The 144,179-nt window shown below is 48.4% G+C and overlaps 1 protein-coding gene across 2 annotated transcripts; it reads right to left on the bottom strand.

Moving 5' to 3' along the window:
* Positions 1–4,449: 4,449 nt before the first annotated feature.
* Positions 4,450–65,593, bottom strand: LOC119968750 (ATP-binding cassette sub-family G member 1). 2 transcript variants are annotated; one of them, XM_038801413.1, is made up of 15 exons: positions 65,345–65,593; positions 63,013–63,253; positions 37,307–37,424; positions 35,325–35,457; positions 33,548–33,598; positions 31,873–32,018; positions 30,119–30,242; positions 25,819–25,933; positions 24,099–24,247; positions 17,708–17,809; positions 15,031–15,199; positions 13,528–13,628; positions 11,014–11,172; positions 7,795–7,913; positions 4,450–4,801 (listed from the first exon to the last, which is right to left on the bottom strand). In XM_038801413.1, the coding sequence occupies exons 2-15, from the start codon at positions 63,230–63,232 to the stop codon at positions 4,573–4,575; spliced, it is 1,935 nt and encodes a 644-aa protein (XP_038657341.1). In that variant the 5' UTR covers positions 63,233–63,253; positions 65,345–65,593; the 3' UTR covers positions 4,450–4,572. The 2 variants fall into 2 exon arrangements, with proteins under 2 accessions (XP_038657341.1, XP_038657342.1); XM_038801414.1 differs by having other exon boundaries at positions 4,573–4,801; positions 63,013–63,250.
* Positions 65,594–144,179: the final 78,586 nt, after the last annotated feature.

Consider the following 144,179-nt stretch of genomic DNA (forward strand, 5'->3'; position numbering starts at 1 on the left):
TAGTCATGAAAAATACAAAGTACATTTCACCTTGAATAGATGTTTTACTTGCATTGATTTTTGCTTGTGTCTCACCGTTAGCCATTCTCACGCATTCTCGGATAAGGTTCCACATGAGCAATGATGGCAGATTGGCCTCCAGTCAAACAGGGATTATGATTGTTCTGTATTTTTGTGTGTGCACTCTGGTTCTTCCCAGTTCCGTTAAAAATATTAAATGCTGACTGTATAACATTACCTTGAAAGTTTAACTGGCCCATTCTTGGCACTCTGTGCAAGGGATTTGGTTCAATCCATGCTCGTCCATTTGGTCCCTATGATTTCAAAGTCCCACTCCTGGTGTTTAATTGTTAAGAGGGAATTGGACGAGGGAGAAGGAAATGAAAGGAAGTGTTAAAAGGGTTAGATGAGGTAGGGCAAGGTTTGGGAGACACATGTGGAGCTTAAATACCAGTGCAACGTGGGATTTAAACACAAAGGTTATAAAAACGGGGTTACTTTTTTCCACCGGCATCAAAGCTGTATAAACTCCCAAAAGAAAGCTTAACTTCAAGCCACATATTACAGACCAGTTGGGCTGACAGGTCTTGTTCTTTGCTGTACGTTTTACAGCATTAAACAATCTTACTGAAGGACCACAGAAGTCTCCACCACAAAGGGAAGCCATTCAGCTCTGTGCGACTGTGCGGGTCCTGTGCTACAGCAAGCCCAACATTGATCTAACCTCTCCCCTCTGCCAGCTGCCTTAAAAGTGAAGGAGGTCAATGTTGTAACTATTGGTGCCCCAATAGTTAGCCTCAATCACTCCTGGGGCTGAGGTAAATGTGGATTGATTAATTCGGGAATAATCCTGAACACTGAATTGAGAACGATGCCTTCCATGCACAGTGACCTCCCGTTTTGCGCTCCAGCTGATCCCATGGTCTCTCTCTCCGAGTGAAAATGACGAGAGAAAAAAACCACAGGAGTTTCTGGGAGTTCACACATCCTTCCTCAAAGATCCAAAGGAAAGTTTTGTTTTGTCTTTTGTTATGGTGGGTTAGTCGTGGGTTTTCAGATTGGTAATTGGTTTACAAAAGAGGTATAACTTTCTGACTCAGAATCGTTGAGGGGTTATCATTGAAAGAAGTGACAGTATACCCGCAACATTAATGTTCCTCGTTAACTTTTCAAATGCTGGTTTTATTTCCAACATTTTCTGTTCTTTAGAATTGTTCTTATGTTTATTACCATCTTCCTGAGTGAAAATAATAATTTACTTCCTCAGTTTAATTCTGCAGTTTTACTCCACGGTAGCATTGTTTATAGCACAATTGCTTCACAGCTCCAGGGTCCCAGGTTCGATTCCGGCTTGGGTCACTGTCTGTGCGGAGTCTGCACATCCTCCCCGTGTGTGCGTGGGTTTCCTCCGGGTGCTCCGGTTTCCTCCCACAGTCCAAAGATGTGCAGGTTAGGTGGATTGGACATGATAAATTGCCCTGAGTGTCCAAAATTGCCCTTCGTGTTAGGTGGGGTTACTGGGTTATGGGGATAGGGTGGAGGTGTTGACCTCGGGTAGGGTGCTCTTTCCAAGAGCTGGTGCAGACTCGATGGGCCGAGTGGCCTCCTTCTGCACTGTAAATTCTATGATAATCTATGATTTGAATTCGGGCCCCAAAAGGAGAAGTGGGCAAGGTTCATTCTAGTCAATTGGGTATGAATTAGAATCTGAGACCCCAGTACTAAAGGGGCAGTGCACAACACCACTCTTGCACATGGTTCCTCCCGAATTTATAAGAAGTAACACTTTGCTGACTCTGTCCTTTTGCACTGGTTATCCATGAGCATTGTACTGGGCATACAACAGTTGCCTGCTTCAGCACAAAGAGACTCTCATTTTGAAGTCAATGTAGACATTGTGGCAGCCACTGTTAATAGTGTGAGTTACTTCACCTGGCAGATTTGGGGGCTACCTCCGTGCGCACATTGCTTTTAGCCTGTCACACGAGAAAATGGGTCTTTTCGAATCTCTACACCAAACTCTTGAGAATTTCATCTTTTCCTTCTGCCTGGCTAAAGGCTGGAAAAATTGGTGGTCATTTTATTATATGAATGTGCTTGGCAAAAAATGTATTTCTGTCACCCTCGTATATAATAATGCAGTCTCTAGGTTATGGAAGTCGTGTCTTCTCTCAAAGCTACCTGAGGTCAGGGAATTTGACAAGAGCCAAGGCTTGGGAACGCTCACCTCCCCCCTTTTCATTCCACAAGGTTGGTCATTCAGCTCCTCGAGCCCGATCCATCATTCAGTGAGACTATCCCATTGCTGATCTATGTCTTGAATCTATCCTTGGTTCACAATACCCTTGCAAAGACAAATAAGCACAGAATAGAACCGAGGAACCTTGCACTGGATTCTCCATCCCCATGCCGTGTTTCTCAGCGGTGTGCCATTCACTGGTGGCAGGATTCTCTCTTCCCTACGCTTGTCAATGGGATTTCCCATTGAAGCCACTCCACGCCACTGGGAAACCCGCGGGCAATGGGGGGGGGGGGGGGGGGGGGGGGGGGCTGCCGGCCGGAAAATTGCCTGTGGAGAACTGCAGCCCTTGTCCAATTTCAAAATTCTTTCTTCCCGTCACAGAAGTGCCACTGATGTGCGGCAGGGAATGATCATGTTCAAAAAAGCACATTTGGATGAAAAGGAAAGAGGTTGCAGCTTTCCTCTACATCTTGCCGGTGCTTGAGGAAAAAGGAATTATTCAGCGGGACATCATCCACTGCAGGAAGTCCTGACTTTGAAAGGGAGGGGATCAGGCTGATGTATGGTCTGTCCGACAGGCAGCCACTAAGGCGTGGACGCATTGCCCCAGCATCAAGAGTTAAAATGGCTGCCGCTCAGATTGGCCAAACGCCATTAAAGTGCTGAAATCGTCAATTCTTTCAGGTGCGGGTTGGGGAATTCAAATTAAACCCGACTGCTCAGTTTCTGTTAATTGATCAGCCAGTGGTCTAAAATGGAGATTGTGTCTACGATGGGTTGTTAAGATGGCAGGATCTGGTAAGGGTAACGCTGGGAAGGTAGCCAGCTAATGGGCCTTTCAAATTTCAATTGAAAAATCTATCCCGCTCCCATTTCCCCCCCATGTTTTTCAGCCCTTACTGGTAAAGAATTGATCTCCTCAGGTGGCCTCCACTTACCAAGTCCAGGGCGTATCAGCACAAGTTGGCTGAAGGGCACCCAAATGTCCTGAGTAGTTATATCGAGAGCCCGACCAGGTAAACCTATTTAATTTATCAAACTGAGAACCTTTCCAATGTCCCCAGTGCTTATCCAAGTGGGCCGCCTTCATCCAGGAGGAGATTGCTTTGTGAGCTGAACAAAAGTTTGCTTGAATTTGAGTCCGATTGTGGAACTTTAATCCACCCTTCACCCGCATGTTATTTGCTGAAACTCGTTCAGGCCCCAGGTTTGAGGTTGACCTATCTAGCGCAATTGAGAAAAGAGAAAGGTGGGGTGAAGAAGGTAAAAAAAATAGACCCCCGTCTTTCCCATCTCATCACCATTTTGTCGGACTGAAAAATGAATGCAAGGATCTAACCCAGCCAGCCAGGATGGATTCAGCTCAAAGTCAAATGGAAAGGGCAACGGTCGTACAACCCTTCGACAGACCATGAAGAATCTATCACATTCCCCACTGTGACTCTTTTGAATACAGATGATATTGAGTCGAGGAATCCCTACAGTGCAAAAGGAGGCCATTTGGCCCATCAAGTCTGCACCGCCCCTCTGAATGAGCACCTACCTAGGCCCACGCCCCCACCCTCTCCCCGTAACCCCACCAAGGGGCAATTTAGCATAGCCAATCCACCTAGCCTGCACATCATTGGACTGCGGGAGGAAACCGGAGCACCCGGAGGAAACCCGGGAAGAATGTGCAAACTCCACACAGACAGTCACCCGAGGTCGGATTCGAACCCGAGTCCCTGGCAACAAGTCCAAAACAGTGGAGGCCGAGAAAGTACACTAGAAAGCAGGAAGCAGTAAGCAGACCCGACTCCCAGGTGAGAACGGTTACACTGGTCAGCGTGGCCTGATGCCATTCCAAAATGTGGTGGTGACTTCTGATATTCAGCCCCCCCCCCCCCCCCGAAGCAAAGCTGGCCAGCAGCTTTTCACCCCCGACAAGATAACAAAAGATAGATAATTGTGCTCTCGACATGCCTGAAAGGTTTAGCAATACTGTCCGGTACTCACACGCAGCTGCGTTGTCCTCATGTGCCCGAGGGACAGACTGCTGCAACAGGGCATGTGCGGAGAACATTTGGCACAGTGTCAAAATCTGACATCAGGGTGGACTATATTTTTGTTACTTGACTGTGGAAATGTTCAGACATCCAGGCCCGAACCGGGATCTGTCGAGAGCTCGGTAGTGGAGGGAGGGGAGGATGAAGGGGGGGGGGGGGGGGGGGGGGGGAGGTTGGGGGGTCAGCCATTTTAATTCTACGGCAGAGTTTCCCTGAGGTGCAAGTGTCACTGCGGTGAGACAACCTGAACTGCTCAACATTGGTGTCCAATGGCATCTCTTAGGTTTACCTCTCAGCCCGGATCTTATACCTTAATACAAAATAGGCTATGAGGCGCAAGGAGACAAAGAAGATCCCGAGGACGATGAAGTCCAGGTAGAGCTTGCCGTGTTCCACGTCCAGCTCTTTCAAAATGGCCTGTGACTTCTGGAAGTGGCACGTTTCATCTTTCTCGCAGTGGAGATCTTCACGGTCAAGACCGTAAATGGACAAGATGACACCCTCGAAGCCATATCTGTGGGAAAGGCAATGGTCTCTGTTAGTGTCCAGGTGAACAAAAGCACTACACAAAGTTAGCAAAAACAACAGGGATAGGAAATGGCCACTCAGGCCACTAAGTCCGCTCCTTCTACAGATCATGAAGAATTCGGCCTGCGCAGCCACCTGACCCAACCTCATGATAATAATAATCTTTATTGTCATAAGTAGGCATGCATCAACACTGAAATGAAGTAACTGTGAAAATCCCCGAGTCGCCACATTCCGGCTCCTGTTTGGGTAGACTGAGGGAGAATTCAGAATGTTCTATTCACCTGACAGCACGTTTCTCGGGACTTGTGGGAGGAAACCGGAGCAACCGGAGGAAACCCACGCAAACACGGGGAGAACGCGCAGACTGTGCACCCACAGTGACCCAAGCCGGGAATCGAACCTGGGACCCTGGAGTTGTGAAGCAAGGGCTAACCACTGTGTTACCGTGCCGCCTAGAGCCTGCTGAGGCACTTTGAAGGTAATTAAATACATTTCAAAGATAGTCTTCGTTGCAATGTAGAAAAGGTGGCAACCAATTTGCATACAGCAAGCTGCCACAAAAAGTAATGTTATAACAACAGATAATCTGTTTTAGTAATATTCAGTGAGGGATAGATGTTAACCGTGATACTAGGGAGAACCCCCACCTCTTTTTTAACGTCATGCCATGTGACTTTTACATCTACCAAAGAAGGCCGATGAGCCTTGGCTTAACATCTCCCCCAAGAGATAGCGGCTAACAGGACAGCCCAGTGATGCACTGACATTGTCGGTTTAGATTATGCCTCATGTCTCTGGCGTGGTTCAGAGGTGAGTATGCCACCACTGAGTTATGGCTGACACCCTATTAACTTACCAAGCCTATAAAGGAGCCTATCCCACCAATTTGAACTCCCATAGTCCTTGAGTAGCCAAACTCTCTGGATCAGGAGGGTAATCGAGTGAGACTGCAGAATATTTACGTATCTTCACACTTCCCTTGTTCAGACTTCCCCTGTCATCCTCAACAAACACAGGAAACCACCGTATTCTGTGGAGTATTTGCTCATCTTAAACTCTACTTGTCCTTATGGCACCTTTCCAACCAGATACTTACAGACAACGGGCAGGGGTCTCCGTTTGGGGGACTAAATGTTGACACTGGGACTGAATTGCGTGTGGTATGTGTTCCCATTTGGGGCGCTAGGCGGTGAGAGAGTCAGGAGATGCAAATGGGCCCAGCGCTCTGCCGGTGCGCATTTAGAGCAATTCCCAGCCCAGCGGGCATTGTAACTGCTGGGGCCGGATTTAGTGCTAAAGGGCCTGATAGCTGATGGGCAGCACGGTAGCATGGTAGTTAGCATCAATGCTTCACGGCTACAGGGTCCCAGGTTCGATTCCCGGCTGGGTCACTGTCTGTGTGGAGTCTGCATGTCCTCCCCGTGCGTGCGTGGGTTTCCTCCGGGTGCTCCGGTTTCCTCCCACAGTCCAAAGATGTGCGGGTGAGGTGGATTGGCCATGATCAATTGCCCTTAGTGTCCTAAAGAATAAGGTTAATGGGGGGGTTGTTGGGTTAAGGGTATGGGGTGAATATGTGGGTTTGAGTGGGGTGATCACTGCTCGGCACAACATCGAGGGCCGAAGGGCCTGTTCTGTGCTGTACTGTTCTAAATATCTAAAAGCTGGAGCTATTTTGAGCACTCCACTTACCTCACACTCGCTGCAGCCATGAGGATGGCTCAGAGAAGACTTGTCCCCCAAGGCCGGAGGGGACCCACAGCTCCCACAGTGAGGAGTGGAGGGGCACCCTCTTCCCCTAGGGTGGGCTGCAGACTCAAGCCTGCCCTCCTGAACACCGCCTGGTAGGTGACAGACTGCAGCAATGGCGGTCGAAGCCACAACACCCCGATCCCAAGGGGGACATCCCGAGTCCACAGACTTGGCACCAGGTTTCTCCCCGCTACTGCCCTAGGCCCGGGCAGCCACCCTCCAACAATGGTTTTTCAGTGTTCTTTAGCATCCCGCCCCCCCTACGCAGCCATGAGCCCAGTCCCTGTTTGTAAATATTTGTAGTAATTTGCGCTCATAGAAACATAGAAGTTACAGTGCAGAAGGAGACCATCCGGCCCATCAAGTCTGCACTGGCCCATTGAAAAAGCTACCTACTTAAACCCAGGCTTCCACCCTATCCATGTAACCCAGTAACCCGAGCTAACCTTTTGGACACTGCAGGGTAATTTATCATGGTCAATCCACCTAACCTGCACATCTTTGGGCTGTGGGAGGAAACGGGAGCACCCGGAGGAAACCCAGGCAGACACGGGGAGAACGTGCAGACTCCGCACAGACAGTCACCCGAGGCCGGAATTGAACCTGGGACCCTGGCACTGTAAGGCAGCAGTGCTAGCCACTCTGCCACCGTGCCGCCCACGAGACCCCTGTCTGAGAGGGGTGGAGCATCGCAGAAAGGCGGAGCCTGAAGGGTCCAAGCCACTGGTCACATTTAAATGCAAGCAAACGGCGGTTTTGCATGCCCCCACCAGCATGGGGCGCGAACCTCATTTTCGCAGCCAGGGAGGGATTGGAGGGACTGACCTCGATTTTTGCCAACGCCCGATCACGATTCGCCTTTCTGCCAACACAAGACGGAGAATCCAACCCAGCATCTCCCTCTCAGGATCACATTTAGAGAGAACCTCAATATTCAAACCCCTCCTTTGGGTCAATCCTGCCTGAAGGCTCCTCTATTTAACAGCCTCAGCACTAGGGTCCATCTGAAAATCTCATTATTAGGTCTTGTGTTTAACCATCAAGACCCCTTCTACAGAAGGAACCTTACCATCATACAGAACCAAACTGAACCTCCCACATTTACACTGGACTCTCAGATATACCGATATGCTGAAAGTAGTTTGGTTTGTTCAAAAAAGTGGTGTCAGTGGTGCTGGACCCTCTTTCATTAGAAATCCCTGTTCTGCGTTATTATAATGGGCTTACCTGACATAAGACATGTACGACATCCACTGGAGGTACTTGGGAATAGTGTCAAAACTGACAAAGAATCCAGAAAACAGCAGTACTGGAATAGCAGTGACAGGACCTACAAATGTCGCCACCTGTCAACACAAGCAAAGGGATCAATTTACATTGATATCAACACACAGCTAAATTCAGGGCAATATTCATCCCCCACAGCGGATGTCAATGAAGATTTGATGGCGTGACGAATGAAAACATGATGGAGATGTTGAGAAAAGGAATGGCACCTATCATAGCATCATGCCGCACAGAATCCATAGAATCCCTGCAGTGCAGAAGTAGGCCATTCAGCCCATTGGGTCAGCAACGACCCTCTGAAAGAGTACAGTATCTAGGCTCACTACCCCGCCTTAGCCCTATATCCTTGCATATTGACCATTATCAATCCACCTAACCTGCACAACATGGGACTGTGGAAGGAGCCCGGAGCACCCAGTGGAAACCCACGCAGAGACGGGGAGAGCGTGCAAACTCCACACGATCACCCGAGGCCAGAATCGAACCCGGATTCACGGCACTCTGAGGCAGTAGTGCTAATCATTGTGCCACCCAGCATGCCTGTAGCAGCACTGAGAATGTGAGATGTGGTACACTATTAGTATTTCCTGCTGGCTCCCTGGCACCAATGCTCACCAACCATCCCCTCACTGAACACCCACACGCTGACCACACCCACAGTCCGTCCCTTCTGTTCCCCGGCCCTCCCCCTCACAGACTCTCTTGTTCACTAATCCTCCCACTCTCTGGTGCTCATGCTCTCCGGCCCTCATGCCCTCCGTCTCGCCCTCTCCGCCTGTTCACTGGTGCTCTTGCTAACTGGTCCTCCCACTTTCTCCACCTCCCTCTTTCCAGCCCTCCCACTCGCAGGTCCTCCCATTGTCTGGCGTTCCCTCTCTGGCCCTCGCACTCTGCAGCTCTCCCGCTTTCCGGCCCTCCCGCTCTCCGGCTCTCCTGTTCACCTGCCCTCCCGCTCTCCGGCCCTCCCGCTTTCCGGCCTTCCCGCTCTCCGGCACTCCCGCTTTCCGGCCCTCCTGCTCTCCGGCCTTTCCACTTTCCGGCCCTCCCGCTCTCCGGCCCTCCCGCTCTCCGGCCCTCCCGCTCTCTGTCCCTCCGCTCTCCGGCCTTCCCGCTCTCCGGCCCTCCCGCTCTCCGGCATTCCCGCTCTCCGGCCCTCACGCTCTCCGGCCCTCACGCTCTCCGGCCCTCACACTCTCCGGCCCCCCCACCCCACTCTTTGGCCCTCACACCTCTGGCCGTTCCACTCTGGCTCTCCTTTTCCCTGGCCCCCCCCTCTATGGCCCTTCTGCTCACCGGCCCTCCCGCTCCCTGATCCTCTCGCCCCCTGATCCTCTCACTTCCTGACCCTCCCGCTCACCGACCTTCCCAATTCCTGACCATCCTGTTCCCTGACTCTCCTACTCACCACCTCTCCCACTCATTGACCCACACATTCATAGGCCTTCCTGTTCATCGCGAGCCTCCTCCTCGCCGACCCCAATACTCAGGAGGGGCAGGGGAGGGGTCGGGAGAGTTAGAGAATGGGATATTGGGGAGAAGGCCACAGGGAACACAAGTGCAAGCAGCCCAAGGTCCACATGGTGAGCACTGCTACCTAGAAGGACAGGTGCAGGAGGTACGTGGTAACACCAGCACCTGGAAATTCACCTCCATGTCACTCACCATCCTGACTTGGAAATATAACCCGTTCCTTCGCCGCTGGGTCAAAATCCTGCAATTCCCTCCCTAACAGCACAGTGGGTGTGCCTACACGTGATTCTGCAGTGGTTCAAGAAGGCAATTAGGGATGGGTAATGAATGCTGCTCTTGCAAGAGAAGTAATCTCCCAACACAGAATACAAAAGCTGTAGCATTTGTAGTATCAATAGGAACATTGCTTGTGGCTGCAACACTACCACATTAATCCAGGTAACAGATGGGTCTATTATTGATCAAGTTTGGCTCAACTCTTCACCTGTTGTTCTAATACATTAGCCACTAACCACATTGGAACTTAAAAAGCAGGAAAATGAGTAGGCCAAGATTCTGCTCTATTGTGAAATAAGATCATGGCTGAACTCCCACATTAATTCCCCTTTCGCACTCTATCTCCATTATCCCTCGATTTCCTTTGTGCCCAAAACTCTATCCATCTCAGTCTTGAATGGCCTGAGCATCCGCAGTTGCCTTGGATACAGGATTCTCACAAGACCCTCTAAATGGATGACTCCTTTTCTTGAGATTACGACCTGTTGGTTCTTGCCTCTGAAGCCAGGCGAAACAATCTCTTAACGGCTGTGGCAGTCACCACTGTTGTATTTTATTGTATATACTGCACTGCATATGAGGGTATTACGGTAAGGCCCCCGTACTACAGTTACGGGGGTAGATCCCTGCCTGCTGGCTCCACCCAGTAGGTGGAGTATAAATGTGTGTGCTCTCCGAACGGCAGCTATTTCGGCTGCAGCTGTAGGAGACCACACATCTCTGTGTAATAAAGCCTCGATTACTCTCTACTCTCGTCTCGTCGTAATTGATAGTGCATCGACGTCTACCCTGAAAATCCCTCCATGAATTCTATGAGCTTCAATGTGGTTGCCTCTTATTGTTCTAAACGGCAGCGAATATGAGCACATTCTACGCAATCTCTCCTCAGCTCAAGAATCAATCTGATAAACCTGCACTGCAGCCTCTCTCAGGCAAATATATCCGTCTTCAGGTAAAGAGACCAAAGGTGTGTCCACTTCTCTAGCTGCGGTCTCATAAGTGCCTTGTTTCTTTGCAGCAAGACCTCCTTAGTCCCTCCTCCTTCATTGATGTAACCTTGTCCAACTCTACAACCTTCCTCTGTCTTCTTTCGACGTTGTCATTTGGGCACCCCCCCCCCCCCCCCCCCCCCCCCCCCCCACTTCCTTTCCCATGGTACTGGTAACTGAGTCGTCTTCAAACAGGAAGAGAGAGAGAGAGAGAGAAAAAGAGAGAGCGAGAGAGAGCGAGAGAGAGAGCGAGAGAAGAGAGAGAGAGAGAGAGAGAGAGAGAGAAGAGAGAGAGAGAGAGAGAGAGAGAAAGAGAGAGAGAGAGAGAGAGAAAGAGAGAAAGAAAGACTGAGATGTACACAGACAGAGTCTTCCACAATTGAAAGGGTATGCAGTTATAAGGGATCAAACCGTGACCTCTGACCTGGAGGGATGTAGATGCTGCTCCTATCAGGAGACCCAAAGATTGTGCCACCAGAGACGTCATCGTCCCCAAAGCTGCAAACAAAATGAAGCGGAGAGCGTCGCATGGTTGTGATGTCATCCAGTACACAATACTGCAGTAGGCGACCGGAAACAGCACCTACAAAACCAAATCAAAGCCGTTAATTGTCAACATAATTCCATTGCAATGAATTAGTCCCTCCATTCTTTGCTTTTAGTGTAAAAACTTCACCCATTACCCCCCCCACCCTCCCCCCACCCCCACCCCCACCCCAACCGCCCCCATGATTTCTTCTCTTTTCTCCCCTTCCAACAAGATTGAGCATTACTCCAGCTAAGAAGTTGCAGAGAGGAGACATTAGACGCAGAGGACCAGGTTAGAAGGGCAAACAGGAGATGCCTGGCCTATTCAGGCTTGAGGTGAGTTTCTATAGCTGTGAATGATTGAGCGAGCATTGCTTCAAATTAGACTGACAATAGAAAGAGTCGGGAGGGAGAAACAGCTTCAAGTAAGCAAAAGAGTCTTTTCTTGGGCAAAAGACTGCAAAAGAGCGGTGAGGCGAGGAAGATCTGGAAGCCTTTCAACAAAGAGTGATGAGTGTGCAGAATGATTCCTGGATAGTGCAGTGGGGATCATTGAAGAAACAGCTGCTACGGTGAGAGGATTCTTTGTTCCATGATTAATGAGCAAAGGTGAGTTACAAACCTGCTTATTCATCACTTATGTGCTTTGAAAACTAAGAGATACACCATTGTTGTTCCCTTCTTGGCCCTCTGCCTCAGCAATGCAGGATTGAGATTGCGAGCCCCATATCCTGCGATTCTCTCAAACTGGGCTCTCGTTATCCATTCTACCACATTCGCAATGTTAACAGTTTTCCTTTCCAGCTGCTCTGACATCAGGTGACCACTTTTCATGCGACTGGACAGTAATTGGCAACAGGCACCTTGATGGAAAGATCCCGGGAGATGCCACCGCCACTGGCCTGACTGTGATCAGGACATAGACCTTGGACCTTCTCGTTAAGTCTGGCACCACAACGCAACTACTGTTAACCTGGTTCAAGCCTAGAGAAGACGGGCTAACAGAGTACTAAATTTACCTCAGGAGGCATATGTCATAGTCAATTGTTCTTTTGTTGTATTTGTTCAAGGGACGTGGGCGTCGGTGGCTGTGCCAGCATTTATTGCCCATCCTTATTTGCGCTTGAAGGGGCAGTTAGGAGTCAACCACATTGCTGTGGATCTGGAGTCACATGTAGGCCAGACCAGTTAAGGACGGCAGATTTCCTCCTCTAAAGGGCATTCCTGAACCAGATGGGTTTTTACGACAATCGTCAATTCTTTCATGATCATCATTAGACTTTTAATTCCAGATTTTGATTGAATTCAAATGTAACCATCTGAAGTGGCAGGATTTGAACCTCGATCCCCAGAGCATGGTTTACTGGCCCAGTGACAATACCACCTGAAGAAGGAGCCGTGCTCCGAAAGCTCGTGTTTGAAACAAACCTGTTGGACTTTAACCTGGTGTTGTAAGACTTCTTACAATACCACTGTGCCACTGCCTCCCCATACTATGTTTGATTATGTGAGTCTGGTAACTCATCTCTGCTCACTGTGCTTGGTTAATTAAGCCTGGAGGTTGACTCCGAGGAAGACAATAAACAAACACCAAAGAAGGAAGAAAGGCAAAGAAAAGTTGGGTCTCTTTCATTAGAACAATATAGATTAGGGGGTGATAGGACAGAAAAGTTTAAAATTACAAAAGGATGAGAGAAGTAGATCTGAGCAGAGTATAGGAGGATAATGTGTCATGTGAGAGTACCTTTAAGAAATAGGTATTTAAGAAATGTACCTTTACCAAATGGGTGTTTATCAGTGATGCCAGAGTGTGGGCGGAACGGGGCTATCTATCAGGTTTTTATTTTCGTTTTAGGCTGTTTGCTGCAAGGTGTGTTTTAGTTTTGTTTTCAGTGTTGGAGCTGAAGCCAGACAAAACAGGGGTACTGCTGTTCTCTCTGCCATGAAAAGAATATCTCTTGATCATTTGGTGAATTCAGAATTATACATGTTTTCAGGAGTGAATGTAAACCTGATGTGCTTCTGTTAAAAGATGTTTCTTTTGTCTTCTGGATGTTGTTTGGGAAGTTATTACGGATTAGTGTTGTATTCTTTGGGGGAGGTTGTATTTGAATTAATGGTTGCTAAGTTGTTCACTGTATGTTTTAAAAAGGTTAACTTGAGTTCATAGAATAAACATTGTTTTGCTTTAAAAACTACTTTTCCATTTTTGCTGTGCCGCACCTGTAGAGTGAGCCGTGTGCTCCCCATACCACAATCTATTAAAAGTTGTGGGTCAGGTGAACTCCATGATATACTTTGGGGTTCTATAAACCCTGGCCCATAACACGTGGTTATCTAATTGGACTGGCAATCCAGTGAACCTTTATGCCATCAGAGAAATTGGTTTCGCCAATGCCTCTTTCCTCACCTGGAAGGGAACATCCGCCATTGTCTTTGCTAAGTAGTAGGCCTTCAAGCTGTACCAATAGTTTAGATGCTCCCGAAGGAATACTCCCATCTCCAGTGGAACTGCAAGAAAAGAATAGCAACACAATGAGGTTGACCCAGCTGCTTCACACAGGCTCTGAAACCACTGACCATTCTTCTGAAACCGTTAGCATCACCCTTAGTCACTGAGCTGTGGGATGCTAACTACTGAGCTCAGGGCTGAACTTCTCCCTACGACAGTAAGATTTGGGGGGAAATGCCCTCAGTCACACACTAACATAGACAGTGGAATAATACTATTTAATTAGCCTGTTGTTAATATTGGAGGCAGCAGGCGTTCTGCCCATTGATTATTGGGAGAGGAATTTCAGCAATTTCCTTTCCCCAGATTGGACATTGACAGCGGGGTTTAAAGATGGAACTCCACACCATGCACAGTTATGCCTCTGAAGTCATAAAATAATGGCAAGTCTTGAAGTGCACTTTAGTAAAACACCCAACTCCCATGAAACTTGCTCCTAAAAGTGCCACTCAAACAGAGCCATTATAGTATCAATAACAGAAGCTTTACTTCACTTCACACTTATTAATCTTGTTCAAATAAACATAGAAATTGAAAGAAGCCGTTCAAAGAAAGAATGATAACCTCATAAAGATGTCACCCACCTCCATGGCTGCATCCGAACTGCTTCCGGGTCGACCTGGAAGCAATCTCTGGGTAGCAGACTGAGAGGTTATCTAGATCCCCTTAGAACCAAACCATTTCCCCTCCTCCCACCCACCTGCCCTCCCACTTCCCTCCACAATGGCGGACTGACAGCATCGGTCTCACTTAGGTTTTACAGTTTTAGAAATCTTCGGAAGTCACCTCCATTTTGAGGCACCTTTATGATTCCCTACCAGTACAGGCAGTAGCCTCCTCTCTCGGGGCAGCTGCTAGCTGGCCAGAGCCTAAGGCATTCCAATTGGCCCTCTCTCCTGTGCACTAACTCTTATTGGATGGGGTTCCCAGTGATGGCCTATTAATTAGCCAGCTCTGGGAAAATCACATAGGCGGACGAGACTCGGACCCCATTGAGGTCAGGATCTGCATATGGCCTTGACCTAAGGGCCTCTCGATAATTCAGTCCATGAATGAAGAAAACCCCAACAATTAAGTTAATCAAATAATTCTGGAATTAAAAGCAAAAGTGAGTAATTGTGACCATAAAACTACCACAGTTGTAAGTAACTAGCTGGTCCACTAATGTCCTTTTGGTCGGGAAATCTGCCATCCTTACTGGCCTGGCCTGACCTATATGAGACTTCCGACCCACAGCAATAACTCTTAACTCCCTCTGAAATTATCCAGCAAGTCACTCAGCTGTACCGAGATGGACGCTGGATTTCCATGGATACCCACATTCCATGAACATATATGAGCATATCAGCCTCAGGGGTTCTGACTCAGCTAAAGAAACCATGCCTCAGGGGAGATACTCACAGGTCAGGACAGTTGGCATGAGTGCTGCAAACATCAGGAAAAGCATGGAGAAGAAGAGAAAGCCGGAGTTGCTCAGCACCTTCTTTGCCTCGTTCCCAATTCCCAGGTACAGCAAACCTATCAACAACCCAATCCCAATGTGCGACATGATACGGAGGTGAGTCAGAACCTGGTGAGAATAAAGAACGTGCTGTCGGCCCATTTTAGGTAAAAGCATCATTAACATCAGCGTAGCGTCTCCCATCGTTAAAAAGTCAACTGGTTTCATGAGCTCCCTACAAGATTTAGTCCCAATTTCGAGACTATGGCCAGGATTACCCAGCCCTGCCATGGTGGGACACACTGCAGTCAATGCAGTGTGAAAGCGAACGGGACATTAGTTGGTTATATTTATCAAAATCAAACAGGGAGGAGTCATACATGTGCCTTGGAGCTCAGCCAGGTATTTATAATAATGCATGGGCCATAGAAGGGGCATGGAAGGATAATTAGGAATGGGTAGACAGGATGAAGGGATGTGAGGGGTGAGGGCTAAGAGGGCCCAACAACCTTTAATACCACCAAGAAGGATTCCCAGAGAACCAAGGTGGGCCTTCTAACCAGTCCACCTCTGCATTTTCCCGCATCTGTGGCCAGATCTGAACAGTTTCTAGCAACCCGTTGCCCACTCCCACTTCACTGGAGAGGAATAGTGCGTGCCCAGACCATTTATATGGAGACAGTTCTGCCAAATCAGAAAATATCAGAACTCAAAATTCCCAACTCAATATCGAAAATCTGGCCCCCAAATCTCAGGAAGGCGAGAGGGCCAAGTCTTCCCTGAAGTGCCAATCAACGCCTGATTGCCATCCGCTCCTTTCTTCTTACCCAAATGGGAGCTGCACATCTGTTGACTGGACATCGAACCTGGACTTGCTGAGAAATTTGCAGCTCGTGTGCTTCTGGAGTCCCTTCTGTGCATTAACTGCCCTGAACCAGTAAGATTAAAGGTACCAGCCACTGACAGGACAGAAGGCAAGTGTGTTAGGCAAGTGGGTAGGATGGTCAGGGGGTCGAGTGGTTGGGGTGGGGGGGGGGGGGGGGGGGGGGGGGGGGGGGGGGTTGATCGGGTTGGTGTTGGTGCATGTCAGCTGTTGGTGGGTAGTCAGGTGACCAGGGGAGTGAGGATTTTGTTGGGGAAAGGGGGATAGTGGGGGTTTGGGCAGATGTTCGGGGGATAGTTGATTGGTCGGGAAGGATTAGTTGGGGTAGAAGGTTGGGAGCTCAAGGACACTTGAGGAGTAATCATTGCATTGCGGGGATAGGGTGGAAGTGAGGGCTAGGGTGGGTTGGTGCAGGCCCGATGGGCCGAATGACCTCCTTCTGCGCTGTATGTTCTATGTTCTAATCCACAACAAGGGACATGAACTTAAAATTCAGGCTGGCCAAAAAGGGTTGGTGCCAGGAAATATTTCTTCAATGAACAGTCGTGGAAATCTGGAGCTATCTTCCCGAAAAGATACTGAGGTTGCTCCCCATTGACCGCCATTGGCATCTTCTGGTTCCATCGATGTCTATGGACCTTTGTGTGTCTCGTCCATCCTGCCACCAGGGAACCTGCCAAGGAGGGCGGGGAGGGGGCGGGGGGCCTTTGACTGGACCAGATAATCCCAGGGGGGAGGGGCAGAAATTCCACCCAGAGAGTAATGCTGGAAACACTCAGCCGGTCAGGCACATTCTGCAGAGAGTTAACATTTCAGGATGATGACCTTTCGTGGGAACACCGATTCTGAAGAAAGGTCATCGAGCTGAAACATTAACCTTGATAGATTTTCTTGAGGCAAGGGTGCAAAGGTGGGTGGATGGAGCTAAAATACAGGTGACACATCGTCCAATTGGATGGCAAAAAAGGCCAGAGGGACTAAAGGCCAATTCCAGTTCCTCTATCCCAAGTCAACGAGAGTTGTTATTTGCTCGCAATATTATTGAATAACTGAGACAGCAATTATGCACAAGAATACAAGAAATAAGACTAGGAGCAGACCATGCAGCCCAACAGGGCTGCTAAACCTGGCTGCCAGCTCCATTTTCCCGCACATTCCCCATTTTCCTTGGCACCCTGAGAGACCAAACATTTGCCCATCCCAGACTCAAATATATTCAACGATGGAGCACCCACGATCCTCTGGGGAAGAGAATTCCAAAGATTCACAACCCTTGAGTGAAGAAATTTCTCCTCATCTCAGTCCTTGATCAGCCCCTTATCCTGACACTGTGGCCCCGTGTTTCAGATTCCCCAACCAAGGTAAACAGTCTCTCAGCATCCACTTGATCGAGCCCGTTCTGAATCTCATACATTTCAATGAGATCGCCGCTCGTGCCAGAATAAATAGACCCAATTTACTCATTGCAGGACAACCCCCTCTATCCAGGGACCAATTTAGTGAATATTCACTGTACCGCCTCCAACGCAACGGTATCCTTCCTTAAATATAAAGACCAAAACTGCGCACAGTGTCCAGGTGTGGTCTCACCCAAGCCCTGAATAACTGTAGCAAGGATTGTTACCCCATATCTCAGAGCACCGTTAATACTGAGCACTGGAGAGTGGGGTTGTTACTGGGTAACAGAGGGCACGGTGATTACCCAGTAACTTGGAGCATTATTATCAGCCATAGAGTGGAAGCACAATTATTACCGAGTCTCTCATGATGCTCAGGAAGGTCCTTTTGAAAAGAATGCAGAACTGGGTCAGGCAGCTGGCAGAGAAGCTATGACAACCTTCTGAGGGAGACGGATCCTGTAAGACAGAAAGAAGAGACTCAGTCATGTTTAATTATTACTCCCTGCCACATGATCTTTGGTTCTCACCCTTCATTAGAAAGGGGACTGTTTAGCAAGACACAGAACAACATGGCTTAGAATTGACATCCCTTCCAGTCCCAATATCTAACACTCCCAGACCTCATACAGAGGGAGGCCTTGTGATCCAGTATGCTAACATACACTGTGATAAGACCCACTGATTTCCATATTTACTGCAATACTGTCAGACGGCGAAAGTGTTAGTTTCTAAACAATCAAAATAAATCTCTCACCCAATGAGTAAAGAAATTTGACAATAATGTAAAGGTTCCCTCTATTCTTGCCCCCAAAATGTGTCTCAGCCGCAACATCAGGGCAACTCCCTCTACACTACAAAATATGTCTCAATTCTCACAGTTAATTTAGTGGAGATGATGGGAGGCTCGGCCGCCAATGGGAGAGCTGGTAATAATAATAGCTTATTGTCATAGGTAGGCTTCACTGAAGTTACTGTGAAAAGCCCCTAATCGCCACATTCCAACGTCTATTCGGGGAGGCCAGTACGGGAATTGAACCCGCGCTGCTGGCCTTGTTCTGCATTACAACCCAGCTGTTTAGCCCACTGTGCTAGAGAACCCCTTTGCCTTCTTTGTGGAAGGTCAGCCAAATTTGTGCCATTCAGGCAAGCAACGGGTAACTGGCAGGGGTCAGGATACCTGAGCTGGGAAGTCTTGACGCAAAAAGATCTGTGGCCAATCAGAGGTGAGCAGCTCCTTTGTTTAGCTGTGCCACTGGGGAGGCGGTAGCCGCTGGCGGAATGACAGGCAATGGAGACCCAGCATCACGGACGGACCCAGAGGTAAGTGTGCGGCTGTAAGTGGGACCACTGGCCTTCGCAATGCTGGGTTCTTTAATCAGGCACTGAGTGCCTTTAAGTGAAGGACCACCCCCAGAGACCACAACCTGCATAGCTCTCCCACTGATGGGTTAATACCACTGGCAGCAGAAGAAGGATCTTGATTGGGCTTTAATTGCCACTTAAGGGCCTCGACTGGAGGCAAGAAGATGGTCGGGTTCTCAACTGCCACCCTCCTGCCTGATTAAATGCCCACCCCGCCATCCAACCTACCATGGGGAGAGCATAAAGTCCAGCCCCAAATATCCTCTCTACTTTGATCTCTGATTACTGTGAGTTAGAATTAAGTCAGGAGCAGTTTTACATTGTGCCTACTCATGCCCACTGTAAACTTGAATCAAGTTCTTTCACAAAACACTCAGCGGCAGCAATGGACTCGATTTAAGTTAATTATTGGTCCTAAATATTCATCCCTTGCCTCGTCACTCAACTCTCTGGGGGCTCAACATGTGGAGGCTGGTCCTTCTGTACCACTCTGTAGTTGGCACTTTAGGATGTCAACACCTTATGCCCATCACTAGTACAGAGACAATGGGCTGGATTCTCCATCGGCAGGATCCTCCGTGTTGCCGGCAGCGCACTCACGCCCGCAGATTTCCCGACGGCATGGGGGTGTCAACAAAGGGAAACCCCATTGGCTGGCTGCCAGGACAGAGAATCCCGCTGCTGGCGGGGGCATGCCGCACACAACAGGTGGGGTGGGACGGAGAATCCCGGCCCATAGGTGCAAATGTAATCACCAAAATGGACGGGGGGGGGGGGGGGGGGGGCTGCTGTTCTTGACTGCAAGAAAACAGGCACTAGGTTTTTAAAAATTCGTTCATGGGTATCTCTGACTCTGCCTCGACTCGAGAAGGTGGTGGCGACCTGCCTTCTTGAACCGCTACAGTCCATATGGTGTAGGTGCACCCACAGTGCTGTTAGGGAGCGAGTTCCAGGATTTTAACCCTGCGACAGTGAAGGAACGGTGATATATTTCCAAGTCAGGATGGCGAGTGACTTGGAGGGGAACATCCAGGTGTTGGTGTTCCCAGGTAACTGCTGCTCTTGTCTTCCTAGATATTAGTGGCCGTGGATTTGATAGGGGCTGTCTCTGGAACGCTGGTGAGTTCTGCAGTGGATCTTGTAGATGGTGCACACTGCTACCACAGTGCATCTTGTAGATGGTGCACACTGCTACCACAGTGCATCTTGTAGATGGTGCACACTGCTACCACAGTGCATCTTGTAGATGGTGCACACTGCTACCACAGTGCATCTTGTAGATGGTGCACACTGCTACCACAGTGCATCTTGTAGATGGTGCACACTGCTACCACAGTGCATCTTGTAGATGGTGCACACTGCTCCCACAGTGCATCTTGTAGATGGTGCACATGCTACCACAGTGCATCTTGTAGATGGTGCACACTGCTACCACAGCGCATGAGTGGTGGAGCGAGTGCATGTTTGTGGAAGGGGAAGCAATCAAGCAGGGCTGCTTTCTCTGTATGGTGTTAAGTTTCATCAGTATTGTTGGAGCTGCACTCATCCAGGCAAGTGGAGACCATTCCATCACTCTCCTGACTTGTGCCGTGTAGATGGTGAACAGGCTCCGGGGAGTCAGGAGGCGAGATACTTGCCACAGGATTTCTAGCCTCTGACCTGCCCCCTCAAACGCGCTGTATCGACGGCCTCATTGCCTGAGGCCCGCCCCCCCGATGCTCCGACCCCGACTGGCCAAGTTCCCAACAGCGTCGGTCGCATGTGGTCTCATCCATCGGGAACTCGGCATGGCAGCCGCGGGCTCAGTCCAGCGCCGCCACAGTCGGGGTAGGGCCAACCCGTGGGCAGGGGGTGGGGGCACTGTGGGGGGGCGGTCAGGGCGCGCGAGCCGGCCAAAGGGGGGGACTATTAGGGTTAGGATGCGCATGCGCGGCCACGGACCCAGCAATTATCGGCAGCTAGAGCCGGGCGCTTTACGCTGCCGGCATGCTACACCCAACCAAACGGAGGATCGGTGGCCATTTTACGCAATTTGTTCTGTCACAAAACGCCAACGTTCCCACACCAGCGTTGGGACATAGCCTCAATATCGGAGAATCTAGCCGCAGATCTTGCTGCATTTGGACATGTACTTCAGTATCTGAGGAGTTGCGGATGGTGCTGAATATTGTGCAATCATCAGTAAACATCCCCACTTCTGACCTTCTTATGGAGTGAAGATGGTTAAACCTGGGACACTACCCTGAGGAACTTCTACAGTGAAATCCTGGAACAGAAATGATTGACACCCAACAATCACAACCATTTTCCTCTGTGCTGGGTATGACTCCACCAACAGAAAGTTTCTGCCCTGATTAGCATCGACCCGAGGTTTGTTAGGGCTCACTGATGCCCCCCTCAGTCAAATGCTGCCTTGATGCCAAAGGCATTCACTTTCACTCCTCCTGTGGAGTTCACCTTTGTTGTCCACGTTTGAACCAAGGCTGTAATGAAGTCAGGAGCTGAGTGACCCTGGCGGAACCCAAACTGAGCATCAGTAAGCAGGTTATTGCCGAGTAAGTGCCACTTGATAGCACTGTTGATGACCCCTTCCATTACTAATGGTCGAAAATAGACTGATGGTTAGTAATTAACCAGGTTGTATTTATCCTGCTTTTTTGTGTACAGGTTATACCTGGACAATCTTCCGCATTGCTGGGTAGATGTCATTGTTGTAGATGTACCAGAACAACTTGGTTAGGTGTGTGGTAAGTCCTGGGGCATAAGTCTTCAGTATTATTGGCGGTATAATGTCCAGCAGTATCCAGTGCCTTCAGCCGTTTCTTGATATCATGTGGAGTCAATCGTATGGCTGGAGACTGACATCTGTGATGCTAGAGACCTCCAGAAGAGGCTGAGATGGATCATCCAAAGGAACAAAGAAAAGTACAGCACAGGAACAGGCCCTTCGGCCTCCAAGCCTGCGCCGACCATGCTGCCCGTCTAAACTAAAATCTTCACACTTCCGGGGTCAGTATCCCTCTATTCCCATCCTATTCATATATTTGTCAAGGTGCTCCTTAAACGTGACTATCGTCCCTGCTTCCACCACCTCCTCTCCGGCAGCAAGTTCCAGGCACCCACTACCCTCTGTGTAAAAAACTTGCCTCCCTCGTACATCTCTAAACCTTCCCCTCGCACCTTAAACCTATGCCCCCCAAGTAATTGACTCCTCTACCCTGGGAAAAGACATCATCCACTGCATCAATCACTTTGTGACCTCCTCGAAAAATTCTATAAGTTAGTGAGATGCGACCTCCCCTTCACAAAACCATGCTGCCTCGCTCTAATACGTCCACTTGCTTCCAAAAGGGAGTAGATCCTGTCTCTAAGAATTCTCTCCAGTGCTTTCCCTACCACTGACGTAAGGCTCACCAGCCTATAGTTCCCTGGATTATCCTTGTTACCCTTCTTAAACAAAGGAACAACATTGGCTATTCTCCAGTCCTCTGGAACATCACCTGAAGACAGTGAGGATCGAATGATTTCTGTCAAGGCCTCAGCAATTTCCTCCCTTGCCTCCTTCAGTATTCTGGGGTAGATCCCATCAGGCCCTAGGGACTGATCCACCTTAATATTTTTCAAAACGCCCAACACCTCGTCTTTTTGGCTCTCAATGTGACCCAGGCTATCTACACACCCTTCTCCTGACTCAACATCCACCAATTCCTTCTCTTTGGTGAATACTGATACAAAGTATTAATTTAGTACCTCGCCATTTCCTCTGGCACAACACATAGATTCCCTCCCCTGTCCTTCAGTGGGCCAACCCTTTCCCTGGCTACCCTCTTAATTTTTATGTACGTGCAAAAAGTCTTGGGCTTTTCCTTAACCCGATTTGCCAATGACTTTTCGTGACTCCTTTTAGCCCTCCTGACTCCTTGCTTAAGTTCCTTCCGACTTTCCTTATATTCCACACAGGCTTCGTCTGTTCCCAGCATTCTAGCCCTGACAAATGCCACCTTTTTCTTTTTGACAAGGCCTACAATATCTCTCGTTATCCAAGGTTCCCGAAATTTGGCATATTTATCCTTCCTCCTCAGAGGAACATGCTGGTCCTGAATTCCTTTCAACTGACATATGAAAGCCTCCCACATATCAGATGTTGATTTACCCTCAAACATCCGCCCCCAATTCTTCACTTTCCACCTAATATTGTTATAATTAGCCTTCCCCCAATTTAGCACATTCACCCTCGGACCACTCTTATCCTTGTCCACCAGCACTTTAAAACTTACTGAATTGTGGTCACTGTTCCCGAAATGCTCCCCTACTGAAACCTACCACCTGGCCAGGCTCGTTCCCTAATACCAGGTCCAGAACAGCCCCTTGGACTATCTACATAAGAAGCCCTCCTGGATGTTCCTTACAAACTCTGCTCCGTCCAACCCCTAGCACTAAGTGGGTCCCTGTCAATATTGGGAAGTTAAAGCCTCCCATCACAACAACCCTGTTGCTTTTACTCCTTTCCAAAATTTGTCTACCTATCTGTTCCTCTATCTCCCGTTGGCTGTTGGGAGGCCTGTAGTAAACCCCCAACATTGTGACTGCACCCTTCTTATTCCTGATCTTGACCCATATAGCCTCGCTGCCCTCTGAGGTATCCTCCCGCAGTGATATTCTCCCTAACCAGTAGCGCAACTCCTCCACCCCTTTTACATCCCCCTCTATCTCGCCTGTAACATCTGGCTGAAGATTGTTGCAAATGCAACTTATCTTTTGCAATGATGTGCTGGGCTCCCGTATCATTGAGGAGGAGGATATTTGCGGAGCCTTCTGCTCCAATGAGATTTTAGTTGTCCGCTACCATTCACGACTGGATGTGACAGGAATGCAGAGCTTAGATCTGATTCATTGATTGTGGAACTGTTTAGCTCTGTCCATCGCTTGCTGCTAATGCTGTTTGGCACAAAGATGGTCCTGTGTTGTAGCTTCGCCAGGTTGGCACCTTGTTTTTAGGTCTGGTGTTGCTCCATGCAGAGAGTAACAGGGCAAAACCTCAGCCAATGAGGGTCGGCTTGCCAACCAATCAGCACTCTTTTCTCCTGTGGTATAAATAGTTATGATCGATCGACATTTGGGCATTCTTGTGTTCGTCAGGGCTGGTTTAGCACAGTGGGCTAAATAGCTGGCTTGGAATGCAGAGCAATGCCAGCAGCGCGGGTTCAATTCCCGTATCTGCGTCCCCAAGCAGGCGCCGGAATGTGGCGACTAGGGGCTTTTCACAGTCGCTTCATTGAAGCCTACTTGTGACAATTAGTAATTATTATTATTATTGATCAGAAGGCAAAAAGCTTCTCCTTTCACCAATATTGAAATACTTCATTGTTAGGGGTTCCCTTACCTCAACAGATGGTCTGTGCCAGAGGAAAGGGTTCAGATCCTTGTCTTCATTTTCGTGTGGTTTGCAGTCAGTGTCGCACTTCCCATCCTGCACTGCTTTCACCAGCCTGGGGTTCTGCTCCCCGTACTCACCGGAAGCGATCTCCATCACTAGGGAAACAAGCGCGATGTATTAGCACGTATCATCATTACATCTCCCGTGAGATAACTGATGACTGATGAGATTTGCAGCTACTGAAAACAGTAAAACCTGGGAATTAAGAATACTGGTTTGAATTGGTCTTGTGTACCTTAAAATAGAATGTACCAGTAAAAACTGGGAAATAACAATCCTGGTCCGAACTGTTTTTTCCTGTTGGGTGGCATGACAGATGTGAAGCCTCTGTTGCCAATAACCTAAATTGTATTTTCTACGGTTTAAATTATCCCTGTTAATAATTTGAGTGAAAAAGCCATCACGTGACCGATTTGAGATTTATTTTCTAAATTTGGCGAGGCTGGGTTTGCTGGGCTCCATCCCAATTGAGAGATCGCCTTTGAAACTGCCTCCAGCATGGGAAAGAGAGACAGAGAGCGAGAGACAGGTAGAGAGTAAGAGAGAGGGAGAAGCCAAGATTGGGGCGGGGAGACAGAGGGAGAGAGCATGATCAAGAGCGGGAGAGAGAGAGAGAGAGACCATGATTGGAGGAAGAGAGAGGCTGTGTTTGGGAGGGGTGAGGTCAGGATAATAATAATAATAACAATAATCTTTATTGTCACAAGTAGGATTACATTAACACTTCAATGAAGTGACTGCGAAAAGCCCCTAGTCACCACATTCCGGCGCCTGTTCGGATACACGGAGGGAGAATTCAGGACTCTCAGCTGGTACGGGAATTGAACCCGTGCTGCTGGCCTTGTTCTGCGTCACACAGCAGCTGTCTAGCCCACTGAGCTAAACCAGCCCCTGGCTGTGATTCCAGCTTGGGGGTAGGGGGCTGGAGATCGCCGCTGAAAAAGGAATTGCAGGTTAGGTCAGCAGGTGGGGAAGTTAGAATGTGGGACTGAGTGGGGAATGTTCGAGAGCAGGGCTGTGTGATGGGAGGTTAGATATTAGAGCGAGTGGGGGGATTCGAAATAGGGTCTGGGAGGGGGGTTTGTTGGAGATTGGGACCATGTAGAGGGAGACTAGGGATTGGAGTTGGGGGGATGGTGGAGGGTGGGGTGGTGGGTAGAAGTTGAAGATTAGGCCTTTGCAGGGCAAGTTAGAGATTGGGGCTGGGGGCTATTGCATCTGAGAGAACTGCGGCATCTGGAAAATTACTGCAGAAAAATCCGTTTTAAATTGGGTCTGTGGGAGGCTGATTTAAGTACGTTAATTCCATCATGGAGAGAAGGCACACTCGGAAACACTGATAACTGCAAACATATTGGAGTCAGTTCCACCTATTTAACTGTTGAAGATCTCCCAGCCCCAAACCTCTCCCGCCCATTTCCGGGAGTGAGGAGGAAGTTAGCTCGGAGAAGACCTACAGTGGGTCAGTGTCTCGGAGTCAGAAGATTTTGGTTTCAAGTCGACTCCACTGTCTTCAGCACAAGATCGAGGTTGACACTCCATGCAGTGCCGTGGGAGGACTGTACTGTTGGAGGTGCCCTTTTACAAACAAAATATCTGCGCTCGCAGGTAAAATATCCTATTGTGAAGAAAATCAACACATTCTGTGCAGAGCATCAGTTCATACCAAAGTCAGCGGGGTTGTGGTAGGTTGGGCAGTGCAGGCCAATCTCCTTCAGATATGGGACAAGACCACAAACATTTCCACGGTAGATGCACTGCCCCTGGCTCAGGACATAGAGCTGAATTAAAACAAAAGGAGAAGACCACATGAATAACAGCATCATCCACCCTGTCAAGTCTCAGGTCACGAGGATTGATCATGACTCAGTTTTGTCTGAGAAAAAACACTTTGTTCCGCCTCATTCCACTTATCTTAGAGTCACAGGATAACAGAATGCTTACAGCACAGAAAGAGGTCATTCGGCCAGTCTTGTCCATGCCAGCTCTCTGCGAGAGCAACTCACATAGTCCCACTTACCCCAACCTTTGCCCCTGCAATTCTTGGCCGGGATTCTCCCCTACCCGGCGGGGCAAGGGGTCCCGGCGTGTCGGAGTGGCGTGAACCGCCCCAAAGGTGCAGAATTCTCCTTAGGGGCCAAGCCCTCACATTGAGGGGCTAGGCCCGCGCCGGAGTTGTTCCCACTCTGCCGGCTGGCGTGAACGGCCTTTGGCCAGCCGGGGCCGAAAGGACTTCGCCGGCCGGTGTAAGTCCACACATGCGCCGGAGCGTCAGCGGCTGCTGACGTCATACCGGCACATGCGCAGGGGAGGGCGTCACTTCCGCCTCCGCCATGGTGAAGACCATGGCGAAGGCGGAAGAAAAAGAGACCCCACTCGGGGTCAGATCGCCCCGTGCACCCCCCCCCCCCCCCCCCCCCCCCAGGACCCCAGAGCCTGCCCGCGCCGCCAATCCCGCCGGTCAGGTAGGTGGTTTAAAACACGCCGGCGGGAGAGGCCTGTCAGCGGCGGGACTTCGGCCCATCGCGGGCCGGAGAATCGCCGCGGGGGGCCCACCGACCAGCACGGCCCGGTTCCCGCCCCCGCCGAATCTCGCGGGGCGGAGAATTCGGGACACAGCGGGGGCAAGATTGACGCCGGCCCCGGGTGATTCTCCGACCCGGCCACTCACTGCATAAAAGAGTTTTCCTCATGTCGCCATTGCATGTTTTGCCAATCACCTTAAAACACTGCACTCTGGGGGTGGGGGGGGCACGCTGGCTCAGTGGTTAGAAATGAGATCCCAGGCTCAATCACAGCTCTGGGTCACCGTCCGTGTGGAGTTTGCACATTCTCCCCGTGTTTGCGTGGGTTTCACCCCCACAACACAAAACTGTGCAGGGTAGGTTAATTGAACATGAAGGGCAATTTAGAATGGCCAATCCACCTAACCTGCACATCTGTGGACTGTGGGAGGAAACCGGAGCACCCGGAGGAAACCCACGCACACACGGGGAGAATGTGCAGACTCCGCACAGACAGTGACCCAGCCGGGAATCGAACCTGGGATCCTGGAGCTGTGAAGCAACTGTGCTAACCACTATGCTACAGTGCTGCCCATGCGTTGAGACCTACGCAGCCATGGGGAGAATGTGCAAACTCCACATGGGCAGTGACGCGGGGCCAGGATCGAATCCAGATCCTCGGGGGTGTGAAGCAGCAGTGCTAACCACTGTGCCACAATGCCACCCGCAAACACGCCAACGTGACTTTGTTAGACTGATTGGGTGGGTTCAGCCAATGTGCAGCTGTTAGTGCCAGTTGGTTAAAATCAAGGCTGTGAAAAATGTTAGGCGGGGTGGGGGGCGGGGGGGGGGGGGGGGGGGGGGGGGGGGGTGCGTCAGGTTGTTTGCACTCGTGTCTATTTTAAAGAATAAATTCAGAGAGTAATTCTCACCCGATGACTGCTCTCTGAAGAGGACATCAAATTACCTCCATTGCCAGCTCTCCTTGTGTAATTCCTCTTTCCTCTAATCAGACATCACTGTCTGGTAACTCCCACTACCCAGTCACTAAGGGTGGTCCACCCAGTCATACGCACCCAAGAGGACTCACAAGGCATTGCAAAATCATTGACCTAGAATCTAAATGTTTCCACCTGTTGCACCTTCCATTAAACGCTGGGATCTTTATATAGTTAAAAATGAATAATAGAGGTATCATGTTTAAAAATAGAAGTCTCAAGGTCTCATCATTGAGTCAAGCAAACCTATAGGCCCTTATTGTGTTCAGCAGTGGTACCATTACACAACAGTGGCCTTCATCTTAATCTAGCTCATTCTTTCTCGGTTCCAGAGTCCAATAGAGATCAGTCCATTCCCCAGCCTTTCCTTACTTTCCATGACCTTGAAGTATCTTAGACCCAATACCAGGATCAAATCTCTGATTTGCCTCATCTTCTCGCGTCCATTCTCAAATCTGAAACGATGAACATTTGGGCCTTCATCGAGCTTTCTCAATTACGGAGAGACAGGCACAACATTGGGGTGATTTTTCTGTGACTTATTCTAACAAGGTATGAGACATTGAAACGTTGCACTGCGAAAGGATACAGCTGCCAAGCAGTGGGTGCCATCTGCAAAAGCAGCATGCATCCTCTCTCGCTGGCACTGGAACTGTCAGTGTATCAGGGAATCAAGCCAGGGACATATTTAAGGCAAAAGTATTTAGCTCATCAAATTCACTGCTTGTTTTCCTGTAAGGAAAGATGACGAGTCAGCAAGTAGTATTTTCCGAAGCGGAGGATTTTTGTTTTGGGAGCGTGTTATGTCACAAGCTTGTGTAAGGTGGCACCTGGCGCTCACTCTCTCCTGGAAAGGTTCCCAGTTCTCTTGCTGGTTTGCTCGACTTTGGCAGGCAGGGTTGCAGTGATGAACATGGTTTTGCCCATTGCTTTAAAGGGCTTTGCAGACTCGTGTGTCGCGAGGATTATCACTGGCATCTAGAGTTAGTCCTGGGACAGATGCAGCAAAGCGATGCCTTGGGCGCCAATGCCAACTCAGGTGGCTTTGTCATTAACAGCCAAGGCAAGCAAATGCCAGGTGATGGAGCCTTTGTCAAACAAATCAATCAGAAGTCGGGATTGTTTCCACCAGCAATGGGGTTGGTGAGAGGACACAGGTTTGAGGTAATAGAAAAATAAGGGCAGCACGGTGGCGCAGTGGATAGCACTGCTGCCTAATGGCGCTGAGGTCCCAGGTTTGATCCCAGCTCTGGGTCACTGCCCGTGTGGCGTTTGCATTCTCCTCGTGTTTGCCCCCACAACCCAAAGATGTGCAGGCTAGGTGGATTGGCCACGCTAAATTGCCCTTAATTGGAAAAAATGAATTGGGTACTCTAAATTTAAATTAAAAAAAGTAATAACAAAATAAACCATCGAGGGATATGAAGAGTAATATTTTAATGCAGCAACCAATTTCATGTAGGGATTGTTGAAGCATATTTATTAGTGTTCAGCCAGGATTCCCATTCCTCCAGTGATTCCTGACCACAAAACGTAGAAGCAGAAGTCGGCCATTCGGTCCATCGATTCTGCTGCACTATTAAGTGAGACCATGACTGATCTGATGTGATAATCCTCAACTCCATTTTCCCACCTTATCCCCGTAATCCTTGATTCCCTTACTGATTAAAAATCTGTCTATCTCAGCCTTGAGCATATTTAACGATCCAGCCTCTCGAGCTCTCTGCACTAAAGAATCTTAAAGGTTCACTACTCTCTGAGAGATGAAATTCCTCCTCATCGCTGCCTTAAATGGGTGACCCCCTTACTCAGGGATTCTGCCCTCTGGTCCTAGATTCTCCCACAAGAGGAAACATCCTCTCAGCATCTACACTGTCAAGCCCCCTGAGAATCCTTTCTGTCTCAATCATGTCGCCTCTCATTCTTCTAAACTCCAATGAGTACAAGCCCAAACTACCCAACCTCCCCTCATAAGAAAATCCTTCCTTAACCGGGATCAAATCAGTGAACCTTCTCTGGACTGCCTCCAATGCCAGTATATCTTTCTTTGAAGGGACAAAAACTGTCCACAGTATTCCAGGTGTGAGCCCAAAACTGTTCACAGTATTCCAGGTGTGCTCCAACTTATGCCTTGCATAGTTTTATCAAGACTTCCCTATGCTTATACTCCTGAGTGTACATGCGGGAACTGTAAGCAAAGAATGACCTTACACAGTTAACAGCCTGTTCCCATTCAAGGTCAAAGTACACACCAAATTAAATTGAGATTCTGTCTAACACGTGCAAGAGCCCGAATCAGTACCTTCAAGGAGGGGATTGAGAGATTTAAAATCACTTCTTGATAATGAAGCAGTGACATGTACACTCAAAGTCAGCAAATGGCAATCAATCAGTCACATAAAATTCTGTGATAACGTGACTGGAATTCCTCGAACAAATAAAGGAGGGAAAATACATTTCTTACCTTGTCAAACAGCTCAAACAGTTTGGCACTGGGCTGGTGTATGGTGCAGATGACAGTTCTCCCACCCTGAGCCAAGGATTTCATCTGAGAAACTACCTGGAAACAAGATGAACTGTCCAGGCCACTGCAAGCAAAACAATGGATGATTGATGAGGTTAGGAAAGTGAAGAGCGCACATGTTAGATTATCACTTTGGAAGGGCACCGTGTAGTGTTCCACAGAGGCAAATCGCAGCACGATAGCACAGTGGTTAGCTCTGTTGTTTCACAGCGCCAGGGACCTGGGTTTGATTCCCGCTTGGGTCACTGTGCGGAATCTGCACGTTCTCCCCGTGTCTGCGTGGGTTTCCTCCGGACACTCCGGTTTCCTCCCATACGACCTGGGGTGGGAATCTCCGACCCCCCCCGCCGCCGGATTCTCCGGCACCGGAGATTCGACGGGGGCGGGAATCGCGCCGCGCCGGTCGGCAGGCCCCCCCCCCCCCCCCCCCCCCCCTCCGACAATTCTCCAGCCCGCAATGGGCCGAAGTCCCGCTGCTGTAATGCCGGTCCTGCCGGCGTGAATCAAACCACCTCCCTTACCGGCGGGACCGCGATGGCCGACGTGGAGGTGACCCCCCACCCTGCGCATGCGTGGGGATGACGTCAGCAGCCACTGGCGCCAAAGGCCTTCCATGCCACCCGGCAGGACAGCAACCACTCCGCACCTTTGGGGCGGCCAGACGCCGGAGTGGTACCCGCCACTCCATCCCGCCGGGACCCCCCGCCCCGCCGGGTAGGGGAGAATCCCGCCCGTGCTTGTTAGGTGATTTGGAAATTCTGAATTCTCCCTCAGTGTACCTGAACAGGCGCAGGAGTGTGGCAACTAGTGAACAGTCACCTCATTGCGGTGTTAATGTCAGCCTACTTGTGACACTAATAAAGATTATTATTTTTATTATTATTATTATGCGGGGCAGCACAGTGGCAGGGTGGTTAGCATTACTGCCTATGGCGCTGAGGGCCCAGGTTCGATCCCGGTCCCGGGTCACTGTCTGCGTGGAGTTTGCACGTCTCCCCGTGTCTGCGCAGGTTTCACCCCCACAACCCAAAGATGTGCACGTTAGGTGGATTGGCCATGCTAAATTGCCCCTTAAATGGAAAAGAAAATAATTGGGTGCGCTAAAAAATAAAAAAATTATTATTATTATTATCTCAGATACAAACTTACATTCCTCCATTCTGGGACACCTGTTAGATCAGGAATATGTTGAACATGTTGGCTTTGAATATGCCTATAAGGTGTCTCATCTTTGCATCAACAGCTCTGAGCGTTTCATTCTTTACTCATTCCATTACATTCAGCATTTAACTTTGCTAAAGAAATAATTTAACACCGTATCGCATCTCTCAGGAGGCCCTAAAGCACTTTGAAGGTAAGTGAAACCTAGAATTGCCTTTCACAGCAGCCATTTTACATGCCATAAAATATCACAGACAACAATGAAATGAATGATAAACTGAATTGTTTTGGTGAAGTTGGGCACTGGGAAGAATGTTCACCACTGCGCTATTCAGCTGAAAGCATTTTCCCACAGCGCTGTCTCCCAACTTCTCGATTGTGTGCACACGAAGTGCTGGATTATCAGTTTCGACATTAATTCAATGGCTGCAAATTAATGCTGGTCCAGAAATGCCAGTTCACGCCGCCACCCACACTTTTTAAACGGTTCTCCGGGTGCCTGCCTTGAAATTGAGGACAAAAAGCAAAGGTACCTGGTCGGCTCATCAAAAAACATGACAGGAGGATTGTTGACCAGCTCGAGGGCAATGGCGAGTCGCTTGCGCTGACCTCCGGAGAGACTGCCAGTCCGAGTGTTGGCGCATTCCAGAAGGCCGAGGGCCGTTAGAATCTCCTTCACCTGTCAAAGAGCAGACGTGATATCACAAGAGGTCAGATCATCAGTCCAGCATGCTTTACGCAAACCTCTTGTATGTCAATTTTGAAAGCAGGGCCTTAACGGTGAGGATGGATCAGCTGGACAAGACGGTGTACCGAGACCTTCCTGATAATCCTTCTGTCAGCTGGCGAGTGAGATAGTGCAGCCATTGTATAAAAATACATCAAATTACAGCAGATGAGCAGGCCATTTGGCCCAACAGATCTATACTGGTGTTAATGCACCACACAAGTCTCTTCCCACCCATCTTAATCCAACCCCATCAGCATATTCTTCTATTTCTTTCTCCCTCATGTGCTCATTCAGCTTCTATTTTAATGCATCTCTGTTTTTCGTCTCAAATATGCCATGTGATAACCACATTCTATCCATTCTCCTCAGGAAGACCTTTAGAACATAGAACATAGAACAGTACAGCACAGAACAGGCCCTTCGGCCCTCAATGTTGTGCCGAGCCATGATCACCCTACTCAAACCCACGTATCCACCCTATACCCGTAACCCAACAACCCCCCCTTAACCTTACTTTTATTAGGACACTACGGGCAATTTAGCATGGCCAATCCACCTAACCCGCACATCTTTGGACTGTGGGAGGAAACCGGAGCACCCGGAGGAAACCCACGCACACAGGGGGAGGACGTGCAGACTCCACACAGACAGTGACCCAGCCGGGAATCGAACCTGGGACCCTGGAGCTGTGAAGCATTTATGCTAACCACCATGCTACCCTGCTGCCCCTAAATTTCCCCTCAATTTTCCAATTTTCCTTATATCAATCGTCTCTAGTTTTGGATTTTTCCGAAGCAGAAAGATAGAATTTACAGCGCAAAAGGAGGCCGTTCGGCCTATCGAGTCTGCACCAGCCCTTATAAAGAGCACCCTACATAAGCCCATGTCTCCGCCCTATCCCCGTAACCCAGTGACCCCACCTAACCTTTTTGGACACTCAGGGCAAATTGTAATGGCCAATCCACCCAATCTGCACACCTTTGGACAGTGGGAGGAAACTGGAGCACTCGGAGGAAACCCACCCAGACACGGGGAGAACGCGCAGCCTCCGCACAGACAGTGGCCCAGGCGGGAATCAAACCTGGGACCCTGGAGCTGTGAAGCAACCGTGCTAAACACTGTGCTACCGCGTTGCCACAAACATCTTTCCTATGTCCGCCCTACCGGATCCTTTCACAATCTTTAAGGTTACCCCTCAGCCTTCTTGTCTCTCAGGAGGACGGCCCAGCCTGTTCAGAAAACGACCAGTGTGTTCAGAATGCAGCCAAAGGACTGGCTCTGATGGGCCGAAAGTCCCGTCCTTAGCCTCGACCCTTTTCCCCTTTTCTTCTATTCTTTCATCATCACAGAGGATCCTCTGCCCTGTTGGTAGGTTTGCAAAGCCCCTCCCCCTCCCCACCTCTGCAAAGTCATCGAAATAGCAAAAGAAAATGATAAAGAATCAGAGAACCTGCCTCACAATCTCAAGCAGGACTCACCATTTCTTTCCGACCTTCATCTTTCTCCTGGAGCTTGAGGTTAGCTGAGACCTGAGAGACAACAAGTGCAAAATTACAACAAGGTTTAGACAACTGCTATCAGCAACTGTCAGTAAGTAACCATGCCGGCAGCCTGAAGCTATACTGTCGAGGGTGCAAGCTCAACTCAGGATAAGGCAGCTTTCAGAAGTGCCCTCGCACGGCTACCCATTTGCGTGCTCAACTACATCGACCCACGCCAGATCATTGCAAAAGTGACAGTATAACTGCAGTCTTCGAATCAATGTATCATAAAGCCAAAAAAAAGAAATAAATTGGGTTTAACAATAAGACTGTGTAGAGCCTTCAAGGTAGAAAAATGGCCCATGGCTGCCTTCAGGAAAATCAATACTTCAGCAGGAAACTGAGGCCGGGTTTGGACTTCTTATTTTGCTAATACGTACTCCAGAAGGGGCAAAGGACACTGCTTGTTTGCCCTTACCCAATTTTCCATTTGGCATACTTGTGGTCCTAAGGATGTGCGCTCGTGCTGTCACATTTTAGGGCCTCAGGAGACCAGACAACGCCTGTAAAATGGGCGCTATGTGGCCTGATTTTAGTCCCCGAGAAATGAAATCCTCTGGTGGGAGAATCCAGAACGTGGAAGCATATTCTTAAATTTTGACACTTTGGAATTGAAATCAGGACAAATTTGCTCCCCTAAATGCTATGGATTCTGGGGAACAATTTAGATTGTCCTGACACAATGGTACACTGTGTACATTGGCGGTGAGGCTGCATCTGGAGTGTTGTGTTTAATTTTGGTTTTTCTACCTCAGCAAGGATATACTCACCATAGAGGGAGTGCCACGAAGGTTCATCAAACTGATCTGTGGGAAGGCAGGATTGTCATATAGGAAGAGGTTGAGGAAACTAGGCCTATATTCGCTACAGGTTAGAATAATGTGATCCCATTGAAGCGTACAAGATTCTGGCACAACTCGATAAGTTAGATGGAGGAAGAACATTTACCTTGGCTGGGAGAGCCTACAGCCAGAAGGTAGAGTCCCTGAATAAGAGGCAGGGCATTTAGGACCGAGATAACAAGGAATGTCTTCACTCAGAAGGTTGCAAATCTTTGGAATTCTCTATAAGGGCTGTGAAAGTTCAGACAGTAAATATGTTGAAGGCAGAGATCAATAGATTTCTTGATATTAAATATATTGGAATTATGCGGGAAAATGGTGTTGAGGAAGAGGAGTAGTCAAGATCGAGTTGAATTGTGGAGCAGCCTAAAGGGGCTTACTCCTGCTCCTGTGTTCCTGTGTTTGATCCTATATTGTTTCGTTAAGGGTATTAAGGGCTATACAACAAAAAGAATATAAGATTCAGGCCAGCGATGATATAACTGACTTTATACAGTGCCTTCAACATAATGAAACATCCTAGGCTGCTTTGTGGATGCGATATCAGACAAAATGTAAAACCAAGACACATGATGTATGCGATATCCATAAGATGCCATGAATGAATCTTTTTTTAAATTGGGTAGATTTTACGTTGAGAGTGGGCTCCCTGCACTCCGGCATAAACGTGAGGCCATTTCCACATTGCCAGCTCACCCCCGCTTTAACCTTTCAGGCAATGGTCCTTCATTTTGGATGGGCTGGGACTTCCACTCTGCCTCAGCTGTCGAATTTGGCCTGACAATGCACCCGCAAAGTGACTCGGGGTAGTTTACATCAATTTACATATATCGTTGTTACTTGTGTTGTACTGGACCAAGTCAGAGACATACCATCATTGCCTCTTGAACGGTGAGGTGAGGGAGCAACATGTCATCCTGCATGATGTAACATGATACCTTCCGAAAGGATCGAAGATCCCGAGGGTGTCCATTGATCAGGAGCTCACCTTTCATTCTAGTGTCTCTGAATTAACCACAAAAACAAGGTGGATCAGTGAAAAGGGTAACAACTGAACAATTCATTTGCAATAAATATATTTTCCCACAGGCTCTTTAATCTCATCAATGTGAGGCTATTCGGTTCCAGGAACAAAGTTCTTTTACATTTTCATCCCAGGAAGAGCAGTGACGAAATGCAGAATAAAGCTCCCTTCGTTAATGAAACCTTAATGTTGCCACTGAAAATAACTACACCTGTCAAATTCCAGGGCTGTTGACTCTCCAGGATTGTCCTGGTATCTTCAACAATTTGTTATTGTTATTTACAGAGCAGAAGGAGGCCATTCGGCCCATTGTGTCTGCCCCGGCTCCCAAAAGAGCTACCCAGCTAGTCCCATTCCCGAGCCCTCTCTCCGTAGCCCTCTAAATTAATCACTTTCAATTTAAGTCTAATCTCCTGGATACTGATGTGAACAAAACCAGGAGAAAGGAGCATTCAAAAATGTTTTTCTTCATCAGCTCCGAAAATACAGGAGGTGGCAGAATGTCGTTTGTTTGCCGTGGGCAGCATGGTAGCACAAGTGGCTAGCACTGTGGCTTCACAGCGCCAGGGTCCCAGGTTCGATTCCCAACTGTCTGTGTGGAGTCTGCATGTTCTCCCTGTGTCTGCGTGGGTTTCCTCCGGGTGCTCCGGTTTCCTCCCACAGTCCAAAGACGTGCAGGTTAGGTGGATTGGCTATGCTAAATTGCCCTTAGTGTAAAAAAAAAAGGTTAGGAGGGGTTATTGGGTTACGGGGATAGGGTGGAAGTGATTGTTTAATGTGGGTCGGTGCAGACTCGATGGGCCGAATGGCCTCCTTCTGCACTGTACGTTCTATGTTCTATCTTCACAGACTGACAGCCACGTACCATCTAATCAGGGGAAACAAAGTGTATGTTCACTTTTAATTGTTCACGGCAAATGCGGGGATTGATGTGTTGTGTGACGAAACACGACATGCCAATGGCTGGGGTAGGGCAGTTGAAGAAGGAAGTTCACATGTTGGAACCTTCTGGAACATATCCAACTAGAATTGGCAAATCTACTGTTCACACCAACCGAACAACTCCACTTCCCACACCAGCCATGTTGCACCCGCTCTGAAATTGGTAACCAGCACCCTGTTGTCCATGTCCATGAGGAGCAGGGCAAGTGTCACCCAGCCCCATTTCATGTGAAGACCAGAGTCAAGAGACCTTCACCACAGGGGTGAAAGGTGAGTGGGAGAGTTCAATGCACCGTCCAGTAACTCAACACAACACATCTACCAACCAGTAGGACACCTCCATCTAGTGTCAAATGTTGTTTGTCAGTCACACCTCCGAAAATGTTTTCATAAATAATGAGATATTTTGCTGTGACCCAGTTGGAAGGCGAATTGAACAATAGTTGTTCACCGTAAACAAAATTCTTGCATGTGAGTTTTCACTTCATGTCCACATATGTTTTATACTGGTAGTATTTTTAATGTGCTTTAATATAAGCCATGGCCTGTGGATTAATGCGGTGATATTACCAGCACCCTCGGCCTTTGTTAATTTTCTCCCTCTTTTGAAAGCTCTGCTCACTTTCCACTGTGTCGCCTACACAGGTGCTGATAGTTCTCAGGGATCCTAAACCAAATGGTGATTCCTGATGTATGAGCCCCGGAGAGCGAGGGCTGCCTAGTTATTCCTAGGGCGTCACTGCCTTCCTAAAAAGTAACCCACTCTCCAACGGATGACTGAATAATCATCAGGATGTCAATTTTAAGTGCGCTCAATATTTTAAAGGAAATATGGTAATGTTGAGATAGTTGCTGGGTTTCTCATCAGCTGACCTATTTTCTTCTTACCTGTAACCTGCCAGAATATTCATGAGCGTTGACTTCCCAGCTCCTGAGGGACCCAAGATAGCTATGAGCTCTCCACTGCTAAACTTGCCTGAGATGCCCTTCAGTAAAGTCTTGTAACCTATTGAGGGAAAAATATATGGAACACAAATGTTAATATACTTAGATACTTGAAAAACACTGGTTAATTTCTTCATCATCAACGTGACAAGGTCAGTACTGGCAAATGGGTACTTTTCTGTGATTGACACAGGATTTTGCCCTTTGGGTTGGAACTCCAATGTCAGGGTCAAATGGCAATCCTCCCCCACCCCTCCCCGGTCTACAACTGCCTTCAGGCAGCTGGCCTAGAGCCCGAAGTCTCAGGGCCCTGTGAAATTGCCAATGGCCATCGATTAGGCCTCTGAATATCCTGAAGTGGTTGACCGCCCCTTTGTAGGTGGGGAGCACTGAAAATCCAATCCCGCATCAGAGAAAATCATCCGGGTGACACGGCATTGAGCCAACAAACTGGCATGTTGGCAGGTGGCTCAAAGTTTTCCAACTGACCGCCTGCACGTTCGCCCTCATTTAAAACTATAGAATTCCTACAGTGCAGAAGGAGGCCATTCGGACCACCAAGTCAGCACAGACCCTCTGAAAGAGAGCCCTATCTAGACCCACTCCCCCGCCCTATCCCCATAACCCCACCGAACCTGCACATCTTTGGATACTAAGGGGAAATTTAACATGGCCAATCCACCTAACCTGCACAGCTTTGGACTGAGGGAGGAAATCTGCCCGCAGTATCTGTCTCAAACATTTCCAAATCAGGTAGAACAGAGGTCAAGTTCCAAGGACAAATATACAAAACCAGCAGGAATGAACAGACCAGGTGGTCTATTGAACCTGCCCTGCACGCATGATGCCTGACACTGCCTGATTGGGCTCTTCCACTCCAGCATCATCTGCTGGCACAGGAAAAAAAAGTAGATAAAACGTCAGGATATTTGTGGTGGAAAATATCTGGAAAATCTTCTCCAGTCCTCACAAGCTTTTAAAGAGTAAAGCTTCCCTCTTTCCGTACATCAATAGAGAACAAGAATATGGCGCATGTAGCAAAATCATAAAATTATTCCAAACTTTGGATGATGGAAATCTCACATTAAAAAATGCCGGCAAACACCCAGCAAGTCTGACAACACGTGTAGAGAGGAAACAGGGTGAATGGCCTGGATTCTCACTGAGTCAGGAACCCCGTACAAATGGTGGGTGGATTCTGATTCCAAACTGATCAGAGAGCCAGAGCTGTCAGTCAGGCAATGTTTTCTCTCCGGCTCTGGTGTTTTAGTATTTTTATGGATGTCTGGGCTCTCAGGGTCTGCTGCTTTGATCTCTACTGGCAATTTCAAAATGTTTATTTACACAAGGTTAAGAGGTTTCAAATGCATGCAATGTCAACTATTGAAACTTTTAAGGGTCTGGATGGTTTACACTTCAATGAGCCTGTATTAAAAAGGAATGATTTTAAGAAAATGGACGATTTTCGAGAAGCTTTTTGACACATCCTCCTGTCACTGTAGGGTTAATTGCTTCTTTACAGTGGATAATGGGGATGGAAGCGCCATGGCTTGGCATGGGGTGGGTGGGGGGGGGGGGGGGGGGGGTGTGAGGGACCAAAGGGGATGCATGAGGTCAAGAGGTGCCACGGATGGGGCATTGGAAGTGTGCAAGGGGTAAGGGACTGGGAGGGGTGAGGGCTGGATGCCTTTTCATTTCTATTTTAACTGGGGCAAAGTCCCACAGCCTCGAGGTGGACGTTTTAAGCAGCCGGCCTCCACACCCGGCAGCCTCAGTGACTGCCTCCGACCACTTTCCCAGGCCGGCAAGCCCGGATGCAGTCCGCGCCTTGCCTCCGCCAGCACTGAAGATCCTGCTTTTGCGGACATTTCCTCCCAAGGCAGGCAGGCCGATCCCAAAGTTTTCCCGACTTCCGCTGCCCGCCTTGAGGATGAAAATCCAGGCCAATGCTTCAGGCTTTTCATCAAAACTGTTAGAACTCGCGGAACTCAAACTTATAACTTTTTAAGCCGGCCACCATTTCCTGACACAACCAAAGGGCAAAGAAGAAGGACTTACGTTTATAGTGCGCTTTCCACAACCTCAGAACATACCAATGTGCTTCACAGCCAACTAAACGCTTCCTAACATAGGAAACCCAGCAGCCAATTTGTGCATAGCAAGATCCCACAAAGAGACATGATATCATGACCAGGTGAACTGCTCGAGCGATGTCAGTTGAGGAATAAATATTGGTCAGGACACTGGCTAGAGACTTCCCACCTTCTGCAGAGCGCCATGCAATTTTTGACTTCCACTTGAGAGAGCATACGTGACCTGAGTTTTGTGTCTTGTGAAAGAAAACAACCCTGATGGTGCAGCACTCCCTCAATACTTCACTGGATTATTCAATATCAGGGGTAGGGCTTGACGTCACTGTCTAAATCAGAAGCAAGAGTGCCAACCACTGAGCCATGGATGACACCAGGTCAATGCTTCCTGCCAAGAGCCAACAGGGAATTGTTGTTCGAATATGTTTGTCCACTAGATCCGGCTGTAATTTGCAGGTTGTGCTGCCAACATTATCAGAGTCCAATCTCCATTGTGAGGAGGTAGAGATAGTTTAAATAATTTAAATTTGTGCATGGGTATTAGGAATGAGGCATAGTCTGAACTTAATTTGCGTTTCTGTATTTGTGTGGTAAGAAAGGGTTAAAAATGAAGTTTAGCTTCAGGTTAAAAGGGTAGCCTGAAAGTCTGATCTCAGGTGCTCGCATTGTTAGGAGCGAAGCACACGGCTGGGGGAGTGCAGATCCAGTCTCAGGTGTTTGATGTGCAGGATGTGGGAACAAGCCTGTGTTTGTAGGTGTCAGCCATGGCTGAATGGGCAGCACTCTTGAATTCAAAAAAAACTGTCAGTCCAAATCCCATGTCTAGGCATTTGAGGACTGATGGACTATCAATTACGACAAGACGAGAGTAGAGAGTAATCGAGGCTTTATTACACAGAGATGTGCGGCCTCCTACATCTGCTTCCAAAATGGCTGCTGTACGGAGAGCACACATATTTATACTCCACCTACTGGGCGGAGCCAGCAGGCCGGGATCTACCCCTGTACCTGTAGTACAGGGGCCTTACCGTAATACCCTCATAAACAGTATATACAACAGTGGTGACTACCACAAGCACATAATCCAGGCTGACACACCAGTGTGGTTCTGAGGGAGCACTGTAGCCTTGGAGGGGGTCTTTCAAAAGAGATATTAAATCAATGCCATGTTTTTCCCGTCAGGTGGACATAACAGATCTCATGAAACTATCTTGAAGAGGAGGAGAGATGTCCCCATTATCCTGGTAAATATTTATCGCTCAGCTAACACAAATTATCTGGTTACATGATCGTGGGATCTTTCTGTTGGCAACTTGGCTGCCACATTCACTACATTACAAGAGTAACTGTGCTTCAAAAGGCCTTGGTTTACTGTAAATATTTTGGAATGTGCCGAGGTCACAGAGGATGCTACATAAATGAAAGCCCTCCGCTGAAACCCAAGTCTCGATGACACAGCGGATCAGTGCACATCAATAATATCTCTTCACTCACAGCATCTTTGAAATCCTTCACAGCACAGTTTTCATCTAGAGATGGGAAGGAAAAAAATGAAATTCTCCAAGGAGCGTGAATGGAAGAGAATTTCGGGATTCTCCGACCCCCCTCCGCTGGGTCGGAGAATCCCGGGGGGGGGGGGGGGGCAGGGCAAATCCTGCCCCGCCGACCTGTCGTCAGGTGCCTTAGTCTCCGGCGCCGGATTTCGGGCAGAAGCGGGATTCACGCCATGCCGGTTGGGTGCCGTTGGCAGCGCCCCTCCCCCCCCCCCCCGGCAATTCTCCGGGCCCCAATGGGCCGAGCGGACGTCCTTTTCTGGCCAGTCCCGCCGGCGTGGATTAGACATGGTCCCACACGGCAGGGCCTGGCATGTAAGTCAGCTTGGGTGGTCCTCGTGGGGGCATGAGGGGATCTGGCCCCTGGGGGGGGCCCCTACGGTTGCCTGGCCCGCGATCGTGGCCCACCAATCTGCAGGCGGGCCTGTGCCATGGGGGCACTCCTTCCTTCTGTGCCGGCCGCTGTAGGGCTCCGCCATGGCCAGCGCGGAGAAGACAACCCTCTGCGCATGCGCCAGAATATGCCGGCCGGTCTGCACATGCGCGGAACCATGCCGGCGGTTCCGTGCATGTGTGAAATCACGCCGGCCCTTCGCCGCATGCATTAACACACGCAGTCCCTTCGGCACCAGCTGGTGTGACGCCGACCCCTCCGGCATCCACCTAGCCCCCGGAAGTGCGTAGAATTCTGCACTTTTGGGGGCGGTTGACGCCGGAGTGGTTCGCACCGGGTTTTCCTGCCAGCGTCGGGACTTAGTCCTGCGAAAGAATCCCGCCAGGAGAGTCTGGGGAACATGAAGGAGCTACAGATACAATTTTGGCAATCTATGTGTGAATGATAAGAAAAAATGTCATGAATTGCTTGAGCAGCCAGAGATGCCCAACTATTTATAACTGGTATGCTAGTTTATAGATTATACCAAAAAGATCCAATTAAGCCATAACATCCTTTAATCTCTAGGCTGCAATCAGGCCGCTACAGGTTTACTACAGTTCACTGACCTGGTTGTTTCCAGCACAGCCTGTCCGTTAACCTGTTCACACTGCAAAGTGTAAAGGAATGGCTCAGCGACTCACGCAATTTACTCAGTGGGTTTTCGCACCGTATCATTCAAGAAAGTCTCCAAATTGATCTTCATCTTGTATCGGCTGGTCGATCACAGTTGAGGGTTAGAGGTGAGGGTGCAAAAGACAACACCTTCAGCTTGCCTCAGGTATGGAAGGGAAAGTAGTCCAGAGTTCTTCCCCTCAGACTAGAAGGGTAAAGGGTGTAGATTTTAGGCTCTGCTCTGCAAACAGCCGACCAATCAAAGTCAAGACTGCCAGCTAATTGGGGCAGGGCCGGCACCCATGGCATGCTGCACCAACAAGGAAATCAACACCTTCAGGGAGTAATTGGTGAAAAAGAACTGAAAAGGGATGAAGAAAATGCTCGTTGAATTTCAAGTGATATCATTGGGTGCTTCTGGAGGAACCCTTGTTCTATTTCTTGCTTTAGTTATTTCTTTATGCTTTTGCACACATTCTGCAGAAAGCCCCATTGCTGTACCTCCTTCATGTCTCTATAATGCATGGATTTAGTGGGACCATTGCCACGGGATCTGCTGGTAATTATATATTATTTTCCAGTGAACATTTAAGATCAGCAATATGCAGGTTGTTAATGCAAGGAATGGAGTACTTCCCATTTTTAGAGCTGAACGTTCCTTCTGCAGCCCGGAAACAGGGATGGGACCATTTCCACATCCCGAACCCATGCTCAGCCCCAGGCCCACCATCGCCCTCCCAGCACCCCTGGAGAAATCAATCACTCAATGTTATTTCAATGTGGACCCCCCTTTAAGTGGCCTCTGGGCAGATTCTCCATGCGATGTAAGGAGGTGAGTGGGCTCTCAAAGATGGTGGACCAATCAGAGGCCTTACAGATGAGCAACAGGCTATAATGGAGGTGCAGAGAGAGAGGGTACTTCAAAGTGGAGTCACGCTGTCACTACCTTTTAGACGTCTTCAATTAAAAAAAACAGAATCAACAGTTAGGCCACCACTGAGGAGGGAGGGGCGGGGGGGGAGGGGGGGGGGTTCCTTTTGTTTTCATTCATTCACAGTATGTGGGCGTCACTTGCCGGGCCTGCATTTATTGACCATCCCTAATTGCCCTTCGACTGAGTGGCCATTTTAGAGGGCATTTATATGTCCTTATGTGGATTGTTGGTGAATATTGTTTAAGAACGCTCCCTGTGAAACACTTCGGGATGTTTGATTAAAAGGTGCCACATATCTTCAGCAGGTTGGGTCACCATTGCTTTGCACCATTCTTACTGTGCAAGGGAGTTAGTTAAAATTCAACCCATTACATTTCGAAACCTTGCAGACCAACAGGGGGAAGAGACTTTTATTCCATCAGTTGGGACTCCAAACTCAGCTCCCAAAGATGAGGCAGCTGGTGGAATTTAAATTCAATGAAATACAAAATTTGGCATTAAAAGCTAGTCTCAGTGATGGTTGGCCATGAAACAATGATCAATTGTTGTAAAAGCCTATCTGGTTCACTCATGCTTTTTATAGAGAAGGAATCTGCCGTCTTTACCCGGCCTGAACTACACGTGACTCCAGACCCACAGCAATGCGGTTGACTCTTAACTGCCCACTGAAATGGTCGAGCAAGCCAAGGGAAATGGGGATGGCCAACAAAAACTGGACCTTCCAGTGCTGCCCGCACCCCATGAGAGAATAAAGGAACTCCTGTTACATCAGGTGCCATCAATTCCTGGATCGTTCAAAATACACCTTTGTTTTATTCAACTGATGCCATCCTGTACGTAGCCAAAGATACACCAGTTTGCCATGGCAAAAATACCATCTGTGTAATGTGAAGCAGAGTTCTCACAACTGAATTCGTGACACACACATACACCGGACTTTGTCACTGTGTCCATACAGGAAATCTCAGGTCGTGTCAGATTCAAAAGCAGTCTGTCGCAGCCTCTTCCACAAACACTTTCTTTTTCAATGAAGGGGCAATTCAGCATGGCCAATCCACCTACCCTGAACATCTTTGGGTTGTAGGAGTAAAACCCATGCAAACATGGGGAGAATGTGCAAACTCCACATGGACAGTGACCCAGAGCCGCGATCGAACCTGGGACCTTGGCGCCGTGAGGCAGCAGTGCTAACCACTGTACCACCGTGCTGCCCTACAAACACTGTTATGTCTCCAAACTTCATCTACAAGTTTGCTAATGACATGGCGGTAGTGAGTCTGATCTCAAACAATGCTGAGCCAGAGGACAGGAGGGAGATAGGGAACCTAGTGGAGTGGTGTAATGACAACAATCTCTCCCTCAATGTCAGCAAAACTAAGGAGCTGGTCATCGACTTCAGGAAGTGAAGTGTCATACACATCCTTGTCTGCACCAATGGTGCCGAGGTGGAGATGGTTGACAGTTTCAAATTCCTAGGTGTGCACATCACCAACAATTTGTCCTGGTAGGGGCAGATTTGTTTTCAATTGTTTTTAATTTTAAAAAAGTCCATTCTGGTCCACCCAAGTCGACACTGCGACCAAGAAAGCGCAATGTCGCCTATACTGCCTCAGGAAGCTAAGGAAATTCAGCATGTCCACATTGACTCTTACCAATTTTAACAGATGCACATAGAAAGGATCCTATTTGGCTGTATCACAGCCTGGTATGGCAACTGCTCGGCCCAAGACCGTAAGAAACTACAGAGATTCATGAACACAGCCCAGTCCATCACACAAACCCGCCTCCCATCCATTGACTCTGTCTACACCTCCCGCTGCATTGGGAAAGCGTGTAGCCTAATCAAAGACCCTTCCCACCCGACTTATTCTGTCTTCCAACCTCTTACATTGGGCAGGAGATACAAAAGTCTGAGGATACGCACTAACAGATTCAAAAACAACTTCTTCCCCGCTGTTACCAGACTCCTGAAGACCCTCTTATGGACTGAACTGATCTCTCCACACATCTTCTCTACTGAGTAATACTACACTCCGTATGCTTCATCCGATGCCTGTATCTACGTATTTACATTGTGTATTTATCGTATGTCCTATATGTTTCATGCATGGAACGAGCTGTCTGGACTGCAGGCAGAACAATACTTTTCACTGCACCTCAGTACATGTGACAATAAATCTAAATCTAAATCTAAATGATTTCGCCTGATGGAAATTCAGCTGGGAATGGCCTACGATTTGGAGGGTAAAAGTACATTGCCTTCAGCAGATGGTAGAAATTTAGATGCATGGAACTCCTCAAACTTGCAGATGGCCCTCTGAACACTTTGAGAGCAGTACTGCCTTGTATGATCAACTCTTCGAACTAAAAGAGAAACTTGCATTTGTATAGCACCTTTCACAATCTCAAGCTGTCCCAAAGTGCTTCACAATATCGGGAGGACAGCAATTTGCAGACAACACTCTCTCACACACCACTGCGAGAAAACAATGAGATTATCCATTTCTTTAGTGATGTTGGATTAGGGATAAACGTTGCCCAGGACGCGGGATGAATGCGCCTGCTCTTCTTCAGATTAGTACCTATTCCACCCAGTTAGAGGACAGACAAAAGTCTCAGTTTAAAGTCTCATTCATAAGACATGTTTCTTACATTGTAGGAATTTTAAGTGTTAAATTGGATGTGACGCACTTCACGAGTTCTGTGATTGTGAAAAGATACTGAATAAATGCATGTCTTTGATCAGCAGTGGTGAAGTGAGGAAGGTCCTTATATTTTTATCAGGACACTTTTTAACCTGACCTCTATAAAGGATGGTGTGAGCTTTGCCATGGCTGCCCAAGAACTGGTTTCCCTCCAGTACCTCAACTGAGTGACCTTTCATCATCGAGAGCCCTCGTGTGTTCGCAAGCTATCCAACCTTGGAGAGAGGGGGCTTCGCAACCCAGTTTAGGACCCATGGGGCGGCATGATGGCCCAGTGGTTAGCACCGCTGTCTCACAACAACCAGGGACCCGGGTTCAATTTCCGTCCTTGTGTGACTGTGTGGAGTCTGCACTTTCCCCCCGTGTCTGCGTGGGTTTCCTCCGGGTCTCTGGTTTCCTCCCACAGTCCAAAGACGTGCAGGCTAGGTGGATTGGCCGTGCTAAATTGCCACTTTAGTGCCAGGGATGTATGTAGGTTACGTTAAGGAGTTATTGTGATAGGGCGAGGGGAGTGTGCTTAGGTGGATCGCTCTTTTCAATGGGTCGATGCAGAATGGCCTCCTTCTACACTGTACGGCTGAATGGCCTCCTTCTACACTGTACGGTTTCCATGATTCTATGTGCACACAAACATCCTTTCCCAGCAGCGGGTTGCTCAGCAGGGATTAGGAGCCAGAAACCTTAGCTTGATCTTATATTTTCCCCTCCTCGGATGGTGCAGCCAATATTGCAATACTCCAATTCCAAACAACCAACTCAGCACAGGCCAAAGACCTAAACTTGGAACCTGTCCGTTTATCTGGATCATAAATAATAGCATTTAATGAGGATGAGCATATTCCTTTCAGGAGGCTGGAGTGAGGTAAACACATGTCAGAGGTTTACCCCTGCGGTGTCCTGAATTTTTTGAGGCCTGCTATCTGGCTGGTTGTTACTGTAAACAGTCAATATTTTGTGAATATAGGTCAGTATGAATGGTCTTTTAATTTCCTTGCCTCAGCTGTTTTGAGACAGTCTCAATGGCTTATGTGCTAATGCCGCGACCCCACATTAAGCATGCTCACTCCTTCTTCTAAGCCTATTGTGTCGAGGGTCACGCTGGGTCTGATAGATTTTGCAGATTTAATTAATCAGATTTCACACACTGCCTGGCAACTTGGCATAATCTGGCATGGTTTAAAGCCAGATGGCAATTAAATCTATATTTCTGGCAGTTTAACAGGGCTGGTGCATATATTACCCTTCCATTGGCCTATGTTATACTTGAGCAATGATGTATGCTCTATTTACACAGCAGTCCCATACACAATAATGGTGCTACTTTGGGGGCTCGTTTAGCTCAGTTGGCTGGACAGCTGGTTGGGGCGGCACAGCACGGTGGCACAGGGGTTGGCACTGCTGCCTCACAGCACCAGGGACCCGGGTTCAATTCCGGCCTCGGGCCACTGTCTGTATGGAGTTTGCACGTTTGTAGTGCATATAAATGATCTGGAGGAAAATGTGGATTAGTAAGTTTGCGGATGGCACAAAGATTGGCGGAATTGCTGATGGTGCCGAGGGTTGTCAGAGAATACAACAGGATATAGATAGATTGGAGACTGGGCACAGAAGTGGCAAATGGAGACAAATGCGAGGTGATGCATTTTTAGAGGATCAAATCTAGGTATGAATTATACTGTAAATGGCAGAACCCTCAGGAACATTAACAGAGGGATTTGTGCGTGCAGGTCCACAGTTCCCTAAAATGGCATCACAGGTGGCCAAGGTGATTAACAAGGCACTTGGCATGCTTGCCTTCATCAGCCGGTGGCACTGAGTACAGAAGTGGGAAATCATGTTGCAGCTTAATAAAGCCTTGGTTAGGCCGCATTTGGGGTATTACGTGCAGTTGTGGAGGCTTTGGAGAGAGTGCAAAGAAGGTTCATCAGGATGTTGCCTGGTGGCGAGGGTGTTGGTTATGAGGAGAGGTTGAATAAAACTAGGATTGTTTTCACTGGAAAGCTGGAGCTGAGGGAGACCTGATAGAGGTCTATCAAAATTATGAGAGGCATAGACAGGCTGGATAGTCAGAGGCATTTCCAAGGGTGGAAGTGTCAATTATAAGGGGGCTCAGGTTCATGGTGAGAGGGAGAAAGTTTAAGGGAGATGTGTGGGGTACATTTTTCATGCAGAGAGCGGTGAGTGCCTGGAACGTGCTGCCAGAGGATGTGGTGGAAGCGGGCACATCAGCAACATTTAAGACCGAGTAAGGGCAGAAGGTTTTTGTTTTTTGTTAGGGCATCATGGTCGGCTTGGAGGGCCGAACGGCCTGTTCCTGTGCTGTACTTTTCTTTGTTTTTGTTCTTTGTTCTCCCCGTGTCTGTGTGCGTTTTCTCCGGGTGCTCCGGATTCCTCCCATAGCCCAAAGATGTGCAGGTTAGGTGGATTGGCCATGCTATATTGCCCAAAGCATTCATAGGTTATGTGGGGTTATGGAGTTACAGGGGATTGGGCCTAGGTAGGGTGCTCCTTTGGAAGGTGCAGGTTTGCCATGGGCCTTATTTCTATTTAAATCAGGAGGTAAAGGGTCAGCCCGATATTGAAGCTGGAGCTTGTGAGCAAGGTGCCAGACATTTCTTTACAAGGACCATCTCAAAGGGTGACTTTCCCCGACAGCTCATCCGTTAAAGGGTGCGATGAAAGGTCACTGACCCAAAATGTTATCTCTCACTCTCTTCACTCGTCCTGCCAGACCAGCTGCGTATTTTTTGTAATAGAAACAGAAAACGGCGGATAAACTCAGCAGATCTGGCAACGACATCTGTGGAGAGATGAACAGTTAACAGGCGCGATCCAGCAGCTGGTCGATGACGGGTGATCCCTCTTCTGGAATCTACCTGACTCGCCAAGACCGACGAGATCGAATGCGACCTCGTGAGACATCGCAATGTGAATCTGGCCCAAAGTGGGTGGATCACATTGTGGCAAATCTGCACATCAGAGTGAGACGAGACATCCCACGATCTACCCAAGGAGATGGGATCGAACCCCTTCGCCTTGGAGATCTTGGGTGAACGCCGTTCACTGCTGGTCTCCACAAAAGGGGACCAGACGTAACAGCACTTGAGGGGGGGGACTCCCAGAGGGATCGAAGGCCTCCAGGTGCTTGCCCTCTGGGCAGGGACGCTACTTGCACTACCCGGGGTACCCTGGCACTGCCAGTCTGGCACCCTGCCAAGGTGCCCAGGTGGCACTGGCAGGAGCACTGCCAAGGTACCAAGCTGACAATTTTCCTGTGATGGAGAATAGGATTGGGGGGGTGCCCTGTGGAGGTGCAGGGGGGTGAGGGGGACCCGAAGGATCCTGTTATTTGTGAGTTGGGAGGGAGTTCGGGAGTCGCGTTGGAGGGTCGTGAGATCGGGACGGCATTTTTGCAATTCCGGCGAGTGGAGCTCCTCAGCACAGAAAACGGCACCGAGTGCGGCCTCGTCGGGAAGTTCCCCGCTAAGGCCCCGAATCTACCCGAATGTGATCAGATGTTCCGCTCGATAAGAGTGGGAGTTTCTCAGTGCTCCGAGCGGCGGGAAACACCCGGCTAAACGCTTGCGTTGTGGGACTCTGTTCCCATCTGGGTAGATCGTGCCCAAAGTTTCGAGTCCATAGCCCACTTCTCCAGCATTTCCTGTTTTTATTTCAGATTTCCAGCGTCTGCAGTATTTTGCTTTAATGCGAGTATTTCCAGTGCTTTCCGTTCGTACTTCACATTTCAGCATCCACGGTATTTTGCCTTTTCAATTAAAGGGAAATCGTCCTTGCAGCTGATCCAAAAAAATCAACTCTGGTACTTTACGTGCAGCCAACAAGCATGCTCCCCCCCACCCTCCACTGGCATTAACAACATCATTGGTTTAGAATAAATGAATGGGGTTTTTCTTTAAATATGCAAATCAGGGTTAAATTATGTAATTTTCTTCCCTCACTCCCCGCCCCCGCCCTACAAGAGCCCGGCTGCAATTTTTTTTGTGTGACCTATTCAGGGATGCCATTGCGTCTTTACCAGCCCAAAACAATGGGAAGGATATTGTGGGAAGCCACGAACGTTTGTTCCGCTATGAGAGGCAGAAGGGACCACCCCCACACCACTGACACATCTTTTAATCATAGATTATCATAGAATTTACAGTGCAGAAGGAGGTCACTCGGCCCATCGAGTCTGCATTGGCTCTTGGAAAGAGCACCCTACCCAAGGTCAACACTTTCACCCTATCCCAATAACCCAGTAACCTCACCCAACACTAAGGGCAATTTTGGACACTAAGGTCAATTTATCATGGCCAATCCACCTAACCTGCACATCTTTGGACTGTGGGAGGAAACCGGAGCACCCGGAGGAAACCCACGCACACACGGGGAGGATGTGCAGACTCTGCACAGACAGTGACCCAAGCCGGAATCGAACCTGGGACCCTGGAGCTGTGAAGCAATTGTGCTATCCACAATGCTACCGTGCTGCACCTCAATAATATGGGAGGCTCCCAGAGAACTCCCTCTCCTCCACTCCACTTACCTTCTCACTGGCGAGTGACTATTTGATGCTGCTGTGCTTTACCCGGCACCCTACATTTCTACCCACTGGGCCCCTGCCTCTCGAAGCCTCGGAGCTAAATAAAACAACCCAGGCCTCACCTGCTGAGCGATAGAGTCACACAGCTTTACAGCACAGGAAGACGCCCTTCGGCCCATCATGTCTAAGGTGGCCATAAGCACCTATCTATTCTAATTCCATTTTCCAGCACTTGGGCCGTAGCTTTGTACGCTCTGGTGTTTCAAGTGCTCACCTAAATATGTCTTAAGTGTTGTGAGGGTTCCCGCCTCTAAAACCCTTTTTGGGAGTGAGTTACAGATTCCAACCACCCTCTGGGTGAAAACGTTTTTCCTCAAATCCCCCTCTATATCTCCTGACCTGATCCTAAATCTATGGCTCCTTATTGACCCCCACTGCCAAGGGGAAAAGTTCCTTCCTATCTAACTATCTATTGCTCTTGTAATTTTGTACACCTCAATCAGGGGCCCCCTCAGCTTTTTCGGCTCTAAGGAGAAGCCTAACTAGGCCCCCCCTTCATAGCCACAATGCTCCTCAGGCCACATCTTGGTGAATCTCCTCTGCATCCTTTCGAGTGCTATCACATCTTTCCTGTAGAATCCATAGTACCTCGGGTGCATCGAGTGTGTACTGACTCTTCGAAAGAGCACTCCACCTCGGCCCATTTCCCCGCCCTATCCCCAGAACATATACAAAAAATAGAAACAGGAGGAGGCCATTCGGCCCTTCGAGCCTGCTCCGCCATTCATTATGATCCTGGCTGATTATCAAATGATTCCACCTTCCCCCTTATCCCGTGATCCCTTTAGCCCCAAGAGCTCTATCTAATTCCTTCTTGAAATTACACTGACATTTTGGCCTCAACTATTTTCTGTGGCAGCGAGTTCCACAGTTTCACCACTCTCTGGGTGAAGGAATTTCTCCTCACCTCAGTCCTAAAAGGTTTACCCCTTATCCTCAAACTATGACCCCTAGTTCTGGTCTCCCCCACCATCGGGAACATTGTTTCTGAATCTACCCTGTCTAACCCTGTTAGAATTTTGTAAATTTCTATGAGATCCCTCTCACTCTTCTACTCCAATGAATATAATCCGAACCGACTTAGTCTTTCCTCATTTGACAGTCCCGCCATCCCAGGAATCAGGTAAATCTTCGCTGCACTCCCTCTATAGCAAGAACATCCTTCCTCAGGTAAGGACTCCAAACTGCACTCAATACTCCAGGTGTGGCCTCATTAATGCCCTACACAATTGCAGTAAAACATTCCTGTACTCAAATTGGGCGGCACAGTGGTTAGCACTGTTGCTTCACAGCACCAGGGTCCCAGGTTCGATTCCCGGCTTGGGTCACTGTCTGTGCGGAGTCTGCACGTTCTCCCCGTGTCTGCGTGGGTTTCCTCCGAGTGCTCCGGTTCCCTCCCACAAGTCCCGGAAGATGTGCTTGTTAGGTGAATTGGACATTCTGAATTCTCCCTCAGTGCACCTAAACAGGTGTCGGAGTGTGGCGACTAGGGGATTTTCATTGAAGTGAAACTTCATTGCAGTGTTAATGTAAGCCTACTTGTGACACTGATAAAGATTATTATTATTAGAAATCCTCTCACTATGAAGGCGAACATACCATTTGCCTTCTTTACTGCCTGCTGTACCTGCACACTTACTTTCATTGACTATTGCACGAAGACACCAAGGTCTCGCTAAGTATCCACTTCTCTCAACTTACACCCATTCAAATAATAATCTGCCTTTCAATTTTTGCGACTGACATAGATAACCTCACATTTATCCACATTAAACTGCCTCTGCCATGCACATGTCCACTCACTCAGCCTGCCCAAATCCCGCTTTGCTGCATTAAATCTCGTCACAGCTCACTCTCTCACACAACTTTCTATGATCTGAAAATTTGGAGATGATACATTTAGTCCGCTCATCGAAATCATTAATATATAATGTTAACAGTTGGGGTGCGAGCACAGATCACTGCAGTACCCTATTAGACACAGCCTGCCAATCGGAAAAACACCATTTATTCCAACCTTTTGCTTCCTGTCTGCTAACCAGCGATCTATCTCAAGACACTATCCGCAATCTCATGCGCTTTAACTTTACATAATAATCTGCTCTGTGAGACCTTGGGCGGGATTCTCCTTTCGCGGGACTAAGACCCCACGTCGGCGGGAAAACCGGCGTGAAACACTCTGGCGCCAACAGTTCCTGAAAGTACAGAATTCTCCGCACTTCCAGGGGCTAGGCCTGCGCCGCAGGGGTTGACGTTGCACCAGCCGGCGCCGACGGGACTGCGCGAGTTCGCGCATGCATGGCACCACCGGCATGGTTCCGTGCATGCACAGACCAGTGGGCGTATTCTGGTGCATGTGCAAGGGGTTGTCTTCTCCCGCCGGCAATGGAGGAGCCCTACAGTGGCCACCGTGCAAGGAAGGAGTGCCCCCACTGCACAGGCCCACCCGCAGATCGGTGGTCCCGATCGCGAACCAGGTCACCGTGGCCCCCCCCCCCCCCCCCCCCCGGGTTGGATCCCCCTGCACTCCACCCCCACCCCCCCCCCCCCCCCCCCCCCCCCGCCGAGGACTGCCCCCGCCGACTTAACTGCCAGGTCCCGCCGTGTGGGACCATGCGTAACCCACGCCGGCACGACTGGCCAAAAACAAAAGCCCACTCAGCCCATCGGGGCCCGGATAATTGCCGGGGGGGGGGTGAGTCGCTGACAACAGCCCCCGACCAGCGTGGCGTGAACTGGCGCCGGAGAATTCGGCAGCTTATGTTGGGTCGGCGAGGCGGGATTCCCGCCGCCCTGGGGATTCTCCGACCCAGCGGGGGTGTCGGAGAATCCCGCTGCTTGTCAGAAACTCTAAATAAACCACATCCACCGGTTCTCCCTGGTCAACTCTACGAGTTACATCTTCAAAGAATTCTAGTAAATTTGTCAAGCATGATTTCCATTTTGTAAATCTATGCTGACTTTGTCTGATTACATCACTGCTTTCCAAATGCTGTGCTATGAAATCCTTGATAATGGACTCTAACAACTTCCTTGCTATTCTCGTTCGGCTGGTCTACAATTCCCTGTTTCATCCCTACCTCCCTTTTTGAAGCGGGGTTACATTTGCTACCCTCCAATCTGTAGGAACATTCCGGAATGCAAAGAGTTTTAGAAAATGACCACCAATGGATCTATTATTTCTCGGGCCATTTCCTTAAGTACTCTGCGATGAAGATTATCAGACCCTGGAGATACATCCACCTTCAATCGCATTAATTGTCCCAAAATTAATTTCTCTCCTAATGTTAATTTCCTTCAGCTCCTCACTAAAACTTGTGTTTCTCAGAACTTTCGGTACATTAGTCATATCTTCCTTTGTGAAGACAGAAACAAAGTATGAATCTAGTTCTTCAGCCATTTCTTTGTTCCCCATTATGAATATCCCCCTTTCTGACTGTAAGGGGCCTACATTCGTTTTTATTAATCATTTTCCCTTTACATACCTGTAGAATGTTTTAGTTAGTTTTTGTGTGCCCCGCTACCTTACTTTCATTTTGTATTTTCTCCTTCTTAATTCCGTCCCTTGATCCACCTTTGCTGAATTTGTAACTGTTTCCAATCCTCAGGTCTATTGTTTTTTCTTGCTAATTCGTATGCTTCTTCTTTGAACCTCATGCTATCTCGAATGTCCCTTCTAATCCCATGCAGTGATCATGGCCAATCAACCTACCCTGCACAGCTCTGGAATGTGGGAGGAAACCGGAGCACCCGGAGGAAACCCACGCAGACACGGAAGTGCAAACTCCACCCGGTCACCTAAGGCCAGAATCGAACCCAGGTGCCTGGCGCTGCGAGGCCCACACCTATAGTGTGGTCACCATTGAGTTTACCACCCACTTTGCCTCACCCCCCCCCCAATAACTACCCTCAACTCCTCACACACATCCCCCACTCCACCTGAATCCACACTCCCAGCTAATGTTTCCAAGATTGAGGATCTAAACAAAGGACATGGCGATACAAGGTGTAAGTGATTTCTGGAAAAGGCTGAGAGGCTGAGATGTATAAGATCAGAGGCAGTGATTGAAGCAGAGACCAGGCCAATATTTGATAACGGATTCCATTAGTAGCAGAAGGAAAGGATAATAAAGGGATATGGGAATTGGAAGGGCACATGGGATTAGGACTACTATGAAGGATAAACAACAGCATGTGTTAGTTGACCCAAGCAGCCTTTTCCATATTCTAATTCTACGAGTGTTTAATTACCCTCTTTTGAACAGACCAATTAATTTGCAATGATTCATAATCGCCTCTTCCTTTGTGCCGTCAGGTTCAAATCTTTCACAAAACAATACCCTATTTTAAAAAACACCAGCGTACATAAACATGCACGCTGACTGATAACAAGAGTGGGACTGTAATTCTAACGAGAGGCTCGGGACTATTTCCATTGGAGCACAGTAGGGAGCGAGGGTTCAATAGAGTTTTTTTTTTAAATTGTGAGAGATTTTGATGAGGTGAATAGGTGATGATAACTTATTCTCGTTGGACAGGTAAATACGGAACAGGACCGAACTGACTGACAGAATCGGCTGAATGGCAGGCTCCTTGTCCCCAGGCCCAGCGAGATTGTCACACACAGAGGGCTCGCTTGCCTGTCAGCTGCCATGTCATCTATCAGCAGACGCAGCTGAGGGTAATTTATTACAAGTTGTGGCAATAATGCGCCCGAGGGCAAGACAAAAGTGTTGAAGGATAATGAATGAGCTGAAATCTCAGGAGGCCAAGTCAGAGATAATGTGAGGGCAGATGGTTGGCAGGATGGTGCACGGACACCCATCGCACTCCGAGGGACAACATCCCGTTTTACAAATCCCTCTCATTTGCACGGCTCTGATTTTGATGATTACACGGAGCACAGTTAAAGTGAAGGTTTGCTTCATTGCATAGGAGTACATACCAACCGAGTGTGGGTGTTACTTCACTCTCCGTAGTGCATCGTGTTGATGGGGAAAGCTAAATAATTCTAGAACCGTGCAGAAGTCAAATTTTAGGAGGGAGTGCCAGGCATTCCAGTTGATTCCAAACGCCTGGGGCAGGATTTTCATGCTGATATCGAGGGGATGGAAGTGGACAGGTGAGGGATTTCCTGAAGCTGGCTGGCACGCTCTTCCCCACAACAGTCCCGGCTATGGCCATTTTCACAGAGGCTATTTTGGGCTTGGAACATCTGCCGTCCCCCAAGTGGCAGGTAACTCGTTAACTCAATCAAGAGGCCAGCTGAGGTCAAAAGGTTGGAAAATTTCAATCGGCCTGGAGCCCCTCCTTCCCTGTTACGCTACCCCCTCCCCCCAACCCCCACCCACTGCCATGGCATGGTGGGCTTGGCAGATGCCTGGAGCTGGCATCCCACTGGCAGTCCAGGTTCGGAGGTGGGGGGCTGGGCAGTGATTAAGGATCACTTTGATGGTGTCCCTGGCCCTTGGAGCTGCTTTATCAAACCAACCATTGCCACATTCCACCTCCAGAACAGTGGTCCTGCAGCTGTGGCCATTTCCCTACTTCAGTGTTGTGAAACGTACAGAGAGGGAGTCTCTGCGTGGAGGCGCTCCCTCCTTCTCTCCCTCACTGGAACCGCAAGCTGTGGCCTGCTCAGTGCTGGAGGAACTCCTGGTCTGCCTCAGCTTCAAGAGACCAGTTGATGCACTATCAATTACGATGAGACGAGAGTAGACAGTAATCGAGGCTTTATTATGCAGAGATGTGGAGCCTCCCGCAGCTGCAGCCGAAATGGCTGCAGTTCGGAGAGCCCACACATTTATACTCCGCCTACTGGGCGGAGCCAGCAGGCAGGGATCTAACCCCGTACCTGTAGTACAGGGGCCTTACCATAATACCCTTGTACGCAGTATACACAATACAACAGTGGTGACTACCACAGCAGTCTCCACCTTAATTGGACAGCAAGCACAGATTCTAATTAGGCAAACCTCCCAAAATTGTGTTGGCTGACACACCACAGAGTCAGGACCCATATTTGATCCCAGCATCGGAACCCCAATCCGAGACGGTCCTACTCCTGCATCTCAACAGGATTGGTGAGGTAGGTTTTGGTCGGAGCAGGGTGGTTGGGGGTGGGGTGGGGGGAAATGGGGAGCGGTGGGCTGTGTGCAGAGAGATGGAGAGAGGGAAAACATACACAGGAAGATAAGCACAGGCACACGGCCCATAATTCCCTGCAATTAACACTCCCAGCCATGTGAAATCGTACCCCCCCCCCCACCCCCCCCCCACCCCCCACCCCACCCACTCTCAGCCACACACCTCTATTTGTTTCTTTTCCCACGTTTAAAATTTATCCTCGTTCAGGAACTTAATTAACTTTACTATTCTCAGTTTTGTCCAAGGGTTACTACACTCTAAATATATATATTTTTAATATATCTTAAAGGTTTCTTGTATATTTTCACGATTTTGTGGTTTTATTTCAGACTTCCAGTATTGTTATCTACAGTGTGTCCATAGAATCACAACAGTGCAGAAGGGGGCCATTCGGCCAATCATATCTGCACCAACCCTCTGAAAGAGCACCCCACCTAGGCCCACTCCCCTGCCCTATCACCGGAACTCCACACATTGAACATGGCAAATCCAATTAACCTGCACATTTTTTGACACAAAGGGGCAATTTAGCATGGCCAATCCACTTAACATTTGAACTTCGGGAGGAAACTGGAGCATCCAGAGGAAACCCACGCAGACACGGGGAGAACGTACAAACTCCATACAGTCACCCAAGGCAGGAATCGAACCCGGATCCCTGGCGCTGAGAGGCAGCAGTGCAACGGACGGCACGGTAGCACAGTGGTTCGCACTATTGCTTCACAGCGCAAGGGATCCGGGTTCGATTCCCTGCTTGGGTCATGTCTGTGCGGAGTCTGCATGTTCTCCCCGTGTCTGCGTAGGTTTCCTCCTACAAGACCTGAAAGACATGCTTGTTAGGTGAATTGGACATTCTGAATTCTCCCTCAGTGTACCCAAACAGGCGCCGGAGTGTGGCGACTCGGGAATTTTCACAGTAACTTCATTGCAGTGTTAATGTAAGCCTACTTGTCACATTAATAAAGATTATGATTATAACCACTGTGCCACTGTGCTGTTTAATTTGATGGCAGAATTAGCAAAATTAGGGTTTAACATTTTTAAATCCAGTAACTGGGATCTTGTCTGCTATCTTTGAAAGTCTATCAGCAAACAAAGGGGTGTACCTTCCTCTCGTCCTAACACTAAAGGAAGATTATTTCCTTCATCTGTTATTGGAACAGAGGCGGAACAGCGTTATATTTTTTTTCCATTTCCTATACTTGCAGGAAAACATACCTGAGTTTAAAAATTAGGACTTCCCCAAATTCACCAACTTACAAATGGACAAGACGCATGTTTAGTGACATGTGTCATTTATCCTGAGCATTTCTACACCTAATATGTCCAGTAGTGTTTGCTGTTCTGAGTACAAATGTAGTGAAGCAGGAATAGACATTTCAGCCCCTACTGCCTGTTCATCTTCCAGTTAGATCATAAACGATCCATATCGCGTTGTCTTTGTTCCTTATCTCTGGAATTTAAAAATTCTCACCTTGTTTTCAGTGCCCCCATGGCCTCAATTCCCCCCATCCCTCCTCCATATCTCCGCCATATTTCCTCCCAATCTGATCTCTCGCGCATACCCAATCTTTGCCGCTCCACTCTTGGTGGCTGTATCCCTTCAGCTGCCTGGGCCACATGCTCTGAAATTCCCTCCCTCAACCTCTCCATCTCTCTCACACACAAACACAGAAAAGGCTGGGTAAACTCAGCAGGTCTGGCAGCATCTGTGGAGAGAGAAAACATTGTTAGCGTTTTGAGTCTGTGTGACTCTTCTTCAGAGCTTCCCATCTCCTCCTCCTCGCTTTCATCCTTGGAAGGATTGACATTTAAAAAGAATAACGCTTCTTAAATCCGCCTCTTTAACCAAGTTATTGGCCATCGACCCGACGTCAATTACTGTTTGATAACCTTCCTGTGAGGCGCATTGGAACCTTTTAAAACATTAAAGTGCTATAGAAATGCAACTTGTTATTGATGCCCTGACACAGCAAGACATCTGCCAATCCTGGATATGCCAATTGACAACCCATCACCCCCACTTTGGAAAAAGTTCGCACTATCTTTTGTGTGAAAAAGTGTTTTTGGATTTAATTTTAGGATTATAACTAACCCCTTGTTCTAGACTCCTGCTGGTGTCCATGTGCAGATGTGGAAATTGTAAAGGAAGCGACATTGGACTTGACTATGATGCTCTTGCAGTTCAATAGCTTAATGACATGAAGAACGGCTTTTAGCCAAGCTTCAGTGTGATCTGCTGGACTCCATGGGCAGGATTCTACCCCAACTGGCGGACGGGCCATACCAGCTCCAAAGAGTGGCGTGAACCACTCCGGCGCGGACCACCTGGAAGTTGCAGAATCCTCCGCACTTCTGGGGGCAAGGCCAGCACTGAAGTGGTTGGCGCCACCGGCGCCGGAAGGTCTCCGCTGGCCGGCGCGAGTTGGCGCATGTGCGGGAGCGCCAGCGTGTTCTGGCGCATGCGCAGAACTGCTGCCGTGATCCCTGCGCATGCGCAGGGCGTTTCTTCCCCGCACCAGCCATGGTGGAGCTTTACAGAGGTCGGCGCGGAGGGAAAGAGTGCCCCCCCGGCACAGGCCTGCCGCAGATCGGTGAGCCCCAATCATGGGCCAGGCCACCGTGGGGGCTCCCCCCCCCCCCCCCCCCCCCCCGGGGCCGAATCCACCCACGCCCCCCGAGGACTCCGCAGGCCGCCCTCAGAGCCGGGTCCCGCTGGTGTGGACCTTGTGGGGAGTCGGAGAATCCTGCCCCACGTGTGGGGTTGTGTCAAATTCTGCTCAGCAATGCTCCTAATAATAATAATCTTTATTGTCACAAGTAGGCTTACATAACACTGCAATGAAGTTACTGTGAAAATTCCCTAGTCGCCACATGGTCAGTTACACAGAGGGAGAATTCAGAATATCCAATTCACCGAACAAGCACATCTCTCAGGACTTGTGGAAGGAAACAAGAGCACCGGGAGGAATCCCACCCAGACACTGGGAGAATGTCAAGACTCTGCACAGACAGTGAGCCGGGAATCAAACCTGGGTCCCTGGTGCTGTGAAGCAACAGTGCTAACCACTGTGCTACTGTGATGTGCTTTTGAGATGTTCTAGCACATTAAAGGTGCAATATGTTGTGTGAACATGTGAGTGTGCGTGCGATTTTTATTTTTCCTCTGTTCTCTGCTCGAAGGCAGGTTGGACCCACGCGGCCGCAACCCCCACCACGTGTAGGGCAAGGAGGCAGGTCCCGAATCTGCCGCAGCCGGAATGGGGATCGAACCCCGTGCTGTCCCTGCTGGCACCAATCTGATCCACAACCGGCCACCCGGCCAACTTGGCCCGTTGCCCCTCCCTCCGCCCCCCCTCTCCCCCCAAACATCAAAAGATCCTTCAAAGCACGTCCTTATTATCTTCTCTGAAAGGGATCGAACAAAGGGCTCGCCAGATCTGCTTCCTTTGTAACAATAGGACAGATAGGAAAAGAAATAGGGTAAATTGCAGACATTGGTATTACAGTAGGTGTGACTTTGCAAACTTCTGCTTTGTGTCAGGCTTCATTCGAAACATGCCAGAAATAATGGGGTCAAGTGCCAAGCTGGTGAGCACAATAGCGAGCTTAAACAGACTCATGATGTGCCCGACCTCAGTCACTGTTATGGAAATGGAATTGTGCTAACATTGGCAGGTGTTATCACAGAGTCCCGTTCATCCTGAAAGTGAAACGTCGCATGTTTCTCCCACTCTCTCTCTCCCTGTACAGCGATGCGTTTCCCTTTCCCGAATCGACGATGACGCCGTGCGGCCTCTGCTGTCGTGTGCGCTTTTATTTTTCCACTGGCAAAGTATTTTTTTTTTAAAAAACACCAGCTCATGGATCCGCGAGCGGCGTTTTAAAAATAAAAATCTCAGTCCCCCTCGATATGCATGCTCGCTCATCTCTCTCCCCGGCAACAGCGCAGCAGCAACCAATCAGCTCCTGACTGCTTGCCAAGCTTCAGCTGGGGGTTACTATCAGGCAATGACCAGGAGTAACCAGCAACGGGAGCTGCTATGTGACATTATGGTGCATTGCACCTACTTACAGCATGGGTTCTCTCCGTATTTGAGGACGTTTTTTTTTTTTTTGCGAGTCTCTTTTTGAAATTGAAAGTATAAATAGCTGTAAAACCAAAAGCTCACAGAGGCCAAATACCGGTTGTTTCACCGTGAGACAAGGAGACAAATCCATAAAGGTGACTTACGCGGTTAGTTGATAAGATGGTTAAAAAAGCATTATCAATTACTAGCACTTATAAATAGGGTAACAGGATATTAAAGTACAGGGGGCACGCTGAACCGCTATAAATTAATGTTTTGGCCTCAGCTGTGGCATTTTGAATAATTCTGAGCCCCACACGTCAGGAAAGGTCCACAGGCCTGAGGAAGGGGAGGTTCACCACGACGTTACCAGGGTTAACATAGAACATACAGTGCAGAAGGAGGCCATTTGGCCCATCGAGTCTGCACCGGCCCACTTAAGCCCTCACTTCCACCCTATCCCCGTAACCCAATAAACCCTCTTAACCTTTTTTGGTCACTAAAGGGCAATTTAGCACGGCCAATCCACCTAACCTGCATGTCTTTGGACTGTGGGAGGAAACCGGAGCACCCGGAGGAAACCCACGCAGACAGGGGGAGAACGTGCAGACTCCGCACAGACAGTGACCCAGCGGGGAATCAAACCTGGGGCCCTGTGAAGCCACAGTGCTAGCCACTTGTGCTACCCTGCTGCCCACGGTTAAGGAACTTCATTTAGGAAGGGCGCTTGGAAAAGATGAGGACCGTGCTCCTGGGAACAGGGAAGGTGGAGAGCCCACCTACCAGAGGTGTTCAGGAAGAAGCGAGGTCCAGATAGAGAAGCAAATATCCCCACTGGCGGTTGGGTCAATGACCCAGAGGTCAGAGGTTCAAAACCATTGGCAAAGGGTCTCAGCGAGTACATGAGGAGCAATATTCTGATGCAGAATTGGTGGGATCTGGAACACTCGACCTGAAAAAGGGGTGGAAGTTGATGCCAGAAACAATTTGAAAGACAACTTGGTGAGGCAATTGTGCAGAGTTACGGGTCAAAATTTGTGATGTCGGACGGCTGCTCGGTATACCAGGAATAATGGGATCTGGGCTCGAGGCATGTGTCAGTACAGGCATGATTGTCCAACTCGCTTCCCTCGGTTACAAGCAAGTGCAAACCGCCAAAACAAAAATTCTTGACGTGGGAGCTAATTTTCACTGGGCTCACTGGCTGGGAAACCCAGAGCATCAGGTGATACAGCATCAGGTGATACAGCAGCTTTACACTGTTCAAAGGCGAGGTTGGTGCGTCCAAACCCTGGTCGCGCCTCATAGATTTGCCTTAAAAATGCGGCCATCAACCTGAGGAATCGGAGCACTGACGGAGCAGTTGAGGAATCTGACTTTCTGAGTTTACCTCACCACCATGTTTACCCGTCGGCGATTCTCCATTTTCTGTGAAGGGCTTCGGGAGGTACAAGGTTCTGTCTGATGCTCTGATCAACGTTTTCATTTCTCACTGCTTAACTCATTTGGTAGTTTTCATGTCCCTGGTTTTTAACCCCCTCCACATGGCTCTGGAACATGGAGTGGGGTAGAAGTCGAGGATTGATTTTTCACTCTGGAAGGTCAGTGCTAACGGGATGCTAAGGGCCTATGATTGAGGTCAGTGGCCTTATGGTCTGAGTAATCCATACAATCAGCCATTGTAACTTTCACTGGGCGCCTACTGCTGGGCAACCAAGTCATACTTGTTACCAGTTACCAGTTGAAGGGCGGCAAGGCAGCGCAGTGTTTAGCACTGCTGCCTCACAGTGCCAGGGACTAGGGTTCGATTCCAGCCTTGGGTCACCGTCTGTGTGGCGTTTGCACATTCTCTCCCCGTCTCTGCGTGGGTTTCCTCTGGGTGCTCCTATTTCATTCCACAGTCCAAAGATGTGCAAGTTAGGTGGATTGGCCATGCTAACCTGCCCCTTAGTGTCGAGGGATGTGAAGGCTAGGTGGGGATAGGGTGGGGGAGTGGGCCTGGGTGGGGTGTTCTTTCAGAGGGTCGGTGCAGGCTCGATGGGCCAAGTGGCCTCCTTATGCACTGTCGGGCATCTATGATTCTATAAGCTGCACATTATTTATTTCAACCAAAGGTATATTAACTTGTTAGTCATCGTCCTTATTTGCTATTTGTGGCATATTGCTGTGTGTTTAACTACATAACAACAGTCACTGCACATCAGGAATAATGAACTGATTGTGAAGTGTTTTTGGGTGTGATTGGATAATTGCAAGTGCCATCAAAGCGAGACTTAACATTGGGAAACAGTGTTGGAGTTTCAGTCAGGACTGTAATAAATAAAGAACTAATATATGTTCGCAGTTCCATGATACAGAATGAGATATAGAAGCTACACTATATCATTAATGTAGACTCAATGTAATTCAATATAACCAACAATGTTTCATTTCCACTGGTGCGTAGCTTTTGCACAATGTGGAAGTTGCACTCAATATTTAGGCAATGTTCTTTCTTACCCTTCTTCCTCCACCATGGGCCCTCAGAGACAGAGTATGAGAGGTCCTTGAACTCAATAGAGACTGCAAGCCGCCGTGGCAAGTAGGAGAAGCGGTGGGCATCTGTCACCCCGTTCTCTACTTTCTTTAAGTGCATCGGAACCATGGGGGCATGTTGGGTAGCCATCCCGTTCGAGACCACCTCGTCAACCGAGACACAGACTGACTTGGGATCCGCCATGGATTCTGAGCAGATAATCTTCTGGAACAACAGCAGGATTTGGTCAGATTCAATGCTTCATAAAAGTCAATGAAATTTTTCTTATTATTTTCCATGTACTTATTTTTCTTAATTCATAGAATGTGCGTGCCAGTGGCAAAGCCAGAATTTAATGTTTATCCTTTTGTGTTGCAAAAATATACTTTATTCGTAAAATATCTGAAAGAATATAATTCACATTTCAAAATGGCCATCAGACAAAGTGCAATAATATTCAGGTTCTCTACATTGTTCATTCTTGAGGTGCTTCAATACAGTCAAAGAAACATTACAGACATTTCAAAATGGCCGCACATAATCCTGGACTGTGGACTATGCTATACTCGGTCGAGGACAATTCTTTGTGCTGGAAGACCAACAAGTTTCAGGCAGACCAAAGAGCGTCTTTCACCGAGTTGATGATTCTCCAGCAGCAGTTGATGTCCATCTCGGTGTGTCCCCCTGGGAACAGCCCATATACCACAGTGTCCTGCGTCACGGAGCTGCTCGGGATGAACCTCAACAAATACCAACAAATACCAACAAATACCACCTCATCTCTCCCCAGACCTTCTTTGCAAAGGCACATTCCACAAGGAGGTGGGCAACGGCCTCTTCATGTTTATCCCAAAATGCGCTTGAGCAGGTGATGACAACAACTGAGGGGCTTGCAAGGCCATTTCAGAGGGCAATTCGGAGTCATTTCAGAGGGCAATTCGGCATTACTGTGGGTCTGGAGTCACATGGGGGCCAGGCCAGATAAGAGCAGAAAATTCACTTCATGGGAGGAGGACATGACTGAGTATTTCCCTCCAGAAATATCACTTCCCCCTCCCCACGCGAGATACTTCGACTGACCCTCAATCTCATTCTGTGGGATGGGACGGGAGGGGGGGGGTGGGGGGTCGGTGAAGCGGAATGCCTCCCAATCTGTGTTGGGTTGGCAATACCATACCACACAGATGTGCTGGCATCACCAAACCACCTAACATGGAGTTACTGGGGCAGGGTGAATGCGTGGGCTTGAGAAGGGTTCTCTTTCCAAGAGCCGGTGCAGACTCGATGGGCCGAATGGCCTCCTTCTGCACTGTAAATTCTATGATTCTATGCCTCAATCCTGGAGGAAGCCTTAAAAGCCCCACCGACCAAACATTTTTCCTTGCCGACGTCGTATCACAAATTAGGAGTGTAGCCAGCAACAAGATTTCTATTTCAATTTTTAAAAATAAAAATCCAAAAACACTTGATGAATTGTCGTTTAACTAAGGGGAACTCATCTCTTATCTTTAAAGAGATGTATGTCAAACACATTGATAGAAAACACCAAATATAGTTCTGCAAACATCATTCCCTTGTATTTGGGGGCGTCAGGTAGCAACTGCTACCCTTCCCCTTTCCCTTGCTCACTCCTGCCTCCTGGTGAAAAAGAAGAGCAATGACAGTCCTCTCTCAACAGTGGAAACAAGAGTGGGGTTACTTTCGGTCAAACCAGCTCAGGATGAATTTTCACGGGACATAAACATAAATACCAGAGGCAGCCAGCCTTCTATCCGGTTACTAACAATCGGGGTATTTTTAAAAGATGCAGCAAAGTGTTCAATGATTATTGTTGCAAAGAACAGTAAAGGAATGAGCCCACACTCATCAATGTAATGTTACAACCCCTGATTTTAATTGGATTGCACAAATGTGTCAACTTCATGGATGCATGCAGATCTTTTCACTGTCTAATTCAACTGTAGAGAAACAGAGAGAGGCAACAAGATCTATCCATTGTTGACAAACCTCTGTTTATTAAAATGTCATTTTAACCTTGCTATTTATTCATTGCAGGGAACTTCCATCAAGACCCACGTCCAATATCAGCCCCGTTCCATTTATCAGCAGGAATTACATCGCAAACCAAGCTCCTTGATGCGTCACATTCATTATTAAAGCATTTAAAATATGTCCTTGGCAACGTTTGCAAACCCATCCCAGCTAATTACCCCCCACCACCACGCCGACTAAACACTTGGCTTAAGCTGCAACGCATCGACAATGTTAACATTGCAAAGAGTCCAAACGGGCGCAGGCATTCATTGCCAAACTCACCCCTGCTTCTCTTTCAGGGACAGTCGGCACCCGGTTGGCGATTGAGCTGCTGGGCAGAGTGAGGGCTGCGAGTTGCTCTTGTTGCTGCTCCTGCAGCCAGGGGATGCAATGCTGGTGTCAGTCTCAGCTGTGGTTTGGGATGCAGGGAGCCCGGGACTGGTACCCAGTGAGCCGGAGCTGTGTGTGTGAGTGTGTCTGCTCCGTCTGCCTTTGTTTACTGCTCCCTCAGCATCACATCCACTCTGTGCCCTGGGCAAAAGGGGCGGAGCCAAACCACCTCCTAATTACTCTCCTGTCTCCTATCTCTTCTCCCACTTCTCCCCCCCCCCCCCCCCTCCTATCTCTCACTCTTTTCCCTTCCCTCATTCCATTTTTATTCCCTCACTGTCTCCCCACTTCTATCTTTTGGTTTCAATTCTGCACCACACCACCTCCCAGGTTATCTGTTTCAGCCTCACTTGTCTCCCTCACCAGTTACCTCTTTTCTCTTTCCCTTCTGTTTTCCTGGTGTGTGTGGTTTTGTTGTCCAGGCATTAATAATAATAATCGCTTATTGTCACAAGCAGGCTTCAATGAAGCTACTGCGAAAAGCCCCTAGTCGCCACAGTCAGGCACCTGTTCGGGGAGGCCGGTACAGGAATTGAACCCGCGCTGCTGCCTTGTTCTGCATTATAAACCAGCATTTTAGCCCACTGTGCTAAACCAGTTTAATCTCCACGGCACAGCTGGCAGCAACCCCCCCCCCCAACCCCGGGGTGGGGGGCGGGGGGAGGCGGAGAGACACCAGAACATTTTGAACAAAACTATTTTTTGAAAAGAATATTGAATGTTTTGTTCAACAGTTGAAAAAGTTGTTGAGTATGAGAGAATTAGGGCAGCACGGTAGCACAGTGGGTTAGCCCTGCTGCCTCACGGCGCCGAGGTCCCAGGTTCGATCCCGGCTCTGGGTCACTGTCCGTGTGGAGTTTGCACATTCTCCCCGTGTTTGCATGGATTTCGCCCCCACCACCCAAAGATGTGCAGGTAGGTGGATTGGCAACACTAAATTGCCCCCTAGTTGGAAAAAATGAATTGGGTACTCTAAATTTATATTTAAAAAAGAGGATAAGAGCTAGACGAGGAGCTCTGTGACTGGTGTCATCCAATTTGATAATCAGGAGATTATTCACTTTCCAGTTGGTGTGTGAAGACCTTCCACTGTGAGCATGGATGTTGATGGGAATTTATACAGCTATTCGACTGTAGCATACTTCACCCTCATGCTCACGAGAGACCATAGGAAGACTCTTGTAGTAGTGAACAAAGCCTTTACTCCAGCTATTGTCAGGATAATGACGTTCCAAGATGGCACACCAGAGAGGGAGAGAAAGGATTGTGCAGACGGTTATATCCAGATTAAATTGCAAGAAATTAGCATATACCAATCATTTGTTACTCTTATTCATGTCCAATCATGATTATCGATTAAGGTGTTATGGACGCCTAGTCAGTTCTCAGCAGTGGCTAAAATACTTGACCAGAGCCGGTACTTTAAAAAAATTTTTGGGCGGTGCGAAAAAAATCGATTAGTTCCAGAAGTGATAGCATAAGAAATAGGGCTTAGTCATTTTCTAAAACAAACTATGCTAAAACAAAAGAAAAACAATATTAAACTGTTAAACTTCAACCCTAATAATAACAGGTTATATGTAGTTTCTTAACTTTAACACACAAATTCCCATTAAACAGCATGCAAAATGAACATGCAGCTCTCATTCCACTTACACATACAGGCAACGCAATACTTACATTTACAAAGCAATATTTCTTCTGTTGGGAAGTTCTTTCAGAATCCTTTTCCAAAACCTGCACTGTGGCAACTTTCACGACTTCTCTCGATCGCTTTCCAAAGCCTTCTCCCTGTACCTTGTCAGAACAGGATTCTTTCTCTCTCTCTCTAAGTTCTTCCCAGCCCCTCAAGCACAATCTCTCTTCTGGGGTTTCCAGACTTGAACCCATCATTGTTATCTTGGCTGTTTGATTTACCACACCCGTTAATACAAAAGAACAGAGTCATGATATTGACATGCAACTAACCTCCCATTGACAGAACAAGAGACCATCAGACTCTGTAATGGCTAATGGCTCATAAAATAGGAATGTCCAAAGGACAATGGATTTGGGCAGCCTGTATATTCCCACTAATGAGGTTAATCTGAATGAGACAATGTAACTCAGCCAGGTGTGGGCGTATCCCACTGACTCCATGCTAGCATTTCTTTTCATCAGCCTGTTTAACCCCTAAATTGCCTGCTACATCTTCGATACCATTTCTGGACCCAAGTTCTTAATATCTCCCTCTTGTAACAATTTCCCTCCTTCAATATACACATCTCTTAAGATGACAGACAGTTCACACTCTATACGATATACATAATTTTTACAGTTTTAAACAGACAAACATCACATGAATATAGTCCACTGTAGCCTTTTCCCATGGCACAGTCATGATAGGGCATCAGCTATCACATTTTATTTCAGACATTTTCGCATTAGCTCCGTCCAAGTTGCCCTGGTATTATCAAACAGAAAGGTCATCTCTGTGATAGTCTCCATACTTAGAACATAGAACATAGAACAGTACAGCACAGAACAGGCCCTTCGGCCCTCAATGTTGTGCCGAGCCATGATCACCCTACTCAAACCCACGTATGCACCCTACACCTGTAACCCAACAACCCCCCCTTAACCTTACTTTTATTAGGACACTACGGGCAATTTAGCATGGCCAATCCACCTAACCCGCACATCTTTGGACTGTGGGAGGAAACCGGAGCACCCGGAGGAAACCCACGCACACAGGGGGAGGACGTGCAGACTCCACACAGACAGTGACCCAGCCGGGAATCGAACCTGCTTTTACACAACAAAACCCTCATCAATAATTCAGTTACATGCATTTGTCTGTCTTAGCCAGCAGAGTTTTACATGTAGTCGTACGACAGATTGTTCATCGTTGTTGCAGTAGTCATCATCAGTTCGTCACATTCATCAATGGTTTTGGATCATGGGCGATGCTCTCTGAGAACCGGGGAGACAGCTTTAGTCCTTCATCTGTTCCTCCCGACCAGATCCTAGCATCATCACTTCCTGTGTCACCATTATAAGAATTTGACTACTCTCGGAGCTTCAAAGTTCCTGCAGTTTTTTTTTTATTACATCCTGTTGCCTTGTGAGTGGCTGTTGTTGCTCCTCTTTGATCTAATGCCGATGATTGCTGGTAAGCTGGAGTTCCTGTGCAATCTGATGCTGGATCTTAGCTTTATTCCGAATCTTCCTTTCAAGACTAACTATATCTTCCATGAAACCATCACTGATGCCTCATGCTGGATGAAATTCCCATGCAAGCTGCTTTCTAGCCTTCAGTTCTCCATTCACTGTCAAAGGATTCTATTCTTCGTTTAGTAAATCAGCCATCTCTGTTTGTACCTGTTGCTGTCGTTAGTGGATTGAACTTGCATGGGTGTTGTTTAATGGGAACATCATTTCTGATAGCTATATCCTGCATAATTAATTTTGTACATCCTAATTTATCCCCCCCCCCCCCCCCCCCGCCCCCCCCCCCCCCCCCCCACACACACACACACACACAGTTATATGTGACTGTAATGACTCTTTCAGGTCATTATGGATTTTTCCCGGAAGGTAATTCAATATTTTATCCCAATTTTTGAATTTTTCCTCATTGTCCAATTTCTTTGAGGAATCTCAAATTCAGAATTGTCTGGATTTATCTCCCTGAGATACAACAACTAACACTTCCTCCTTCTTTCCGTCTCTACAAAAATACCTTTTTAGCATATTAACAGGACATACCCTGTGAGTACTCCTTCTGTCTAGGCATTCTTGTCAAATAATTTATCTCACTCAATTTCCATTCAATCTGATGAGGTCCACTGAACCTTGTTTTAATGGTTTGTCGAATTAGTGAATAGGAATTAAAGGTGTTGGTTTGATTACTGCCTAAGTTTTCCCTATTATTTAACACGAGTGATGCGTGCGGCAAAATTCAAATACATCCTTATGCGGTCCAGGCCAATAGAAATGTCTTTGTATTTTTGCTTGAGTCTTCCTCACCCCCAAATGGCCTCCCACTGGAACCTCATGAGCTACCCGCAAAACCTCCTTTCTGTAATCCACTGGTAATACCACTTGATGAACTTCTGCCCATTTCTCATCTGCGCTTGAATATGTAAAGACCTCCATTTTCTCATTAATACAAAATTTCTAATGTAACAGCATTCCGATATACTCTCAGATTCCATTTCCGTATATGCTTGCTGATATAACTTCTTTGGACGTTATCCAATGGCCACGTTGTGCCCGAAAAACAACTTGTCGTGGCGCAATGTGGCCGATAATAGCCAGGAGACCCCTTTCCCGGGATCTACCTGGCTCGCAATGACTCGCGAGACGTTGCGATGTAAATCCCACCCATTATGGGCGGGCGGATTCATCTTTTGGCAGATCAGTTAGTCTCACTCTGATATGTAGTTTCCCGAGGGCTCGAGGCTTTGGGATTCATCCCCTTCGTCTCGGAGACCTTGGACGAGCGCCATTCAGCACTAGTCCCTTGATGGGGACCTGATGGACCAGCACTGGTGGGGGTTTCCCAGGGGACTGTACGTCCCCAGCTGCATGCCCTTTGGGCAGGATGGTGCCACCTGGGCATATTGGCAGTGCCAGCCTGCCACACTGGTAGGGGCACTGCCATTGTGCCAGGTTGGCTGCCAAGGTGCCAGGCTGGCATTCTTTGCACGTGCGATTGGGCCAGGGGTGCCCTGCATGGGGGTCTGGGAGGGTGATGAGGACCCTCTCATAGTGCCTTTTTGGCTGGAGGAGGGGTCGGGTGTTACTTTGGGGACCTCGGAGATCTGATCCCTTTCTCTCGATACACAGCTCCGCTTGCCAGAACTGCCCGGTGCACAGAACAGGGCTATTTGCGGCCTTGGCCACGCATTCCCCACTGAGTCCCCTTATACAATGTGAGCCATGTTGTATAGCCATGTGTTTCTCGGCACTGCAAGGGCTGGGAACAGACCACTAAATATTCTCGCCATGGAACTTTGTTCTGAATTGGTTGAATCGAGCCTTTATCGTTGTATATTTTTGTTGCAATTCAACTAAATAGCCGCTTCATCCACCGCCTGCTCTGGTTCTTTACGACCCATCTGATCAAACATGGTTCCTGACAATTCAATCTCAGCCTCCCTATCAGCACTTCTCTTCCTCCTGTTTCAGCCTGTGGCTTTGTGATCAGGCTACCACACAATTGAGAAACCCTCCAGATATACTTCTTGCAACATCTCAATTATCTGACTTTCCACTGGCCATTCAACCACAGTAGGCCACACACTCACCTGTGATCCAGCTATATCATTGCCCAAGATAATTGTATCCCTGGCAATGTTACTTCTTCTATTACTCCTACTACTACTTCACCACTTTTCAACGCACTCTCTAACCTCACCTCACATTGTGGCACACTATTGCTCTGACCACCAATCCCACATATTACCACCTTTTCCAACAACGTGCCTTCTCTCACCATTAAAGATGACTTGCTCCTGTTTCCTGCAAGAACTTAATCAGCTTACCTACTCCAAAGTTTACACATGAGGAAGTTTTACCCTCACAAATAAAATCCTTAAAAAGTTCTGGGGTGGGATTCTCTGTCGGCCGACGGCAAAGTCGGGAATGGTGATTGGGCAGAGAATCGGTTTTGGTGCCAGAGTCACGGCGGGTGCCTGGTTCACGCCAAATCGGAATTCTTCGTTGCCTCGACAGCGGCATCAATGCGCTCCAGTCCGCACGTGCAGTGAACGCCGTTTGCATATCATTAGCCGGCCTGACCCAGTATTCTCCGGGGCCTCCGTGATCCTCCGCCTCCACCGGGGAAAATTCCAGATGGCCAGGTTCACTTGTGCTTTCAAAAATTGTGAAACAAAGGCTGTGGTTGCTGAGGGAGCGAGAAAGTGGGAGGGGAAAGTGTCTCACATCGCCTTAGTGTGCTGACAGTTATGCCGCGGGCACGAGGGGGCTTCTTCCAGGGTGGGTGGGGGGGGATAGTGGGGGCGGTGGCCAGAAGCTGGGCTGTAGGCCGTCAACACTTGGTCTCAGGAATGGAGCATCCGGCCGCTGGTATCTTTTTATTCACCAGCCTCTGAACAGTTTGTACACTCTGGCACCTTTTCCACTGGGACAATGCTTTTGTTCTTTCATAAACCCCACTGGCTTTTCCTGTTTTGCCAAATCTGTCTTCCCAGCACTTTCACAAGCCACCAACATTGCAATCTCACATGGCCAACTTTATTACAATGGAAACACTTGAGTTTTCTTGTTTCTCCACCCACTATCATTGGTTTCTATTTTAGTCTGAGTCACACTCTCCTTAACATCACCAACTACACCTCCTCTGCATGAAACCTCTGTGAACTTCTCAGTTTCTCAGTTTCTATCCTTCGCAGATTGTAATTGATGTCGGACACCAAACTTTCTGAACCAATTCAAAACTGTCAGCCATTTCTGCAGACTGTCCAGCCGTTTTAAATCTCTGCTCTTCCACATGAGTTCTCACTACTTCGGGAAGTGAATCTTTAACTTCCTCCAAAATAATTATTTCCCGAAGCACCTCTCCTGTTTGGTTTATATTTTGTGCTCTTGTCCACCTATCGAAAGCAACTTGTTTAATTCTTTCAAATTCTATATAGGTTTGACCTGGATACTTTCTTAGATTTCTAGGCTTCTATCCGTAGGTTTCTGGCACTGGTACATAGACACTTAATATGGCTTTCTTCACCAAATCATAATCCCCAGATACCTCCTCTGATAGTGAGGCAAACACATCGCTAGCTCTACCTCCCAACTTTGTTTGCACCAGCACCACTGACATGGGCCGGGATTCTCCAAGTCCGCGCCGGGTCGGAGAATCGCCGGGGGTGCGGGAAATTCCTCCCACGCCACTCTGACGGCGGACCGCCGATTCTCTGGTCGCCAGAGAATTGGCGCCAATCGGCCCCGCACAGTTGCCGCGGGGCCAGTCGTGGCTGCTGAAGTAGGCCCCCATGGCGATTCTCTGCGGGTGACTGGCCAAACACCCGCCAGCGTGGTTTACATCTGGTACCACCCGGCGGGAGCTGGGACCGGCAGCTGCGGTGGTGGTCCTGGTGGGGGGCATCTGACTCTGACGGGGGGGCCTCAGCAGTGACCAGGCCCGAGATCGGGGGCCACTGATTGGGGGGGCCATTGCGATCTGGGGGGGATCTACCTTACTCCACGTAGGCCCGTTGTGTGGCTCTGCCATGTCGCCAGTGCCCGTGCCGAGATGGGCCGCTGCACGCATGCACGGACCCACCTGCGACCACCGTGTGCATGCGCAGCCATGCTATATGGGCAGTAGGGCCCAGCCAGCAGCCAGAGATGCGGAGTGCACGCCGGGGCTCTGCTAGCTACCTGGAAAACTGAGAATCACCCCAGACTTTTGAGGAAAAAGTCTGAAGTGATTCTCTCCCGTTTTCCGGCGGGCGTGGGGAGTTAGTCCCCAAAAGGGAGAATCCCGGGTCCGGTCTTTGGCCAATTCAGTCGTTTAACTACTTTCTCAAAGGATATGAAATACACTTCAACATTGTTCTCATCAAATCTTGGCAAGGCTTGGATATATTTAAACATGATTTAGGATTATTTATTCTTCTCCTGAAACGTCCTCTGCTCCTGCCTTTGCCTCCAACACTTTACGTTGTTGCTCTCCCTGCAGTGTCAGTTTCCAAAGTTAAAACTCTCTCTCTTTTTCCTTTGCTTCTGCCTGGCAAATCTCTCTCTCTCTCTCTCCCTTCACTAATCTTTCCCTTTCCATTTCAATCTTCTTCCTTTCCATTTCCCTTCTCTTTTTCTTTGGCTTCTCAGTTTTTGCTCCAATTCCAATTCCTTCATTTTTAATTGGAATTGAGCTAGTTCCAATCGCAGCCTGGTATAACAACTGCTCGGCCCAAGACCGCAAGAAACTTCAGAGAATCGTGAACATAGCCCAGTTCCTCACACAAACCTGCCTCCCATCCATTGACTCCATTTTCACCTCCCGCTGCCTGGGGAAAGCGGGCAACATAATCGAAGACCCCTCCCACCCTGCTTACTCACTCTTCCAACTTCTTCGATCGGGCAGGAGTTACAAAAGTCTGAGAACACGCACGAACAGACTTAAAAACAGCTTCTCCCCCACTTTTCCTAGAGTCCTAAATGGACTGACCTGATTGACACTCCACCCCTGTATGCTTCATCCCATACCGATGTTTAGGTAGTTACATTGTGTACCTTGTGTTGCCCTATTATGTATTTTCTTTTATTTCCTTTTCTTTTTATGTACTTAATGCTCACAGAAAAATACTTTTCACTGTACCTCGGTACACGTGACAATAAACAGATCCAATCCAATCCAATCCTAATGGATCAGACTGTGTCACTGGTATGCTTAAGTATTGAGCCATGGTTTGTATTATCTCGGCCTTCTGTGTCCCTTTTGGCAGGGCTGACTGCAATTTCTCTGCCAAACTCAAAATCTTTGCCTTTGATTCCCCTTGTAAATCCTCCCGAGTAATTTCTTCCACCCCCAAGACATCTTTTCCAACTGCAAGGGCCATCTCCAGTCACGCCCGATCCAATATTTCAAACCTGGATAGAATGCAATCGTTCCAAACACACTCACTGTCTTTAGGTTCGATAACCTCAAGCCAAACAAGGAATTATACATCAGCACACCAATCATTTGTTTTTAAGGTGGTGCAGAAAGATCGATTAATTCCAGGAGTAATATCATAAGAAATAAGGCTTGGTCATTTTATAAAACAAACTTTATCGAAACAAAAGAAACATTTTTAAACTTCAACCCGAAGAATAACAGATTACATGCAGTTTCTTAACTTTAACACAAAAATTCCCATTAAACAGCACTTTAAATGAACATGCAGCTCTCATTCCACTTACATATGTAGGCAAAGACGATACTTGCATTTATGAAGCAAATTTCCTTCTGTTCGGGAAGTTCTTCCAAAGCCTGCCTCATAGGCAACTTTCATGACTTCTCTCAGTCGCTTTACAATGCCTTGCTCCTGTACCTTGTCAAAACAGGATTCTTTCTCTCTCTCTCCAAGTTCCACCCTGCCCCTCAAACAAAGGTTCTCTCCTGGGGTTTCCAGGTTTGAACCCATCATCGCTACCTTTGAAAAAAATTTTTAAAATAAATTTGGAGTACCCAAATCATTTTTTTCCAATTAAGGGGCAATTTAGCGTGGCCAATCCAACTACCCTGCACATCTTTGGGTTGAGGAGGTGAAACCCACGCAAACACAGGGAGAATGTGCAAAATGCACATGGACAGTGAGCGAGAGCCGGGATCGAACCTGGGACCTCAGCGCCCGTGAGGCAGCAGTGCTAACCACTGCGCCACCATGCTGCCCTCATCATTGTTATCTTGGCTGTTTGATTTCCTACTCCCGTTCATACAAAAGAAGAGAGCCATACTATTGTTATGCAACTAACCTTCCATTGACAGACAAAGAGGCCAACAAATTTTGTAATGAACTAATAGCTGGTCAGATAGGAGTGTCCTGAAGGACAATAGATAGATACACAGATACATAGAAGATAGGAGTAGGAGGCGACCTTTTGGCCCTTCGAGCCTGCTCCACCATTTATCACGTTCATGGCTGATCATCCAACTCATGGATCTGGGACATCCTGGACAGAGTTCTCTGTTAATGCCCCCATGGGCAGCAGGGTAGCATGGTGGTTAGCATAAATGCTTCTCAGCTCCAGGGTCCCAGGTTCGATTCCCGGCTGGGTCACTGTCTGTGTGGAGTCTGCACGTCCTCCCCCTGTGTGCGTGGGTTTCCTCCGGGTGCTCCGGTTTCCTCCCACAGTCCAAAGATGTGCGGGTTAGGTGGATTGGCCATGCTAAATTGCCCGTAGTGTCCTAATAAAAGTAAGGTAAGGGGGGGGTTGTTGGGTTATGGGTATAGGGTGGATACGTGGGTTTGAGTAGGGTGATCATGGCTCGGCACAACATTGAGGGCCGAAGGGCCTGTTCTGTGCTGTACTGTTCTATGTTCTATGTTCTATGCCTGCGAGAAATTGCACGCGAATCACTCTGGACTTTCCTGAAGAAAGTCCAGAATGATTCTGCATTTTGAAGGGTGCTTGCAGGCCCCAGAGTACTCTACACAGCTCTGGCTGCCAATACGGGGCCCTGCACTCCTGGCTGCAAGTCTGCATATACGCGCGGTGGCCACCTGCAATCCGGACCCACACAGCAAGCCGGCCCCAACAATATAGCCCCCCCCCCAAGATCGCGCACACCCGCCGATCGGTGGATTCCAATCAGAACCCTGGGCATCCTGGTGTCCACCCCCAGGTGACGGATTCCCCGCCCTCCACCAGGGCGGCCGCAGACTGCGTCCGCAGCCGCCACTCCATGTGCCCACCAGGTGGAACCATGAGGGAACCAGCCAGTGGGAAATTGGCCTGCTGCAGGCTGAAAATTGCAGCGGGGGCCTCTTTCAATGGCCCACGACCAGCGCTGCATCGCCGGCGCACACGCAACTGACGGCGATTCTACGATCCGTGGGAAGGCATTGGACCTGATCGCGGCTCTGAAGTGCCATTCTCCGCCCCGTGCCAAGCGTGGTTTCGGTGCAGAGGCTCGGGGAATCCCGCCCCTTGTCTGTTCCCACGAATGAGTTTAAGTCTGAATGGGACCATGTAACTCAGGTCAGGTGTGGGCATATCCCTCTGACTCCATGCTAACAGTTTATTTCCCTCAGTCTGTTTAACCTCTAAATTGCCTGCTACATCTTCGATCCCATTTCTGGACCCAAGTTCCTAATATCTCCCTCTCGTAACTAAGGGTACGCCATGCATATTATATCAGTATAGTTGACCAATTACAACATGTATTTGCCTCTTTAAGTAACATATCCAAACAGCAGAATGACATGTAGGTGCCATCAGGTCAGACTGTTTTAACACTACCTAACTTCTGAATATCAATCACCTTTCTGTCCGGTTCAAGGGTGAAAAGGGCTTCTTCCTCTGCCTACGGCAGACATCACCAAAGTGGATGGTTTAATCGCCCCCCCTCCTTTGGCATTGCAGATGCTCGCGAGTTACTATCTGTAAATTCTCTTTCCTGAGGGCCAGTCACCAGCAAGATTTGACCTTGGAGTGTTTTTCTTATGATTCGTAACTTCGCATAGTTTGACATAGGCATGTTTAACCCCTTCAATGCCGAATGGTTAACTATAGTTTCAAATTAATTCTGATATAATATTTGTTCTGTCATCAGTTCCCCCTATCGACCTGTGTTTTACCCAAACGGGACAATGATTGCTCCAAATGGTTTCTCAAGGGTGATGATCATCTCCTGATATCATTTCCCACAATCCTCCACATCAAATAAGCTCATGGATCTCCCAGTCCCTCTGACTGATGTCAGTCATGTGTGAGATCGTCCCTCTCATCAAAGTTTGTTTTTGCTGCTTATTGCTGAGATAAAATAATCAATTGATATCTCCATAATTAATATCTTGAGACCATTGTCTCAAAATCACATTGGTATTAAATCAGTGATTTTATGTTTTGGACAGGTTACCTAAAGTTTGCTATTACTCCTCTCTGGTTGCTTGGAATGAGTTATTTATCTTTAGATTACACACAACCTTGATAAAATACCTTGTCTCTTTATTATTCTTCATCACTTTCTTTCTCTCTCTCACCCTGGGGTGGCGTGATCTGTGTAGCAATAAGATCTACTTTTTTTTAAACACCATTTCCTCTTCATATAACTTGTGTTAAATGCAATTATCTTCCATAATCTAGTGTAACTTGAATGTGATCTCTGAATAATATCAATTTAAATGAACACTCCCACCTGCAGATCACCTCACTCAATATCATACAAAATAACATCATGCGTGGACTTAAAATATTCTCCAGCTCTCCATTCGCCTGTATTCATCTTGTGGACACTTTTCCCCAGGTTTACTTGCCATCATGTCCTTAATTGTTCCAATCCAAATTAGTCATCATTTCACATGAATTTTACACATTCTCCACAGGTAATGGTGTGTTTAATTCTATCCCACTTGTTTTAAAGTCAGTTTCTCTATGGAGTGTGTGTCGGTGCCATGAAAGTTTCAATCTATCCACCCCATTAACCAATTCGTGGCACGATATTCTCAAGTATTGGGTGGGGTTGCTGGGTTGCGGGAATAGAGTGGAGGTGTGTGCTTGGGTGGGATGCTCTTTCCGGGGGCCGGTGGAGACCTGATGGGCCGGGTGGCCTCCTTCTGCACTGTGGATTCTGTGATTCTGTGAAGTCTTGTGCATGCCTGGGACTTGCTCTTCAATGCATAATTGCAAGTACTTCCAAATCCTTAGATGGGTCTCATTTGAAATGGTTTCCTTCATATTAGTTACTTCGCATGTAACTCATCTGCACACTAATGCAGTGCCCCAAATGTGATGCCACACATTTTTGAACTCTTTGTGATCGCATCAAAAGATCTCATAGTTTGTTGCTCATCTCACCACGTGTGGTCCAGATGCCTCGGATGATGGCATCTGGATCATACATGGGGCGGGATTCTGCCGTAATCAGCGGGGCGGGCAACGCCAGCGGGACGGAGTGGCGTGGACCACTTCGGCGTCGGGCCGCCCCAAAGGTGCGGAATCCTCCGCACCTTCCGGGGCTAGGCCCGCCTTGGAGTGGTTTGTACCCCACCGGCTGGCGGGAAAGGGGCTTAGCGCCACGCCTACCGGCGCCGAAGGGCCTCCACCGGCTGGCACGGGTTGGCGCATGCGCGGGAGTGCCAGCGTATGCTGGCGTCATCCCCGCAGATGTGCAGAGGGCTTCATTTCCGCACCAGCAATGACGGACCGCTACAGCCGCCGGTGTGGAACAATAGAGTGCCGCCACGGCACAGGCCCGCCGGCGGTTTGGTGGGCCCCGATCGTGGGCCAGGCCACCGTGGGGGCACCTCCCAGGGCCAGATCCCCCCGCACCCCCCAAGACCCCTGGAGGCCGCCCGCGCCGCCAGGTCCCGCCGGTAAGGGACCTACTCCAATTTACGCCGGCGGGACTGGCAAAAAAAGGGCAGGACTTTGGCCCATCGCGGGCCGGAGAATTCGGGCAGCCCTGGGGCCCATTGAGTCGCACCGTTCCCCGCCATTCTCCAAGGTGGGTGGCATGATTCACGCCGGGCCGATTTTTGGGGGGGCGGAAAATTTGGAGGACGGCGGGGGCGGGATTCACGTTCTCTTAAACAAAAAAATGGATAAGGACACAATCATTACCAAGTGAAGGTTTATTAATTTACCAGCCTCCTCTAGTCTTTTCTGTATATCAGATTGAAATTTTCCATTGAATTGGACCCAATAATCCAATTCCCATTTGCTGTTTTGATTTCATATCTCTATTCTTCTTCCCTAAATTACTCAAACCCATCCAATCATGAGCCCGGGAGAAATCTTACTTTCCAATAAAATATCTTCATAACAACCTGATTCACTATCAATTACGACGAGACGAGATAGAGTGTAATCGAGGCTTTATTAAGCAGAGATGTGTTGCCTCCTGCAGCTGCTACCAGAAATGGCAGCAGCTCGGTGAGCACACACATTTATACTCCGCCTACTGGGCGGAGCCAGCAGGCGGGGATCTACCCCTGTACCTGTCGTACAGGAGCCTTACCGTATTACCTCTAATACACATATTATACAAACAGTGACGACTACCACACATCCTTAAACAGAAATTAAATATTTTTATTTGATTCCAGGCATTGACATATTTTGATTTCTTGTTCTTAAATAACATCATTTTTTAAGAAGTAACTTGCTGAATTACATTGCTTCTTTACATCCCAAATTCATTGGCTTTTGGCTTTCAGATTTTCATTGACGTCTATTTCATCTCTTGTTCAAAAGTAACTTTGCCCTTATATCCATAGAAAGAACCTAAACTGTGTATGTGTTTTCTTTCATTGTCTTCGTAAAATTCGCTTTTTTTTTCATAATCGTCGTTCTCATTACCCATCAAATAGATTCAGATTTTAATTTTCTCCCGCCATGTTCAACTATCACCCATCCTGTTCTTGGCTCTCCATTTAGTCCAGCATGACCTGATGACAAACAGGGTCACATCAGCTTCTTCTGACCCCTCCCTCTTACCCTATTCACTTCCTCATCTCCCATTTCATCATCACATACATGTTTCTTTTCCACTGGGTTGTTTCCCTCATCCTTAACTACCTGTAATCTGCCCATTTGAGGAACAAATGCTCCTCTTGAGCCCTTCTAATATGTCAAACTGTTTTCAATCTTCTCAAGTTCAGAACCTGTACTGAGGTGTGTTCTATATGGACTTTATGTGTCCCGCAGCCAATGCTGATTGCTAGCCAGAGTAATAGGCTATGGGCCGCTTATAATCTCTATGTTGTTGGGTCACTAAATCAGTGCACTAATTCCCATTACTATGGCCGTATATGTGGAAGGGGGTAAGTCAGATCTGGCAGCACTAATGAGCAGTTGCGAGGAGTTGTTTAAGATTGATGAATGCAACGTCGCACTCCTCCGTCCGTTCTATCTTTGGAATTCCTCACGAGATGCCCACCCCTCTTTCACTAGATTTTAAATCTGGCCGACGATTGGTGCAAGATTGACAGTCCACAAATAAATTCTCAGTGATGCTACTGCAAATCTTGTTCAACTTGCAGTGACCTGTGAAACAAAACAAGATGTGCAGGTTAGGTGGATTGGCCGTGCTAAAATTGCCCCTTAGTTTCCAAAATGTTTGGTGGGGTTACTGGGTTAGGGTTGGAGCCTAAGTGCTCATTTGGAGGGTCGGTGAAGACTTGATGAGGTGAATGGTTTCCTTCTGCACTGCAGTGATTCCAAGATAAACGACTCATTCTGCTTGGGACAAAATGGGTTAATTAACCTGAACATATCTGACAATTCAAAACTTAAATATGGTAATTCCCAATTCCTGTAAAAGTATAAATATATCTTCAGCTGTTAACAGTCAGGAATTAATTCTCTGCTGGGTTGAAAAGAGGTGGATCAAAAATTCTGACAATAATCTTTATTATTGTCACATGTAGACTTACATTAACACTGCAATGAAGTTACTGTGAAAATCCCCTAGTCACCACACGACAGCACCTGTTCGGGTACACAGGGGGAGAATTCAGAATGTCCAATTCACCCAACAAGCACGTCTTCCGGGACTTGTGGGAGGAAACTGGAGCACCCGGAGGAAACCCACACAGACACTGGGAGGCCGTGCAGACTCCGCACAGAAAGTGACCCAAGCAGGAAACGAACCCGTGACCCTGGCGCTGTGAAGCAAGAGTGCTAACCACTGGTCTCAATTGGACATCATTCCATCACCACCCTTCTTTCGTTTCAGTCTGACAAGAAACACAATCAAGGACTCATTTTATTTAACAATCTCTCCCTTGCACTAAACATTTCAAATATCCAAAATTCCAATCAACCCCATTGAATTAATATTACCTCATTCTTACATGCGTGAATTTATATCCAGATTAAAATTTTCACATGTTTACCAAAAATGTGCCAGAATCATGTTTCTGGCCAGTAAACATGAATCCAGGTTGATAACTTCTGAAAAGAAAGTTTTGTTAATTACACTTCCCTTTGCTCATTGTTTGACTTAAATCACTTAAACTATGATCTCAAAATTCACAACATCAGACAGAAAATATTAAAGCTTGAAACAGACAACACAGAAATATAATTCGTACACAAGCAGCGAAATATATCAAGTGCTTTAAAGCAACAATGACTAAAATGAATTACTTTAGCATCCTTGTGGTTCTGTGAGTAAACTTCCAGAATGCCTGTAATTAAAAACTCAAGACAAGGTTAATTCCCCAGGAAGATGGCCTTCACAAATGCCCAAAACAATGATATACACAAATCTACAAACATCCACACAAAACAAACAAAACACTGGGATTCTCATAGCTCGTAAATTTACAACAGTTAATCCTCAGCCTTCTCTCGTGGCTACAGATTCTGAGAGACAGAGCACGACAAGCTCAAAATCTCTTGATGAAATAATAAACAAAATCCTCGATTTTCCTTCATTGTAAAACTTAAATTATTTTATTTAATTTTTTTCCATTTGAGCTAATTTCCAACAACTGATTCCATAGGCATCATCTATTCTTTGCTAATTCCAATCTCAAGCACATTCTTAGCCAAACACATTGGGCGGGATTCTCCCTTCTGGGGACTAAGTCCCCACGCCTGCCGGAAAAAGGGCGAGAATCACTCCAGACTTTTTCCTCAAAGGTCAAGGGTGATTCTCCATTATCCAGGCGGCCAGCAGAGCCCCGGCATGCGTCCCACAGCTCTGGCTGCCAGCGGGGCCCTGCTAGCCAGACTGCGCGGCTGCGCATGCGCCGAGTCATAGCACCAAATTGTTGAGGGAAATTTATTCAACTATTTGACTACAGTGTATTTCATCGTCATGCTCACAAGCAACCAGATGAAAACGCTTAGAGTTATGGACTAGGCCTTTATTACAGCTATAGTTGGGCTAATGATTTTCCAAGCTGGAACACCAGAGAGTGAGAGAACCCTATTTCAAGGATTGCACGAACAGTTACATCCAACAAGAAATTAGCATATACCAATCAATCGAGTTATCTATGTCCAATCATGACAATTGATTAAGGTTACATCATACATATTATATCAATACAATTGACGAATTACAACGTGTGCACACCTCGTTGTTTAACACATCCAATCAGCTCAAAGACACGGAGGTCCTATCAGGTCACATTAATTACTATTTTAACGCTATCTAACTTGTGAATATCAGTCACCTTCCTGTCTAGTTTAAATGTGGTAAGGGTCTCTTCGTATGCCTACCCCAGACATCCTGGTACCAAAGTGGATGGTTAAATCTCCCCCGCCAACCCCCCACCCCATCACCCCCTCCCCCCAGCCTTTGCCATTGCAGATCCTTGAGAACTGCCATCCAGAAAGATATATCATAGAACCATAGAATTTACAGTGCTGAGGGAGGCCATTCGCACCATCAAGTCTGCACCAGGCCGAGGAAAGGGCACCCTTATTAAGCCCACAGCTCCACCCCATCCCTATAACCCAGTAACCACACCTAGCCTTTTTTGGACACTAAGAGCAATTTATCATGGCCAATCAACCTAACCTGCACATCTTTGGACTGTGGGAGGAAATCAGAGCACCCGGAGGAAACCCACGCAGACACGGGGAGAACGTGCAGACTCCGCACAGACAGTGACCCAAGCTGGGAATCTGACCTGGAACCCTGGAGTTGTGAAGCAACTGTGCTAACCACTGTGCTACCGTGCCACCCTTACAGCTCATAACCTCAACTAAAGGCTTGTAATAATAATAACCTTTTATTGTCACAAGTATGAAGTTACTGTGAAATGCCCCTAGTCGCCACATTCCGGCGCCTGTTCGGGTAAGCTGCTACGGGAATTGAACCCGCGCTGCTGGCCTTGTTCTGCATCACAAACCAGCTGCCTAGCCCACTGGGCTAAACCACAGCTCAATGTAGAAGCGTTTGACCCCTTTAGTGTTAAATGGATAACTACAGTTTCAAATTAATCACAATCTAACATGTCTTCCCTCATCATTGAACATGTCAGGTGACCACTGGAAGGACTGAGGCAGGGGTGGGTGGGAGGCAGGATGTAAAGTGGCAAAACCTCCAGTAATAGGTCCCGCCAGAGTTGAAAACGCTATCTTCACCTGTCCCTCGAGTGCCCACCATACCTGGAGCAGGAGCACTCTTCGTATCCAAGCTGCTTCGACCTGAGGGACAACTGACCTGCCCTGACCCAAGGGGCCGCATAAGTTCAAAGGAACATGCTCAGACATTATGCCTTTTATGAATTAAATAAAATAATGGAAGAACAATAAGCCCATTTTCCAAGGCAGTGCCTCAGCCAATTAGAGTCAACTTTCTAACCAATCAGCACCCTTTTCTCATGCAGAAAAATGTTTGCTCCATTTGAAATTTGGTATTCTTCCATCTGTCCTGATGAATGCAAGATGAAAAGCTTCGAAACATGTCTCTTTTTTTGGCAATATTCAGGTGTTGTACTGTTCTGCAACCCAGAGGGCCTTTAAGGTCTTACCTGGAGTATTGTGACCAATTATGGGCATTTACACTTCAGGATGGATAGAAAAGCTTTAGAGAAGGTGTGGAGGAGATTTACAAGAATGGTAGCAAAGATGAGAGGCTTCACCTGTGTGGAAACACTTGAGAAGCTGGGGTCATTCTCCTTGCAATAGAAAGGGTGCAGGAAAATTTTATAGAGGTGCTCAGTATTATGAAGGGTTTTGATAAAGTTAACAAGAAGAAATTGTTTCCACTGGCAGGAGAGTTGGTAACTGGAGGATATGGAGTGAAGGTAATTAGAAAGAATGTACCAGAGGAAAGATGAGCTGAATGTTTTTTAATGCAGTGAACTGTGTACAGTTTTTTTTCCTTACTTAAGGAGGTATACACTTGCATTGGAAGTGATTCAGAGAAGGTTCACTAGGCTTATTTGTGAGGCGAATGAGGTTGCTTTAGTGATATCATGGTTGTGCTGTAATTCACCGACTGACCACAAGGAGCCTCACTAGTATCTCAGTGAACGTTAGAGTCAGGTGATGGCAGACTGGCTGGAGGGAGCTGGAGAGAGGTTGCTTGTGCATGATCATACTGTTATTCATCTGTTGTTTAGTATTTATTTTACCCACAGTTAATGTTAATAAATCATTTATAGATTATACAAATGTATATGATATAAATCAGGCCATCCAACAAGAACATTACAGTTGCCTTCTGAGAAAAGGGGTTTAGAAGAACGAGAGGTGATCTTATTGAAACATTTAAGGTTCTGAATGGGATTGACAAAGTGAGAGGATGTTTCCACGCATGGGAGAGTCTAAAACTGGAGGGCATAAAATAATGGCAATCCCACTTAAGATAAAGATGAGGAAGAATTTATTCTCTGAGGATCATTAGCCTTCAGGATTCTCTCCCCCAGAGAACAGTAGTGATTGAATATATTCAAAACTGGCTTAGATTTTTAATCTACACGGGAATCAGGGGTTACGTGGGATGACAGGAACATAGACTTAAGGACATAATCAAATCAGCCATTATAATAAGGTCACAAATGCTTAGCATTTAATGTGATTGCTTCATAACTATGCAATTTATGTCCAAATTATGGAAATGAGAGTCTCCTGGGGCTTGATTTAGAGTCACAGGGAAAGTTTTGGAAAAATAAGCAATGTTCCTTTGTGATTCGAGGAAGGTCGCTGACAGAATTTAATTGACCTTCATTTGTGAAAAGATCAAATGGGGACAGAATGGTTTTTTAAAAATTTGACTAGTGGTGGGGAACACAGGCAGATTATTTCATTGACTCCGTGATCGACGGGCTAGAGCGTAGGTTTTGCAACTGGGATTTTTGAACCCTCAAGGGCAACCCAGGGATTTCGCAAAGCGGTCAGGTTCTGTCAACCTGTTATCCGATTTCTGTGTTTGTTGACTCACTCACATTTTACTTCTGCTGCTATTGATACATGTTCTGTGTCATGATAGCAGCACTCTCACGTGAGCAACGGCTGTCGGAATTCAGGGCAGGTGCTTCCAATTCTATGGGCATGTTTGGGGTTTGTTCCATTTTGCAGGGATTCAGAGTGGAGTGTTAATATTTATGAAGTCAAAGAAAGTACGTGCGTGTGTGTGTGTGTGAGGAGGGAGTTGCATTTGCAAAAGGTCCCCACAATTGTCAATATTTACAGGGAATAACCCACCCAGAAAAGTTAGAAGACCAATGGATGATCAAACAGGATTCTAAAGTTTAAGCAAGATTGCTGATAATATCCTCCTCCTTTCCCCACAAACAGCAGTGGATAACAACGGACTCTGTTAAGGTCCCTGGGGAATATTGAGGAATAAATGCAGTAAGAAGTCTTACAACACCAGGTTATAGTCCAACAGGTTTATTTCAAACACGAGCTTTCGGAGCACTGCTCCTTCCTCATGTGAAACTTTGTGTTTGAAACAAACCTGTTGGACTTTAACCAGTCCAACGCCGGCATCTCCACATCGTGAGGAATAAATGGACCTTGGTGTTCAAATCCATACATCTGGGCTAGAGGGAGGCTAGAGATCCACATGAGGGCAGCATGGCAGCATAGTGGTTAGCACAATTGCTTCACAGCTCCAGGGCCCCAGGTTCGATTCCTGGCTTGGGTAACTGGCTGTGCGGAGTCTGCACGTTCTCCCCGTGTGTGCGTGGGTTTCCTCCGGGTGCTTTGGTTTCCTCCCACAGTCCAAAGATGTGCAGGTTAGGTGGATTGCTAAATTGCCCTTCAGTGTCCAAAATTGCCCTTCGTGTTCGATGGGGTTACTGGGTTATGGGGATAAGGTGGAGGTGTGGGCTTGGGTAGGGTGCTCTTTCCATGAGCCGGTGCAAACTCGATGGGCCGAATGGCCTCCTTCTGCACTGTAAATTCTATGATATGATGTCACCAGACCTTAATGTGGAGATGCCGGCGTTGGACTGGGGTGAGCACAGTAAGAAGTCTTACAACACCAGGTTAAAGTCCAACAGGTTTGTTTCAAACACGAGCTTTCGGAGCACGGCTCCTTTCGTGCTCCGAAAGCTCGTGTTTGAAACAAACCTGTTGGACTTTAACCTGGTGTTGTAAGACTTCTTACTGTGACCAGACCTTAAGAGGGTGGTGTTATCGGACTTCAGAAGAGGGCTTCTGAGGGAAGCATCCTCACTCCCTCCTCCCCACCCGAGGTTTAACTCCTTCCTGGGTCTTCTTCCAGGATGGTCAATCCTCCTGCCAGACGAGAATTTTAAGCCTGGTGGCAAATGGCCACTTAAGGGCCTCAATTGGAGCATACCTGGGCTTCCCGTCCAGGGCCTTGCCCAGCCCAGCGCAAAATTGCTGTGTGTTCGGGGCAGGCGGGAATCCAGAAGAAATCCTATCCCTTCAATTTCACGCATCTTCCTACCTAAAGTTCTGTCAGTGGAGGGGTGTAGATTCCTGGCCTCAGACATAAAAAATATGACTTAAGATCAGTAGGTCTCTCAGCCCTTTGGGCCTGCCCTGCCATTCAATATGATTATTGCTGATCCGATTGTAACATCAACCCCAGGTTCCTGCTGACCCCCGATAACCTTTCATCCCTTTTGTTCATCAAAAATCTGGAATCACACCGCAGGTAAGGAGTCAGTTCCTTCGGTCTGAGATTCCTTACTTTGAAAGTTATGAATTTGAGCAAGTTCCTACCTCAGAGAGTTGTATGGTGAATGTAATATAGATGCATATATGTTAATTCACACTCTCTTTGTAAGCGCAGTAGCGCTATCCTACCACTAGGGGGAGTAGCACTGGAAGCACTCAGGAACTTGTACTGGGCTCCACGCTTGGCTCCGTCCATGACTCCTCCCCCTAGTGCAGCTGTATAAATACCCGTGTCCAGAGTCAGCCAGAGTTCACTACGAGTTCATCGACAGGTAACAGGCTGGCTCTGAAGTAAGTCGATTAAAGCCTAGATTCACATCGGAAACACGTGTCTGGTGAATTGATGGTTCCATCAAGCTGTGGATACTTTCATTAAATATGATTCAGTTTATACTGTCTATTCCAAGAGGCAGTGGCATGGTGGTATTGTCACTGGACTAATAATCCAGAGACCCAGGGTAATGCTCTGGGGACCTAGGTTCAAATCCCCACCAGGATTTGACGTTGAAATACGAGTTCAATACAAACCTGGTGTTAAAGGTCTAATGATGACCATGAAACCATTGTCGATTGTTGTAAAAACCCATCTGGTTCACTAATGCCCTGAAGGGAAGGAAATCTGGTGTCCTTACCTGGCCTGGCCTACATGTGACTCCAGATCCACAGCAACATGGCAGCACAGTAGCATGGTGGTTAGCATAAATGCTTCACAGCTCCAGGGTCCCAGGTTTGATTCCCGGCTGGGTCACTGTCTGTGTGGAGTCTGCACGTCCTCCCCCTGTGTGCGTGGGTTTCCTCCGGGTGCTCCGGTTTCCTCCCACAGTCCAAAAGATGTGCGGGTTAGGTGGATTGGCCATGCTAAATTGCCCATAGTGTCCTAATAAAAGTAAGGTTAAGGGGGGGGTTGTTGGGTTACGGGTATAGGGTGGATACGTGGGTTTGAGTAGGGTGATCATGGCTCGGCACAACATCGAGGGCCGAAGGGCCTGTTCTGTGCTGTACTGTTCTATATAATTGTTATCTATGTCTATAAATGCCCCCAGGGATGGGCAATAACTGCTGACCCAGTGACGCCCACATCCCATGACCGAATAAAAGATATTCAAGGCAGAGTGCGATCAATAGACTTTTGAACAATAAGGGACTCAAAGTATGAAGACTGGGAAGTAGAAATGAGGCAGAAGCTATTGAATGGCGGAGCAGGCTCGAAGGGTTTTAGGCCTGATTCTTGCTCCTAATAACTTTAATGATTTATTTTATAATATGAGTTGAATGGCAGTTTGAAAATTTAAATTCAGTTTTGAAAACAGAAAATCTGGAAACAGTAAAATGAAAGCTGGCAACATGAAACTGTGATTTTTTTGCAGGCTCTTTTAACTGAAATAAAAACGGAAAGTGCTGGGAAAACTCAGTAGGTCTTGCGCGACATCTGTAGAAAGAGAAGATTTCGAGTCCAATAGGAATCTTCCACAGAGCTCCAGAGAAGAAGGAATCTGATGGGTTTTATGCTGTTGAAAAAGGGAGCGAGGGGTCGATGGAACTCAAGAGAAGGTCAGGATTGGTTAGCCGGTGAGGAAAATTAAATAACAAAGACATAATGGAACAGAAGGCAAGAGGTAATTTTACTAGTGTTGGGTTCCAATAACTGGCGACCAGGACTTAGAACAGTTTATTCAGTACCCTGAGCAGCTTTTACTTGACGTATGTCTGCCTGTGCTCTGGGGAGAGCTCCTGCACTACAATCATGTGACCTAACAGCGCTCATGTGACCACCCAGCCGACATCTTCTCTATTTAAGTTGGGACAATCGGTAGTATTGAGGTGTAACAGTGTGAAAGAATAGTTACTGGACGTAAACTGCTTTACACCATACAAATGAACAGGGTGACAACACGTAACTAATTATGTTGTGCTAAATATAAATTAGGCTGCTGCAGCTGATTTATAGACCATCATGTCTACTTTTCCCCTGCTTCTCTGACAAACTAAGGCCAGCTGTAGACCAGTCTGTGACGTAGTCCAGGTACCTTGAGAGGGATTCTTGGTTTCTGATATTAGAGTGACACTGACGCAGGATTCGTGGACTTTCACTGCAGCAAAACTGCCGGCGAACCTGGATCGATTCAGCAACTGTGGAGGGGCTAGCACCGGCGCCACGTGGAACACAATCGACTTGAATAGAAAACGGTGCGGGTCTCCAATTGATACTCGGGAGGCTGACACGCTGCACCCGCATACACACACTGCACTCCCGACACACACCAAGCCAGCCAACAAAATGGCACTGGTTGTGCTGGAGCGCGCCCGTACAGCTGATGGGTCAGCTGGGGCCAGAGGGCACCTGGAGGGGTGGCCTGAGGGGACACCTATACGAGCTGTGACCCTAAGTTCACAGTGGGCAGTCAATATTCCACATTTATTACAGTGTTTATCAAACGGCAAACATGCAGTTTTGTCCTGTGAGTGATGTCTGTCACAGTGCGAGCAGGCCATGCCCTGTACCGTGAACACTTTAGTTTCCTGCCTTTTCCTGACAGCTCATTCAGCTGGCTGATTGCAATGTTAGATCTTTCTTGCGGAGAAGCTACTTCTGGGCAACATCACCATGGACCGCACACACATTGCGATCCCTGACGAGCTTGTTGGTAAGGGTGCCAAACGTACATTCTTTTGCTCGGATTTTTAAGAGTCGCGATGTCGGACTATCAGTTAAAGAAATCTTTGGTTGATAGTAAAGGTAAAGTAGGTAAAGTCACCATAGTCCCAGATGTCCATAGGCTGCTATCCCCTTTGAAGGATGAGAGCTGATTGGTGGTGATTTAACCTGAGGATCACCACACCTCAGGTGAGGGGCAATTTGATTTGATTTGATTTATTATAGTCACATGTATTAGTATACAATGAAAAGTATTGTTTCTCTCATGCCATATGACAACGCATACCGTACATAGGGAAGGAAGGAGAGACTACAGAATGTAATGTTACAGTCATAGATAGGGTGTAGAGAAAAGATCAACTTAATACAAGGTAGATCCATTCAAAAATCTGATGGCAGCAGGGAAGACGCTGTTCTTGAGTCAGTTGGTACGTGACATCAAACATTTGTATCTTTTTCCTGACGGAAGAAGGTGAAAGAGAGTATGTCCGATGTGCATGGGGTCCGTAATTATGCTGGTTGCCTTTCCGAGGCAACGGGAATTATAGATAGAGTCAATGGATGGGACGCTGGTTTGCGTGATGGGCTGGGGTACATTCATGACTTTTTGTAGTTTCCTGCGGTCTTGGGCAGAGGGTGAGGGGGGCTCAAAGACACCCTAAGGGGTGGGTTGGGGGCGGATAGAGGACGCGGTGGGGAATCCGAGGGTAGTCGATTGAGGTCGTCAGTGCAGGAGTGAAGTAAATGTGGTCTTGGCGTTCCTCGTCGAGGGCAAAAAAAACAGAGTCCCATTTGATAGCGGGGTCATTCCCAGTGATGTAGGTGCCGAGAAATACCCCGCTATACTCTCCCAAAACGGGGCACTAATTTTGACTGTTAAATACCTCCCAGTATTAAAGACACAAAGTATTGGTCCAGAGTAGGTGTTAATAGCAGCATAAAGGTCAGCACATCTGAAAGAAAAAGCATTAAAACAAGATATGGACTGGAACGGGGAGGTGGGGGGGGGGATAAGTCAAAATGAAGGAAATAGTTCATGGCCTGAAGTTGTTGAAAAAAATGTCCTGTCCAGAAGTCTTTTAACTGCTCTCTACAAATGGCTTGGGAAGTATCTCAGTTGTATCAAGCATAATGAATGGTGGAACAGTCTCTGCATGGCCGACTCCTGCTTCTATTTTCCATGCTTCTGTGGGGGACTTTTCTACAGAACTGAAGAGGGTCAGAAATGTAATGAATTATGTAGTTGGAGAGGGGGTGTGGAGGAGGTGAGGCAGAGCGAAAGTCTAGGAGCAGGTCAGAGTTGAGGAGAGATTGACAAAGGTGTCACAGACATAAGACAAAGTGAGTGTGAATGGTATCATTAACGGCTGAAGAAGTGCTAATTTAAGCAGAGGTAAGACAGCAGAATGTGTTAATAGGAGCACAGAGGTCATTGCTCAGTGGGAACAAAACTGAAAAACAAGAGACAGATGGCCTGTTGGGGGTGAGTTTGGGGAACGGTTGCGTTGGGGCATACCTGGCCTCTTCTGTCCCAACCCTCTCCAATTTTGTAATTCATTACATTTCTATCTTTCTTGTAAAGTAAGAGAGGCATATGGACTCGAGATGTTAACTCTGTTACATTCTGGCAGGCCTGCTGAGTTTATGCAGAATTCTCTGTTTTTATTTCAGATTTCCAGCATCCTTTGAACACAAGAACATAAGAACTAGGAGCAGGAGTAGGCCATCTGGCCCCTCGAGCCTGCTCCGCCATTCAATGAGATCATGGATGATCTTTTGTTGACTCAGCTCCACTTTCCGGCCCGAACACCATAACCCTTAATCCCTTTAGTCTTCAAAAAACTATCTATCTTTATCTTAAAAACATTTAATGAACAAGCCTCACCTGCTTCACTGGGCAAGGAATTCCATAGATTCACAACCCTTTGGGTGAAGAAGTTCCACCTAAACTCAGTGCTAAATCTACTTCCCCTTATTTTGAGTCTATGCCCCCTAGTTCTGCTTTCACCCGCCAGTGGAAACAACCTGCCCGCATCTATCCTATCTATTCCCTTCATAATTTTATATGTTTCTATGAGATCCCCCCTCATCTTTCTAAATTCCAACGAGTACAGTCCCAGTCTACTCAACCTCTCCTCATAATCCAACCCCTTCAGCTCTGGGATTAACCTAGTGAATCTCCTCTCCACACCCTCCAGCGCCAGTACGTCCTTTCTCAGGTAACTGAACACAATACACCAGGTGTGGCCTCACTAGCACCTTATACAATTGCAGCTTAACCTCCCTAGTCTTAAACTCCTTCCCTCTTGCAATGAAGGACAAAACTCCATTTGCCTTCTTAATCACCTGTTGCAGCTGTAAAGCAACTTTTTGCGACTCATGCACTAGCACACCCAGGTCTCTTTGCACAGCAGCATGTTTTAATATTTTGCCATTTAAATAATAATCCCTTTTGATGTTATTCCTACCAAAATGGATAACCTCACATTTGTCAACATTGTAGTCCATCTGCCAGACCCTTGCCCATTCACTTAACCTATCCAAATCCCTCCGCAGACTTCCGGTATCCTCTGCATGTTTTGCTTTACCCCTCATCTTAGTGTCATCTGCAAACTTGGACACATTGCACTTGGTCCCCAACTCCAAATCATCTATGTAAATTGTGAACAATTGTGGGCCCAACACTGATCTCTGAGGGACACCACTAGCTACTGATTGCCAACCAGAGAAACACCCATTAATCCCCACTCTGCTTTCTATTAATTAACCAATCCTCTATCCATGCTACTACTTTACCCTTAATGCCATGCATCTTTATCTGATGCAGCAACCTTTTGTGTGACACCTTGTCAAAAGCTTACCGGAAATCCAGATATACCACATCCATTGGCTCCCCGTTATCTACCGCACTGGTAATGTCCTCAGAAAATTCCACTAAATTAGTTAGGCGTGGCCTGCCCTTTATGAACCCATGCTGCATCTGCCCAATGGGACAATTTCCATCCAGATGCCTCGCTATTTCTTCCTTGATGATAAATTCCAACATCTTCCCTACTACCGAAGTTAAGCTAACCGGCCAATAATTACCCGCTTTCTGCCTACCTCCTTTTTTTAAACAGTGGTGTCACGTTTGCTAATTTCCAATCCGCCGGGACCACCCTAGAGTCTAGTGAATTTCGGTAAATTACTTTGCTTTGATTCCGAGAGCGGCTACCAGTTTCTGAGCAGTCACCAATATTTCTCAGCCGGCTTGAGCTGGGACCGTGTGGCAGCTGCTGTGAATTTTACTAAACCAGACACCAGTGCATGCCTCTCTTCCCAGGCCCCTCTCATTATATCATTATCCCAATCACTGACTTCGCTATCCATTTTAATTCCATTAATCCTGAGCTCTGAGTCTCCCTTTGAACACAACCAGGTGAATTTCTCTGTCGTAGCACACAGCCTTGTCGACCAGATGCATCAATTCCTCCATTTCTTTAGAAAGGTCCGTCCGCGGGATGTGTCAATCATCCCCTTTTAAAAAAATACCTCATTGCAGAAGAAAAGTTGCAAAAATTACTTAAGTGACAATTTCACTGGAGATATGCGTGCGGGTAAATATATTTGTACATTCATGTCTTGTTTATATTTGATTATGCATACATTACCCGAAGCAATGTGTTCCTGTTTTTTTGCCAGGATTCCATCACAATGATTCCATCATAATAAACAGATTACATCATATTAGTCACGTAATTGGTTTTCATTCCAGGAGAATTCCTCGGGATTACATTTACCCTTGCGCCCACCAGGGTGGAGTTGTGTAACTTGTTTTGATACATTTCTTTCCCATGACGATAGGTATTAACTGCTGCCCCCACAGCGCAGAGAACCTGGGTCTCAGTCACAACATTTTCACAGGAGCAGAAGTTCAGTTCAGAGCTATGTAATCAGGAAAAAGTACAATGTAGCATATATCACTAAACTACAGGGCCAGGGATAGAAATACTGGGCCCTGGGACCTCTCCCATTACTGTGCTACTTATTACCTCACGCCCTCCACCCCTCCCCCACCCCACCGCCCCATAAACCCTCCCTTTCAATCATGCATCAAATCTTTTCCCCCTTTCCTGATTCACCAGTCAATTCATCAAACATTCACAGAAAGATCCTCATAAAATTAAAATGCCCATTGTAGACATACGGTTAAAAAGACTGTCTGATATATACGCAGCATGGAACGTTAACATTAAAGAGCAGCAATGGTATAATGAAGTGTTAGTTTTGTGTGCACCCTATCGTTGATCCCACCGTGGCTATTGAACAAACCAGAGTGTTGCTGAAAAAGGACATTTTGTCAAAGATTTTCATCTTGCACTCATCAGGGCAATCACAAGAATGCGAATGTCGGGGGACAACAAATTGATACTCGATGAGAAGAGAGTGTTGATTGGTTGGTAAGTAGACTCTGATTGATAGACGTTGCTATTGAAAATGCACCGGTTAATGGTGACTGACCGACAATTAGCTGCCAAACGTTGTTTGAAAATTTAAACAAGGCACTTGACTCTGATTGGCCAAGGCCTTGCCCAGAGGAATGAACCAGCAAATGGCTTTCACTCATTTTGTTTGCTGAAATACATGCAATGTAATATAAATTTTTATTGTCACAAGTAGGCTTAAATTAACACTGCAATGAAGTTACTGTGAAAATCCCCGAGTCGCCACATTCCGGCATCTGTTCGGGTGCACAGAGGGAGAATTCAGAATGTTCAAAATATCTAATAGTACGTCTTTCAGGACTTGTGGGAGGAAACCGGAGCACCCGGAGGAAACCCAGGCAGACACGGGGCGAATGTGCAGACTCCGCACAGACAGTGACTCAAAGCCGGGAATCGAACCTGGAACCCTGGCGCTGTGAAGCCATAGTGCCAACCACTGTTCTACAGTGTGTGTACATGTTCTTGCATCAACAGTTCTTTGATAATCATTCGGCAATTACCTTGAAATGACAGGCAGAGTTGTAGCTGTTCAATTTGTTGTTTGCCAGATAAAATATGTGTTATTTCTTTGCATACTTTGAGCTCTATATTGTGCTGTACAGAACACCCACCCTTTGCGCAATCTGTGATACCCATGAGCCATTTCATCCCAGCAATGGTATAGTCCCTTCTAGATAAATCTGCTACTTCTTCAGGATTGAAGGCCCGCATGTCACTTTGTTGAAAAAGTCTACTTTCATGGGCACTGCCCTCTCCCTTCTTTGGGCTCAGCATCTTCTGATTGGTAAGCTTGAAAACGCAGCCACAAACCTTGGCGAGCTAATGGAACGCAGACACTCATCCAGCATTAGAGAGACTCATTGTGGAATTTTACCAAAACTTGGTTGAATGCGATGGCACGCGGGATAAACGGTGTTTAGCCTGCTGGTGGTGATGGCGGGGATTTGTACTCTATTTTTAGGGACTTAGAAATTTTTTTTTCACGCTTACTGGTGTCACACTGCCTGTGTGTTAGGCGACCTCTGATTTGCCCACGCCGCCATCAGTTGAGCACTTTAATCACCAGGGGCGCTCCATTTAAAGGATGTCCCAATACTCCGAAGCCACTTCTTCTCGGTCCAAGGCAGAGGATGATAGCAAGGAAGTCAACTCAAAATTATCAGCGGCCTCCCTCACCATAATGCTCAATGCCATGGAGATGCGTTGTGATGTCTTGTACCCGAGGACAGGGAGGAGGCCAGCTGGCAGGGTTACCAACCCAGCACGGTGCCAGTGCTGTATAGTGCTAACTCCCCTCAAAGGAGGACGGGCATCCAGTGCCGGAAAAGAGAGCATGATCTCTTCTGTTCCGCCAGGGTAAGTCACTCCTCTCATCACTCTGAACTCACACACCCATCAAACATCCACAGAGAGCTCCCTCACTGACAGATCAAGGGACAGCACCACTCGCTGTCCCACACATATCCACATCTCTCCTGTGGGCTGCCTTCTCACCACTTCGCTGATCCCACTCACCGTCCTCATATGCCAGACATCCTTTGAATGTTGTCGTAAATCATTCCATTGTGATATCATGCTGCCATGGGCGGCCATTTGAATGTGGGGGATGATTGCAGCGGGGAGGGTCGATAATGAAATGAATGGAAAGAAGGTTCCCGATGTTGTATGTTGGGAAACCCATCACGCCTGGTGAGGGATGGAGACAATTACGGCAAGACTTATCATTGATGCAAAACTCGATTTCTGGCCTCATGGATTTCTTGCTCCCGTTGCCATTCACACCCAAACAAAACGGGAGCAGAAAATCCTGGCCCCAGTGTAAAATTCCTCATTTGCTGGCAAGGAGTAAGTTAACTATCTGCCCAGCAAAGGACAGTGCATGAGGTCTCAGTAAAATCCTAAAGTTAATGAAACATCTGGCAAGTTCACCAAGGCACAAGGTCCCTTAATACCTCTAACCTTCCCTCTTCCAGTGCCTTTGAAAAGTCATAAAGTATTCCATCATCCAATCTGGCCTCATGATCACAGATGCCTATTGGCTCTTCACAACCTGCTCTACAATCTTCACAGGATGGTAACACAAGCCCTGTCCATGATATCCATTAAATGTGACTGGATTCTGCACTGCAGTATATGTGGGGGTAGCCACAGAGCGACAACGTGGAAACAATCCGCTGACTAGGTCATGAAATTAAAGTCACCATCGTCCCTGAGGACCATATGTTGCTCTCCTTTTGAGACAGCTGACTGGCGGTGAATTAACCTGACGGTCAACCCAACTCAGGTGAGGGGCAAGATGGAGAAGGCAGGGCCTTCATGGTAAACTCAAATGGTACTAGAAATTGAACCAATGCTGTTGGCAGTACTCCAGATCAGGAACCAGCTATCCAGCCAACTGAGCTTACTGAATGCCATCAAGGCCATGATGATAATGAGCATTTGGAAGAGTTAATCGTGGAAGCCATCCAAATTAGTTATGTCTGAGAAGTTATTTGGATCACTTAAATTATCTTAGGCTTTCCTCAGACATGTTTCTGTAATATGCTCCATCATCTGTGCCGTCAATATTTTCCGCTACCGAATTTCCAGTTTCCTCTGCGCTTCACATCCTCTCTTGTTTCTATCTCTCTGGAACAGTGTCTACACTTGCGACTTGAGATCTGAAGTGTGGGATCGGAATCCGCTCCAACCAGACTGTTATTAAATATTAAAACCAAAAGCGTCAGGAACATCAACACTGCAAACAAACAGACCAACTGTACTGTGATGGGTTAATCTTCAAAACATGTCGATACTAAAGCCAAAAACTGATGATGAGAGTAAAAGGGAGCGTGCACCTTTAACATATCTGGTAATCGTAGCAGGACTTTAAAGTTAAGGACAAATTCTGGACAGTGTCAAGGGCAGGAAACCCTCAATGGAGCGTCGGATATCTGAGTGTGCAGGAGATAATTGAAAGTTTTCTGCATCATGCTGCAGGAGTTGTAAATGCCCTTTGGGGATGACAGAGGAGTGGGCGTTGTTGCAGCTCACTAAAATCGAAAGAAAAAGCAGTTTAACTATTCTGTGTGTGGAGACAACTTCAAGCTCTAACAGAGGAACTTAAGTAAGAACTGGAGGAAAAGGGGAAGTGGGAGAACAGAGAAAATAATAGGGAAGCCACGGTTAATCTGCCTGCGGCAGAATTAGGTAACAAAATCAGGAGAGGACTATGCAGGAGGTGGCTTCAAGGAGCTCAGTAGAGTATTTGCAATGCCAAATGATGGTGAGTAAGAGGGAGTGTCAGGTTCACCAGGAGGTATTTGCCAGGAATCTGGAGAGAGTCAGCAAGACTGAGAGGCAGACAAAAGATGTTACGATAGCTTATCGGGTAGCACAGTCAGGCACATGAAAGGCGGACCACAGACCCTATAGGGAAAAGATCCGGAAGCTGACCCCTAGCATTATCAGGGACCAGGGATATCACCAACCTCTGGGCTCCAGGGAAAGGTGGTACAGACTGGGAGAAATTGGGGAAAGAGGTTAATGATGGGACTCAGTGTGGTACCAAAGTGCATAACTTCACGCTTTCCTACCTTATATTCCATCTGCCAATTCTTTTCCCAATGGCTTAACCTGTCTATATCTCCCTGTAGGCTCTTTGTATCATCCTCACCACTGGCCTTCCCACCTATTTTTGTGTCATCCGCAAATTTGGCAACAGCACATTCACTTCCCACATCCAAGTTATTCATATATATTGTCAATAATTGTGGTCCAGCACGGATTCTTGTGGCACTCCACTAATTACGGGTTGTCATCCTGAAAATGCTCCTCTTATGCCAACTCTCTCTCTTCTATTAGTTAGACAATTCTCTATCCTTGCTAATATACTACCCCCAACACCATGGGCTCTTACCTTATTCAATAGCCTTTTATGCGGGACATGATTGAACGCTTTTTGGAAATCTACCAGTTCCCCTTTATCAATCCTGTTCGTTATCAACTCAAAGAATTCTAATAAATTTGTCAGGCATGATTTCCCCTGAATGAATCTATGTTGCCTGTGCTTGACTGTATTATGTATTGCTAAATGCTCAGCTATTACATCATTTATAATGGATTCTAACATTTTTCCAATGACAGAGGTTAAGTTAAATGGCATGTAGTTACCTGTTTTTGTCTCTTCTCCTTTTTGAATAAGGGTGTTACATTGGCAGTTTTCTAATCCTTTGGGAATGAGCCACAATTGAAGGATTCCTGGAAGATTACTAACAGCGCATCCATTATCTTTGCAGATACAGGGCGGGATTCTCCGTGGCTGACGCCGGAATCGGGAAATATGATTGGGTGGAGAATCAGTTTTGATGCCGAAATCGTGGCGGGCGCCGGTTTCACACCAAATCGCAATTCTCTGGTGTCTCGACAACGGCATCAGAGCGTTCCTGAACGCACCATTGCATATCATTAGCGGGCCTGGCCCCGGTATTCTCTCAGACCTCCACAATTCACCTTCACTAGGGCGAATTCCCGACGGTGCGGTTCACTTGCGCTTTTAAAAATCATGAAACTGGCACCATGGCTGCTGAGGGAGAGAGGGGGGTTACGGAAAGTGTTCAATATCATCATGGTTTGCTGACAGTCATGCCGATGGCCGGGGGGGGGGGGGGGGGGTTCTGCCAGGGGCAGGGGAGGAGTGGGAGGTGACCAGGAGGTAGGCTTTGGGTGCCAGTTTTGCTGTTGTGGAAGTCCATGAATTGGGCAATGGGCACCATTGCCGACACCTGCAAGGCAGCCATGCAGCTGTGCATGCCACTGACTGCAAACTGTGAACCTGTGGCTACCAGGGCAGGTCAAAGACTAGGAATCCGAGTAACTCAACTCCTGAGCCTCCAGAGCCTGTCCACCATCTACAGGGCACAAGTCAGGTGTGTATGAATGAAGCTCCAACAACACTCAAGAAGCTCGACGCCATCCACGACAAAACAGCCCACTTCATTGCTCCCCCTTCCACAAACATTCAAACCCTCCACCACCGACAAACAGTGACAGCCCTATGTACCATCTACCAGATGCACTGCAGTAACTCACCAAGGTTCCTTAGACAACACCTTCCAAACCCATGGCCAGTACCATCTATAAGGACAAGAGCAGCGGATACCTGGGAACCCCACCACCTAGAGTTTCCCCTCCAAGCCACTCACCACCCTGACTTGGAAATATATTGCCGTTCCTTCACTGTTGCTGGGGCAACATCCTGGAATTCCCTCCCTAACAGCACAGTGGGTGTCCCTACACCTCAGGGACTGCAGTGGTTCAAGAAGGCAGCTCACCACCACCTTCTGAAGGCCAAGTAGGGGTGGGCAATAAATGCTGGTCTAATCAGCGACACCCACATACTGTAAATTACATTTTTTTTAAATGTATAGGCACGATCTAACGGAAGAAGCACTATGTGCGGTAGTGGGCACAACTTCCTGGGTGCTTACTGGCGGCCGACCTGATGAGACCACGGCCAGTATCTAACGCTAATTAAGGCTGGAAATGATCCCCACAGCTTCGAAATGACTGACTCGCCAGATGATTCGCCTGGACCGCGCCTAGCAGCTCCTCGCTAACAAGGGGGAGCAGCCCATAAACTTCTTCCTCCGAATGCAATGCAGACAGCACACAGCCATGCCACCATTGAGACCTGCTCCACGCTTTGGGGACATCGACCTAGCCAGGCTGCTGGATGCAGTGGAGTCGAGAAGGGACGCCCTGTTCCCCAAAAGGGGTCGGAGGATCAGCCACGGGGTTGCCAGTGTCGCATGGGAAGCAGTGGCAGCGGCCACCAGTTTGGGCAGCAAGACCAGAAGGACTTCAGTCCAGTGCAGGAAGGAGATCAACGATGGCCACCGGGTGAGTTGGCATCGGCCCCGGCATCAATACCGCCTGCCACATCCCTGAACCCATTTCGCCCCTCCCCCAACCATGGGTCGATGGCGGGCACCTCACACCACCCTCCCCCCTAATGATAATACCATGCACACCTTGGCACCCAACAGCACAACCCACCCATGCTCAGCTGCGATGCCCACACATGTCGCTCGTCATAGATCCCACCCCCAATGCACAAAGTGTGCGGCTCAAAATGACCTCTCATTGGGCTGCAGAGGTGAGGATCCATTGCTCCTCCACCCAGAAGACCTGTCTCCAGTGAGTTGTGCATGTCAGACAAAATGACCCAAGGTGGAGCCCTCACAGAGCGTTGCTATTCCTTTTTTTCTTTTTCCCTTTTTCCTGTAGAAGCAGATCTGATCTGAGGACAAGAAGGGATGCAACCTATGGCTGAGCATGGTAATGAACCTGGCCGGAGTGGGATAAACAGATTGAGGAGACGTCACGATGTCCTTGACTTACTGTTGTATGAGGGAAACTGGACCCACTGTATCACAGGGGGGAAAGACCCGGGGCACAAACGAGATAGACCTATATTCCCACAAGGGCAACTGGCCAGGTTGGTTGAAGCCAAAATCAGCCAAACAATCCAACTCCACCAGCTACCATTTCAGTGAGACATCACTGCCCTGCCCGCGATGAAATGTTATGGCCAGCACGGTAAAGGTGAGAGAGGGAAGACGAGTGTGCCTGGAGTGCCTGTAAAACATCTCAATGGGTTCGGGGGTTTCTCGGGGTATAAGTTGAACCTGGGCAAGAGCAAGGTATTTGTGGTGCACCCGGGGGATCAAGAGGAGGGGATTGGCAGGCTCCCACTGAAGCAGGCAGGGAAGAGCTTCAGGTACCTAGGGCTCCAGGTGGCTGGGAGTTGGGGGGCCCTGCAAAAGCTCAACCTCACAAGGTTGGTGGAGCAGATGGAGGAGGAGTTTAAGAGGTGGGATATGTTGCCGCTGTCACTGGCGGGGAGGGTGCAGTCCGTCAAGATGACAGTGCTCCCGAGGTTTTTGTTTTTGTTCCAGTGCCTCCCCATCTTTATCCCAAAGGCCTTTTTCAGGAGGGTCAACAGCAGTATTACGGGATTTGTGTGGGCGCATGGGACTCCAAGGGTTCAAAGAGTGTTCCTGGAATGAGGCAGGGATAGGGGGGGGCTGGCGTTGCCCAACCTCTGTGGGTACTACTGGGCAGCCAACGCAGCGATGGTGCGTAAGTGGGTAATGGACGAGGAAGGGGCAGCATGGAAGAGGATAGAGGCGGCGTCATGTGTGGGCACGAGCCTGGAGGCTCCCTCCAACGCCGCTCCCTCCAACGAGGTATACCACGAGCCCGGTGGTGGCGGCTACCCTCAAAATTTGGGGGCAATGGAGACGGCACAGAGGAGAAATGGGGGGCTCGATGGAGGCCCCGATACGGGGGAACCATCGGTTCATCCCAGGGAGCATTGATGGCGGATTCCGGGGCTGACACAGGGCAGGGGTTAGGAGGTTGAGGGACCTGTTTGTGGAGGGGAGGTTCGCGAGCTTGGGGGAGTTAGAGGGGAAGTTTGGGCTCCCCCCGGGGAGCATGTTTAGGTACATCCAGGTGAGGGCGTTTGCCAGGCAGCAGGTGGAGGGGTTCCCCTTGCTGCCCCCACGGGGGGTGCGGGATAGGGTGCTCTCGGGGGTGTGGGTCGGAGGAGGGAGGATTTCGGACATATACCGGGTGATGCAGGAGGTAGACGAGGCCTCGGTGGAGGAACTGAAGGGTAAATGGGAAGAGGAGCTGGGTGAGGAGATTGAGGAGGGGACATGGGCGGATGCCCTGGAGAGAGTGAATTCCTCCTCTTCCTGTGCGAGGCTTAGCCTCATACAGTTCAAGGTGCTGCACAGGGCCCACATGACGGGGACAAAGATGAGTAGGTTCTTTGGGGGTGAGGACAGGTGTGCTAGGTGCTCGGGGAGCCCAGCGAACCACGCCCATATGTTTTGGGCATGCCCAGCGTTGGGGGAGTTTTGAAAGGGGGTAGCAAAGACGGTGTCGAGGGTGGTGGGATCCAGGGTCGAGCCAGGCTGGGGACTCGCAATTTTTGGGATGGCAGTGGAGCCAGGAGTGCAGGGGGCGATAGAGGCCGGGGTCCTGGCCTTTGCGTCCCTAGTAGCCCGGCGGAGGATCTTGCTCCAATGGAAGGATGCGAGGCCCCCAAGCGTGGAGGCCTGGATCTCGGATATGGCGGGGTTCATTAAATTGGAGAGGGTGAAATTTGCCCTGAGGGGATCAATACAAGGGTTTTTCAGGCGGTGGCAGCAGTTTCTGGACTTCCTGGCGGAACGGTACGGAAATAGGCCGACAGCAGCAGCAGCCCGGGGGGGGGGGGGGGGGGGGGGGGGGAGGGGGGCGTAAGGATTGGGGGGAGGGAGAACTGTGCACATGGGTTGTTTGTGGAGGGTGCTATCTCCCTCTTGTTTGTTTTTGTTTTTCTTCTGTTTTTTTCTTTGTTGCTGTTTTTTCTTTTTGTTTGAAGTTGCTATTGAAGCTGGGGGGGTATTGTTCATGGGGTGTTACCGCGGTTGTATTTTAATAGAGCTAAGATGTTTATATTTTGTATTTTATTTTGTAAAAGTTTCAATAAAAATTATTTTTAAAAAAACATCTCAATGGGAAGGTGCCAGCAGCACAAAAGACAGTCAGGAGTAAGGTTGATATATTCGGGGAGTGAGAAACAATTCATTTGGACAGGTTATCAGAGTAAAGGGAGAGGGGTACAAAATTGTGTCGCGACAAATGGTGGGATGTAGAGCAAGGGATTTATCTATATGTGTGTGTGTGGGGAGACCGGAACACAAATGCCAGTAAATGGCAGCCATTGCTTTTAAAGGTCGATGACAGGGGCCGGGATTGTCCCCTACCCGGCGGGGCAGCGGGTCCCGGCGTGTTAGAGTGGCGTGAACCACTCCGGCATCGGGCCGCCCCAAAGGTGCAGAAGTCTCCGCACCTTTAGGGGCCAAGTCGTCACATTGAGAGGCTAGGCCCGCGCCGGAGTGGTTGGCGCTCTGCCGGCTGGCGTGAACGGCCTTTGCCGCCACGCCAGCCGGGGCCGAAAGGACTTCGCCGGCCGGCGTAAATCCGCGCATGCGCCGGAGCGGCTTCTGACGTCATCCCGGCGTGGAAGAAAAAGAGTGCCCCCACGGCACAGGCCTGCCCATGGAATGGTGGGCCCCGATCGCGGGCCAGGCCACTGTGGGGGCACCGCCCCCCCCCCCCCCCCCAGGACCCCGGAGTCCGCCCGCGGCGCCAATCCCGCTGGTCAGGTAGGTGTTTTGATTCCCGCCGGTGGGAGAGGCTTGACAGCCGCCGGATTTCGGCCCATCGTGGACCGGAGAATCACCACGGGGGGGCGCCGACCAGCACTGAACGATTCCCACCCCCACCGAATCTCCAGTGGTGGAGAATTCGGGACACGCCGCGGGCAGGATTGACGCCGGCCCCCGGCGATTCTCCGACCCGGCTGGGGGTCGGAGAATCCCGCCCAGGATTCCCGATCTGGACTGGACTCACAGTTCATGCATCTGCTGGATCCCCCAAATGGTGTTAATGCCACCGAACTGGTAACACTTGAAAATCAGTCTCCACTCAGGGCCCCAAAGGCCCAGGTTTCAGAGGCCAGGTGTCCCGTAACAACCCCTGGACCCAGGAACAGGTTAGTGTTAATCCCCACAGGCAAGGTGGTGTGAAAGTAAAGTCACCAAAGTCCCAGATGACCATAGGCTACTTTCCCCTTTCAGGTTGAGAGCTAAATGGTGGTGATTTAACCTGAGGATCACCACACCTCAGGCGAGGGGCAAGGTTGAGAAGGCGGGAACCTTCAGGAATAATCTCAGCCGGCATAGGATATTATTATTATTATATTATAATTAATTGAACCCACACTGTTGGCCTTTCTCTGTTTCACAAACAAGTTATCCAGCCAACTGGGATAAATCAGCACCCGCAGGTGGGGTAACATGTCGTGCATTAGGAGATTGCACCAGTTGTCCTCAACTTTACAGAGGAACGTCTACCCCAGCAGTGTCCAGCAGAGACAGAAACGTTATTCGAGAAACTATGAAAGGAAATGTTGCGATGATTTTCCGAACTTAGTTCTGGGAACAGAAGTCGGGAGAGTTTATACCAATTGGGTCATAGCCGATACTATGCCTCATGAAGAGAAAAGAATTAATGAACGGTGCAGCTGTAGTATTTAATACAGGGACATCACTATATTAATAGTTTAGATAGGGTCCAACTCTAATCACAGGTCAATACCCTGTGGGATCAATTAAAGAAAATAGTAGGGAAGGTGTTACGCAAGGGAGAGATTAGAAAATTGGGTCCAGAAATGAGATTCCAGATCTATCAGGCAATCGAGGGGTTAAATCGACTGAGGAAAAAAAAAATACTGCCAACAGAGTCATAGGAATTCGTCCATACCTGGCCGTGTTATATTGTCCCAGTCAAACGTAAAGTCATTAGTGGGTATACACGGGATCCTCCATCTCCATTGTCCTCTGGGACACTCCTGTCTGACCAGCCATTTGCCCATTACAGAGTCTGATGGCCTCTTTGTCCATCAATGGGGGTTTAGTTGCATATATCAATAGCATGGCTCTGTTCTTTTGTATAAACGGGAGTCGTACCGTCAAACAGCCAAGATTACGACTGATGTGTTGGGCAGGCTGGGTCTATGTGGACTGCGTTTGATGCAGTGTAGAAAGAGACAGGCTTCCAACACTTGATGAGATGCAACACGATTTTATTGAACAACTAACTATAATACATGCTTAATTGTGGGTTGACATTATGCTGACTTGACTGGAGACCTGAGGCTAACCTGACCAGACTAACTGACTACCACACGGTGTTTGTACTGGCTGCTGCTCATGAGCTCTGACTGTCTCAGAGGCTGGATCCCGAGAGAGCGGGAAAACTGGTGTCTTCTGGCTTTATAGTGGCCGTGTCTTGTCTGGTGATTGGCTGCTCTGTTCTATGAGCTCACTGGTCATCCTGTGTGTTAATCACTGTCTGTCTGCACTCCATCATATATCTGAATGTATATTATGACAACGATGATAGGTTCATGACTGGAAACCCCAGGGAACCATTGTTTGAGGGCGTGGGTGGATCTTGGAGAGAGAGAGAGAATAAAAAAGAATCCTGTTTTGAACAGGTAGAGGAGAAGGCTTTGGAAATCAACCAAAAAGATCATGAAAGTTGCTACCAAGGCAAGCTTTGGAAAAGCGTTTAGAATTGATGTCATTGAAAGAAGAAAATTGCTCCGGAAATGCAAGTGTTGCCTTCACTGGTCTGTGTAAATGGAACAAGAGCTGCATATTTATTTTAAAGTGCTGGAATGGGACCTAGTTTGTTAAGGTTAAGAAACTACATGTAATCAGTTATGGTTTAAGTTTAAGAGTTTAAATGTTGTTTTATTTTCTTTTGTTTTAATAAAGGTTCTTTATAAAGTAACCAAGCCTGATTCCTAATATATCACTTCAGGAACGAATTGATCTTTCTTCAACGTCTTAAAACTTAAAAAAGTTAGGGTTCTCATCCAGTCTCTTTGCCACTGTTGAGAGTTGAACTGGCAATCGTAACAAATGTAATATGGCAGAAGGCCAAGGGTTGCAAGAAAACCAAGTTATGACCGTCCACCTTAAGGAAAGAATAGCTGACCTGGAAATTCATGCTCAGACAATAAATAAACTAATAAAGGAATAACGGGCCATAACAGAATGGCGTGTGTGTGATATATGGGTCTTGGCTGGTAAATGAGGGGCACAGTAATCTGGAAAATTTGGTCAATAACAAATGCCTCAGGGACTCACGGTAACCTCGTGAACACATGCCACTGTGGTTGGCTTCTGAAGTGTACCCAATCCCGGTTGACTGTGGTCGATATAGTCAAACCATAATGGAGGTGGTTCTCTGAATGCCAGTAATGGACCAGTGACAACGGCTGGCGCCATTATACCAGATGGAGAATATTGGGGTAATCAGAAATGGGGAACATCAAAAGGCCCCTTTGTATGAAGTCAAATGGAGGAGTTCCATGTCTGGCATGGATTTAAAAGAGTTTCAGGAAATGGGTTGTATTATGCCTGTATAATCTGCGCAAATTCATGGGGCAGCAGGGTAGCATGGTGGTTAGCATAAATGCTTCACAGCTCCAGGGTCCCAGGTTCGATTCCCGGCTGGATCACTGTCTGTGTGGAGTCCTCCCCCTGTGTGCGTGGGTTTCCTCCGGGTGCTCCGGTTTCCTCCCACAGTCCAAAGATGTGCGGGTTAGGTGGATTGGCCTTGCTAAATTGCCCGTAGTGTCCTAATAAAAGTAAGGTTAAGGGGGGGGGGGGTTGTTGGGTTACGGGTATAGGGTGGATACATGGGTTGAGTAGGGTGATCATGGCTCGGCACAACATTGAGGGCCGAAGGGCCTGTTCTGTGCTGTACTGTTCTATGTTCTATGTTCTAAATTCCACTGCCCAATGTGTGGGTTTGAATCAGAAAGTGCACAACCCATCAACTGTGCTCTGGAAGCAATGGTCCAGGACCATGTTCCACCCTCGGTGGCATATGAGGGCAATGGGATATACTGCATTACTACCATTGCGAGCAAAAAATTAAACATAGTTCCCTATTCAGGACCTGACTTTCTGTTTGAAACCCCCCTCCCCACCACCAGATGTTGAGGCTTTGCAAGGCAGGGTAATCCCTATCTGTGATCATACATCAGTGAATCTTCCAGTCGGCAATGCCCTCCCAAACCTCCAAGATCACAGAGCTGACTTTGAAAATGATATTTCACTACTGCCAGAACAGCTCACAGAATTAGTAAAGGAGGTGGAATTGTCCCCAATACACTCGATCAGAGATACAGAAAACAAAATCAGAACAATAACATCCCCACCTTGGTGAGATCTTGGTCTCAACATTGAAATATCCTCTTGGATCAGCGTCGTTTGACATGTGTTAGCCATTGAAAAATTAGTTATTATATTACAGTGCGGCACGGTAGCACAGTGGTTAGCACTGTTGCTTCACAGCGCTAGGGTCCCAGGTTCGATTCACGCCTTGGGTCACTGTCTGTGTGGAGCCTGCACGTTCTCCCCATGTCTGTGTGAGTTTCCTCCGGATGCTCCGGTTTCCTCCCACTAGTCTTGAAAGATGTGGGGCGCGATTCTCCCAGAGAGGGAGAAATCGTAAGGCTGGCGTCAAATCCGGGCGGGTTTGCGCCAGCCTCCCCCTCCCCGACCGGGAACCGATTCTGGTCTCCGGTCGGGGCTAGCATGCCGCCGCCGTAAACTCCGGCATCGCGAGCTTAACGAATTTCGTTAAGCCCGCTTGCCAGAGTTTGCGCCGGCTGACGCGTCACATGACGTCAGCCGCGCATGCGCGGATTGGAAGCCTCCAACCCGCGCATGCGCGGATGACGTCATCGCGCATTTGCGCGAAACCCGCGCATGCGCGGGCCGGGATGCCCCTCAGCCGCCCCGCGAAGTGATACAGCGGGGCGGCGGAAGGACAAAGAGTGCGCGGGTATCGGACCCGCTGCCCGCGATCGGTGGGCACCGATCGCGGGCCCATGGCACCCTTGGCACGGCCGTGGTACTGCCGTGCAAATCGGTGCCATGGTTTTAAAAATCGGCACTTTACGGCCGTTTTTACGAACGGCCAGACCAGGTGTGTTTGCCGTTCGTAAAAACAGCCGTAAAGGGCTTGGAACTCGGCCCATCGACCAGCTGAGAATCGCTGCTGGCCGTAAAAAAACGGCAGCAGCGATTCGTATCGGGAGTCGGGCGTGGGGGGGGGGGGGGGAGAATAGCGGGAGGGCGTCAGACTAGCGAGGCCGTAAAATTTTACGAACCCCGCTATTCTCCGCACCGTCATGAGTGCGGAGAATTGCGCCCGTGCTGTTAGGTGAATTGGACATTCTGAATTCTCCCTCTGTGTACCCGAACAGGCGCCAAAATGTGGCGACTAGGGGATTTTCACAGTAACTTCATTGCAGTAAGCCTACTGGTAACAATTTTTTTTTTTTTTTTTTATAAATTTAGAGTAGCCAATTATTTTTTTCCAATTAAGTGGCAATTTAGCATGGCCAATCCACCTAACCTGCACATCTTTGGGTTGTGGGGGTGAAACCCACGCAGACATGGGGAGAATGTGCAAACTCCACACGGACAGTGACCCAGGGCCGGGATTCGAACCCGGGTCCTCAGCGCCGCAGTCCCAGTGCTAACCACTGCGCCACATGCTGCCCTACTGGTAACAATTAAGATTATTATTATTATTCTATATCTCAATTTTGTCTTGTAAGTTAAAACACAAAAAAAAATGGAAAACCCTGGGGAAATGGTTAAGATGGAGTTTGCTCAGAGATTCCAAACTAAAGTAGTGATCTGGCTGAAACGCGAAATTCCCAGAATACGGGAGAAGATTTGACATCAAGAGTAATACCTGGGGGAGACATATGATTGGAATCCCCTCCAACTGGATATTTATTTAATGCAGGGGTGGGAAAACTTTTCCGTGCAAGGGCCACATTCAGAAATTCACAATTTTAAAGGGCCGCATAGTATATTAAGTAAAATAATTAATATTTAAAATAGCCAAAATAAAAGGTTTTTAAAGAAAAAAAAAGCAATTAATTTTTATTAATTAATATTTTAAAGTAGAAACTTTACATGAAACACATTTATTTGAAAAACAAAGTAGCTCAGTTTAAAGAAAAAAAAGCAATTAATTTTTATTAATTAATATTTTAAAGTAGAAACTTCATATGAAACACATGTTGTGCCGAGCAATGATCACCCTACTCAAGTCAACGTATCCACCCTATACCAGTAACCCAACAGCCCCCCCACCCGCCCATTAACCTTAAAATTAAAAAAAAAAATTCCCAAAAAAAAAAAAAAATTCTTTTTTTTTAATGACTTGATCTTGGTGGGCCGCATAAAGACCTTTGGCGGGCCGCATGCGGTCTGCGGGCCGTAGTTTTCCCACCCCTGATTTAATGTAAAACTCCAAAAGCTTCACGGCCAGAAACATTGCAACAAACAGGCCAAACCTTAACACACAGAGGCAGGTTGTAATATCTTCAAAGTTAATCTTCAAAGCATGTTGAAACTGAAAGCAAGGCAACACTGGGTTATTACCAAGTAGAACTGGTTCAGCTCAGTTGGCTGGTTTGTAATGTGGAGCAAGGCCAACAGTGTGAGTTCAATTGAGGTAATTGATGAAGGACCGGCCTTCTCAACCTTGCTCCTTGCCTAAGGTGTGGTGACCCTCAGGTTAAATCGCCACCAGTCAGCTCTCTCTCACAAAGGGGAAAGTAGCTTCAGGTTATCTGGGATCAGGGCGACTTTACTTTTGCTGCAGCATTACCATCTCGAAGACAAAACAATGGCCATCTGTTAATCCCTGATTAATTTGCTGTCAGTCTAGATTCAATAAAATCTGAGATGGATTTGCATGTATCATATCATTTAATAATAACTAACTTGCAAGGCTGACTCAATCCATAGGCCAACAGGGCACACATACTGTCTTCTGCAGCATCCCAGGATAAAGAGAACCTCAAACAAAGGAACACTGGAGATATACTTCAAATTACATCAAGATTCGCATACAAACTTCCCATTGGTCATTTTACACACCTCCTGACCTGGCCTTATGTCCTAATTGGTCACTTTGCATTGTTACCCAGCATCCTTTTCACCATCCTCACCATGAGGCCCAAGGGTCTCTAGCCAGGCTTTGCTAAATTCCTTTGTTCTCTGCCTGTGAACACATTACCCTCAGGGTCCTACTGTCCATCATATTCGTTTGCTCACTTCCTCATTCCCTCCTTTTATCATTTCATGATAACCCATCATTCCTAGCTGTAGTTATGGCCCCTCAGCTAAGAAAACTCGTTGCTGCATTTCTAAATCCTATTGCAGCACCTCATCGGCCGCTGCACCCTCGTGGACCCTAACAGTCAAGACTCTAGGGGTGGCTATCCGTTCCAGCGCACCCTGCATTTTACCCATCACGCATTGAAGGATGGCCAGGCCCACAAAGATGCAGGCGAGATAGTCAAGAGCATACCAGTTCTGCATGGCAAACAACCTGAGTTGAGATAATTCCCTGGTTATTGCCCCGAGGGGCCCTAAGGTTTCGTTGCCCAGTATGGTAAGGCCACAAATAAAATAATTCCTATCGTTGACTGCCAAGGAACCCCCCACACCCCCCAGTGTCAAGGCGCTCAGAATTCCCCATCCGGCTGAGTGGCCCCGGTTGGGTGCTAGGACCTGAGGTTTCTTCCAGTCTTCGCAGAATTCGGCTGAGACTGACCGGCGCGCCAATTTATGGTGCAGTATCCACTCAGTGGGGCAGGGGACCGTAGTGGGGACTAGAGTCCCGATAGCAATTTGGCGGGGAAATGGGGGTGACAAAACATTGGTCGCTGTACCATTAAAGAAAAAGTAGTATCCTGGCTCCGTGTACAGGCTAGCATCACAATCAATATATTGATTGAGCAGGGAACCCCCAGTAGCCCATTTCATCCAGCTTTGGAACGCCCATTCGGGCCTCATAGCAATGCGGAACGCCCTAGACCCAACAGTGATATGAGAGACATTTGCCCAGCTACAAAGGAGCTGGATGCCTGGCGTCAGCGGGACACAAGTGGCATTGTAACAGACGCATTGACCTGATGTCAGGGTTATGCAACACTTTGGATCAGTACAAGTGGAGAACAGACATGTTATATTCATTTTCATCTCTACCAGCAAACAGCCGTACCCCTCACTGCTGAAACAATTCTAGCACGACCGGGAGTCTCTATTGGGAGTGAAGGGGCTAGGTACACACGCCCTCCACCGTCAAAGCTTATCATACTATGTGTGGGAATTATCCCGAGGAAGGGGAAGGCGAATAGCTGGTGCGGCCGAATCCGGATCGTAAGGAAGAGTAACTTGCTCGGGCGGTGGCTTGGAACTCTAACAATGAACCAGTATGGGGAGTGTCCCAAAGCGGTGAAACAGAAAATAAACTAAACACCGATGCGGGGTTTGGGTAGCAGACAACCCGTCCCTGGCCAAACAAGCGGTGGTAGATCTAGTAGAAGAGATTCATGCTGCCGAGGTTTCCCTCATTCCGGGTCCTAAATAAATTAAGTACATCTGATAACCTATGTCTAGTTGTACCTCCCTCCTTACACAGCCCTTCCTCTGTCTAGTCCCTCTCTCTCTCTCACAACCTCTTCCTACCCCCTCCTCACAGTCTGATTTTACCTGTAAGGCACCAAGGTTAACACATCCAAAATCAAATTTACATATACTCCAAAAACAAGGCAATGTCCATGCAGTCTTCCCTTCCCATCGTTGGGACCGGTGCAATTGCTTCATAAGTCCTGCATGGTCCGTTAACCGGATGACCTTCCATGAGTCGATACCACGTCCTCGTATATGGGGGCAGCGAAGAACGTCACCTTTGCAGAAGTGAAATGTCCGGGTACTTCGGTTGGGGGTTACAGATGTAGATGATATTCCCCCGTTCCATTTCCGCCGCCGATGTCACTCCAAGCGAGGCGATGCCGAAGATCACACAGGCGGTGTGTAGCCACCCCATCATGCTTCACACCTGTAAAATAGCGCTGGGGAAGGGAGGCAGGTTAGTGATCAAACTTTTTACAGTGGTGGAGGTGGACCCAAGCACTCCGCCCCTCCACTTTAACTGCAGTGGGGGTGGTAAGGAGAACTTGGAAAGGCCCCTCCCACCATGGCTCTGACCCTTTCCGAGTCCAATTTTTTGACCATGACATAACTACCAGGCTGCACTGAGAGCAAGCTATGTGATAGGGACGGTGACGAGTAAGCTGCGCAGACCTGGCCATGGAGCTCCTTGAGGGCGTTAGTGAGAGCTAGAACACAGTTAGTCCTTTCTTTAGTCAGATGGTGAAACTGGACCAATCTGGGAACAGGCAGGTTGCAAGGTGTTCTAATGGGCCTGCCGTAAAAGATCTCGGCAGGAGAGAGCCAGGCCGATCCTGCAGGTGTGACCCACAGCTGAATGAAGGCAACGGGGAGCAACTGAAGTCATGTCAGTCCCGTGTCCATTCTTAATTTAGCCAATTTAGCTTTGAGGGTCTGACTGTGTCTCTCAACCAACCCGGCCGCCTGCGGTCTGTACGCACAGTCTAACTGCTGGCGTATGCCCAACTGGGAGCAGAACTCCTTGTTAATCTGTCCAATAAAATGAGGCCCGTTATCAGAACTTAACTGAGCCGGTATTCCGTACATAAACACCTCATCACATTTTTACAACCTCTGGCTCTCCGTCCAGCTTCCGTCTGGTGTGATGGTCACCAGTAACGAGATGTCCTCTTTGGTGATTAATGATGGGCCAAGCCTATCGGCAGCATCCGAGCCCTAGCCAGCATACAACACATATTAAGGCATCCAATAATTGTGCAGTATACAATTATAATAACAAGTATTATCAATCCATGCATCAGGTAAAACCCCATGACCAAGCTATGAGAGATAACCCCGAGCTGAATCTGACTAGATAGATAGCGATCCTCAATACTACCGTGTTGCCCTTAGGATTTATATCCTTTGTATAGTTATACTGACTAGCAACTATCCCTCAGCCTTGTCATTAGTATTTACATGTCATGATTTGTAAACTGTGCAGGAAAATCAATGGTAAATGCATCCATCTCGCAGACCAGTGTCGATAGACCCTTTGTGATGTACTTTCCTCAAGTCCAATCACCGTGAACCATAGCTGGCGCCCATCAGGAAGGTAACACAATAGCCATTCCGGTTGTTCCACTACCTCCAAGGCATCTGACAACCTCGGGGTAGTAGCACCATAAAAGCTTCCTCATGTCCCTTAGAAGCAGCACACAACTCAGTCCATCAGCAACCAAAAGGTCCTTATCCCTCACTGGGTTTTTTTTTAGGAAGTGCTTTCCGTTTCCCATAGGAATGGTAACTGATGATATCTTGCATAATGCACTGATTAACTTGCTTTATTAATTGCAGGAGCTTCAACCAATCCTATTTCTATTCCTGACTTCCTGACTCTGATGTCGAACATTGTACTGAATCATGTAGCCTGCCAGCCCTGGCTTACTTGAGACAATAGCTCCGTTTTCTTCAAACCCCTGTTGTCTGTTATCATTTTCCTTACAGCATGGAGTGTGTACTTGCCATTATTTGTTTTGTTAAACACCACTCACACACTTGGTACAGTTAACTTTTTGTGGTTACAACCCAATTGAATTCATACATAACAGTCCCTAACAACTTACAGGACATTTCATCTGTAATAACTGTTATACTCTCCAATGCTATATTGGTTACAAATTTCCCCACGCGGCAGCAAGCTGCCCATATTCTAGACTGTTGTCATTTAAAATACGGGGGTTCCTCGTCAGTCGCTGCTGTCTGCCGAGACCCTTTATAACTCCTCCGCGTAATACATCCCTCCTTGAGACCACAGATCACCCATCAGCTAACCTCCCGTTAGAGATGTCTGACCGGAGGTTTCAGTATTCAGTAATAATTTGATATTTTGATTTGTTGCTAACCCGTAAGGTTTTTCTTCCGGGCTCTATCATTCAATTCCCTCAAACATGTAGCCAATTGTATCATTAGTTTTTTTCCCATACTGTCTGAAACATTCTTCTGCAGAGTGTTCAGGTTCTTCATCTGTATTATTGTTGCTTCATCTGAAACTAAAATGAACAGGTCAAAGGCGGAGAGGGCCCTATTTCTTAATTTGTATCTTCCTATCCGTGCTTGGATATTCCAGAAGTACCATCTCCAGGTCTTCCCAACAGCATAAACCACGTGCTTCCTCACAAATTGATACCATAAGTCTGTCACTTGTCTACAAGCTTGCACAGCCTTTTAGAGTCACATTGTTGTCGGCCAAATTATCCTTGCAGTACTTGCACGTTGTCATTAATCTATCCCACTTACACTGACACTTCTTGGATTCAAAATCCCCCCCTGTGGTCACAAACCTCAATCATCAAAGTTGCCTGATATTCCACAAAACAATCATGACAAAACTAAATGCCCAAATCTCCCTGGGGGCTGCAGCATCCCATTGCAAATGCATTATCAATTCTCCTGAATACCCAGTATCTGACCGTCTCCTGGGTTTCATATGACTACTACCAGTCCAAACAATCGGGCTACAGAATGCCCCACAATCCTGATTTGTGGTTTCCCGATGCTCACTGTGAACCATTTTAAACTGAGGGCCATTAATCACCGCCCTTGTTCTATCATTCCATACATTTAAATCTTTACTGATTACATTCCTACGCTCATTGCCCGTAGGTTGCCGATGGAGTATCATAATTCCTCTGTATTTGTTCAATTTGACCAAATTTTTAAATTCTGACATAATTTATTTTGCTCCAGACGCCATGGTTCTCTCATACAATTGTCTGTTCACCCAAATTTTTTTTATTTTTTATGATTACTTCTCCCGTGGTTTTATTCGGCAGTTTCACCCACACTTCCTCTCTGTCATCAATTAGTTTTAATATCCTCTTTTTTTTTCCTACATCACCTTAATTTTATTAAATCTTTCCCTGTCATCAGATTCTTATTTCCTGATACTGCAAGTAATTCTCCTAATCTAACTTCAGGTCTAACGTTTCTATTGCCTGATACCCCCTCTATAATGTAATCTCTAACTTCTGGTCTAATATCTTTATTCCGTAAAGCTCCTTCTACAATGTATTTAACACTCTAAACTTCATTTCTTCTGCTAGTAACTTTCTAGCGATGGATCGGGCACTAGGACCCTGGTGGAGCTGTGCCGTGTCAATTTCAACCGGTCTGCTGCACAGAGCTGACTGCTTGGAAGTACAACTTCTCTTTGTGTTTATGCAAAGGCCAATTTAGTGCGGAGCACATTTCCTGCCTGCCATTTATAACTTCTAAGTGATGTGAAACTATTTTGTTTTTTGTTTTTTTAGCAGCCAAGACTATGCCGAGTTGCAACTAATCATTTACAAATCCCAATTTATACATTTTGATTTCACTTTTTGTTTTCTTCCTAAGAATTATGTTCTAATTAACTCCCACAATGTTAAGCATTATTATTAAGTTTCTGAAGAACTTTCAAATACTTACCCCGTTTTAAATCTCACTTTAATACCTCCTAAAACACAACATTTCACAAAACTAGGAACAGAGGATATCACATTCTTATTAAACAGACTCATTCATTCATTGGAGATCTCCATTCAGACAAAAGGAATTCAAATCCTTATACGTTCATTCATCAATACACAACGTTTGCCTCTGGTTCCCCCTGTCATTTATAACCCAATTCTGTTTCATTCAAACAACCCATATCTTCCCGAAACTATATTTGAACGGAATTGAACTGTCCGCAAACATTCCATCAGCGGTCTTTCACTGAACTGGTTCGCGACATCACATCAACCCGATACAGACCTTAACCAATTTTAGCCAAATTCGAATTGAACGGAATTGAATTGCCCGCCAACATTCCATCAGCAGTCTTTTACTGAACTGTTTTAGCGACATCACATCAATCCGTTAAAGACCTTAACCGAATTAAAGTATAATTTAATAGAACCAATTTTTAATTTGCTACTCACATGCAACTGAGTGACCAGGCAACATCCCATCAGACTCCAACTGAACTGTTAGCCTCATTCCAAAACTGAGCCGTACCTGCAGTGACTGAAATCAAATCTTCTAATCCATCAGACTGACCTTTAATTTCGTCGAGACAATCTCACCTGATCAAATGTGAGTGATTAGACTGTTAGCAGAATACGAGACAGAGGAAAATCGATGTTGCAAGTTTTATCAAGTCATATCGTGGGCCCATTTCCTCTTTCCCCTTCCGAGAGCAGTCCAATTCTGATTTCGCAGATGAAAGGCAAGGATCTCGAGAATCCTGGGTTTCGGCATCAAATGTTAATCCCTGATTAATTTGCTGTCAGTCTAGATTCAATAAAATCTGAGATGGATTTGCAGGTATCATATCATTTAATAATAACTAACTTGCAAGGCTGACTCAATCCATAGGCCAACAGGACACACATACTGTCTCCTGCAGCATCCCAGGATAAAGAGAACCTCAAACAAAGGAACACTGGAGATATACTTCAAATTACATCAAGATTCACATACAAACTTCCCATTGGTCATTTTACACACCTCCTGACCTGGCCTTATGTCCTAATTGGTCACTTTGCATTGTTACCCAGCATCCTTTTCACCATCCTCACCATGAGGCTACCCTCCCCCAAGGGTCTCTAGCCAGGCTTTGCTAAATTCCTTTGTCCTTTGTCTGTGAACACATTACCCTCAGGGTCCTACTGTCCATCATATTCGTTTGCTCACTTCTTAACATCAATCAGACAATGCAATTAAAGAAACTGGGAGACCAATGGAGCCGATGGCCCCAGACAACAGTCAATATACAAACAAACATCAGCAACAGCTGAGGAGAAATGGACTTTATCACATACATATCAACTTTAGAGCCAGAGACGTCACAGCTGAATGGAGTCCATGCATTTGGTCATGGAAACAACATCATGATGAATGAGTTTGCGTGGACCAAGACAGGAATCAGGCTAGAAGAGATAAAACTGTGCTAAACACTGTCCATTCAAACAGGAGGTCTCCAGGGACTATGCTTTGATATTTTTTATAAAGTTTTGGAACAAAAAGACCAAGGCAGTTCGGTCTGGCACTAAGATCACCAAGGAGAGATGGGAATGGGCCAGGATTTAGAGAACCCCAAAGTGTATCATGGAGTTCACCTTACCCACAACCTTTAATAGATTGTGGTATGGGCAGCACACGGCCCACTCTACAGGTGTGGTACAGCAGAAATGGAAAAGTATTTTTGAAAGCAAAACAATGTTTATTCTATTAACTCAAGTTAACCTTTTTAAAAACATACAGTGAACATCTTAGCAATCATTAATTCAAATACAACCCCCAAAGACTACAACACAAAGTAATCCTTTAAGCTTTCCTTTTAACATCCATACGACTTAAAAACAAAACCTTTATCAGAAGCACATCAGATTAAAGTCACTACTGAAAACATTTATAATTTGGAATTCACCAAATGATCAGGAGATAGTCTTTTGATGGCAGAGAGAACAGGAGTACACCTGCTTGGTCTGGCTTCAGCTCCAACACTGAAAACAAAACTAAAACACACCCTACAGGAAACAGCCTAAAACAGATGTAAAAAGCCGACAGACAGCCCAGCTCCACCCACTCTCTGACATCACTGCAGTAGTAAACACTAATTTCTTCAAGGTACTCTCACTACAGATATTTATAAACACCCATTTCTTAAAGGTACTCTCACATGACAGATAAGAATGGCCAACCTGATTCAGGGACCTACGGCTCGCACCTGAACGGCTAACCGTGTGGGGAGTTGTAAATACCAGCCAGATCCAAGGGATATTGGGGCTAAGGTTCAAAGGTAAGTTAATAGATTTCATAGAAGTTACAGTGCAGAAGGAGGCCATTCGGCCCATTGAGTCTGCACCTGCTCTTGGAAAGAGCACCCTACCCAAGGTCCACACCTCCACCCTATCCCCACAATGCAGTAACCCCACTCAACACTAAGGGAAATTTTGGACACCAAGGGCAATTTGGCATGGCCAATCCGCCTAACCTGCACATCTTTGGACTGTGGGAGGAAACCGGAGCACCCGGAGGAAACCCACGCACACACGGGGAGAATGTGCAGACTCCGCACAGACAGTGACCCAAGCCGGAATCGAACCTGGGACCCTGGAGCTGTGAAGCAATTGTGCTAACCACAATGCTACCATGCTGCCCTAAGGGGTAACTAAGAGAGTAACTAAATTCTGAGGGTGTTTGATTTGAGGTTTGGGCAGAAACATAGGGATTTGCCTGTGGCTTTTCATAGAGGCTTTTACTGATAAGTCGTGGATGTTGGCATTAATATACTTATTTACAGAAGAAATGCCTTGTGTGGCATTAATATACTTATTTACAGTTTTTGTATTACGACAGAAGGAATGTTGCGTTTGTTCATAAACACGTTTGTGTTTGAGCCTGTGTCCGTGTAAGGTGGTCCTTCATAAAATCCTAAAGTCAAGAATTGACAGCAAGAGTAAACAACAGCATGTATCTCTTACAGGAGTGACAAGAAAGTTGTCACTGGTTGGGTTTTGAATGGCACGTAACTGTTCCCAGTAGGGGCTTGGTATCTCACCTTCTTCATGATCTCTGAACTAGCTGACATAGCTACAGCAATACAAGCAAGTTAGTGGAATTATAGACTGCATTGTTGGAAAAATTGTTTTGTGAATTTACCGTGAGGACTTAAGTATCAACCTCCCACACAACAGATTTACGAGCTGGAGGGGATGAATTGCTGCAACACATGATAAACATTGCCTCACAGTGAACATTAAAACTGACAACATTGCTTCTGCCTGCGTGCATTGACATCTACTGCGGACACAGTAGCTCATTGAGTGATCCATGGAAGAAATCCTCTGCATGCCCCTTGCTGTCCTCATCTTTCTGGTTCTTATTGGGTTCACGGTCACCTGCCTATTCAGACTCTGTGAAGGAGAACAGTGGATTGTGGATGGTTTCACGAGGACAGAAAAATGGTGCAGCCCAATTTACTCATAAACTCCAATTGCCATCAGAGGCTCACGGCACTTACTGATGACATCAGCAATGGATTTCAATAAGAAGATGAACAATATTGAGTTGGATTCTCCGCTGCACTGCGCCAAAATCACGTTTTGCGCAGGTGCGGAGGATCCACTTTTACGACTGAATCGAACCCGGCACCGCTCCCGCGATTCTTCAATCTCCGGAGAATCGCTTGCGTCGGATTTCCGTGGCCCGGCTGGCGGGGCCATTGCCAGAGGCCCTCCCAGTGATGCTCTGGTCCCGACTGGCCGAATTCCCGACCGTGTGGTTCTAACCAGGGGTGGGATTCTCCCCTACCCGGCGTGATGGGGGGACCCGGCGTAGGGGAGTGGCGGCAACCACTCCGGGGTCGGACCTCCTCAAAGGTGGGGAATTCACCTTTGGGGGCTAGCCCCGCGCCGGAGCGGTTGGCACCAGAAGACTGGCGCAAAAAACCGGCGCCCCCGGCTGAGGGGCTGGTTGCTAGGCGACAGGGGTTATCCGCTGAGGTCTTGGCTGATGACGCCTATACGGAGGCCTCAGACCAATGCGGAAACACGATACAACGAGGCCCATGCAGCAACCAGGGGTGTGGCAGAGCGCTGCCTTGGCCTCCTGAAGATGAGATTCAGGTGCCTGGACCGCTCCGGAGGGGCCCTGCAGTACCAGGCCGAAAGGGTCGCTCGCATTGTAGTGGTCTGCTGTGCGCTGCACAACATCGCGATGCAGAGGGGAGATGACCTGCTGCAGGAGGCGTAGGGAGAAGCCAGTGGCAGTGGTGCCAGCACAGAGGAGGAGGAGGAGGAGGAGGAGGAGGAGAGGGAGGAGGAGGAGGCTGGTGGAGTGGCGGGCGCAGCACGCAGACACGACCCAGGTGCTGGTGATGTCCAGGAGGCGGCACGACAGACCCGGCGAGGACAGCGGGCACGTGACGCCTTGGTGGCAGCACGGTTCACGCATCGCATGTGACGTCCCCGATGAACACCAAACCACCACCTGCATCGCTAGTCGTGCAGAGGGTCAACACACAACTTCCACCACCACAACCCCCCCACCCCCTCTCAGTGTACCCTGCTCCACTTCGACATCACCCTTACCAGTGGGTCCAGACGGTATGCCACAACATTGATGGCTGTGTCAGCGGGTGTGATCAGTGCCATGTGGAATGATGACAGCCCGCTCTGCGAAGAGCTGTGAGCTCAGAATCGTTAGAGAGAGTCTGACCCATGGCAATAGCTGAACCCTCCACCTTGGTGGCCGCTGAGATCGTCACTGACACTCCATCACATGCCCGCGTGGGCTAGCTGTGGGAGGGGTTGGGGGGGGGGGGGGCAGGGACTGCACACCCGGTACCGAAGTTTCACCACTCGTCAACCCCAGCGACACTCGGTCACCATCACGATTCCTGTGGCTGTGGAACAATCAAACGGTATTACAAGTAACGTGGAACAGTGCGTTTAATGTTAACAATTATTTACAGGTGCCCTAGCCCCTACAACTAAACTGTGCCCTTCACCCGTGCCAACTTACTCAGTGTCTATCTTAGTTGCCTTACGGGCCCTACCACTATGTCTAAGTGTCTCCCCAGATGATACAGCAGGAGTGGAGGAGGATTGATGCGAATCGCCCCCCTCGACTCGTTTCTCCTTGGCCAAGCGTTTCCTGGGGCGGCCCGGCCTTGATGGGCCAGGCTGCTCTGCGGGCGTCTCGGGTGACATTGTGCCACCCTGCTCTGCCTGCTGCCCACCCGATGCACCAGGGATGGGACGGGGGGAGGCCGAGAATTCCGGGACGTCCCGTGATGGAGTTAATGGGACTGGCCCCGAAACCTCCTCCTCCCTCGGGGAGCCCGGTGGCCCCCGGGCCTCACTTTGGGACAGAGGTGCGAGCGGGGAGGTTCCCCGTCGCACCACCGACACCTGGCGCTGCCAGTCCTGGAGGCCTGCAACGGTATCCACCAGGATCCGAAGGTTTGCAGAGACGGAGTCCAGGGAGTTAGACATTCCCGCCAGGGACTGTGCGCTCTCAACCTGTGAGTGCACGACGCCATCCAGCACATGTGTCAGGCGGTTGATGCTCTCGGCGACTGACTGCTGCGACTGGCCAATGACCTGGTGAGACTGGGCCAAGGCCTGCAGGGCGCCGGCAATGTCGTTTTGCCCCTGGCACATTGCTGCCTGTGCGAGGTCAACCCTGTCCAGGGCCGAGGATGACGCGTGCATATGAACCCCAATGCCTTGCATCACCTGACCCATTGCCTCAACTGCAGATGCCACCCGTGCGGTGTCGGACTGGGTCTCTGCCATGAGCGGCACCACTCCCTGCTCGTGGACGCGGTTCGACTCCTCTAACAGCGTCTGCAGAGTCTGGAAGGAAGCCCTCATCCCGTCGTTGTTTCCCTGGGTTTCTTGAGGCATCGGCTGTGCGGGTGGGTTGAGAAACTCCAGGAACTCCGAAAACGTCTGGGAGCCAGCTGCATCCTGGGCCTGGTCTGGCCTCCGCGAGTCCGGGCCCTCGGTTGCTCCGACCTCCACCTGCTGTACCTGCTCAGCTGTGATGTGCCAACCAGACTGTGACCCAGGAGACTCATCACTAAATAGGCCCGCCAGGGTGAGTGTCTCTGGGATGATGGATGTTGTGGGAGATAGCAGTGCCGCAAGCCCGATGTTTTCGCAATTTAGCCCCTCCTCAATGGTGTGGGGCTGCTCAGAGTCCGGAGGGTTATCCCTGGCCATTTCCGGGGGTTGTGTTCTCGCCACCCTCTGGGCGTCCTGATCCGCAGATTGGGTTGGGGAGGATGGGGCTCCCCGCTGATCGGGCACCCTCTGTCGTGCGGCCCCGGGTGAGGTGGCGGCAGATGCCTGTGTCCGTCTGCAGCCAGACGGCCCTGGTCGTTCGGCATCACGTCCTAGGGAAGAGAATGAGACGGGTTATTTAGATTTGCTCGGCAGGCCGCTGGACGGTCCCAGTGGGCAGCGTGTGAAGGGACAGAGGATGGGGGACGTATCCCAGTGGGCAGGGTGTGTGAAGGGACAGAGGATGGGGGAGGTGTCCAAGTGGGCAGGGTGTGTGAAGGGACAGAGGATGGGGGAGGTATCCCAGTGGGCAGGGTGTGTGATGGGACAGAGGATGGGGGAGGTGTCCAAGTGGGCAGGGTGTGTGAAGGGACAGAGGATGGGGGAGGTATCCCAGTGGGCAGGGTGTGTGAAGGGACAGAGGATGGGGGAGGTATCCCAGTGGGCAGGGTGTGTGAAGGGACAGAGGATGGGGGAGGTGTCCCAGTGGGCAGGGTGTGTGAAGGGACAGAGGATGGGGGAGGGGTGGGTGTTTGTCAAGGAGGGTTGTCTCACTTGCTGCAGATCCGCCAACCTCGCATAGCGCGACATCCCGGGTGGCAGACCCCCCAACAAGGTCCAGTGCCCTCTGCTCAAAGGTGGTGAGGGGGTGCAGGTTGGGCGAACCCCCTCCAGTCTTGTGCCACTCACGGTTGTTGTGAGCGGACTTGGCCTGTTGGGGGAGGGTACATAGGTAGATCATTACAATACGGCAGGTATCAGCAGTCCGTTCAGATACTGGCACAGTTTGGGGGTCAAGTTGTCATAAGACGATTGCATCTCTCCACAGGGCCAGAGCGCTGGGTCTGTGACAACTTTGTGAACCATCCTCAAATAACTCTGGCCCAATCCCCCTCCACCCCCCGTGCCAGGGGGGGAGGTGGGTGATTAGGTAAAGCGGGGGGGGAGGGATGGTTGTGACCAGGGGGCACCTTCTTGGCACTTACCCTGGCAGCCCTGGTGGGGTCGTGTAGCTTTTTCCGGCACTGCTCTGCAGAGCGAGGGTTCTGCCCCACAGCACTGACGGCAGCGGCCATCTCACGCCAGGCCTGGCGTACCGTGCTGGCAGGTTGGCGATGCCCTCTCCGCGGGCGGAGGATGCCCCTCCTCTGCTCGACAGCATCGAGCAGAGTCTCGACATCGGCCTCCACAAAACGAGGTGCAGCTCTCCTGGACTCCGACATCATGGCCGACAGATTCTGTGATCGCCCGCGCCTTTTTACGGCGTCGGGCGGCGTCACGTGGGCGTGATCGTGTCGTCGCCACGTTCCGTCGTCATCGCGCACGTGATTGACGCGGCTGCATTACTAGCCCATTTCCCGGAAGTGAATACGTCGGGAAATGGACCCTTCCCGACCGTCGTAAAACGCGCCCGTTTTTTACGACAGTTTCGCGATTTTTCACAGGTGTGGAGAATCGCCCCCAAGGAGAGTGAGGCAATGGCAGAAGCAATGGAAGAAATAGATGGCAGAGAGAGAAAGAGAGAAAGAAAAAGAGAGTGAGAGTGATAAAAAGAGAAAAGAGGCAGAATTTGAACTTTAGAATAGAACTTAAAGAGAGGGAGCTCGAAAGTCATAGAGCAGATCGACTTAAAGTTTGGAGTTATAGGTAGAAGTTGAGCAAAGTCCAGAGGGAGACTAATCCTTTCTAATCTAAATCCTCGTGGGGATATGCTTAAATATGTTCAAGCACTGCCGAGGTTTGAGGAGAAAGATGTGGAAGTAATTTTTTTCTCATTGAAGAAAGTAGCTAAACAACTGAATTGAACAAAAACCATTTGGGTATCATTGGTTTAAAATAAGTAGGTAGAGCGAGTGAAGGTGTCCAGGGATTATGATGAGGATAGAAAAGCCAGTTTAAGTGCATATGAACTAGTGCTAGAGGTCTATAGACAGAAGTTTAAAAATGTAAGGAAATAACCAGGTCAGACGTATAAAGAATTCGAAAGAATCAAACAAAATAATTTTGATAAGTGGATAAGCACATTCTAAATCGGCCTACATTGTGAAGCTCTTCGGGAAATGATTATTCTGGAGGAATTTAAAGGTTCACTTCCTCCATCAGTGAGAACTCACGTGGAAGAGCAAAGGGTTAAAACAGTTCGCCAGGTTGCAGTGCCAAGGTGCCTGGGTGCCAGAGTGGGATCCAGGGTGCCACCCTGTCTTGTCTATGACCACCCAGGAGTCTCCAATGGTCTGAGAGGACCCCCAGGTGCTGTGATGCCTGATGCACGTTTGTGTGGACGAGTACTAATTGGTGCCCGCGTAGCCTCTTGCTAGAGTGCCGGTTAGATCCCAGGAGGCCATTAGATAGACGTCCATCTCGATAGTGAGATAGAGATTACCCTTAATTGGTGATAATTTTCATCTTGCCCCGTGCAGGTGGGATCCGGAATCTGGCAATGGGAGAGAGCCAGTTAGATCGTAAACTGGCCGGCGCCCGGTACTGATCCCGATTGCGGCCTTTCCCATAATCTAACTTGTACGCACGGATCCGTGCCAGGCACAACGCGACCGTTAAATCACGCTGAATAGAACAGTACAGCACAGAACAGGCCCTTCGGCCCTCGATGTTGTGCCGAGCCATGATCACCCTACTCAAACCCACGTATCCACCCTATACCCGTAACCCAACAACCCCCCCTTAACCTTACTTTTTAGGACACTACGGGCAATTTAGCATGGCCAATCCACCTAACCCGCACATCTTTGGACTGTGGGAGGAAACCGGAGCACCCGGAGGAAACCCACGCACACAGGGGGAGGACGTGCAGACTCCACACAGACAGTGACCCAGCCGGGAACCGAACCTGGGACCCTGGAGCTGTGAAGCATTTATGCTAACCACCATGCTACCGTGCTGCCCCAAATGTGCAGTTATTTTTGCTTGCTCCCTTTTTCCAATAATCAAATTGGTGCAACTTTTATTGAAACATTTATTGCGTTTTTTTATTCAGTCTGGAATCATTCCTATATTTTAATTTTGTACGGTTGCCATTTTTTCCCAGTAAAACCTTGCCTGGACATAACCTCCAAATCATCAGAATCACACTCATTAATCTTGAATGCTTTCAGCCAGGCAAGTACAGATAGGTATGGGATTGCTTAATTCCAATTTTTGCCATCAGTTGATGCCCATTCGAGCTTGCACCAGAAATAAGTAATAGTCCAGAATTGGTGAGTGTAAGCGGAAATCCGTGGCCCGCCGATACTGAGAGAGAAATGTGCGCACTTACTTACGCTCAGAAACCACACCAAACTTTCCGGTTCCCTTGTGACTCAGCAGCCACGGGAACGTGCATTGAAGTGGGGCAGTTAAACTGCAGGTTTATACGGAAGACAACAGGCAACAATTTTTACAAGTGTTTTAAAGGCATGTTGAAGATTTTTCTAATTGTTTCTCTTTGCTCTTTCTGTTCTACAAGCGCTGATATGATTATTGGTTCTTTTTAAGTCATTTTTAATTTTATTTTCTCCTGATTAAGAGTGATTATTATTTCATATTTATAAGTGAACAGGAGTTTTTTATTTGTTTTAAATCTGTTAAACTTTTGAAATCTGCACTATATTATTATATAACTTTACATGTGACATGCTTAAAAGTCTTTGTATGTTTCAATTTAGCTTACGGCAACTGAACATTTAGTTGGGAAGCAGAGGAGACACAATCTCTTGGATCATAAACAATGGAGGGTTTTGAAGCAGGTCAAATTGGAAATAATACCGCCACCTGATACTCCTGCAGAGGGGGTCATAAAATGCAGTTACAACATGTTTCTGACCTGGTGATAAGATGTAAAAAGTGCCCGCCCTGGGGCTTTTTGATTTTAGCTGTCACTGTCCTTGTAACATCTGATTTTTTGGGGATTTCTGTTTATCATTATTATTTTATTCTGCCTCGTCTACCTCAATTACGTTTCTAAGTTTAAGTTATCTGATATTTGAATGCTGTGCTTTGATGTTTAAATAAAGCATTTTTTGAAGTTTGTAAAGTTTAATGGAAAACATCTATTAATAATAATTTTATCAATACTAAAGTTAGAATCTAGTTAATATTTAAATTTATCAGCTGAACAATAACATTTCGTTGAAGAACTACCTCAACTTTTACAAATTTCTTGCAAGAATATATATTTTCTCACTTAAAAACAGCACTGGCTGCCCTGTGCCTCATCCTCCAGGACCATCAGGGGAACAGGACATCCCTCCTGGCCTGCACTGTATCTAGGAGCATCCTCAGGTCCACGTCCCCAAATCTTGGGCCCGGTCTCCTGGGTGCCATGGCTGCGAGCTGAGTGGGGTTGGCTGTGCAAGCGCTGCTCGACTTTGTTAGCGGTGGGCTGGTGTGTGCAGTCCTGGCGCATCGGCTGGCGAGCCTTCATTTGTGGCATGAAGCCCATGGAGCCTCATTAAGTGGAACAATTAACGTTGAATAACGTTCCTGGCCTCACCGGACAATCGCCTGGAACCTCACTCGCTACCGCAGTTCGAAACCTTTCTGGAGAATCCTGCCCCTTATGTTTCCAATATGACACAAATACTTGTAACGCTGAATAAAAATAAATAACAGTGGTTAGCACAGTTGCTTCACAGCTCCAGGGTCCCAGGTTCGATTCCCCACTGGGCCACTGTTTGTGCGGAGTCTGCACGTTCTCCCCGTGTCTGTGTGGGTTTCCTCCGGGTGCTCCGGCTTCCTCCCACAGTCCAAAGATGTGTGGATTAGGTGGATTGGCCATGATAAATTGCCCTTAATGTCCAAAATTGCCCTTCGTGTCAGGTGGGGTTACTGGGTTATGGGGATAGGGTGGAGGTGCAGGCTTGGGTAGGGTGCTCTTTCCAAGAGCCAGTGCAGACTCGATGGGCTGAATGGCCTCCTTCTGTACTGTAAATTCTATGATGAAACATCCTCAGGACATCACAAAACATTTTCCAACTATTTGTTTTTAAAATGCCTCAGTGGAATGTTAACCTAGCTTAAGCACCTACGTGTTGGAATGGGGCTTAGAATCTTTGGGTTCAGGATAAAGGGGGCTACCAATTGAACCAGACTGTGACTATACAACAGCTGCTGAGGCACAGGTTTGAAAGCGAATCAATTTACCTTGCTGTCAAATGATTGTCAACAATTTTGTTCACAGCTCATAACACATGCGACTTCCTTTTGCAATTAATTATATTTCAATACTTCCTGCGTAGGCAAACAAATAGATTGTCCCCAAGGCCACAAAAGTGGATATACCATTCAATCTAAGTAAACGGGTCTTACAGCTATCTTATGCCTTACCTGTCCTCAGGGTATCTTGGGAAACCAATTGTATTTAAAGTGTTGCTGTCAAATGTCATCCTGGCTTAGTCACCTAAGTCTAAAAATGGAGCTACAATTCCATTGGAGCATAGGCAGAGGGAGTTGGCCATTTAGACACTCAAGCCTATTCCGTATTGTTCAATGAGATCATGCCTAACCTGCAATCTAACTTCCTATACATACCTGTGCCCCATATCCCTTCATGTTTCTGGTCAGCAATAATCTATCAAAAGCTGGAGAGGGACACAGGAGCATTGGAGCAGGATGAGGACCTGCAGTACCTCGAGCCTGCTCCACCATTCAGTTGGATCATGGCTCGTCTGCCGTTCAACTTTATTTGCCCACCTCAGCTCCATTTCTTTTGATAACCGGACAAACTCTCAAAAATCTGTCAAGTTCAGTCTCGGGTCTCCAGACCAATGGTGGGAAATCTGTAACCCGAGAGCCACATGCAGCCCATCGGGGTTCTGAATGCAGCCCCCACCAGACATTTTGTTGACCGTTGTCCACGCGCAGTGTTGCCCCATTCCACTGGTCTCTACCAGCATAGTTTTCTTCCTGCCAGTACAATTGAAGCGATCCATGCACGTAAAGCACGTGAGGGAGTTACTGACTGCACGCAACATTGTGAGAGTCGTGCACTCTCTCTGCGTCCAGTCTAAGCGTAAGTATTTCTTTTATTTTTATCACTTGAAGCTGGTGATAGTTCTATCAATATACGAATGACTAAGCATTTTCTGCAACTTGTTTTGAAATATTTGGTGTATTGAACATATTTAATCTTATTCAAGGATCATAGTCAGTGAACAAGCCCAATTTCAATCTTGTGTCCCACAGAGATGAAGGAGGGCGACCCACGCAGCCCACTCACCAGCCTGGGTTGCCGATTACTTCTCCAGGACCTGCTGTGGGAGGAGCAAATTCCAGATTGACATGAACCCTTGCTTAAAAATGCTGGGCTGGATTCTCCTAAAATGAGGCTATGTCCCCACGCCTGCGTAAAAACGCTGGCGTTGCACTCTCGAGTTTCCTAAAATAAGATAAACCGATTCACTTACCTTCAGCAGGCTGGCAGTGATCCGGAGTAAATCATGCAGCTTTAGCCCCCGCACGTCCGGTTTGGAATCCGCGCATGTGTACGGCAGCGCCCTGCAGTGGCCACGCCGAGCGCCATGGCGGACTCGGACCGTGTAGGCACCCCCCGCCCCCCCCCCCCCCCCCCCCCCCCCCCCCCATCGGCCGCATGCCCTTGCATCAGACCAACCCGATATGTCTCCCGGCTGCCCATAAGGCCCCCTTATGGTGCCCGAACGTCGATAGGTGGTTAGAACCACGCCATCAGGATATCAGTCGGCTGGGAGCGGAGAATCGCTGGGTGGGCCTCTGGCAATGGCCGCCCAGCTGCGTGGACTAATTTGCGAAAAGGCCGATTCTCGGGTCCCGGAGAATCGCCGGAGCGGCGCCTGGCCCGATTTCGGCGCAAAAGTTGATTTTCCGTCCCCGCGCCAAATATGATTTTGGTGTGGGGCTGCGGAGAATCCAGCCCATATTTCCTGGTGTCCCTTCTAGTTCCAAATTTATGCTCTTTGTTTTTTTTATTCTCCCATCAGAGGGAATTGTCTATCGTTATCTATCCTCACAAACTATTTTAATACATTGAATACCTCAATCAGATAGATCATCCTCCAATTTTTCTCTATGGAAGGGAACACAAGTCAAATTGATGCAATCTGTCCTCATGATTTAACCCTCTAAGCTTTGGTATCCTTATATGATATAGCATTGTTCGGGGCAGGGGAGGGTAGGGTCTCGGCAGGCCAGGGAGGTCAAAGTTGTGTGGCCCAGCGACTTTGAAGATTTGTCATTTTGGTAGGATTGGGGAGGCCTGTGTGCATATATGTGTGTGAAAGTAAGTAACTGAGTGTGTGTGAGTGAATGTATGTGTATGAGTGTGGCTGTGTGTTTGAGAGAGAGAGAGGGAAAGTAACTGAGTGTGTGTGAGTGAATGTATGTGTATGAGTGTGGTTGTGTGTTTGAGAGAGAGAGAGGGAAAGTAACTGAGTGTGTGTGAGTGAATGTATGTGTATGAGTGTGGTTGTGTGTTTGAGAGAGAGAGAGGGAAAGTAACTGAGTGTGTGTGAGTGAATGTATGTGTATGAGTGTGGTTATGTGTTTGAGAGAGAGAGAGGGAAAGTGACTGTGTGTGTGAGTGAGAGACAAAATGATTGAATGGATCGGACTGGGGTGTTGGAATGCGTTTGAGCTTGCCTTATGTCCAGTCCCAGATTCTTCACTCACTCTCACCACCACACAAATGCACGCACCCACACACACCTACCCACGTACACTAACCCTCCAGCATTATTGCAATTTTTATTGCTTACTCCTTTTTAAATCAACAGTTTATTGCTACAACATTGCTTTACATTTGTTCAGCAATCGTTTCTTTCCTTAAAACATCAACTTTTTCTGAAATTCACTTTATTGTTTTGCCAAATCGGGGGTGGCGCCGGTTTGCCGCCGGTTTTCGTTTCACCGCCCCCTCCGGAATGGCATCACCGTGTCGCCCGCCGCACGGCGCACGCCACTGCAACGACGTTGGCGCATCATTTGGGGCAGCAGGGTAGCATGGTGGTTAGCATAAATGCTTCACAGCTCCAGGGTCCCAGGTTCGATTCCCGGCTGGGTCACTGTCTGTGTGGAGTCTGCACGTCCTCCCCCTGTGTGCGTGGGTTTCCTCCGGGTGCTCCGGTTTCCTCCCACAGTCCAAAGATGTGCGGGTTAGGTGGATTGGCCATGCTAAATTGCCCGTAGTGTCCTAATAAAAGTAAGGTTAAGGGGGAGGTTGTTGGGTTACGGGTATAGGGTGGATACGTGGGTTTGAGTAGGGTGATCATGGCTCGGCACAACATTGAGGGCTGAAGGGCCTGTTCTGTGCTGTACTGTTCTATGTTCTATGTTCTATGTTCTATCATTGGCAGGCCCTCCCACGATGTTCCGTCCCGGATGGGCCGAGTTCTGGACCACGAGGTTGGCGCGTGGTCTGAGTGGTCGTGAACCCTGCGGACTGTGCCCAGCGCTGGCACACTTAGTCGGTATCCATGCCGCTGGCCGGGGTGGTTCTGTGAGAGCTGGATGAAGTGGTGGGGCGTAGCCAGGGGGTGGCCTGTGGGGTCTGGATGGCGGGTCGGGTCCACGCGACCGCTGCAGATCGTCACCTTGCGCATTCGTGGCCAGGCACCCAGCTATTCTCTGGCCATTTTCGGTGTGGGAGGCGGGGGTTTCACCCAGTGCCGCTGCTAGCCCCTCACCGGTCCCGGAATTGGTGAGGGTTTGGCGTCGACTTTTTCGTCATAAAACACCCGCAAATTCCCTGTTCCAGCCGGCACTTAGACGCTGAAACGGAGAATCCCGCCCCTTATCTTTCCGAAATTTGTTCATCGTCCCATGAGTAAGTAAAACTTTCCAAATATGGATTTGGAGCAAAAATTGTTTGAGAAACCAGAGGCGGGATCCGGTGCACCTTCAGGGGCTAAGCCCGCCCCGGATTGGTGGGCGCCCCACCGGCCGGCGTGGAAGGCCTTTGACGCCGCGCCAGCCGAGGCCGAAGGGACTCCGCCGGCCGGCACGGGTCCACGCATGCGCAGGAGCATCAGCGTCTGCTGACATCATCCCCGTGCATGCGCAGAGGGATTTACCTTCGTGCCGGCCATCGCGGAGGTTTACACGGCCGGCGCGTAGGAATAGATTGCCCCCACGGCACAGGCTCGCCCGCGGATCGTGGGCCCCGACCGCGGGCCAGGCCACTGTGGGGGCATCTCCCGGGCCAGATTCCCCCGCGACACCCGGAGCCCGCCCGCGCCACCAGGTCCCACCGGTAAGGGACCAACTCCGATCCACACCGGCGGGACTGGCATAGAACGGGCGAGACTTCGGCCCATCGAGGGCCGGAGAATCGCCGGGAGGGGGGGTGGGGGTGCCGCTGCGGGATTCACTCCACCTCCCGCTGATTCTCCAACCTGGTGGGGGGTCGGAGAATGGTCTAGGATATGTGATTACAGTCTAGAATAAGAGAGATGAAGAAATTCAGTTTTGGATGCTGAGGGAATGAATGGACATTGAGAAAGTCCAGAAAGGTGGGGCTGATATGAAAGATTCACCACGAATTTACTGATTGGCAGAACAGGTTTAAAATGCCGAAAGGCTTACTCCTTGTGTCGTATTCAATATTTTCCCCACTTCTTGACTGTGATAGAGAAATTCAAACAGCATTCATTAGGTAAGCAAAACTGAACTTTATTTACGAATTAGAACTGACTGTTGCAGTAATTGGCTGAGACTTGAATTCGGAAGGCAGTCAATTACAAACTGCTGAGTCCGTCCCAAGTCTGCGATAGTACAGAAGAATAAGGTGATTTTTATACATTATAGGATCAAGATAACATGAATACAACTTGGTCAGGAATTTAATCGAAAGTAAAACATAAGTAATAATCGTTACAATGGCGTCACCTTGCTGACCTTTAGGGGAATGGAGTTTCATATCATTATCTTGTCTTTGTTTTAAGAAAGGGACAAATTTGTTTACGAACAGGAAGAGACAGCTTTTCAGCTTGGTATTTATTGAGACTGCTTCTAGGTTCATGACGAACAAGCCTTATCTTAGAATTTCAGAGTCACCCAGTTCTCAGGTCATGTTGACCTCGGCTGTATCTGTGTATTTTGTATCTGTGTCTTAGGTTAAATTCAATTGTACCAAGAAGACTTGACTAGTTTTCCCATCATGCCATTATTTGCTTCACACAATACCGCACTTGGTTTCTTTCTTGTGTTCTGAATGCATTTGCATCCTTCCTGGTGCCGTGCCCAGAATTGTTTTGACATTCTTGAATTGAATATCAATTATATTTTTACTCTATCTATGATCTGTGATCTATGTTAAGGGCACGTAGGAACTTGCACATTCAAGAGGTTTTAGTCAAATAAAAAAAATACTTTTGATGAACTTATAATACTGCATGGTTACCAGAATTAGCATGAGTGAGAGAGATTTACTGTGGACAGTGCACGACAAGCGTGTGACATATGTTTGTAGCACAAAGTATGTGCGCACTTTATCCCAGAGTCCATTCTGGGCGGGATTATTGGGGTGGTTCCTGACACTTGCAGTGCTGGGAATGACCCCACTATCGAATGGCATTCTGTTGCTATTTCAGGCCCCCACCTAAGGCCACACTTATCGCCTTTCCTGCATTGCAGAGCTTTGACCAGTGTTGGAACCAACAATTCTACGGACACGTGCTTGTAGGATTAGAATAGCGGTTTTAATATACTCACAACAGAGCCAGCCTATTAGCCATTGAACTTTCGGTGAACTGGCCGGCTGACCATGTGGCACTGATCTTTTATACAGCAGCTTCCGGGGGAGGAGTCCTGGGCAGAGCCAAGGGAGAAGCCCCATACAACTCGAGCATTCCCAGAGCTACTGGGCAGCACGGTAGCATGGTGGTTAGCATAAATGCTTCACAGCTCCAGGGTCCCAGGTTCGATTCCCGGCTGGGTCACTGTCTGTGCGGAGTCTGCACGTCCTCCCCGTGTGTGCGTGGGTTTCCTCCGGGTGCTCCGGTTTCCTCCCACAGTCCAAAGATGTGCGGGTTAGGTGGATTGGCCATGCTAAATTGCCCGTAGTGTCCTAATAGTAAGGTTAAGGGGGGGAGTTGTTGGGTTGTGGGTATAGGGTGGATGCATGGGTTTGAGTGGGGTGATCATTGCTCGGCACAACATCGAGGGCCGAAGGGCCTGTTCTGTGCTGTACTGTTCTACTCCCCCTGGAGGACAGGTAGTGCAACTGCATTTACAATACAGACACATCTATATACAGATTATAATCCGGTGTGAATCACATTCACCACAACCAGTGGAGCTCCTCAGTGTAGGAAGAGATCGCGACGCCATTTTTAAATGGCACCCCGATATTTCAACCCCCCCCCCCCCCCCCCCCCCCCCCCGCGACATCCAACCCCCCTAATGCTCCATCTTACCTATAAGAAGGTCACCTCACATGGGTAGGGAACTCACAGACTGCCACCCTGATGACACTGCCAGGATGCCAGGTGGCACAGGCTGGCAGTGACAAGAGGCCAGCAGTGTCAAAGGCCCTCCCTGCGCAGAGGCCTTTGATTGCCTGGGAGACTCCGCCCCCAAATGTTGTTCCGCCTAGTCTCTATTTGTGGGCAGCAGTGCGGAACTGCGCCTGGCTGGGGTCTCCTCAGTGAGGCCGGTAGATGCCGGGTGGCCCTCCGAGCCGCCGTCAGCAGAGTTAAGTGGGTTTCTAAACTCATTTAACTCTGCGAAACGGAATCCCACCCATTGTGGGCAGATCTCGCAAGGTGTAATGACCGTTGGGAATCCTGGAGGAAGCCTTCCCGGGATCTACCGGCCGCGTCACGCCCCGATTCTGGAGGGAGGCGCCCTGTATGTCTAATTGTTCAATATTCAATATATTTAACTATTCCATTATTCTGGGATAAAATACATTTTAAAAATATGAATATCATTATTTGTAGTCCCTCTAAATATCAAAGGTTAGCCCTGCTTGGCTACACCATAGCATGACCTGCTCCGCAGAACTGTTTTGAAAGCTCGGGATGAATAAACAATATTCCGGAATTTCTTTGTCCCCGTTCGGGCAGCAAAACAAAGTGTTGCTAATTGCCGTGTTCAGTTTGGAGTGTGCTGATCCAGCATAAACTGTGGCCAGAGTTCTGCAGCCATTCCCTGGCGGCGGGAATCTCTGGTCCTGACGGAAGCGCACCCCTGCCAGTCGGTTTCCCAGCGACGTTGGGTGGCAGGGAATATCCAACATCAGTGGCAGGAGCAGAGAATCCCGCCACCTCCCGCTGCCGAGGAACACCCGGCTGGGAGGCCGGAGAATCCCATCCAATGCCTTTACAGTTCTTGGGAAGGGTTTCTCTGGTCGTCCAGCTCAGAGGCTGGAAATGTCCACACGAGGTCAATGAAACTGTAAACTGTCCGCCAGATTTTCCATCCCACCCACTATGATTCCCGTGGTGAGCGGGAGCTGAAAATCAACCCCATTATCGTGGTGCACAGCACATGTGGGGATTAACTGAAGAATAATCCATTAAATCACTGGGATTCTCCCGATAAAGGTTAGGGCGGAGCACTTGAAGACGTTTTGAAAATAACCCTTGAATGAACTGCAATTTGAGGAGAAAACCCTAGGAGTTTGCTTGCTCTTTGTCCAAATCACTGTTGGCGCTCTCTGCTCAGTCACTGCACTCTGACACCCGGGAATTTTCTTTCCCAACTTAATGGTTCCACCATCTCGTTCCCTACCTTGAGTAGTCTCTCTAAATCTACAATTTGGATTCTGGTTAACGCCCCTAATGATTTTCTGCCTTACTGCTCAGACTCCCTTTAGAATAACATGGGACGACCTTTCCACAAGAAAGATGTTTCAAAAGTATTAATTCTCATTCCTTCAGCAACATTTGTTCAGTCAATGTCGGGGATGGTTTTTTTTAACCAATGCATTGCAAAATAATCTGGATACAATACTTCTACTTGAAGACAAACCTTTCCTGAAGGAAATCGTGTTTCATTATTGCTCTCACCGGCAAGAGAATTAATTCCGTGGCCTAATTCCGTGATGGCTTGTGGAACTGTTGCCAACATGTTAATACACATCTCTTCCTGCTTGGAGACGCTACAGGATGGCTGGGGTGTGCCAAACAAGAATATGAGTTAGAGGGTGTTGCAATATGTCCTAAGGAGATTGCAACACAGTATTAATGATTTGGACATCAATTCAGGGGGAATGATCCAGACGTTTGCAGATGACACGGAGATTTGCTGTGTGGTTGATAGCGAGGGGGATCGCTGCAGACTGCAGGAAGATGTCAATGGGCTGGCCAATGGGCAGAAAAGTGGCAACCCAGAGAAACGTGAGGTGATCAAACTTGCCGAAGGATTACAGCAGGGGCGGAATCTTACCAGAATTTGGCAAAGTGTCAGGCTCAGACTGAAAGCTGGCGTGTAAGCTGGGCAACGGGTGGGGAGGTGGATTTGAGACCAGGAAGAGATCAGCCATGATCTGACTGAATGGCAAGCTAGAAGGACTGAATTGCCTACTTATAGCCTACTTACAGAAGGAGGCCATCCGGCCCATCGAGTCTGCACCGGCTCTTGGAAAGAGCGCCCTACCCAAGCCTCAGAAGTACATCCCTGGTCTTGTATTTTAGCCCTCTTGACATGAATGCTAACATTGCATTTTTCTTCCTAACTGCCGACTGAACCTGCACGTTAACCTTAAGAGAATCATGAACAAGGACTCCCAAGTCCTTTTGTGCTTCTGATTTCCTATGCATCTTCTCATTTAGAAAGTAGTCTATGCCTCCATTTCTCCTTCCAAAGTGCATAACCTCACATTTTTCCACGTTGTATTCCATCTGCCACTTCTATGCCCACTCTCCTAGCCTGTCCAATTCCTTCTGCAGCCCCCCTGCTTCCTCAATACTACCTGTCCCCCTACAGATCTTTGTATCATCTGCAAACTTAGCAACAGTGCCTTCAGTTCCTTCTTCCAGATCATTAATGTATGCAGGAACAATATAGCTCATTCATTAGGCCACACCTTGAGTAAATTATAATTCTGGTCATCTCAGTACAGCGAGGATGTCATTGAATTAGAGCAGGTACAGAGGGGATTTACAAGGATGTTGTCAGGACTATGAGGGAAGATTGGATAGGCTGGGACTGTCCTCCTCAGAACTGAGGAGGCCGAGGGGAGATTTGAGTGAGTTGTGCAATATTGTGAAGGTTTGGGCGAGAGTCGATTGGAAGAGCTTATTTTTTTTTAACATAGAGGCTAATGAGTAGGGGGCTACTGCAAGCTGCTGTAACATGTTTACACTAATATCTAAAAGGTGCAGAATGCACCTTTCTGAAGCATAATAAGCTATAAAGATGGAATAATCTGTCGACATGAAGTGGTTGTCAAGTAACTACTGCATGAGATGTCACTTTTCCTCTGCTGGCCTCTCTCTGACCATCAATCATGATCAGAACAGCATTAGCACACTTGACCTGAACAACTTATCTTAGCTGGTGTTATCAGTGCCTCTGAATCTGAAGGTTTTGATTTCAAACTCTTTCCTAGAATTTGAGAAGGCCTTGTGACACAATGTGTAGCTTCCGTGGCCCCAGGTGGGAAGCTTCGGGTTCGATTCCCAGCCCAGGGCTTGATGGCCAAGGAGTGTGCTCATATTGCAGCCAAACAGGTTGAGCTTTAACCTGCAAAATCCTTTCCAACACACCAATGGCTGGCGGTCAGTGGGTGAGTCTCCTCTCAGCCATGCGTGAGCTCTAAGCCTCCGGCAGCAGGCTAGTGACCTTTTCCAGGGAAAAACGTGCAATGGGAACAGATGAAAATCTGCCTTGTTCGCCAGGAGGTATGGCAAGGGAAAACAACAACTTGAGCTTGAACATCTGAAGAGGGTGCAAGGAGGTTTCCCTCCACCAGGTGTCAGTGTAAGATTGCAAAACACTAATGTTGTTTGATATTTCTGCCCTCTTGAGGAGCAAAGCGCCCAGTCTCTTTTTAAAAATATTTTAATTCAAATAAGGAATATACATAACAACTGTGGGAGGGAATCAACGAATGGAGTCCTTGAGACCGTATCGAACTTCAGCAAAATTAAACCACCAAGCATGAGGGAGAGTGAAAATGGAAGCTCGCTATCTGAGATATATCGGTTGTGTGTATCCACAGTTGAGTACGGATACTGTATTTTGAACACTTGGTTTGATTTTGATTTGATTTGATTTATTGTCACATGCACCGAAGTACAGTGAAAGGTATTTTTCTGCGGCTGAGGAACGTATCATAGTAGACACAAGAATAATCAACAGAGAACATTGACACATGATACATTGAGAAAACAGTGATTGGTTACAGTGCAGAACAAGGGGACAAACAAAGCAAATACATGAACAAGAGCAGCATAGGGCATCGTGAATAGTGTTCTTACAGCAAAACAGATCAGCCCGAGGGGGAGACGTTGAGGAGTCTTGTAGGGGAAGAAGCTGTTCCTATGTCTGGATCTGCGAGTCTTCAGACTTCAGACTTCCTTACATTTTTCCCTGTTGCCACCTGAATGCCCTGGAGTTGTCCTACTACAGTCCCCCCTGATGGCTCTTGGCCAGACCCAAGGTAGCCATTTAACAGGTATTATTCGGTGTTCATGTATTTATTATATTAGTTGAATTTCTACCCTTTGGATATCATTTGCCGGCCCCCCTGGATGCCCTCCTTCCTTTTGGTTAGCATTGAGGACACGGTACTGGATCCTTTGGGTGACCATCCCTCCGGATCATGGAAAGTGTCCGAAACGGCCCTGCTGTAAATATCAGCCGCTAATATCTCCCTTTCCCGTATACGGAGGGATGCCACTGGGGTGGGCCTTTTTCATTGCTGACAACACATAACTGTTGCCCACATCAGCATTACGCCCATGCCAATGGTCATCCCTAACCTCATTACCTCCCACCTGTCTGTTAATCAGTTGCCTGCTGACCCTGGAACGAATATGTCCCACCAATAGTGTGTCCCAGAGAGCCTCACCCGGAGGGCAGTCTGGGCTGTTCGATTCACCTGGATCCTCTCCTTTCTGGTCTGTTCCTCAGATGTCTGACATGCTCCTGAGCGAGCTTTGTTGCTCTGTGCATGACCTGTTGGATTATTCTGCCTGGTGTTTCACCAATGCACAGGGAATCGTCCCACCAGGACAAGGTAGGTGAAACTCCCGCACTGTTAAAGAGTCCGTGACCTGCAGGCAGAAGCTGTGACTGCTTCGACAAAGTAGGCCCCCGGAAATGATCTCTGGGTGTGGTGAAACACAATTGAGTGGGGCCCACCTGTATGGCTTTAAAGGCTTCCTTCAATGGCAGAACTTTGATTATTATCTTGCTGTTGTTGGACAAGGGTTCAAAGGTCCTACAGGCGCACACTATGTAAAGTGCTGACTCCGAACAGCACTCTGGAGTGCTCATGAAGGCCAGGTCTCCTTGTTGTGCTATGTATCTCCTGGGCCCAGTCCGGTAAACCCAGCCCTGTAACACCGCCCCCAGTGATTCAAACCTGTGACTGTCCCGAAAGGTTCCTTTGGACAGGTTCTCCTGTGGGGCTGGCCATAACAAACATTATCCGTCCCTCTACTGGTTTGCCGCCTAGTCTGGTGACCACCAGTTTGTGCCTGTCTCTGTGTGTGTTGAGGAGGTTTACCTTCTATAGGGAGGGGAATAAATGCTGCAGGATACTCCCAAATCTCAGGGCCTCAATATGAGTCTGGGTGCTATCAATCCAATCTCTCGCAAGGGTATCACAGGCTCTTCCCTTTGTTTGTGGTGTTAATTCTACTCACAGATACTTCATAGAAGGCCTGCAGGAATCCCTCTCCCTGTCGGTTTATGGAAGTCAGTGCAAACTTAGTCCCGGATGTCCTATATTGTAGCCCATTTCCGACTTCCGTGCCTACCCATGAGGCGGAAATATTCATTTCAGCTATCTGCACTGAGTTCATTACTGAGTTTGCCAAATAACCCTCCAATGCCTCCTAAACTGCTCCTTCTATTTTGCCTGTGAACCCTGGACCCAGGAGTTACCCTGTATGTGTAATCATCCACAGCCTCCTGTAGTCTGATTTTTGCCCTCTTGATGGTGCTTGGATGGTCAGTCACCTGGGCTGTGGAACTTCTAATAAACCTGAGAGGTTATATGTTATTTATAAAGGTAGCATTGTGACATCATGTAATAATATTTCCCAATTCTATCTAGTCTGGAGGGGGGAGTTCAACCAATTGGGGTCACCGGGTAGGCTTTTGAAACTAAATACTAAGGTTGAAACATCAAACATCACAACATCCAAGTCTATCGATTACATGAGTGTGGTATCCCTGACAGCACTGGCCTCCAAGGCCAGGCACTTACCCAAAAGGAGAGGGAGGTCGGCCCATCCTGCTGTTAGATTTCAATAGGGACCGAATACCCACACCCCCTCTTTTGGCTCCGTTATGTGTGTATGCCCACACATTTAGGGAGGCACGGTAGCATAGTGGTTAGCACTGTGGCTTCACAGCGCCAGTGTCCCGGGTTCGATTCCCTGCTGGGTCACTTTCTGTGCGGAGTCTGCACATTCCCTCCATGTCTGCGTGGGTTTCCTCCGGGTGCTCCGGTTTCCTCCCACAGTCCAAAGACGTGCAGATTAGGTGGATTGGCCATGCTAAATTGCCTCCAGTGTCCAAAAAAGGTTAGGAGGGGTTATTGGGTTAGGGGGATAGGGTGGAAGTGAGGGCTTAAGTGGGTCGGTGCAGACTCAATGGGCTGAATGGCCTCCTTCTGCACTGTATGTTCTATGTTCCATATTTCCCACCCCGTGTGTGCGTCATATATCTCCTCGTTACTCAAGTGTCCCTCTGAGTCCGTTTCTGTTTTTAGTCCCAACTCAGAGGGTGTGGTGAACCAGTGTCCATTCCATCGTTCCCGTGGGAAACGCCAATCCATAGTTTGTTTCATACTGTCAGATTCCCCAGTCTGTTTTGACCCATTCACAGCCCGGATCTTTGATCCTAATTGGTACTCCAGGTCTCTCGTGGGTCACGAAAATGGTGCGGTCGGACATGATCTTTCCCCAGACTGGCGTGATCACTTGCGTCCAATGGCTGGCGGGAGTTACTCGATCTGAAATCCAACTGTTAGGTTTCTTAATCCATTCCCCTGTTCCTCCGACGGGGAGCGTGACGTATGGTCCTGGGTGCAGGCAGGTATCTCCTCCCACGTATACGGTCTGTGGCTCCCTTGCCTTTGCAAGGGTCACCAGAGGGAGTAAGAACCTCGGAGAAAAGATAATATTAACCCCGCCAGGCAGGGAGCAGTTAGATCTCTTTAGATTCCGTCTACAATTTTAACAGTGTATAGTGTTTCCACCTTGGCGAGCCTTTTATATCTCCCAAGGCACAGCAGATACCCCTGCAACAACCACATGAGGCCCCACCCATCAGGGCTGCAAACCTGCTCTTGCGGGAAGTACCTTGACCATTACCTTATCCCCTGCCTTGGGGGTTTTGTGTTCGGATGCAGTCTTTCTATCTTCCCCAATCTCTAATTCTCTGAGTATCTACCACCTCCCCTTTTCGGCTATGCAGCGGCTCAGCCAGGTGTCTGATAAAATTGAAGGCCCTTTCCCTTGCATTGCAAAGCTCTGTGCGCCCTGTCACTACATCCTCGGGAAGCGCCATAGCCGTCCCAGCCATTAACTCAAAGAGCATCAGTCCCGTCCCTCCAGCCGGGGTGGCTCCCATCTTCATTAGCATAGCGGGTAAGACCTTTACCCAACCCTGTCCGGTCTCCACCCGGGCCTTTGTCAGGCTGTTTTTAAGAGTTCTGTTTGTCCTGGCTAGCTCTCTCCCCATATCTTTCCACCGCCATTTGCTCAATCATTTTATCTCTCCCGATGTATGCTATTCCACGATAAACCTTTAGTAAGGTTTCCTTTATACATTGCGGGGCTACTACACTCACGTCCTTTCTCCAAATATTGTCTGAATCTTTGTCAGCCCCCTCTTGCTCCCATTCCTCTACTTCTTTTCCTGCTGCTGCTGATTGTACCTTCCCTACGCTATCCGAATCTGGTTCATATGCAGCAACTGGCTTTATTTCTTCCTCTTTCCCCCCTGGGACTTGCTCTGTAAGAGCTTCAGCTGCCCTGTCTGCATAATCATTGCCTTGCTGCTGCGGTGTCTGTATCCTTTTGTGGGCACTTATCTTAATGACTGCAGCTTCTGCCGGTGCTTTGGCAGCTTCTACCAGTGCCCTTATGTGATTTTTGTGTTGCACTCACCCCCCCTGAGGAGGTTATGTGCCCCCGTCCAGCCCAAGCTGTCATGTAATCTTGTACCACTCCGAATGTGTACCGGCTGTCGGTGTATATGTTCACACTCTTTTCCGCAGCTAATCGCTGTGCTTCAGTTCGGGCGAGTAATTCTGCCACCTAAGGTGGCTTTGTTCCAGGGGCGGGATTCCGTGATCCTGAGGCTAAGTGTTGATGCCGTCGGAAACGCCATCGTGTTTCTCGAAGGCATAAACCCGTCCTCAGGATCAGCAATTCTGGACCCTACAGGGGACCAGCACGGTGCTGGAGTGATCCACGCCGCTCCAGCTGCTGACCCCGGCGTGAACTGGGCGCCGCGGGATCCGCTCATGCACAGTGGCACTGGTGCAAGCCCGCACATGCGCAGTGGCACCAACGCGTGCGTGCGCAGTGGATTCCTTCAACGTGCCGGCCCTGACGCAACACGCGCAGGACTACAGGGGCCGGCGCGGAAGAAAGGAGGCCACCAGCCAGAGAGGCCGGCCCACCGAACCGTGGGCCCCGATCGCGGGCCAGGCCTCATCGGAGGCCCCCGCCCGGGGTCGGAGCCCCCCCGCCATCCCACAGGCCACCCTCCAACCCTTCCATGCCGTGTACCGGTGGCTGAGCGCAGGTGTGGACGGCGTCAGCGGGACTCAGTGATTTAACGACGGCCGCTCGGCCCATCCCGGGCCGAGAATCGGTGGGCAGGCTGCGTAGAGCGGCCCCCAACTGGCGCCGCGCCAACCACGCCGGTGCCAGTGGCGCCGATTCTCCGCTCTGCGAAGAATCACGTGCCGGCGTCGGGGTGGCGTGGCGCGATTCGTGCCGGACGCGGGGATTCTCCGGCCCGGCCCCGGGCTGAGAGTATCCTGCTCCTGGTTCTCTTTCAGTACTGTGCCCGTTCTAACCACTACCACCCATGCTGTGCAAGGGACCCCCTCGTAGTATTTCCCAAATCCATCTGCAGAGAATTCTAATACGTCCTCTCCTTCTAATGGTTCCGCTGCTATCCCGCCACTCTCACCTTCATCAACTTCCCCTAAACAACTAGGGCAGGATTCTCCCCTACCTGGCGGGACGGGCGGTACCGGCGCCGAGGAGCGGCGTGAACCACTCCGGCGTCGGGCCGGAGCCCGAATCAGAATCCTCCGCACCTTCAGGGGCTAGGCCGGCGGCGGCGGGGTTGGCGCCATGCCAACCGGCGTAGAAGGGCCTCCGCCGGCTGGCGTTTGTTGCTGCATGCACAGGAGCACAAGCGTGTGCTGGCATCACCCCAGGGCATGCGCAGGAGGGTTAGTCTCCGCACCGGCCACGGCGGAGATCCACAGCAGCCGGTGCGGAGGGAAAGAGTGCCCCCACGGCACAGGCCCACCCGTGAATCGGTGAGCTCCGATCACGAGCCAGGCTACCGTGGGGGAACCCCCCGGGGCCAGATCTCCACGCCCCCCCCCCACGAGGACCCCAGCGGCCACCCGCAGAGCCAAGTCCCGCCGGTAAGTACCAGGTCTAATTTACGCCGGAGGGACCGGCCTAAAACGGGCGGCCCCCGGCCCATCGCGGGCCGGAGATTCGCCGGGGGGGGGGGGGGGGTGGCGATTCTCCGGCCCGGCGGGGGGTCAGAGAATCCCGCCCCTGTGTTCTGCACCTTCTTTAACTATCCAGGATGTGGGGTTAAGGGCTGAGTACTTTTTTATTTGTATGCACTTTTCCGCCGGGAATAGCACACTTTCCCACTTGGCCTGGCGTCTGTCTGAAACTGCCCTTCACTTTCCTGCTTCAAGGAGTGAGGAGAGCGGAGTATGATAGAATCATAGAATTTACAGTGCAGAAGGAGGCCATTCAGCCCATTGAGTCTGCACCGGCCCTTGGAAAGAGCACCCTACCTAAGCCCACACCTCCACCCTATCCCTGTAACCCAGTAACCCCACCTAACCTTTTTGGACACTAATGGCAATTTAGCGTGGCCCATCCACATGACCTGCACGTCTTTGGACTGTGGGAGGAAACCGGAGCACCCGGAGGAAACCCACATAGACACGGGGAGAACGTTCAGACTCCGCACAGACAGTGACCCAAGCCGGGAATCGAACCTGGGACCCTGGCGCTATGAAGCAACAGTGCTACCGTGCTGCCCTAGACATTGTGGAGCCAGTTTAAACTGCTTTTATTGTCGGGAAGGCCTCACAAAGATTTCACCTGAGATGCGCTGTGCTTGCTATCTGAGAAATGGTAATGGTTGTGCGTGTCCACACTGTCTTTTTTACTCTTTCCTTAAATTTTCCCTGTTGTCACCTGAATGCCCTGGAATTGCCCGACTACAGTTACTGCTATTCTTTGTGACTGGTGAAGAAAGAAGTGACAAAGAAACATACATTGAAAATAGAAGCAGGAGGAGGCCATTCGGCCCTTCAAGCCTGCTCCTTCATTCATTGTGATCATGGCTGATCATCAAGTTCAATACCCTTATCCTGCCTTCCCCCCATATCCCTTGATCCTTTTAGAACCTAGAGCTATATCTAATCCCTTCTTGAGCTCACACAAGTTGATTTTAAACTGGATCAAGACGAGTTTGAACTGGAGCAAGACGATTTATCAGACATCAATAAGAATGTGCGCTAACTGCAAGAGACGAGATCAGGCAGCCTTCCAACGATGAACGATAGTGAACATGCATCAAAAATGTCCATTTCAGATGGGGTCTCCTCAGATGGAGCAGTATTGCTGAAGGGGCCAATCACTGAGAGGCAGGCCCTGTCACAAGTCCCCCACATGAAGCTACAAAGTGTTGTGTGCAGTTGCTTTCGGCTTTGCCATCTGTTACCGAGCTGCTGTAACCACTGGTCATCAAGGTGGTGCAAAACAGGCCACAGGAGGCGTCACCATTTTTTATCAACTAGTGACTCCCAGGTACAGTAACCAATTCTTGGGGCCTCCCCTTCACCTGCAAACTCAGTAAGCTTTGCGAGGTGAAGGAGACACAGTCTGAGTGAGTGAGACACAGCCAGAGTGGGAATTCCACTGGGTAATTTGGGCAGTGTGGTCATTAAAGAGGTAAGAGGTGAATTCAAATCTTCAAAACTGCTTCTCAGTTAAAAGGTCAGTGCCTAGCTCAGTGATTGGCTGAAGCTGCCCCCACCCTAATTGCTGAGAGGCAGTTACCTGTCAGTCACCTGAGGCCTGTTTAGTGGCATGAGGCTGGACATTGTATTCTTCTGTTTGAAGCTTAAATAGTGTGACTCACCTTGTTTAGCTGAGTTCTGTATAAAAGACAGACAGAAAGCACACTCAGTAAGCTTTGCGCAGGTGAAGGAGACACAGCCTGAGTGAGTGAGACACAGCCAACGTTGGAATTAGAACTTGGTAATTTGGGCAGTGTGGTCATTCGGCGTAGAGTGGGAAGAGGTGCTGTTTCCCTTTTTGTTCTGTTTCCTTTGTTTGGCTTTGTAACTGGTAATCAGCAGGGAGAGATCCAGAGTGCATTCCGGGCAGCAGGGAGAAAACCAGGGAGCACCCTGGGAAGGTAGTGCCTTCATTTTCGGGAGCGAGAGAGCGAGGGAGAGAGAGCCGTGGAGCAGCTTGGGAACAGGTAAGTGACAGATATTCTGCTATTCTGAGTGATCCG

This window comes from Scyliorhinus canicula, chromosome 7 (assembly GCF_902713615.1).
Source record: "Scyliorhinus canicula chromosome 7, sScyCan1.1, whole genome shotgun sequence".
NCBI classification, from domain to species: Eukaryota; Metazoa; Chordata; class Chondrichthyes; order Carcharhiniformes; family Scyliorhinidae; genus Scyliorhinus; species Scyliorhinus canicula.

What these genes read in the sequence shown, in the direction of transcription:
- LOC119968750 (XM_038801413.1), bottom strand. Translation starts at nt 63,232, where the DNA reads ATGGCGGATCCCAAGTCAGTCTGTGTCTCGGTTGACGAGGTGGTCTCG. An exon ending in AATATTCTGGCAGGTTACAG is followed by an intron (nt 35,458 to 37,306) that starts GTAAGAAGAAAA and finishes TGGTTAATTCAG; the next exon opens with AGACACTAGAATGAAAGGTG. An exon ending in CAGCATCTACATCCCTCCAG is followed by an intron (nt 7,914 to 11,013) that starts GTCAGAGGTCAC and finishes TTGTGTTGACAG; the next exon opens with GTGGCGACATTTGTAGGTCC.